General features: G+C 45.0%; 12 protein-coding genes and 1 long non-coding RNA gene across 20 annotated transcripts; 6 read left to right on the forward strand and 7 right to left on the reverse strand.

Annotated features, from left to right (window-relative positions):
* Nucleotides 1-1,989: 1,989 nt before the first annotated feature.
* Nucleotides 1,990-7,145, reverse strand: LOC114784631 (myelin-associated glycoprotein-like). The gene is made up of 7 exons (XM_028970153.1): nucleotides 6,937-7,145; nucleotides 3,731-4,057; nucleotides 3,098-3,394; nucleotides 2,732-2,995; nucleotides 2,559-2,658; nucleotides 2,421-2,475; nucleotides 1,990-2,348 (listed from the first exon to the last, which is right to left on the reverse strand). Exons 1-7 carry the CDS (start codon nucleotides 6,983-6,985, stop codon nucleotides 2,193-2,195), a joined length of 1,248 nt encoding a protein of 415 aa, XP_028825986.1. The 5' UTR covers nucleotides 6,986-7,145; the 3' UTR covers nucleotides 1,990-2,192.
* Nucleotides 7,146-8,684: 1,539 nt separating this feature from the next.
* Nucleotides 8,685-10,454, reverse strand: LOC114774812 (myelin-associated glycoprotein-like). The gene is made up of 6 exons (XM_028966426.1): nucleotides 10,404-10,454; nucleotides 10,195-10,265; nucleotides 9,748-10,110; nucleotides 8,965-9,261; nucleotides 8,753-8,861; nucleotides 8,685-8,709 (listed from the first exon to the last, which is right to left on the reverse strand). The coding sequence occupies exons 2-6, from the start codon at nucleotides 10,232-10,234 to the stop codon at nucleotides 8,685-8,687; spliced, it is 834 nt and encodes a 277-aa protein (XP_028822259.1). The 5' UTR covers nucleotides 10,235-10,265; nucleotides 10,404-10,454.
* Nucleotides 10,455-16,387: 5,933 nt separating this feature from the next.
* LOC114783572 (myelin-associated glycoprotein-like) lies at nucleotides 16,388-19,501 on the reverse strand. The gene is made up of 7 exons (XM_028969074.1): nucleotides 19,477-19,501; nucleotides 18,064-18,390; nucleotides 17,622-17,918; nucleotides 17,268-17,531; nucleotides 17,113-17,194; nucleotides 16,698-16,752; nucleotides 16,388-16,601 (listed from the first exon to the last, which is right to left on the reverse strand). The coding sequence occupies exons 2-7, from the start codon at nucleotides 18,353-18,355 to the stop codon at nucleotides 16,476-16,478; spliced, it is 1,116 nt and encodes a 371-aa protein (XP_028824907.1). The 5' UTR covers nucleotides 18,356-18,390; nucleotides 19,477-19,501; the 3' UTR covers nucleotides 16,388-16,475.
* Nucleotides 19,502-19,534: 33 nt separating this feature from the next.
* LOC114783593 (uncharacterized) lies at nucleotides 19,535-20,945 on the reverse strand. The gene is made up of 3 exons (XR_003748517.1): nucleotides 20,812-20,945; nucleotides 19,863-19,921; nucleotides 19,535-19,615 (listed from the first exon to the last, which is right to left on the reverse strand). It is a non-coding gene; the product is annotated as an uncharacterized LOC114783593 (long non-coding RNA).
* emc9 (ER membrane protein complex subunit 9) lies at nucleotides 20,241-22,702 on the forward strand. 2 transcript variants are annotated; one of them, XM_028969094.1, is made up of 6 exons: nucleotides 20,241-20,416; nucleotides 20,801-21,053; nucleotides 21,591-21,667; nucleotides 21,789-21,858; nucleotides 21,935-22,029; nucleotides 22,388-22,702. In XM_028969094.1, exons 2-6 carry the CDS (start codon nucleotides 20,859-20,861, stop codon nucleotides 22,566-22,568), a joined length of 618 nt encoding a protein of 205 aa, XP_028824927.1. In that variant the 5' UTR covers nucleotides 20,241-20,416; nucleotides 20,801-20,858; the 3' UTR covers nucleotides 22,569-22,702. The 2 variants fall into 2 exon arrangements, with proteins under 2 accessions (XP_028824927.1, XP_028824919.1); XM_028969086.1 differs by having other exon boundaries at nucleotides 20,243-20,416; nucleotides 20,836-21,053.
* Nucleotides 22,703-22,792: 90 nt separating this feature from the next.
* Nucleotides 22,793-32,183, reverse strand: irf9 (interferon regulatory factor 9). 2 transcript variants are annotated; one of them, XM_028969058.1, is made up of 10 exons: nucleotides 31,941-32,183; nucleotides 30,407-30,468; nucleotides 30,205-30,327; nucleotides 29,948-30,119; nucleotides 29,250-29,389; nucleotides 27,290-27,374; nucleotides 27,129-27,185; nucleotides 25,406-25,816; nucleotides 24,565-24,680; nucleotides 22,793-23,437 (listed from the first exon to the last, which is right to left on the reverse strand). In XM_028969058.1, exons 1-10 carry the CDS (start codon nucleotides 32,122-32,124, stop codon nucleotides 23,306-23,308), a joined length of 1,482 nt encoding a protein of 493 aa, XP_028824891.1. In that variant the 5' UTR covers nucleotides 32,125-32,183; the 3' UTR covers nucleotides 22,793-23,305. The 2 variants fall into 2 exon arrangements, with proteins under 2 accessions (XP_028824891.1, XP_028824898.1); XM_028969065.1 differs by having other exon boundaries at nucleotides 27,290-27,371; nucleotides 31,941-32,180.
* Nucleotides 32,184-32,455: 272 nt separating this feature from the next.
* Nucleotides 32,456-44,466, reverse strand: LOC114768982 (E3 ubiquitin-protein ligase RNF31-like). 5 transcript variants are annotated; one of them, XM_028961618.1, is made up of 23 exons: nucleotides 44,119-44,462; nucleotides 43,647-43,854; nucleotides 43,419-43,565; nucleotides 43,195-43,350; nucleotides 43,050-43,109; nucleotides 42,650-42,962; nucleotides 42,484-42,569; nucleotides 41,517-41,628; nucleotides 41,288-41,433; nucleotides 40,015-40,206; nucleotides 39,615-39,929; nucleotides 38,831-39,016; nucleotides 38,279-38,485; nucleotides 37,633-37,806; nucleotides 37,300-37,398; nucleotides 37,122-37,211; nucleotides 35,873-35,987; nucleotides 35,692-35,804; nucleotides 35,168-35,281; nucleotides 35,039-35,087; nucleotides 34,859-34,946; nucleotides 33,215-33,380; nucleotides 32,456-33,115 (listed from the first exon to the last, which is right to left on the reverse strand). In XM_028961618.1, exons 2-23 carry the CDS (start codon nucleotides 43,839-43,841, stop codon nucleotides 33,068-33,070), a joined length of 3,171 nt encoding a protein of 1,056 aa, XP_028817451.1. In that variant the 5' UTR covers nucleotides 43,842-43,854; nucleotides 44,119-44,462; the 3' UTR covers nucleotides 32,456-33,067. The 5 variants fall into 5 exon arrangements, with proteins under 5 accessions (XP_028817451.1, XP_028817422.1, XP_028817440.1 ...); XM_028961589.1 differs by having other exon boundaries at nucleotides 43,647-43,857; XM_028961607.1 differs by having other exon boundaries at nucleotides 43,647-43,860.
* Nucleotides 44,467-44,641: 175 nt separating this feature from the next.
* psme2 (proteasome activator subunit 2) lies at nucleotides 44,642-47,287 on the forward strand. Its single transcript, XM_028961653.1, has 11 exons — nucleotides 44,642-44,771; nucleotides 44,987-45,019; nucleotides 45,163-45,225; nucleotides 45,303-45,389; nucleotides 45,473-45,521; nucleotides 45,592-45,689; nucleotides 46,463-46,531; nucleotides 46,612-46,679; nucleotides 46,749-46,803; nucleotides 46,875-46,961; nucleotides 47,053-47,287. Exons 1-11 carry the CDS (start codon nucleotides 44,724-44,726, stop codon nucleotides 47,131-47,133), a joined length of 738 nt encoding a protein of 245 aa, XP_028817486.1. The 5' UTR covers nucleotides 44,642-44,723; the 3' UTR covers nucleotides 47,134-47,287.
* Nucleotides 47,288-47,346: 59 nt separating this feature from the next.
* On the reverse strand, nucleotides 47,347-48,641 carry lsm5 (LSM5 homolog, U6 small nuclear RNA and mRNA degradation associated). Its single transcript, XM_028961666.1, has 5 exons — nucleotides 48,566-48,641; nucleotides 47,931-48,026; nucleotides 47,804-47,831; nucleotides 47,660-47,732; nucleotides 47,347-47,582 (listed from the first exon to the last, which is right to left on the reverse strand). Exons 1-5 carry the CDS (start codon nucleotides 48,609-48,611, stop codon nucleotides 47,550-47,552), a joined length of 276 nt encoding a protein of 91 aa, XP_028817499.1. The 5' UTR covers nucleotides 48,612-48,641; the 3' UTR covers nucleotides 47,347-47,549.
* A 123-nt stretch (nucleotides 48,642-48,764) lies between these two features.
* Nucleotides 48,765-60,532, forward strand: avl9 (AVL9 homolog (S. cerevisiase)). Its single transcript, XM_028961640.1, has 16 exons — nucleotides 48,765-49,198; nucleotides 50,098-50,218; nucleotides 51,487-51,572; nucleotides 52,176-52,247; nucleotides 52,437-52,526; nucleotides 52,601-52,667; nucleotides 53,897-53,937; nucleotides 54,015-54,053; nucleotides 54,141-54,210; nucleotides 54,553-55,040; nucleotides 56,063-56,197; nucleotides 56,508-56,727; nucleotides 56,806-56,923; nucleotides 57,018-57,071; nucleotides 58,672-58,760; nucleotides 59,558-60,532. Exons 1-16 carry the CDS (start codon nucleotides 48,875-48,877, stop codon nucleotides 59,680-59,682), a joined length of 2,139 nt encoding a protein of 712 aa, XP_028817473.1. The 5' UTR covers nucleotides 48,765-48,874; the 3' UTR covers nucleotides 59,683-60,532.
* Nucleotides 60,533-66,909: 6,377 nt separating this feature from the next.
* On the forward strand, nucleotides 66,910-83,962 carry LOC114774828 (NACHT, LRR and PYD domains-containing protein 3-like). Its single transcript, XM_028966427.1, has 13 exons — nucleotides 66,910-67,007; nucleotides 71,050-71,227; nucleotides 71,981-72,069; nucleotides 73,063-74,947; nucleotides 75,118-75,291; nucleotides 75,751-75,754; nucleotides 75,838-75,858; nucleotides 76,670-76,836; nucleotides 77,374-77,547; nucleotides 77,897-78,070; nucleotides 78,186-78,189; nucleotides 79,975-80,126; nucleotides 81,148-83,962. The coding sequence occupies exons 2-13, from the start codon at nucleotides 71,073-71,075 to the stop codon at nucleotides 81,191-81,193; spliced, it is 3,045 nt and encodes a 1,014-aa protein (XP_028822260.1). The 5' UTR covers nucleotides 66,910-67,007; nucleotides 71,050-71,072; the 3' UTR covers nucleotides 81,194-83,962.
* Nucleotides 83,963-87,183: 3,221 nt separating this feature from the next.
* LOC114774844 (vimentin A2-like) lies at nucleotides 87,184-88,916 on the forward strand. The gene is made up of 3 exons (XM_028966428.1): nucleotides 87,184-87,219; nucleotides 88,285-88,380; nucleotides 88,456-88,916. Exons 1-3 carry the CDS (start codon nucleotides 87,184-87,186, stop codon nucleotides 88,669-88,671), a joined length of 348 nt encoding a protein of 115 aa, XP_028822261.1. The 3' UTR covers nucleotides 88,672-88,916.
* Nucleotides 88,917-90,948: 2,032 nt separating this feature from the next.
* Nucleotides 90,949-118,872, forward strand: LOC114771085 (NLR family CARD domain-containing protein 3-like). Of its 2 annotated transcripts, XM_028964895.1 has the most exons (7): nucleotides 90,949-91,053; nucleotides 92,464-92,641; nucleotides 93,084-93,172; nucleotides 98,622-100,443; nucleotides 100,630-100,803; nucleotides 102,724-102,897; nucleotides 116,281-118,872. In XM_028964895.1, exons 2-7 carry the CDS (start codon nucleotides 92,487-92,489, stop codon nucleotides 116,324-116,326), a joined length of 2,460 nt encoding a protein of 819 aa, XP_028820728.1. In that variant the 5' UTR covers nucleotides 90,949-91,053; nucleotides 92,464-92,486; the 3' UTR covers nucleotides 116,327-118,872. The 2 variants fall into 2 exon arrangements, with proteins under 2 accessions (XP_028820728.1, XP_028820729.1); XM_028964896.1 differs by lacking the exons at nucleotides 90,949-91,053; nucleotides 92,464-92,641; nucleotides 93,084-93,172 and adding an exon at nucleotides 97,355-97,634.
* Nucleotides 118,873-122,992: the final 4,120 nt, after the last annotated feature.

Genomic DNA, 122,992 nt, shown 5'->3' on the forward strand with positions numbered 1-122,992 from the left:
AGAACCCCACTTGACAGCCCAGAAGTGGTCAGAATGAAGTGAGAAGTACTGCAGACGTGCAATATGCTGTGGTTTGGGGTTTGTTTTGTGTCACATGGTCAAAAGCTAGACGACACACAATGAGACGCTGGCCCAGAGGACGAAGAAACCTCCGACCTTCACACTCATTATAACCCAGATGGAGAAACATGGCTGCACTTTTCATCCTCCTGCTCACAGTGTTTGTTCACAGTGAGTCATATGACCGCTAGGAGAGGAAAGTCCATCACCATCCCATGTCTCTGAAATCTAGTTAATGCTCTAATATGACGCATGTTGAGAAAGTGGGCAACTGGATGGGAGACACAGGAAAGAGAAATAATTACGCGGTTAAACAAGGGGAAATAACGTTTAGTTTCGTCATTTTAGTATACTTTTTATTTTGTAAACCGTATTTAGTCTTGATTTTATTCGTCAACGATTTTAGATGATATAATTCATTAATGACTTATGTTGCGGCAAAAAGGTTTGTTGATGAAGATAACATCTGGGGCAGTGGTGGCCTAGCGGTTAAGGAAGCGGCCCTGTAATCAGAAGGTTGCCGGTTCAAATCCTGATCCACCAAGGTGCCACTGAGCAAAGCACCTAATGTTATATTCATGTCCGCATAGCATTTTTACATGCTGATTTTATCAATTACAGTTAGTAGACAAGCCTTGCCATGGTGGTCATTTCACTGGCCATTTTGGACATGATTTTTTTTCTTTCACTCGCTAATACAATGTTAACCTACCTCAATGTGGAAGGTGAGTTTATCTAGGGCAGTTTTAGGTTGGTTGGTTGGTTGGTTGGTTTATATTGGTTTTAGGCAGACACAGCACGCATTTAAAACTAAATTAATATTTCAACCTTTCGGAAAGTTTATACGTTTGATAAAGATTTGGCCATGGGTGCGAAATTGGCGCTGAAGAATCTCAGTCCATCCTGTCGTGTTGCAGAAATGCAGGACTGCTGTTAAACTTAATTTCACAGTTACAGATGACATCAGACATGGCGTGACTGGTGAAAGCCTATCACAAAAAACGTCAGAGTAATGAGACCCTGGAAAGAAATATAATGAAGTAAAAAGTACGATATTTGTCTTTCAAAGGAAAGTGAAGGGAAAGTAATACATTTCCCCCATAATAAAGACAATAAACCAATAAACCCATCTTGAATCTTCAATCTAGGAGCCAAGATATAAATCATGAATTTAAAGATAATGTAAAAACAGAGAGCAGGATTTATTGCTCTCTCACTACCCGTACCCACTTGGTCCCGTTACTCATTGTCATGGCTGCCAGACTCAAACATGGGACACAGGATCTGAAACAATTTTCATATCAGCGTCTGTCACTTGAGGAGAAGGGTGCTAGCTAGAAGGGTGCGGGGTGGAGCTGTTAATTCTGAAGAAGAAAACGTCTCATCTTCACTTGTTATTTCCTTTTGGTAGAGCTCAGAGTGCATGCTAAGCGTGAAGATCTCTACAGACTCTCCACTCTCGGCCCAGAGCTCTCAATACACAGTCAGAAGGTGCTAAACCAAAACTGAAATATCAAACAAAATAGCTTCATCAATCTTGACAGACACCCACCATGAAGTCTTTTTATTCTGATTACAATTATTAAAATTAACATGCAGAGCTGGATTCCGTCTCGTTTTCGACTGTATCCATGTTTATCCATAATTCTGATTCTGGGAAATTGCAACATCGTGCAGAATTCATGGGACTGCAAAAAGGCGGCCAAAAGGTTTTTATTTATTTATTTATTTATTGGGTGTTCTGATTTGACATCTGAAAAATGAGCAATAAAAACAATAAGGAACTTTCATGAATGTTGATTCAAATCAACAGCGGGTTCATACGAAATATCTTTATTAATTCACAAAGAATATATGTTTTTATGAATGAAAATGAATGAAAATCTGTTTTATGTGTATCCCACAGTTGAACCGTAACAGGGATACAACATCCCGTCTGGATAAACCAGTGAACACTTGTGGGAACATCAGTGGAAAGTTAGTCCATTAGTCCATATTGCAGGTATCAATGAAATAATAAAGTGAATTTGTGTGCAGAACCATCTAGAACATCCCATTTTATATTTGTTTCATTGTCCAGTTTTGTATTCAGCACTGATGTTAATTTTGCTCCATTCTTGATGCTGGACCCTTCAGAGATTGCCATAGATATTTCCATCATTGCTGGTCTCTGGTTCCTGCTTATTCCGTGTCTTCGTTTTGTGGCGACTCGGCATGTTGGCATATAAGGAGTCTTCAGGGAACCTTGGTGCGGGACGTCTTCTCTCAGCTCCTGGATCTGTGACGCCCTAAGGAGAGGAAAGTGTTTGAGTTATGAGCTGGTGTGTGTTAAAGAGAGAAGCTAAAAGGGGATCTCACACCTCTGTAGATGTTGGTCCTGTCTTTGTTCCATTCTTATGCTGTTTTCTCCTACACCTACAGGTAATTCTGATGGTTATTATTTTACAAATTTCTACAAAATTCAGACTTTGTTCATCAGAATATAGAAAGGTGATTACCTGCATATTAAACAGAATGAAGCAACTAGAAGCAGAGACAATCCCCCAGCAAGCACCCACCACAGAGGATCAGTTCTCAACACTTCCTGAACATCAGAACCTGAAGAAAGCAACAGAGGTGTCATCATTTCAGCACCTGGAGAACCAGCACGTTCTGGTACACGTCTCCTCACCTGGGATCCTCAGCTCCACCACAGTAGAGTTGGCTTCTCCGAGTCTATTCTGCACTCGACACCAATATCTGCCCATGGTTCTGAGGGTCAAGTTTAGATTGAGGTCTGCTGCCTGACCCACCAGCTCAGAATGGTTCCCGTTCTCCCAGAACCACCAGTAACTTTCCACAGCAGGGTGGGCGTCACTAAAGCAGGACAGGGTGACATCACTGCCCAGCAGCCACTCTGCTGGTGTCACCGACACAGACACGTTCTTTGGACAATCTGAGGGACCAAGATGGTAAAAAAAAAAGTGAGAAATGAGAAGAGAAGTGACAAGAAGTATAGAGATGTGTGTGATGGACAGAGGAAATGAAACACACTCACAGTCCACAGAGAGTCTGATGGTCTCCTGCACGGCGACTCGCGTATCTGAACTGGACACAACGCAGCTGAGGTCGACGCCGTTGTGCACCGAGGAAGAGATGAAACTCAGGACAGACGACACTTCCTGCGTTCCGTCTTCTTTCTTCTGTATCGTCACCACGCTGTCACCCAACGCTGGCCTCCAGGTTAAGGTGGGGGGACTCTGGGGACAAGGGGACGCCACTGAACAGGCCACCCTGATGGTAGAACCCTCTTGCTGCCGACTCGGAGGAGTCACACGGGGTTTCGGAAGAACATCTAGAAGAAGAGATGAAGACAAGAAGAAGAAGACAAGGAGGTCTGACTATGGGGGTCTGTATGAGACAGCATTTCAGGTGCTGTGGTATTGACAGTAAACCTCTCTTGAAGACATCTACACTGCATCAGACAGCGCATGAAAACTGACATGGAGACGCTAGAGTTGAAATATAAACTACTCGGCTGTAATGACATTATCAGCAAGGCCAAAAGTTCAAACTCAACTCAACTCTGAAATGATTAAGAGTTAATCGTTGTATTTGGCACTAAAAGAGCTCATCGGGATCTTAACAAGTCACAGGGTTCTCGCCCTGGAAGTAGCAGAATGTTCCTAACCTCTGGTTTTTATTGTGACGTGCTCATTAAAGGTGAATTTGAACCCCGTCTCGATTCTGAAAAAGTATTGGTCTTCCATAGCTCTGGTGACGTTGTACAGGACTGTCGTGCAGTTCTTGTGCGTCAGCTGGCCGAGGATCTCCACGTTCAGAATATTCTCCGTCTTGGCCCAGCGAGAATGTTTGCTCCACAGTCCCGTAGCAGGGATCCCTAAATTATAATCATCGGGGATACTGAAGGAACAGGGGATCACAATGCAGGATCCTTCAAGAGTTTCCAAAACTGCTGGCAGTTTTAAAGAGAAGAGGGAACATATGCCAATGGTGGCTGAATAAGGAGACAGAAGACATGAAGAAATGTCACAGCTCAGAGAGACATTTGCATGAAAAACTTATTAAAAATGGGAGATATTATGCAACGTGTAAATGCTCATTTCTTACAGCAGAATCGAAATGTAACTTTAAAGGTTAAAATTTTCATATACATGAAGTGAACTGATACATTGTGTACAAACTGTACATAAATCATTTTTATTTGAGTAATAATTTGTTATAAATGATATTCATTCATAAAATGCACCCAGTAAAAAAAATTTTTTTCATCACCTTTGACCTTTTAAATATGAAAAGTTGCAGCTTTTTTTAATAACTCACCCCACCGAGCAATCATTGCAAAAATGAGAAAAGCATGCATTATTGTCAATGGTTGCAGCGGTTTCTTCGGTTTCTCCGGCGGTGGCTGGGTGCTTGCAGCTGGTGGTATATCTGCACCATGAAGACAGGAAAACCTTCTCAAGCTGGTTTCCCCTTTTCAGTAAACCCACAAAGGAAGTGTCTGTGACGTGGAACTGGTTCAGAAACATGGCGACCTTGACAAGAACTAACTTAGTAGTTGGGTTGAGGTCATATTCTGGCCACATTGCGCCATATGAAAGTAAAAGTGAGGTGATTGTCATTGTGAGACACTGCAGCACAGCACACTGTGACACGGTGAAACGCGTCCTCTGTATTTAACCATCACCCTCGGTGAGCAGTGGGCACCAGGACAGGCGCCCGGGGAGCAGTGTGTGGGGACGGGACCTTCATCAAGGGGACCTCAGTTTCACCTCAGTGGCAGACCTGAATTCGAACTGGCAACCTTCTGATTACAGGGCCGCTTCCTTAACCTCTACATTGTACATTTGCACTGACTCCCTGACTCATGTTGTCAATGTTGTGTTCAGGTAGCTGTAGAATTTGGAATATTTTGTAATGTAACCATGGCTTCTGTTGATGGAGTACAATAAATTTTCTACCATGAATTTCAAGAAAATGGGTTCAACATGTTCCTGTGCCTGTAGCCAGCACTTGTGCTTGGGGGCCGAAGCTGTGATGTGTGTCAGATGTGACTGAAATGTGGCGGTAATATTCAGCTCTCTGAGGCCCCCTGGTGTCGGAGGTCCTGGGTTTGCAGGCCACTGGTTAAACATGACTGGAACAGCACCATCAGAGGGATGGTCAGTAGTAGAGTTCGCCCCGCCCAGCCCCACCCTGCCCCGCCCCAACCTTGATTAGGAATAAACATTCATGGTGAGTAAGTGATTAACTGAGCACATAATTAAATATATCACCACTTTTAAGAAGCAGGTGAAAACCCTCTTGTTCAAAAAATATTACAGACAAATCTAACACTTACACACGCACATGTGTACACATTGCACAAACAATACAAACATGTAGAAATAAATTATAATTTTTCTTCGTCTAGCACCTAACAAGCTCTGAGCATGCTCTTCACTGACAAGTTTGAGCCTTATCAGGGCTCTTAGTTTGCAAACTCAATATTCTATAGAAATCGAACGAGAATTGCTGGTGTCTTCCTCTTGTAAGTCGCTTTGGATAAAAGCGTCTGCTAAATAAAGTAAAGTAAAGTAAAGTAAATATTTGCCTAATAAAACAGGTATTTGTCATGGCGGCATGGTAGGATACATTTACATTTATAGCATTTACCAGACGCCCTTGTCCAGAGCGACTTACAATCAGTAGTTACAGGGACAGTCCCCCCCCCTGGAGACACTCAGGGTTAAGTGTCTTGCTCAGGGACACAATGGTAGTAAGTGGGGTTTGAACCTGGGTCTTCTGGTTCATAGGCGAGTGTGTTACCCGCTAGGCTACTACCACCCTACAATACAATACCCTTCCAGCCTTATGCACCTGGTTTTTGCACATCTCAACTTATTTTGCACATTTCTTTGTCTTGTCTTGTGTGTCCTGTTTGAAATATCCAACATACAACATACTTCCAAGCGTCCTACATGATGTTGTCCAGTTTTGTCCTGTTCGACCTGTTCATTGTACAGAAAAGTTCTACTTTTCTCCTGTAGAGATACTGTACAGTATTTAAGATTTAGTTTTAGTCAGTATAGTTTAGTTTTGTGTGTATATACATATATATATTTCTTTTATGATTGCACTATGGGGGGGTCTGTGTCAAACATTATTTGAATACACGGTCTACTGTGTATACTGTTATACTGACAATAAAACAATCTTGAATCTTGAATCTTGAATCAAGGAGCCAGAATGCTGCCCCACCAGAGGACGTCCCTCACTTACAGAGCACAATTATACACAGAATTTAATGCTGAGGTGAATGAATCTCAAACCATGACAGATATTCTGATTACTGGAGACAGACAACAGAGCTGTATATCATTTCCTCACCAGGAACTGCTGAAATCTACAAGTAAAAGAGATCTAAACTTGAATCACGTTTGTTAGAGGGCAGGTTCATTTTGGGATCAAATCTATTTACATTTCTATGGGTTGTTAGAGTGGATTCACCCTTGTTGTGTTGACCGTGCTGTAAAAGACTTAATTTACAGGATATTGGAGAGCCTGAAAATGCACACACACACACACACACACATTTTACATTTGAGGGGCACCTTCAACACTCAGGGATTTCAGCAGAGCCACAAACATCATAAAAACAATCTTTAAATTTAATGAAAGGTGCTTAATATAGTAGTTTCATGATCAAACTTTTCATATTTGCTCAATGTACATTTTTTATTCAAATTATACTCTTTGTATCATGCTTCCTAATTTCATTAAAGTGTCGTGCCGTACCATGTCCTTTCCAGTGTGATGTGCAATTAAAAAAAGGCACAAATAAATTTCTATATTATTAGAGAGCCCAGGTGGGTGTAGACGTGAGCATCTTACCTGAGAAGCGGCTGTAGATGATGAGCAGGAGGACGAAAAGTGGAGCCATGATTCTCCATCTGGGTTAATATGAGTGTGAAGGTCCAGGTTTCTTCTTCCTCTGGAGCAGCATCTGAGAGTCTGTCTCATTTTTTGATCAACGCTGTGGTGCCAGTGTCTGGATTGTGCTGAAGATAACAGAACAATGTTCTTCTCATTGGTTGAGGTCCAGTCAGTAGATTGAAGAGAGTGAAGATGTTTTCGGGGTGGAGCTGTTAATTCTGAAGAAGAAAACGTCTCACCTTCACTTGTTATTTCCTTTTGGTAGAGCTCAGAGTGCATGCTAAGCATGAAGATCTTTACAGACTCTCCACTCTCGGCCCAGGGCTCTCAATACACAGTCAGAAGGCCTAAACTAGAACTGAAATATCAAACAAAACCATGATGTCTTTTTATTCTGATTACAATTATTAAAAAAAAAACATCAGGCTTTAAAATTAACATGCAGAGCTGGATTCCGTCTCGTTTTCGACTGTATCCATGTTTATCCATAATTCTGATTCTGAGGTTGGGGGAAATTGCAACATCGTGCAGAATTCATGGGACTGCAAAGTGGCGGCCAGAAGGTTTTTATTTATTTATTTATTGGGTGTTCTGATTTGACATCTGAAATATGAGCAATAAAAAACAATAAGGAGCTTTCATGAATGTTGATTCAAATCTTATAGTCAGATTATAATTATATAACAATTATAGTCAGAAGCAAACTTGGCGACACCAGAAGCTATCATTTCATTATATACAGCATCAGCGGGTTTATACGAAATATCTTGATGGAGCCACATATTATTTCACAAAGAATATATGTTTATTATGAATGAAAATGAATGAAAATCTGTTTTATGTGTATCCCACAGTTGAACCGTAACAGGGATACAACATCCCGTCTGGATAAACCAGTGAACACTTGTGGGAACATCAGTGGAAAGTTAGTCCATTAGTACATATTGCAGGTATCAATAAAATAATAAAGTGAATTTGTGTGCAGAACCATCTAGAACATCCCATTTTATATTTGTTTCATTGTCCAGTTTTGTATTCAGCACTGATGTTAATTTTGCTCCATTCTTGATGCTGGACCCTTCAGAGATTGCCATAGATATTTCCATCATTGCTGGTCTCTGGTTCCTGCTTATTCCGTGTCTTCGTTTTGTGGCGACTCGGCATGTTGGCATATAAGGAGTCTTCAGGGAACCTTGGTGCGGGACGTCTTCTCTCAGCTCCTGGATCTGTGACGCCCTAAGGAGAGGAAAGTGTTTGAGTTATGAGCTGGTGTGTGTTAAAGAGAGAAGCTAAAAGAGGATCTCACACCTCTGTAGATGTTGGTCCTGTCTTTGTTCCATTCTTATGCTGTTTTCTCCTACACCTACAGGTAATTCTGATGGTTATTATTTTACAAATTTCTACAAAATTCAGACTTTGATCATCAGAATATAGAAAGGTGATTACCTGCATATTAAACAGAATGAAGCAACTAGAAGCAGAGACAATCCCCCAGCAAGCACCCACCAGAGAGGATCAGTTCTCAACACTTCCTGAACATCAGAACCTGAAGAAAGCAACAGAGGTGTCATCATTTCAGCACCTGGAGAACCAGCACGTTCTGGTACACGTCTCCTCACCTGGGATCCTCAGCTCCACCACAGTAGAGTTGGCTTCTCCGAGTCTATTCTGCACTCGACACCAATATCTGCCCATGGTTCTGAGGGTCAAGTTGAGATTGAGGTCTGCTGCCTGACCCACCAGCTCAGAATGGTTCCCGTTCTCCCAGAACCACCAGTAACTTTCCACAGCGGGGTGGGCGTCACTAAAGCAGGACAGGGTGACATTCCTGCCCAGCAGCCACTCTGCTGGGGTCATCGACACGGACACGTTCTTTGGACAATCTGAGGGACCAAGATGGTAAAAAAAAAAAGTGAGAATTGAGAAGACAAGTGACAAGAAGTATAGAGATGGGTGTGATGGACAGAGGAAATGAAACACACTCACAGTCCACAGCGAGTCTGATGGTCTCCTGCACGGCGACTCGCGTATCTGAACTGGACACAACGCAGCTGAGGTCGACGCCGTTGTGCACCGAGGAAGAGATGAAGCTCAGGACAGACGACACTTCCTGCGTTCCGTCTTCTTTCTTCTGCATCGTCACCACGCTGTCACCCAACGCTGGCCTCCAGGTTAAGGTGGGGGGACTCTGGGGACAAGGGGACGCCACTGAACAGGCCACCCTGATGGTAGAACCCTCTTGCTGCCGACTCGGAGGAGTCACACGGGGTTTGGGAAGAACATCTAGAAGAACGTTTTAATTAGTATTAATAATTAGTATTAACCCACCAATGTTCTAGTTGATTTCATTAGAAATATATCATGTAATATTGTTGATGAATAAAACGAGACTAAATGTGGGGATGCGCTTTCTGTACAATGAAGTGGAAAAGAGGACAGAATGTGTGGTTGGGAAAATGACACGCGTTGCCCTGACGATTTTAAATTATATTTCATGCATTAAATTATATATATTTAAATTATATATTCATTTACCTCCATAGGCCAGACGTACATTTTGAAAATGTAGCACGGTCACGTCCAGAGAACAACACGACGGGTTCATGTGGAGTGCATTTACCCATAATTCACTGTTCTCAGAGACAGTGACTAGACTAGACTAGACTAGAAGTAAAATTAAAAGAACTGCACTCATGTGTTTAGGCCATAAAAGAGCTCACCAGGAGCTCATCTAAAACTCAACTCTGAACGTTGCAGCACGTTCCTCACCTCTGGTTTTTATCGTGACATGGTCCTCAAATGTGTATTTGAACCCCATCTCAACTCTAAAGAAGTAGAGGTCTTCCATAGCTCTGGTGACGTTGTACAGGACAGAAGTGCAGTTCTTGTGCGTCAGCTGGCCGAGGATCTCCCCACGGAGAACGTTTGACGTCTTGGACGAGTTGAACACATCTGTGCTATCTGCAAACCAGCGGGAATGTTTTCTCCACACTCCAGAGGCAGGACTCCTTAAATCAAGCTCGTTTTCAGGAGGAACGTTGAAGGAACAAGGAATCAGAATGCAGGATCCGTCAACAGTTTCCAGGTCTTCAGGCATCTTTATGGAGAATTCGGAACTTTCGGCAATGGTGGCTGAATGGGGGGGGACACGGAGAAATGTTACCACTTTTGCCCTGGCTGTCATGGCACAAAAAGGGGCTTACGTGAAAAACTTACCAAAAACAAGGGACCCACAGAGAACGTGCAAGATGCTCATTGCTCGAGACAGACGAATGCGAATTCAAATTCTGATAAAGGAAGATGAAAGAGGTGTAATCTCAGTGTCTCTACGTTGGCAGCCCACCGCAGAATTCATGAAACGCAATTAATAAAGTCTATTTCTCCATCCGAGTACGATTGAGAGCAGAAGATCTTAAAATACTTACCGCAAACTCATCGAGACGATGCAAACGTGATTCATATTCGGCGAGTGGTTTATTGAGCCCTCTGCATAACACAGGAAAATGATGCTTATTTATAGATAGCTGAAAGGGGAAGTGATGTGGGGCAAACGTTAAAGAGAACCGCCAAATTGGTACCCTTTCTCATGAAGCGGAATGCTGATGTAGCTGTTTATTCCCGCCGAATCAGGGCGTCGCCGTCAGGCAACTCTTGAGTATTTTTCATGGCTCTTTCGCGTCTCTTTTGAGACGCATTTCAGTTGTCAGCTGTTAACTGCAGAGACGTAGCGATCACATTTTCAAGCTCGTGGCTCAGTGGAGGGTAGAAGAAGGGGGTCGCATCTGCAGATGCACTGGGGAAAGTATGTATTGGAGAATGGGAATATCTGTATTTTTCATCGTAGGTATGACTTAATTGTGATGGACAGAATCTAAAAAAATGTAAAAATCCAGATTTAAATAATAATTTTGCATTTTATTGCATGAAATACGCAAGAATTCTGCCTCCTACAGACCTGGTAGTTTGTCTTATCCCAATAACAATCCTACGGGATGGTAGTAGCCTAGTGGGTAACACACTTGCCTATGAACCAGAAGACTACAGAGTCACAGGTTCAAATCCCACTTACTACCATTGTGTCCCTGAGCAAGACACTTAACCCTGACTGTCTCCAGGGGGGGACTGTCCCTGTAACTACTGATTGTAAGTCTCTCTGGATAAGAGCGTAAATGCCCAAATGCTGTAAATCTGTGGTTTTGTTATGCAGGGTGCCTGTGATGAAGCAGATATAACAGCCAATCACACTCTTATCTGTACACGCTCCTCCAGCCACTTCCCGTTATTCATTTTTAGCCCACAATCACACGACATCATACAGCCGCCATCTATAAAAAGGTCAAGTCGAGTCAAAACGTCAAATTTATTTGTAGAGCACATTTATTCGCAGTATATACTGTACAGCAGTACATGACTTGGACTCGAGTCAGACTCGAGTCATTAATTTGATGACTTTAGACTCGACTTGACAAAATGTAAAGAGACTTGCAACTCGACTTTAACATCATTGACTTGTGACTTCACTTGGACTTGAGCCTTTTGACTTGACAAGACTTTCCCAGAAAACCCAAATATTAAAACGTATGTTATTACCGAATGCTCTGTATCTTTCAATGTCTGTGTATATGTGCGTCTGTGCGTGTATTTGCTGTGGGCAAGACATCCAATCAAATTAGATCCTTGTTGTTTTGAGCCAACAGCATCCATCCAATCAAATTTCAGGACAATCAATGCAGTGAAACTCTCAAATAACGTGGCAGTTAGACAAAATGATACCAAAGATAGTTTTGTTCGGATATAAAAACTACGAGGTGGTCAACAAAAAACGAAAAGCAGTATGCAAAACATGCGGGTCGAAGATTACAGACGGAGATGCAACAACTTCCAACTTCGTTCGACATTTGAAGTTACACCAATACGGTAAGTTCTGAGTGAATGCTAACGCTTATTTGCTAACTTTTCTTTGCTGTGTAGTTAAATCAGTGAGGCTGTAAACTCACTGTTAACGTAGCAAACTGGTAATCTGTCCACTGCGAGTTCACTCCCTTAATTCGTACACTTATTAAAGTGATTTTTTAAAACCTGGTAGGATAAGGTACTTATACATAACATTAGCCAATGTACAGTATCGCACACAGTAAACGGCGGTCAGCAGCAATGTGTATTTTAGCCACCTACAAAGACATACAATACATACATATTAGTGGTGGGCCGTTATCGGCGTTAACGTGCTGTGTGAGACTCTTATCAGGCGATAAAAACGTGCTGCGTTAACGTGAGACTCTTATCGGCGATAAAAAAATATCGCCGTTAATCTATTCACAAAGTTGGGTTGGGAGCTGGGTCTATACTACGCAAGATGGTTAGATTTATAAGTATATTTCTTCTTTCTTGTGTCTTTTATGTTCTTATTTTCTAAAGACTTTTATTTTGTTTTTGAGACCCGGTTCAGGTCTCTTGGACACATGGCGTGAGCTGTGAGAGGTGCGTGGGGTTTGTGTGCAAAAAGTTATTTCTTTCATTTTAATTTATGTACATATTAGGAATATTTTGCATGTGTGTTATTTTGTGAATATTTTTTTTTATGTTCTTTTAATACTGTATATTGTAGAGAGAGGTGCAGAAAGACGCGATGTTCTGACGCGACCTTGCTTTTTGTACAGGAATGCAGTATTGTAAATTGTGAATGCTTTATGTTAATGTTCAGTTCTCTTGGACACATGGCGTGAGTTGTGAGAGAGAGAGGTGCAGAAAGACGCGATGTGTGACGCGATGTTCTGATGCGATCTTGCTTTTTGTTCAGAATACACTTTGCACAGAAAATCTCTTGGGTGTCAGCTCATCATTTGTGGTTCAAGAAACAAAATCAAAAAGTTCCACAATGCAGAAGAAGAACCGGTACACTATGATGACTTTCACCTTGATATTTTAGCGCGGATGTATACCTAGCCGGACTGCACTGTAGGGGGCGAGAATGAGTCTTCGAACTGTGAAATTACCACATCAAACGTGACGTGGTAACATGGATGCAGCTATTTAACTGAATAAACAGTTGGTAAACACAAGTACATCTTATTTTCCACTTCCCGCGGTTAAGTCTGTTATGTTCATGTGTTTGTTACAGGACAGGACAAACTGTTGTGGAACTAATTGAAATGCAGTATGTCATGGAAATACAATGTTAGCACTTTTTGTTCGAATAATTACAGTTGCACTTGTTTTTTCAGATGTGTTTATTCTGTAAAGCAGTGGTTTAAAATGAAGAATATTCTTAAAAAATATGAGTTAAATGTTAAAAATGACGTTAATAGTGCAATGTCAGCACTATTTATTTCTGCAGTTTCAATTGCACTTGTTTTAATAAAACAATAGATTTTAAAAGCATACACGATCGGTGAAAATATATTATTATTGTGCGGTTGAAAAGACTTGAAAGGACTCGAAACTCAAACTGCAGGACTTAGGACTTGACTTGAGACTTATCAGTCTTGACTTTGGACTTTACTCGACACTTGCCTGTCTTGACTTGGCACTTGACTTGGGACTTGAGGGCAAAGACTTGAGACTTACTTGGGACTTGAAAAGCAATGACTTTGTCCCACTTCTGGTATATAGCATATAGCTACAGTGCTCACTCAGGGTGATGGGTTAAATGCAGAGGACAAATTTCACTGTGTGTACTGTGTGCTGTGTATCACACATGACAATCACTTCACTTTCACTTCAAAGTGCTGTACAGAGTGTGGATAAAACAGAATCTTTTTAAAGCATGGAAATAAATAAATTCCAACAAAAAAAGGTAAAATAAAAATATGTTAGGAAACAAAATAAGGCCTGAAACCACATACGAATATACTGAAACAGATTTTTACATTTTTACATTTACTGCATTTACCAGATGCCCTTATCCAGAGCGACTTACAATCAGTAGTTACAGGGACAGTTCCCCCCTGGAGACACTCAGGGTTAAGTGTCTCGCTCAGGGACACGATGGTAGTATGCGGGATTTGAACCTGGGTCTTCTGGTTCATAGGCGAGTGTGTTACCCACCAGGCTACTACCACCCCAAGAAAGCCAGGATGTACAGTTTTTCATCCTGTAATGATGGAGGCTTCCCTTCCTGTAGAGAGGACGTGAAAAAGCCAGAAAGGGTGTACAGCATTACTGCAACTTTAACTTGAATGGACAAATTATTAGATCGGCTATGAGCTGGATGAAAGCTAGAAGGTCTTTTCACATCACCGTGCAAAAAACAACAACAACAACAACAACATTTATTTCTTATATAGCCCAAAATCACATACAGTATGTCTCAATGGGCTTTGACAGGCCCTACAGTTGACACCCCCCACACTTGACCCTTCTGCACACAAGGAAAAAATCCACACAAAAAAACTCTAGGAGAGAGAAAAAAAGAAAGGAAGAAACCTTGGGAAGGAGTGATACAGAGAGGGACCCCCTTCCAGGGTAGAGTGAGCCTGCAAATGGTGTCAGTGCAGGGCTGGGGATGATATAATAATAAGTCCTACAGTTGTAGGGTTGGAGAAGTCCAGGATGTATTCAGTGTCATGGTCTAGATTACGTGTCCATAATGATGTTACTGGTCCATTTGAAGATCCCTGAAGCTGTAGTTGTAACGGTGGTGGTGGCTGTGGTGACCCTCTGGATTGTTTCATGTTTTGTCCTAGTAAAGCAGTTGTCAGGAACCAGGATTTATTTGCTGGTCTGATCACTGGGGTCTGCCAGTAGTCTGGGTGCCTGATTCCGTGTCTTGGAGAAAAACAAACAGAAGCAGCGGCAGACGGTTGCACTGTACGACCGATACTGAAATATGTGGTTATAGTGGTATATTGGTGCTACAGTGGCCTGGTACCCTAACTAGGACAGCCTAACTAGAGTGAATTTAACACTGTCTGTGTCTAACAGGGGGACTCTGTGATAAACTGGACTTTATAATTGACACTGCGTCAAAGTAAAGTGAAATGAGGGTCTAGGACATTAGCAAAAAGCCAGAGAAAACAGATAGGTTTTGAGATTGGATTTAAACACTGAGACTGTGTCTGAGTCCCGGACACTGACAGGCAAGCTGTTTCACAACTGCGGAGCTCTATAGGAGAAGGATCTGCTCCCAGCTGTGACCTTCTGCACTTTTGGTACCAGTAGTGACCCCGCACCCATTGATCGAAGGGGGCGTGGCGATTCGTAAAGAACCAAAAGTTCACTCAGGTATTGCGGGGCGAGACCATTTAGAGCTTTATAGGTTAAAAGTAGGATTTTGTAGCTTCTGTCTTGTCAGGGTTTAACAGGAGAAAGTTGGTGAGCATCCACTGTCTAATGTCCTTCAGACAATTCTCTATTTTGTTCAGCTGCTGCCTCTGATCTGGCATTGCTGACAGATACAGCTGTGTGTCGTCAGCGTAGCAATGAAAGCTAATACCGTGTTTGCGGATGACGTCGCCTAAAGGTAACATGTATAGAGAAAAAAGTAACGGACCTAGGACAGAACCTTGTGGAACACCAAACTCGACTTTACTATATGAAGACGAAACACCATTGATGTCCACAAACTGATATCGGTTGGTCAAATATGATCTGAACCATTCAAGGGCTGTTCCCTTAATCCAGATAACATTCTCTAACCTGGCAAGGAGAATAGCGTGATCGATAGTGTCAAACGCTGCACTCAGATCAAGCAGGACAAGCAGCGAGATGCGTCCCTGATCAGAGGCCAACAGCAGGTCATTAACCACTTTAACCAGCGCTGTCTCAGTGCTATGATGAGGTCTAAATCCCGATTGATATACTTCATGGATCTTGTTACAGTCTAGGTATGCGCTCAGCTGCTGGGCTACGACTTTTTCTAAGATTTTTGATATGAACAGAAGGTTGGATATCGGTCTATAATTTGAAAGCTGACTGCGATCAAGATCCGGCTTTTTAATCAGGGGTCTAATGACTGCTACCTTGAATGAACTTGGTACGTGGCCGGTGCTAAGCGACGAGTTAACAATTTTGAGGATAGAATTTATAACATTGGGTGCTATTTGCTTAAGGAGCCTTGTTGGAGTCGGATCCAAAGCGCAAGTACATTGATTTGACGACAAGATTAATTTGATTAATTCATGCTCTTTAATAAGGTTGAATCGTTCTAACCTGTGGTCGTCTATTAGAAGATTATTTTCCATGGAATTATCGGCAGAGCTATTTGTTGTGCTTTTAATCTTCTCTCTATTCGCGACAATTTTAGTATTAAAGAAATTCATAAAATCATCGCTACTATGATGATATTGAGTGGTAGTATCCGTTTCTATCTTATTCCTGGTTAGTTTGGCTAACCAAAGTCAGTGCAGCTGGTTAAAAAAAAAAAAAAAAAGTTCTGAACAGGAACTGACTCTTTTTTTTTTTTCCCCCGTCTTATCTTCTGGTTTGTGGTGGGCCGCGGCTTCCGTTCCAGCTTGTTGGTGCTGATATTTTGGGGAGAGAATGTTTCTGATGCATCTCTAGTAGTTGGCATAAACATTTTCATCATAGGAACTTTCTGACTTCTGGTTACAACCTTTCTTCAGCTTGTGATTTTTGGGCACATTGGCATACACGGCGTCTTGGGTTCTGATTTCCAGAAGATTCTGTCAGAAATGGAAGGTGTTATCCCGTGAGGATTACCAAACCACCAGAGCACTGGAACTGGAAACACAGGGACACAGGTTCCCTCGAGGAAATACCTCATTAAATGCGCGTGTTGTCATCGTCCTGCGATGACGGTTGGCTCTCCTGCACCTACAGGTACAGCGTGTTGAAAATAAAATAATTACATTTACTCACTCATGGCCCGAATCGTTTTACTTTGGTTATATGGTGACCAGAAAAACTGGGTGCTAAACTGCTTGAACCCACTTAATTGCCACTCTTGGCTGTATATATTATGGTTGTTATATATAGGTAACTTTATGTGGCACCATTCAAAGCAAAGGCCACGTTTTACACACGTTCACAATAGAGCCCAGAGTGGGATTTTTGATTCCAGAGAGCAGGAGCTTCTGCACCAAAGACCCTATTAACACTGGACGTTTTTCCTGAGGTCCAGTCTAAAGGACTGTTATGTTTGTAGTGGTCCAGCAGATGGACATGAAATCTTACCAGTAAATCATGCAGCCACCTAAGGAAGATGCTAACAGAAGAGACAAGCCTCCAGCAAGCATCCACCTCAGAAAATCTGAACCTGAAGAAAGCAACAGAGGTGTCATCATTTCAGCACCTGGAGAACCAGCACGTTCTGGTACACGTCTCCTCACCTGGGATCCTCAGCTCCACCACAGTAGAGCTGGCTTCTCCGAGTCTATTCTGCACTCGACACCAATATCTGCCCATGGTTCTGAGGGTCAAGTTGAGACTGAGGTCTGCTGCCTGACCCACCAGCTCAGGATGGTTCCCGTTCTCCCAGAACCACCAGTAACTTTCCACAGCAGGGTGGGCGTCACTAAAGCAGGACAGAGTGACATCACTGCCCAGCAGCCACTCTGCTGGAGTCACCGACACGGACACGTTCTTTGGACAATCTGAGGGACCAAGATGGTGAGAAATGAGAAGACAAGTGACAAGAAGTATAGAGATGGGTGTGATTGACAGAGGAAATGAAACACACTCACAGTCCACAGCGAGTCTGATGGTCTCCTGCACGGCGGCTCGCGTTTCTGAACTGGACACAACGCAGCTGAGGTCGACGCCGTTGTGCACCGAGGAAGAGATGAAGCTCAGGACAGACGACACTTCCTGCGTTCCGTCTTCTTTCTTCTGCATCGTCACCACGCTGTCACCCAACGCTGGCCTCCAGGTTAAGGTGGGGGGACTCTGGGGACAAGGGGATGCCACTGAACAGGCCACCCTGATGGTAGAACCCTCTTGCTGCCGACTCGGAGGAGCCACACGGGGTTTCGGAAGAACATCTAGAAGCAGACGTCCAGATTGCAGCACTTGCTTCATATTGTCACTTTGTCAGATTTACTGCACGCACACTAATAACTGTCATCTGGTCTGGGGGTTTAACATCTTTACCAACAACAAAAACTCTTATTAAAGTTCACTCCTCACCTCTTGTTGTTATATTCACCTTCTCATCAAAACTGTGTTGAAGCCCAGTCTTAACTCTGAAGAAGTAGACATCTTCCTGGTCTTTGGTGATGTTGTACAGAAGCGAAGTGCAGTTCTTCTGCGTAAGCTGGCCAAGGATCTTTGAATGCGTCGCATGGGTAGAGAACCTACTTCCTTTCTTCCATTCTGCTGTGGGGTCTTTCATTAAGCTGGATTCATATTTAGCAGGAATGCTGAAGGAACAGGGGATCAGAACACAGGATCCCTCAAAAGTTTCCAAGTCTGGAGGCATCTTGACAGAGAATTCGGAAGCCAAGGCAATGGCGGCTGAATAAGGGAACAGCAGAAATGTGACAGAATATTATTATTATGAAGCAAGAGAGCCCACGGCAAGCTGAAAGTGAAATGTTATTTGCATATGAAACTTACTAGCAAGTAGAAATCTGTAGATAATAAAGTGCATGTTGCTGATGTGTCAGAACTTATAAATCTTTCTGTCAAATGAAAAGATGTTTCTGCTGTAGGTGAATTTAGCAAAAAAAAAAAAAAAAAACACAAAAAAGTGCAAACGTTTAACTTGAAGACACGAGATAGATGCTCCTACTTCCTGAAAAGAGGAACTTAAACCTGTTAAGGTTCAATCAAAAAAGGAAGTGACAGACAAGTGTCACTTATGTCACTTGAACAGGAAGAGGCGGAGTAGGTCCTGCTAATGATCCACCAAGTCGGTGATTGTCAACGTTCTTGACTCAATTTTTATAATTTTAGTCAAGCTGGTTTGAGATCGCATGTTACATGCTCAAAGCTTAAAACGTGTACTTTTTAATACTTCACTGTTGGTGTGTGTGTATATATATATTCTAATAAAGGATTAGCTTAATGCTTTCTGACAGCACTGGGAAAGGGACAGTTAACAAGGGACCCCGAATGAACATTTACATTTACAGCATTTATCAGACGCCCTTATCCAGAGCGACTTACAATCAGTAGTTACAGGGACAGTCTCCCTGGAGCAATTTTAGGGTTAAGTGTCTTGCTCAGGGACACAATGGGATTCGAACCCGGGTCTTCTGGTTCATAGGCGAGTGTGTTACCCACTAGGCTACTACCACCCTATAACATGTCACACAGATGGTACCTTGTTGGAATAACACGTGGCTAAGGAAGTACATCTAGATACAATTGTTTAAAATAGTCATCATGTAAAATGTAACAATGTCACAACGGTCATATGTAACAATGACAAATGTAATTATGTCACAATGGTCATATGTAACAATGACAAATGTAATAATGTCACAATGGTCATATGTACCAATGACAAATGTAACAATGCTATATTGTGTGGGAATTAATGAGATCACAAAACACAAACAATATTGAAAATGTAAAATATTATGGATTATTCCTGACCTCTTGTTCTTAATTTGTGTAAATGTAATTGACCAGTGTGAACTGTCCTCCACGGCTTTGGTGATGTTGTTCAGGACTGATGGGCAGTTCTTCTGTGTCAGAGAACATTTCTCCTCTGCTCCACATCCCAGTGGCAGAACTAAATTTGATGACAATAAAGTTGACTGTGACTCTGACTTTGAAGTGCTTGTAACTGATATGAGAAACGATGCATGGAACACAAGTGTCTATGCTAATTTAAAAATGAACCCTGAGAAGACTGACAAAAAGACTTCCCATGGTTACTCGCCATGAGCCAAGTTCTCTAAAATAATAAAAAATAACTCGATATGTTAAGCATAATAGAAGTCACAAACGTGTCATGCAAATGAATGCACTATGCAGACCTCGGAGACAATGGCCAGAACGTCACTTGGTTAAGAGGTGCTGACCAGAGAACTTCTGCCTGGAAAGGATGAGAAATCCATAAATAATCCAGGGTTGCCTTTGAACAGTAGTCTGTGGAAATTTTACTGTATTACAAGAAGCAATTTAATTATGGTTTCTCCTTGTTTGCCTTTTCTCCTTAAGCTATATATTTCCGCGGTAAACGTTATTACTGATGTTCATAACCTTGGACGTGATTAATTTCCCGAACCCGAACTGTCCAAAGCGCCCATAGCACCATGATTGGCAGTAGTGCGCACCAATAGTGTTAATGCACCGCGCCCTCTCCGCCAATCACAGTCGGGTGCGTGGCCCAGTGGGCGTGGAATGAGCGCCGGAGGCGGAAGTTGGATTCTTCCAGACGCTCGTTAGCGGGTCAGGCTCTCGTCGGTTCTCGCTATTGTTGATTTTTTTTTATCGTTGTTTTTCGTCTTTCTCTGCGTTTTCAAGTCCGTCTTACCGACGTTCTGTGTGAAATGATCCGCTCGTACTGACTGATTAGCGGCTCTGGTCGGTGAGTGTGTCTGATTAATGCATTTATTCGGCATGTGGATATTACCACCTGCACGTAGCTGCCGTGCACAGGCAACCACAGGATCCACAGGGTCCACGCACAGGCTTTAAAACTTACTGATCCACAGGATCCACGCACAGGCTTTAAACGTTACTGAACCACAGGATCCACGCACAGGCTTTAAACGTTACTGAACCACAGGATCATTTATCGATGGTCCTATCCTGGTCCTGCACCCACCGACTCATTTTACCCGTAGATGGTTTAACACGATGTAGATTTGAATATGATGCATATTTGCACTAAAATCAACACATTTTAAACTCAATTCAGTCTAGTCTTTTTTTCCATTTCACGTGTAACCATGAACAATTTTATTTGAAGCAACATCTCACCGTGTGGACCTCATGCTCCTTCAGGCTCTCATCTCGGCGCTGCAGACATGGCTGAGGTGGAGCTTTCCTGCCTGGCGTACGTCAAGATGTACCTCCATGCCTGCCTGTTCCCGCAGTGCAGCGTCAACGGCCTGCTGTTGTCCTCCGGTCCAGCAGGGGGCGCCCTGTGCGTCACCGACTGCGTCCCTCTACTGCACTCCCACCTGTCCCTGTCCCCCATCACCCAGCTCGCCCTCACGCAGGTAGTCCCCCCCCCCCGTCCTCAGACACTGACGCTTTTCACGTTATTTCCACTAAATATTATCTGCCGTCTGCTGGGGGGTTTCGTCAGTACAACAGTATACGGTTACACATGAATTTAAGAAAAATTGCACTGAAATTCAAATAAAACTTAAATGCCTATACAGAATATTAATAAAACTCTCAAACTTTCTGTGCTCGATAAAAAAAGAGCACATCTCCTCCCTGGCATCTTTCACACACTTGTCACAGTTTTTAATATGCGCTATAGCAAGAATTAGTTGTAAAATGTGCGATTAATTAAGCGGATGTTGCTTTAATTGATTGATAAGCCTTATACGAATATGTACACAGAACAAATCCATGCATTGTGGTTGATTTTTCTTGCAAGACTGAAATACGTGTGAGTTGGTGTATTAAGTTTCCTTAAAACTCTCCTGTTAAATGGACAGCAGCATTTACAGTGGAAATGGAGTCATGAAGGTTTTAGCATCTGTGTTGCAGTGTTCTTTTTTTTTTCCCCCATTTTATTCATACAGGTGGACGTTTGGTGCTCCCAGACGCAGCAGAGAATTGTGGGATACTACCAGGCCAACGCCTGTGTCTCCGATAGCAGGTGCGTCCTGGCGAACTGGCCTGAAACGGTGGTGTCCGTATGCGTCTCGTTCTCGTATATAAAACTGTGCAGGTCGTTCCGAGCTCAGCTCCTCTCTCTCTCTCTCCGTCTCCCTCGGCAGCCCGACGCCTTGCGCCCTGAAGATCGGCGACAAGATCGCCGAGCAGTGCAGCGGGGCCGTGCTGCTCATGGTGAGAAGCCGCGCGCTTTCGCGTGTCTGCGTTTGGGCTATTGCTCAATGCGGTTTTCCGTCATTCTTGTTTCCAGCTTGACGGGGCGAAGATGTCTCCGGAGTACAGAGTCCCTCCCATTATTATGTACGAGCGCAAAGACTCTCGTTGGTCCGTCAAAGACAAGCACACGTAAGTCCTCCGTAGATATTGTAGAACTTATTACCATTCATGATTGCAATGAGTTCGTGGTACAAATATGTTTTTGAGCTGCAGACAAAGTATGATGCAAAATTCCCTTTAAATCAACACTTATTAAAAAGTTGTGAAATGAAAAGGAGATAATCGCTTAGCTTTTCAAGATTTGACTCACTGTGCATCATTACATCCCTGCGGGTGACACATTTACCGCATGATTACCTGGACCGTAGGTGAGACAAATGAATTCGATCGTAAACATAAACTATAAATTTTTTGGTGTGGCACCGCATGAAAAATATTTCTAGGTTTTCTGCTTCGTGGGAACGTTATATGGCTTTTTTTTTCCCAGGATAATGCTGCGGCAGTGGGAGGAGACGCTTTCCATAGCCAGTCAGCTCCTGGACTCGGGGGACCACGCGCTATTGGTGGATTTTGACAGCCATTTGGACGACATAACCAGGGACTGGACCAACCAGAAACTCAACGCCAAGATTGCCGAGCTTGCCTCCCCAGCCAACGGCAACGTGTAGCGTAACGCGCCGGCGGGGCTTCTAATCTAGTCTAATAAACGTGCTAATATTTAACGTCCATGTTCTCATCTTAACTGGTTCTAGCTGCCGTTTTTCTATGGTAATAAACTTCATGGGGAAAAAGGAACACCTCATCGTGTAACAACTCGTGTTTATTGTACAGGACTGGTCACGAATACATAAATAATATTTACAACTTTTCCCTCCTTTCCCCCCCCCCCCCCCCAACGGAATTCTGCTCGGAATCTAGTTCCAGATTCAGGCCGCTACAAGATTCTGGGTCGTGTAAAGGGCTGCGTTTCAACACTAGAGGGCACCAAAACGCAGTTAATGTCACTGTGATTATTACCAGGGTTCACCGTCGAGCTGTAAACACTGGCCCGAGCCCGACGTTAATTATCGTGTCCCGTCCCCATCTCTGTCCAGCGCTCGTATCGCGGGACTCTTTAGGCCCGATTACAGCTCCACCTTGTGGATGGAAATGTTAGCGTTAATGATAAAAGAAGCTAAAATCGTGTAACAAAGTGTGCTAATAAAATACCGCTGGGGTTTAAAAACTGTCCCGGTCTTTGCCAGTTGGCAGGATGACGTGGTGCCCGTGCTGGAACCACGGCGGGACTTTATGGAAGATCCAGTCTCCAGTTTTCATAAAGTGATGAAAGTATTCGTTCGTCGACTCCTCTGAGCATGTAGTGCTTGCTTTACTGCAAAGCTCCGTTTGGACGTCCCCGTCGGGCTCAGTTGACCTCGACCAGGTTGAGCGTCACCTCGCCCAGCGCCGACTGGCTGGCCAGGTTCTGGAGGACTTGCCAGGGTTCCCTCATCACCTGGGCGTCCTGAACCTGCCGCTCTGCCCAGGGAAGGGTGAGCTGGAGGGGGAAGACACTTCTGTTTACTCAAAATGGACGGGCTATACCTGCTCACGTTCAGTTCTTACTCATCTTTTCTTCTAATATCATTCAGAAAAGACAGAATATCAGAAGAACATCGTTTAACCGCATTCCAGATACTCAAGTGTGAATTAAGGTGCGTTGGACCTTATTTCCCCAAATAGAGGGAAAGTTTGCTCATAAACCTCCACATGGGGCGGTGATGGCCTGGCAGGTAAGGAAGCGAACCTCAAACAGTGTGTGGGGTCCCGTCCCCACACACTGCTCCCTGGGCGCCTGTCATGGGGCCCGCTGCTCACCAAGGGTGATGGTTAAATACAGAGGACACATTTCAACGTGTCACTGTGTGCTGCGCTTCACATCCATTGAACTGCATTTACGCAGGTGTGTATTTATATTTTTATCATTTCAGTGTATCTGCTCTGTTGTGTACTACTCACTTTTTACAAACTGAACAGGCATATTAACCTAATATTCTCAAATAAAATGAGCAGAAGTGGCTCGGCCAGCAGGGGGCACTTCTACACAGAACAAAGAACAGGAACTCCTGGCTCAGTCAGTATCAGTGTTCAGCATTTTGAGGAACACATTGAACCTCTTGAAAGGGGCATCAGGAGTTTGAACGTCTGGTAGAAGAACATTCAGCCTGATGCGCTCACTCATCAGTGCGGGGCAGTTGTGGCCTAGCCCCACAATCAGAATGTTGCCGGTTCGAATCCCGATTCGAAGCCACTGAGCAAAGCACCATCCCCACACACTGCTCCCCGGGTGCCTGTCATGGCTGGCCACTGCTCACCAAGGGTGATGGTTAAATAGAGAGGACAAATTTCACTGTGTGAACCGTGTGCTGTGCTGCTGTGTGCACTTTTACTTTCAGTGTGGCCGACAAGTGCAAATCAAAAAATGTTTAATAAAACACATTTTTTATGAACAAGTATTAATATAAATAGTTGATTTGTCTTAATACATTTTAAGTTGATAACACAGCAGGAAAAAAAAGAGATTAATCATGAATCAGGAAGTCCATCAGAAAAGAGGAAGTGGTTTCTGGTTTTGGTTCCTGTTGTTCTGTGGAAAAGTGTCCCTACTAGCTTCGGAAGGAGTACCTTAATGATGATGAGTTTGCTGGATGCTTCATCCGTGTCGAGGAGCTCCTGGCCGAAGCACAGAATGATGGCACTCTGCGGCGGTTCTCCACCGTAGGTCTGGAAGTGTTCAAGCTCTGAAACACATAGAACAATTTGATTCACAATTAAAAATAAAAAAAAATGTCCCAACTGTGTGTATGGTGCATTTTTGAATCACATTGTATGTTTGTGGGCCTTTGCAGCAGGTTCAGTCTAAACTTTATATGCCCTTTTAATGAGAACATACGCTCACGTGCACACCTGCATAAAACTCCCTAGGGGTTGAAGGCCAGGTACGGGAAGAAATGAGATATGGCTAGCACGGCCCAGCCAAGGCCTGGTAAATTTTGGGGAGGGTTGGTGTGCCCAACTATCACAAGCTGGGTGCTCAATGCTTAATGATAAGAACTGTTTACCGGCCAGGCCTCAGCAGCCAGGAGCTGTGTTGTGATGACAGTGAACTAGGGGTCTAACTCTGTGTGTGTGCGTAAAGGCGCACATATTAACAAGATATTTGTTGGAGACTTGTATAACATTATAAGCACTATATGCATGTTATATAACTCTTCATTGTAAACTGAGGTCATAGGAATGGAATATGAATTGATAAGCCTGAGCACATGCACAGAGTGTCCTTGCAAATTCCACAGTGACACTGTCTAACACAGACAATCAAACACATTATTGAGACAGGAAGAAGCAGTCTGCAGTCTTTGGGGTCTTCTTGCTGTTTTTTAAGACCATGATAAGAGAAAGGTATAAGGCCGAAAGCCCAGAGGGGCTGGGGAGAATCAGGAATAACCTTCTTGACCCTGCCTACCTTGTCTAAAGGTCTCTTTGTTGAAGAGCATCACCGGATCCATGTCACGCTCCAGTTTGTTGAGACCACTGTTGTTGGGCCCGGTGTGCGGCCCTCTCCAGAACACCCGGCCATGGCAGAAGCGCTTGGCGTACACGCCCGTGCTGGTGGAGGTCAGGACCACGCCCTTTTCGATGTAGGGTAGCAGGCTGTTGATGGCCTGGACGCAGGAGGCCCGGCTGGGGTCCGAGGCCATGGAAGTCGGGGGATCCGGAAGAGCGATGCGGGGGAAAGTCCCACTGTTCAGGGTCGGGGGGGACGGTGGGATGGGGGAGGATGGCAGGTAGGAAATGCGAACGTCGCTCCCCTGGATCTCACGCTGGAGGACCTCCTGGCCGACGTACAGGACGGTAACCAGGAAGGAGCTGAGTGCTGAAAGAAGATAAACTGACTTTTTATTTTGTACAACCAGTTGGTGATTTGCGTTAAAAGATCTATTATTTGTAAGGCCCCGTCCACACAAGAGTGTTTTTCTCTAAAACGGGAGACCCAGAACAGCCGCAGAACCTCGTAGTGACTACCAGAAACTCCTAATGAAAAGACAAGGCTGGAGAGCAACGACGTGTTTAACTCACAGCGGAGGAGAACTAGACGCCAAATGAGGAGAGCGGGGAGTTACAGCGCCACCTACAGGTGTGGAGGGGGGTTAAAACAGCGCTCTCCGTGTGGATTTCATGTAAAGCGTTCTCATGTGGACGGGTCCTAATATTTAACAATAAAATGAAATATTTTATATATATATTTATAAATGATGTACTGGTGTCTCCCAACCCTGGTCCTGGAGGAACGTCCGGCAGTACATTTTCATTCCAACCCACATGGCTTCACAACCTGCCACACTCATTATTAATATTCCTCCAGGACCGTGTTGGGAAACACGGTTGTATATTATATATTTTATTACATTTACGGCATTTACCAGACGCCCTTATACAGAGCGACTTACAATCAGTAGTTACAGGGACAGTCCCCCCCTGGAGACACTCAGGGACACAATGGTAGTAAGTGGGATTTGAACCTGGGTCTTCTGGTTCATAGGCGAGTGTGTTACCCACTAGGCTACTACCACCCTTTATTACCACCACCATTTATTATAAATAACATATTATCCCACTTGTGACACTAATAAAGGATAATCTTATCATCTTGTATTAATAGATAATATAGCTCTTTAAGATCCACACGATGATTTCAATGAATAATAAGTTAATAAAGTTGACTGAGTACCACACCGCAGCAGGAAAAGTCGCGGGTCGTGGGGTTTTTATTAGCCAACCAGAGGTTGAGGTTTACCACCCGTCTTCTGATCGTTGGCTGGTGTACAAATGTAAAAATGTTGCGCTGCACTTTGGTTTTGTGGTACTGAGTCAGAACAGAGTGTTCACTTCCATTCCACAACTGGCCATTTTGGGGGCTTCCATTCGAACCCTTTTCAAATATTATCTGCAAATGTGAAACCGTTTAACAGTACCCAGGTGGTCACACATATAGTAACAGTAGCATCAGATTGTCCATTTTTCTTGTCCACCGGGGGGTGTCCAACTGAACTAGTTCTCAGTGCCAGACTCCTTCTACCATGAGCACCATCGGAAACCAGGAGGTGAACCCGAATCTGGTTTATGGGCCAATATTGCTGGACTGGGTGCTGTGCGAGAGAAGGGGCGAGTCGAGCAGGCAGTTTTACCTTCAAGAGGAGGAGGAATGGTCTCGATAGTGACGTTCAGCTGGATCTCCTCACCATCTGTTATTTATAAAAAAAATAAAATAAAAGCAGCGGGTCAGTCCCAACCATAGACCAGACACGGCCTCATATCACCATGCGAGGGAAACAAAAACCTCACTCACTGAGGAGGACCGAGGACTCGACAACGTCTGCGGTTTGGCTGCTGACCACATTAATCGTCCCATCTTCCTCGTCACACGCTTCCTGCTGGCAGCATTTTTACAAGCACACAAGGTGAGGGACATTTCGCCAACTTTATAGGACAGCAAAAACATGACTATATTTGGATCCAATGCAACATGTACTGACTCTGTGTTCTTTTTTATTATTAAATTCTTTTGAAACGCAGTTTCAGTTTCAGTTTCAGTATTGATAAAAAGTTCATATAAACTTTACTTTACTGTACTTTATACAATGCGACTTACAAGAGGAAGACACCAGCAATTCTCATTCGGTTTCTATAGAGTTTGAGTTAAAAAACTAAGCCCTGATAAGGCCCAACTTGTCAGGAAAGAACGTGCTGGGAAATTGTTAGGTACTAGACGAAATTTATTTATTTATTTATTATTTATATTTGTGTGTATTTGTGTAAATTTTCTTAAAAGTGGTGGTAGTCTCGGCTAGTCGAATGGAGGAGGGCAAGTTGTTCCACCAGCCTGGGACAACAAAGGACAACTGAGTCGATTGGGATTGGAGACCCCGTGAAGAGGGAATTTTCAGTCTCGTTTCGTTTGCAGATCTGAGGGAGCGTGCAGGAGTGTAGCTAGGTAGTATTGTATTGATATAGGAGGGTGCAGTTCCATTTACAGCCCTGTGGGCAGCATCAAGGGTTTAAACTCAATGCGAGCAGCTACCGGGAGCCGGTGGAGAGAGGCGAGGAGACTCCGTCTCATGCTACTACTAGTGTGAAAGCACCGCCAGCATTCAAAAGTGACCAAATCTTCAGCCAGAAGGCATAGGAACTGAGAAGTGGTCTGTGGTCACCACCTGCAGAACCACGCCTCTATTGGGGATCTCTTGATAATTGTCTTTCATTTCCAGCTGTCGTCTACTCCATTTGCGCAACAGTATGTGAAATTGATCATCAGTCAGTGTTGCTTCCTGAATGGACTGTCAGATTTCACAGAAGTGTGTTTGAGTTCCATTGTATTGTTTAGGTGTTCCTATTATTTGTTGAGCAGTGGTATATTGTGTGATCTGAATAGAATTGCATTACTAAAAAAGATTAAAAAGACCCCAGAATACAATTTTCATTGACTAAAATGTCATCAGTTCTCGCTGACTAAAATATTCACGGATAATATGTGCTCAGACTTATGGCTGTACTATATGGCATAAAATTCATATTGTAAATAAATTTAACCCTAGACTGTAGATGGCATATAATAAACTTTTTACAGATACATCAGTTTTTGTCACATCCATAAGACCATTGAAACCATGATGCAAGTGATTATATTAAATTATAGGATTTTCTAGGAAAATATTTAATAGATAAATAAAAGATTTTATCTTATGATTTTTAAAATCATAATGACTTTTTTTTGGACAGGGCACCAAACAGGCTAGGACCGCGGTCATTTCCACGTGCGCTGTCAGTAGCCAATCGCCGGCATGGAACCGATCGGGGGCGGAACCGATCGGAACCGATTACTGCACAATTACTGACAGATTTCATTTATTGGGTCACAGTTTATACCGCGCAGCCCTACATGAATCTGAAGACTAATAAAAACTAAAACGACAGCTTGACAGAAAGACTGAGACTAAAGCTCAGATTAAGACAGGCCATTAAAATAAAACATATTTCGGACAGGAAAGCAAGTCTTCAGGTTGAAAATGGAATTATTTGGGGTCAAAAGGCTGCTGGTGGGACCTGGGCATAAGAGTGTCGGTTACAACCCAGCGGTAGAGGAAGTAACGGCACCATCCGCTCACCCGATGGCCGGGCGTGTCCGTTTATGAAACGGCTGGCAATAAAGCGCACTAAAACTGGTGCTCTATAATCAATAAACAATAAAATCCATCCACTTCTTATCAGTACAGTACGTGACAAGTTGAGCACCAGGGTGCGGAACCTACCGGGCTGGCTGTGGTGACAGCGGGAACCTCCCGCTTGACGACCCTGGTCGGAACTGCTTCCTCGCCGTCTGAGAGCTTCCTCTTCCTCCGCCCACGCTCTGCACACTTGTGCTTAACTTGGGCCGCGCTGTCCATGACCCCTGCGGATGGAGGACCATTACGGTCAAATTTATTACATAAAGAACCGTGGAGAAGCCTAATAATGAGCCATCATGAGACCCGAAGGTTCCACTTCCAGGGGTTGTTTTTGAGGTGGAAGATGCCCCGCAGTCAACGGGCGCCTTGCAAATTGAGACCCTGGGCCGGGTGCCATGGTGATAAGACACCGCGTGGCCCCTCCCACCACACTGGTGCCGTCTACCAGGCGCCAGAGCAGGGAACGTGTCACGGCAGGAGCCACTAGAGACCCACCTCCACCCACAGTAATGCCTTTAGGACAGGTGCCAGCTGACAGCACTTACGCGATTTTTGCACACGACGCTCACATAATAATAATAATAATAATAATAATAATAATAATAGCGAAGGATCGAGCAGCGACTGGGCGTGGCACCCATACACTGCACCCGTAAATGGCACCCGTAAATCTTGGGCACTCGCTGCTCAGACTTCAGCTGTTGCGGACATGACATCATGAACATAGATTTATATGAGGAAAAGGAAACGATGATATATTTGTACGTCCTGCTCGAACTCGCCTTGTTCTTGGAGGGGGACCAGGCGGTAGACTTTGTACGGCTCAGATATGTCCATCTGCGACCGCTCGTCCACCTCGCTGAACTCCGGACTCTTGTTGAGGGCGCAGCGGAGGCGGGTCTTCCAGGAGGCGGGGCCTTCGTCCGACGGCTTGCCCTTGAACTCGGCCCAGGCCTGGTGGGAGTCGGGACATTTGAGGGGAATTTCTAGCATCTCGCACGGCTGGTCCAATACGAGACAGACTGCATTCATGTTTTACCTTGAAAATAGCCGCGTCCTCGTCACTGCGGAAGTCCTGCTTTCCTGCATGTTTCCACGGAATCCGGAACATGGTCTTCTCCGGATCATCCCAGACCAAGCCGGGATACTTCCCGCTGTTCACCTGAGCGAGACGGTCAGTAAAGCAGGATTTAAAACACTCACTCACGCCTCCGAGCCGAATAATACCCAGAGACGCCCACCTGGTCCACCATCCATGTCCGCAGGCGGCGAGTGGACCTTATCTTCACAGGCAACATGATCCCTGCAAAAGAAAAAGAGACGAGGAGACTTTACTCGCCCTCAGTCCGTAGCCCACTGCTAATTAAAGGCATTACGACACTTTTATTTTAAAAATAGTGAAAGTGAAAATGAATTTACTCAGAGCCTTTAGTAAAGTAAAAAAATAAAACTCGGGTAACTAGGGAGTATAGAGGGCAGTAGTAACCTAGTGGGTAACTAGGTGGTATAGAGGGCAGTAGTAACCTAGTGGGTAACTAGGTGGTATAGAGGGTGGTAGTAGCCTAGTGGGTAACTAGGTGGTATAGAGGGCGGAAGTCGCCTAGTGGGTAACTAGGTGGTATAGAGAGCGGTAGTCGCCTAGTGGGTAACTAGGTGGTATAGAGGGCGGTAGTAGCCTAGTGGGTAACTAGGTGGTATAGAGGGCGGTAGTAGCCTAGTGGGTAACTAGATGGTATAGAGGGCGGTAGTAGCCTAGTGGGTAACTAGGTGGTATAGAGGGCGGTAGTAACCTAGTGGGTAACTGGGTGGTATAGAGGGCGGTAGTAGCCTAGTGGGTAACTAGGTGGTATAGAGGGCGGTAGTAACCTAGTGGGTAACTAGGTGGTATAGAGGGCGGTAGTATCCTAGTGGGTAACTAGGTGGTATAGAGGGTGGTAGTAGCCTAGTGAGTAACTAGGTGGTATAGAGGGCGGTAGTAGCCTAGTGGGTAACTGGGTGGTATAGAGGGCGGTAGTAACCTAGTGGGTAACTAGGTGGTATAGAGGGCGGTAGTAGCCTAGTGGGTAACTAGGTGGTATAGAGGGCGGTAGTAGCCTAGTGGGTAACTAGGTGGTATAGAGGGCGGTAGTAGCCTAGTGGGTAACTAGGTGGTATAGAGGGCGGTAGTAACCTAGTGGGTAACTAGGTGGTATAGAGGGCGGTAGTAGCCTAGTGGGTAACTAGGTGGTATAGAGAGCGGTAGTAGCCTAGTGGGGTAACACACTCGCCTATGAACCAGAAGACCCAGGTTCAAATCCCACTTACTACCATCGTGTCCCTGAGCAAGACACTTAACCCTGAGTGTCTCCAGGGGGGGACTGTCCCTGTAACTACTGATTGGAAGTCGCTCTGGATAAGGCCGTCTGGTAAATGCTGTAAATCTAAATGTACAGCAAAACAGATAAAAGTGGGCGGGGCTCCTGTTTGTAGTCGCCGCATGTATGACGTCACGTTAATCTTTCGCGTCCAAATAGTGATATTTTGACCTGAAAACTCCAGATTCACCCGTTCACGCCTCCAATTGCTGCTAAGTCGTGAATTAAAAAAAGGTTTCTCCAGAATCAACTTTAACGTAGTTGTATTACATTACACACCTCGGCGTAAAACTCAACTCTGCTTTTAAATATAATGATAAGAATGTGCAATGTGTATCATGATATCGTTAACTAACAGCTGTGTAATATTGTCCGTGTCGTTTTTTTTTTTTTTGGTTGTTGTGCCGTGCGATTCTCTCACCCGTGGGAAGTTGCGGCGTCCTCCTCCTCCGCAGCTCGGCGGCTCCGCAACTCGCTCCTGCTTTTTCTGCCCGTCTGCGCCGCGCCGAGAACGACGCGCCTTTTCCCAGAAACCACGTGACGTCTGAGAAGGCGGAGCGGCTTCCTGCAGGGGGCGCCAGAGCGCACCGCCACGCTGGGGTCATGACCCGTGCGAGTCCGGGCGCTTATGACTTTATTATATAAAAATTAAGTAGCCAGAATACCAAACCTAATTTAATGCAATATATATATATATATATACACACACACACTCTGTTTCAGCCCTGCGACCCATCTCTCTTTATATATTTAATATTCCAAAGAAGCAATTATAATACGAGTTGAATACATGTGATTATATTTAGTGTATTAATATTATTTCAACCGAGCACAAATATCAGACACTTTTATTAATTTTTCAGGCTTTTGCCGAGCTGAAAGTATGTGTAATATTCTGAAGTAGGGCATATTTCATACATAAACGCACACCGCAGGTAATAATCCCGAACCAAAAACATTTATTCAATGAGTGATCATTTCAGTGCGTAAAAGGCATACTGTGACATAGTCTGGGTCTAAGGATATGAAGACAACAACAAGATGAATATATGCCACCAGTCTAAAGTGTGGATGCACCCACTGAATTATGAGTCTTGCATTTTTTACTATGAAAAAACCCACGTGAGGTTATGTAACGATATAGGCGAGTCCAAACGTTTGACTGGTGGTGTAGTTTTAATGTATTATCACCACATCATTATACCAAAACATACCGAAAAGCCTGATAGCGGTACATTTCAAATGTCCACTTAGCTTATTAATGCCACCGAGAACTTAAAAAAGTATAATGGTTCTAAAAAAATTTGATGAGCCCTCTGATATACAACATAATTCCCAACAATCACGCAGAGTACAATATTTGAGAATTGTTCCAGAAAGGTAAGCAAGGACTTTATGAAGACACAGAGGAACAACAAATAATCTCATTCAGAGGAAATTATAGGGCGGGGCCACGTCCTTTCAGCCATATTAGACCGCAAAAACGAGTTCTGCGAAACCCTTTTCTCAGCTTTAGTTTCAGCGTTCGTGTTGCTGAGGGTCCGAAGTCTATTTCTTCCTGGGAACCTTCTCTCCAAGAGGAACCTTCATGAGGCTCTACATAAACAAGCAGCAGGGCAGAAAAGTGCACATGATGAGCACACAGTGCTCAGACAAACAAAGAGACTGAGCCGGCCAACCAGCCAAGCAACCGACCTGCCGCAGCCTGGCGTGGTACGCCCGGTCCTCCTCGCCCTCGCCCTGCGGGGTGTTCACGTGGTACCTTCGGCAGGCTGCCAGCAACTCCGTTTCGTCGAGCAGCGGGGCGGGGTCCAGTGAGTGGGTGTTGACGAGGCTCACCAAGTACTCCCTATAGTGCTTACTGTAATCGAGTAGACGCGAGTTACGGACCCATACGCCACGTACAACTCCATACAACACTCTACATTCACGTTCATGTCCCCCAACTAAGAAATGGGGGATTTTCTGGAAAAGAACAATCTTGAAAAAAAGATGATTTCTTCATTTTTGCATGTGCCTTGAGTAATAAATATATGAATGTGTTGAAGTGAGGTGTTCTGGCCATCACAGTCCCCTGCTGTATAACATGTCCCCCCCACAGTCACAGAGCCAATGGTCACAGTGGGAACCAGAGTTTTTTGCTGTGCACATCATTTACATTTACATTTACAGCATTTACCAGACGCCCTTATCCAGAGCGACTTACAGTCAGTAGTTACAGGGACAGTCCCCCCCTGGAGACACTCAGGGTTAAGTGTCTTGCTTAGGGACACGATGGTAGTAAGTGGGATTTGAACCTGGGTCTTCTGGTTCATAGGCGGGTGTGTTACCCACTAGGCTACAACCACTCGATCGTGTAGGTTTCTAATGAAAAACACACTTCCAAATGTTACAGTGCCATATAATGCAGCACATGTCCGCTGTGCAGGGAGCACAGGAGCGGCAAGTAAGCTTCGTTTCTTGCAGTGAACTCGGCTGATTGGCCGGTGCTTCCACACGTGGGATCTGATTGGCTGGCGCTTGCTCCACAAGTCAGTCACCCCATTCAGAGTGAATAGGAAGCGACTCCGTTGTGAGCAAAGCGTTGTGGCTTCTTGTCTCTGTGATAGTTTTTAGCAAGAATTAATTGTGATAAATTTGAACGAATTAACTGCACATTAAACAGTAAATTTGATGCCAAATGTGTGATTAATTAGTTAAATTCCATTAAATTAAAGCCAAACCAAGGAAGAATACACTATATAGTTGGGCTGTGTGTTGGCAAGGATTTCACGATACAATTATATCTCGATATATTGTGATACTGTAAATATTCTACAGTTCACTAAAATGTAGCTACAGAGCTAATGGTAGTAGCCTAGTGGGGTAACACACTCGCCTATGAACCTGAAGACCCAGGTTCAAATCCCACTTACTGCCATTGTGTCCCTGAGAAAGACACTAAAACCTAAGTGTCTCCAGGGGGGGACTGTCCCTGTAACTACTGATTGTAAGTCACTCTGGATAAGGGCGTCTGATAAATGCTGTAAATGTAAATTTACAAGATGCTGTACGGATCACGTTACATTTATAATTCAGCCAAAAGAATATAACTCGGAACTGAATTTTAACTGCATTGTCTTTGCACACTGAACTAGTGGGCAGCAAAAAGATCAAATGTTAAAGAAAATATTGAAGTCCTTTATCTAAGGCTTCTAGAGGACTGAGCAATATCACCATGTAAAATATCTCAATATATATTGCCGTATCGATATTTTCGAACACCCCTACTATATAGAATACAGCACTATGTGAAAAGTGGGCATGAACACCCAGGACTTCGCACTTCCTGGCACTCACTCGCACAGCCCCGCCTGGTTTGGGTGGGTCTGTAGCCCACAAGGGGCGTCGGTCCCCCCGTCCTTCTGCTCCATAATTCCACACACACCTGAGTGAGAAATGGACTTTAACATTAACGTTAGAACTAAGTATACCAAATAAGCGTTCTGGAGAAGACAAGTGGTGGAAATTTTCCCATACCAGCCTGTGCTCCGGTGGGTGGATCCGTGTTGAATGCCACATTATTGTCCTGGGGGGAAAAAAAACCCCATTAATTTCTGCATCCGTAACACAGGAATGAACAGACCCGTTCCAATTCTGCATTCCCACCTGCAGCAGCTGCTGGATTCGGGCCGATTCCCAGTCCCTCAGGTAGAAGAGGCAGTCCCTGGGGTGGTGGGCGTGGAGACCCCTAACAGTGCAGGGGGGTGCGGTGCATCCACGCTGGGCGGGAGAAGGAGGGTGAGCCCACACATTTTCACTTTTGGATCCGTATATTTTGTTTATTATCTCCTTCCATGAGTCACCGGGTCACGCTGTTCGTGAGTCACCGGTTTTACGATTCAGTGACTCGGCAGAAACTTCGCAGCTGTTTTTGTGCTGCTGGCAGGGATCAGGACCTTAAATCCCTCAATAAACCACACCGGGCTCCATTTTCAGTTTGCCAACCTATGAATCACGGTGCTGGGTTCTTAACTGATTCTTAACTGAGAAGCTCTCAACGTCAGCTCCTTACCTGTATAAGATACTTCCGAGGGCCATTATTTAATTCACTAAAACGCAAACTCCTTCAGAACTTTTTTTGAAATGCACCACTTTGAATTGTTTATTGGTCTGAGATCATTTGTCCTCACCTTGTGGAAGGGGTTGTTGCAGCCGCTGCAGAACTCGTATCGGCACTGCGTGCAGGTGAAGTGCATGCAGCCGCCCCTGCTCAGGGCGTACTGGTACCTGCAGTTGGGGCAGACTGGCGGGGCCGGCTGCGTTACTGGCGGCGTGCGGACCTACGCTTATTTAGGACGCCTCGCCACTTACCGATGCCGTTGTCGTGCAGGTAGCCGGCCAGGCCCAGCCTCTGGTACTCCGGGTCGTTCTCCCGCTTCCACAACTGGAACTGTTCGCAGGACAAGCCCTCGTGCTGCTCCTCCCACTGCACACACGTATATATATATATTCATTACGCACAGTTCATCCACAAAAGAAGAAAAAGTGTGCCACCCGCTGATCACGGCAGATGCTGTGCCATCTGTCCAGGGGGCACCACAAATGGAGGTCATTCCACTGTTCGTAAAGATCAAGCCCACTCAAGCAGTGATACCAACAAAGAATTTCACAAGGTGTGGAGGCCCTTCCTGGAGTATTTTACACGCCTTCAGTCACAGAATCCGACTATTAATTAATTTGGGGCAGTGGTGGCCTAGCGGTTATGGAAGCGGCCCCGTAATTAGAAGGTTGCCAAGGTGCCACTGAGCAAAGTAACGTCCCCACACACTGCTCCCCGGGCACCTGTCATGGGAGCCCACTACTCACCAAGGGTGATGGGTTAAATGCAGAGGACACATTTCACTGTGTGCACCGTGTGGTGTGCAATCACTTCACTTTATTAGTATAAGATCCAGAAACAATATTGTCGTCTTGTTCTTTTTTATTAATCAATCTGGCATGAGGACGGGGTTATTGTTATGTGGAAAGGTTGTTGGGTTTAGAATAGCACACGTTCATTATCATTATTTTTCTTCAAAAATGACTAAATTGGCATTTTTCCTATAATACTGTACTGCAAAATATGTATGTAACTCTTACAGAACTGGTTTACTTAGTGAGATCTTTTTTTATATTGTGTGTATTGTATTTGTTTTCTTTCTTTTTTGTTGTCGTCTTTCTTTTGCATAAAGTCAATAAAAATGTCTCTGAATTTCCTCGTTTAGTAGTAATAATAATAATAATCATACAAAACTTTCCTATGAAGCCACCACAGCAGCCACAGCGCATGATAATAGTGATTAAACGAGAGGAAATAACGGCCCATTTCGTCAACGAAGACGAAGAGGCGTTTTAGTCTCGCTTTTATTTCTCAACAGTATTACATTTCCTCATAGTTATCGTCACGACCAGCATTAACATTGCATCTCATTTCATGAAGGTTAGTTGTCAAAATATCAAGGGTGCGCCACCTAAACTATGAAACCAAGACGGCAACACCGGCACGCTGGCGTAGGGATACGCCCCGTCCTGAGCACAACAGAGAGGGATTCTGGGAGGTCCGGGGAGGTCCTCTACTCACGGGCTTCTGGCACTTGGAACAGAAGCTCCCCCTGCAGCTCTGGCACGTGACTTTGCACTGGTTCCCATCGTAAATGAAGCCATTCGTACACTGTGGAGAACCAGCAGACAAACAGCATTCATTCTGATACAGAAGGGGGAGAAGACGGCACTAACGTCCCTGTGTCTGCCTGTCTCACATGTGTGCACCAGAGGAACTTGGGGTCCTTCATGAGCGCATGCTCCGTCAGCTTCTTGTGGAAGAGTTCGTAAACCTCCTTCTCCATGCAGTCGCGCAGCTGCACTCAGAACACACGACACGGGTTTCACTGGCCGTGTCCTCCCAGCCCATTAGTGGGGAACTCTTCCCCATGTCCACCAGCAGCATGAAGAGAGACTCATATTTTTTTATAATTATTTTGCATCTTTTTACCTAATTTAGCATTAATATGGCATTATTGTGAACAATCTATACCGTGCAGTGCACGTTTAGTGGGGACGTTACGGCAGGTTGCTCCGCCTCCTCGGTGTACCTGTATGTCCAGAGTGGAGAAGTAGTTGTCCAGGAATTCTGGGTCGTTGATGTCCGGCTCATCGCAGCCTGGACACACCATGTCCCTGATGTGCTTGTCCCTCACGGCGACCGTGAAGTGGTTCTTGAAACACTCGCAGCACACCAGACACTGGCAGGACGTCAGGGAGCGCATCTGGAGGGACACGCGCAGGTTTTAGTGGTTCGACCAACCCGGAGCCCAAGTCAGGGTGTCCCGGAGGTAGTAGGGTGGTAGTAGCCTAGCGGGTAACACACTCGCCTGTGAACCAGAAGACCCAGTTTCAAACCCCACTTACTACAATCATGTCCCTGAGCAGGACACTAAACCCTGAGTGTCTCCAGGGGGGGACTGTCCCTGTAACTACTGACTAAGTCGCTCTGGATAAGGGCTAAAAGTCCCGGTGCTTCTTTAACTTGGTCCTGCTGCCCAGGCGTCCAGTGGGGTTTTTTGGGGACGAACGTCGGCGTTAAGCTGCATTGTTTAAGCAGGCACGATGCTTCGCACACACGTCCCACGTTCGGGGTGTTGGTTTATCCTGCTGACGTGGGACTCACAGCAACATTAACAAAAGAACAAAAAGGAACGTACGCGCACGTATGTGAGACGTAGCGCGGCGCACACACACCTTGCTAGCCGGGAAGTTGCAGAAACACGCCCTGCACTCGTTGCTGAGCATGCGGCGGATGATGTCTCTGTCAGGGCTGTCCCGGACGGCCTCGATCACGTCCTCCAGACAGTACTCCCCGTTGGACTCCTGCAGCAGACACAGGGCCAGCTCACAGCGCCCCCAGCTGGGCAGGTCGTACAGCGCCAGCAACCTGCGGCACGTCCGCTGCCAACAGAGAAGAAGCAAGTATTCAGACTAAAGGCCGGATGTGAACCAGAAGACCACAAAGTCCCAGGTTCAAATCCCACTTACTACCATTGTGTCCCTGAGCAGGACACTTAACCCTAAATTGCTCCAGGGAGACAGTCCCTGTAACTACTGATTGTAAGTCGCTCTGGATAATGGCGTCTGATAAATGCTGTAAATGTAAATGAACCCTGAGTGTCTCCAGGGGGGGACTGTCCCTGTAACTACTGACTGTAAGTCGCTCTGGATAAGGGTGTAAATGTAAATTGCTGGAGGAAAAAGTACAAGTCAGGGGCCTTTTGTTGGACGTTCTACACCACACACCTGTTTGTCTGGGTCACCGGGGTCGATAGGGACCTCCGGCCCGTTGGCCCACACGCGCTGGTGAAACGTCTCCAGGAGGGGGCGCTGCAGCAAAGTGAGAGCCCCACTCACGTCGCCCCCACTCAGCCGCAATGCCTCCTCACACTGGCCGCGGTTCCGGAAACCCAGGAGGCTCAGCTCCCGCATCTGAAAATGCACACAGGGCCAGAGAGTGCGGGGATCAGGTTCGGCAGAGAGCATTGCGACCTTTGACACGGTTATACGGTGACCTCCCGGTGAACTCGGTGACGTTTTGGAGCTCATGTGGAGCATTGGGGAGGCACCTGAGATAAACGGGACGACTTACCGTGGCCTTGGCTGTGCAAGACGATTTATGGGCTCTTGAAACATTTTACGAGCACACACACACACACACACACACACACACACACTGATCTGGGACAAATCAGTTGTAATATCGGGGGATGTGCCTATGCTAATTACTGTTGTATTTATGATCCATGCTGGTTGGACAGCCGCTGACTCTACAATACTTATATATTGATCAGTAATCTTCACATTATTTCCAGCAATGTGCTTCTGAAGCATCAACATATTAAAATACGTAATATGCGTACTTGATGCACGTTCTTAATCAGACAGGTTCATCTAGTGATGCTTCCACGGACCACACTTGACCACGAGCCTTTGCAACATCACTAGTGAGTGTTAATTGGAGCCTTTCAATGTTTTGTGGGCGGGGTTTGATGAATGTGGTGAGGTCAGAATTGTGACCACAATGCACCTTGGCTCGTCTGCTTTTCAGCAGCTGCTGGACCGACTTCTCCACGTCGCCCCCTGCCGCCAGCCACGCCTGTTTGGCTTCGGCGCGGGAGAGCTGGATGTCCCGGCGGCGCAGGTCCTCCGGACCCCCGTCTACCTCCACCGTGTCCCGAGCCGCCGCGAGCGTCTGCTGGACGGACGCGGCCATGGCGCAGATTTCATCCAGCAGGCGTGGCAGCTCGGACTCAATCCAGTCAAAAAGGCTGACGGCGCTGTCCCTGGAGACGCTGAGGGCCGCGCACACCTCCTCTGGGCTCACGCCCCTTTTCTCTCCTTCCTGTGATAGAGCGGCGGGTGGAATGATGAGGTTGTGCCAGTTCCACCTTCTCAACCCTTCTTCCCCGCGGTTAGGCTCCACCTACTCTTATACGCTGCACCAGCTGTAGGCCGTCCTCCTTCATCTGCATCTGTCTGGCCGCGAGAAGGTCTTGAGGCGTGGCCTTGGGCTTTGTGGGCGGGTCTTTGATGCTGACCGGCTGTGGGCGGGGCAACGTGCACATCTCACATTCTGGCGCAGACTTCCTGTTGTCAAAGGTGCAGTGTTCACATGTCCACTGGGGGTGGGGGAGAGGCGAGGAGGGAGGGAGGGAAGTCAGCGAATCAACGGTACGTTTCCACCGAAAAATGAACAAGAGTAAAAGTAAAAAAATGTAAAATTATTACATTTTTATTACGTGAATATATAATATTCATCTACAGTATATCCTGCACATTAACTGGGATGAAATTGTTCCCTCATTCCCTTCATAGGGGACGTTACCAGGCACCCCCACGTGGTTTTCTTTGCTGTGGGGGCCTGGCAGGGGCACAGAGTATTTAAGGGGTGGCTCGGCTTTTTATGCCATTTTATAACCATGTAGGAAGTGGGGTGGCGCTACAGAGGCGTCATATGAAAGTTACAAATCCCTATTATTATTACTATTAAGGTGAAACTTGAAAGTGAAGTGATTGTCACATGTGCACAGCACACGGTGCACACAGTGAAATTTGTCCTCTGCATTTAACCCATCACCCTGAGTGAGCAGTGGGCACCATGACAGGTGCCCGGGGAGCAGTGTGTGGGGACGATGCTTTGCTCAGTGCCACCTTGGCGGATCGGGATTCTGATTACGTGGCCACTTCCTTAACTAGTGACGTGATTGTCATTGTGAAACACTGCAGCACAGCACACGGTGAAACGGTTAAACGTCCCACGCACAGCAGTAACGTTTTGCTGTTAAAGTACAATTGTTAATATAATTATAATAGCTGATCATTATTTCATTAGCAAGCTAGGTGCAGTGGTGGCCTAGCGGTTAAGGAAGCGGCCCCGTTATCAGAAGGTTGCCAGTTCGAATCCCGACCTGCATGCGATTTTGGGCGAAATAAGAACTAAATAGCAGGGTGGTAGTAGCCTAGCGGGTAACACACTCGCCTATGAACCAGAAGACCCAGGTTCAAATCCCACTTACTACCATCGTGTCCCTGAACAGGACACTTAACCCTGAGTGTCTCCAGGGGGGGACTGTCCCTGTAACTACTGAATGTAAGTCGCTCTGGATAAGGGCGTCTGGTAAATGCTGTAAATGTAAATAGTTTTATTATTATTATTATTATTATGATGAATGGGGATGTGACGGAAGTCGGAACGCAGACCTTGGCCTCTGGAGCCGCTGGCAGGACGGCCGGAGGGCGGCGTGCGGGGACAGCGGGAGGACGCGTGGCCAGGCGGGGACGTTCGCACACTTGGCACAGCACACCGCTGGCCGGGTTCAGCACCGTGCAGCTCTGGCACTTCCACTCTGCGAAGCCGAGAGAAGGAGGCGTGACGCCGGTGGCGCGCTGCAGGCCGGGACATCAGCGCGTAAGGAAACGTCAGCCTGACCTGTGGTGGCGGAAGGTGGCGGCGAGTCCTCGCCCGGACGGGGACGTCCGCTGGTCGCACGCAGCGCCGCCACATGGCCCTCGTTCGCGGAGAACTCTCCCACCGGGACACGCTGTAGGTCACACATTTGAATCCCAACGTATGTCAACATGAAATCTGGTATGTTTAGGAGAGATGGAATCATTTTTGGACGTCCACACTACGGTCCCGGACAATTTTACAAGCAGGAAGCGACTCAAACCAGAAAAGGTAGGAACGGAAGGCCGGAAGTAGGTGGTAGTAACCTAGCGGGTAACACACTCGCCTATAAACCAGAAGACCCGGGTTCAAATCCCACTTACTACCATCGTGTCCCTGAGCAGGACACTTAACCCTGAGTGTCTCCAGGGGGGACTGTCCCTGTAACTAGTGATTGTAAGGCGCTCTTACAATCAGTCGTAATGCCGTAAATGTAAGTGAGGTCCAGTTTCGGGGAGGACGAGGGGACGCTTCACTCTGCTCACAAGTTTATATAAAACTCTATAAACGCAGGGCCAGGCAGCGAAAATACGTCCCACAAAGCGTCCCGGACAGCCTCAGGCTCACGAGACACGGGCCTACCGCGTCCGTTTTCAGGCGCTCGCTGCTTGTACGTGTTTTACATTTACATTTACAGCATTTATCAGACGCCCTTATCCAGAGCGACTTACAACCAGTAGTTACAGGGACAGTCTCCCTGGAGCAATTTAGGGTTAAGCGTCTTGCTCAGGGACACAATGGTAGTAAGTGGGATTCGAACCCGGGTCTTCTGGTTCATAGGAAAGTGTGTTACCCGCTGGGCTACTACCACCTGTTTTGGCGAGTTTGCACTTGTCGGGCGTCGCCGTGCACACATATCAGGCTGCAACAATACAGAAATGTTCCATAATCGTGCTGCATTCTGAGGAGAAATGACGATATTTCCGGGGCGGAAATGTTGAACTCTGACCTCACAGACCTCCGGTGGTCCCGGCGGCCGGGTGCAGGCGGCGCGGTGGGAGGAGATGGCAGAGACGCCGCCGGCGGGGCATCTTTCTGAGGGGAGGGGCGGAGTTTTTTTTACCAGGCACCACAGTGAACGTGGGACCGACGAATTATCGGAAGACAGAACTCACCCAGTATGGGGTCCCGCCGGTGGTCCGCCCGACCCGGGTGGCGGTGGTAGATGACATCACAGGTGTCACAGAAGGGCAAGGAGCCGCAGGCGGGGCAGCGGAGGGTGGCGGCACCGCCGCACACGTTGCACTCGTTGCTCGTCCGGTTGGAGGAGACGGCCGGCGGGTGGGCGGGGCCGGGGACAGACGTCGGCGATCTCGGGGTCGGATTGGTGAGGTTGGGTGTGAATTTTGGCTTCGGTGGAGTGGGTGGAGCTTGCCTCTTACCGCCAGCCGGAATGACGACCGCATCGGGCACCGTGCGCGTCCCCTCCTGCAGAAGAGAGCGAGAGAGAGCGAGGGGTCTTCAGACATCCGGAGCGGACACGTAAAGCGGGTTGGAAATGCACCGGCTCTTCACCTTCTGCTGACGTAGCTTCGGCACGGTTCTCTCAAAGACCTCCGGGTGAGGATGTGTCCCCTGCCGCCGCCCGAAAAACACACACACCGCACGTCTTAACGGCGTTTCACCGCCGATTCGTTACAGATTTACTCACATGCGTCACCTTAATTAACATGTCCAACTCCGCCCTCAACATCATGACCTCCACCATCACCGCGGCAACCTTCCGAACGTCAGGAACCTCGGTGTCGTCTGGGAAGCCGACGCCATCCGGCAGCTGGGCGGTGTAGCCGTAGAGAGAGAGCACCACCCGGCCACCCTGTGGAGGAGAACTCTCGGTGAAGGCCGGACAACCTCAGGACGAGGGCGAGGGCCGCCGCCCCTCACCTTCACAGCGTCAACAGTGTTCCTGAAGACGGGGTTGTTGTCCTTCACGCTGCGCCAGTATTGGGGCCGGTTGGGGTTGATGAGGTTGCGGCCGTATTTCTCCAGCATGTTTAACGCTTTCATCAGCCGGCCGAGCTGTTCCAGAACCTGCAGGAAAATTCAATCCCGGATTGTGGAAGTTCTCTGAACTCCTTCTGGGTCGTCGATGGGAGAGAGACTAGGACTCACTTCATGCCGGCTTTGGGCCACGCCGTTCTCCAGCACCATGCTCTCCGCGGCCAGGTGCCGGTACTTGGCGGAGAAGGGCAGGGGGAGACCGGCCACAGCCATGAGGTCGGTGCCAATGTTGTGGGCGGAGCTTGATGTCAGCAGGTGAGACTCCACCCTCCTCCTGACCTCCTCATACTCCTCTTGGATAGTCATGGTGCGGCTGCTGCTGCTGCTGGCAAATAAAGCGATTCTAATTCAACTAGTGGGATCCAGTCGTCTTATCGAAACTATCACGTATTCAACTTAAAGGAATACAAATTTGACGTTCGGTAGTGACGTCATTACACAGTCAACACATCCTGCTCCATATCTGGGAAATGGCCTTAACAATCAAACAAAAAAAAGCTGTCACGTGACAGCTCAACTCGGAACTGAGAACTTTAGCAAGTCGACTTTTAACTTTTAAAGCTGGAGCAGCGAGACGCGTTACCTTCACGTTCGGGTCTCACACACGCGGAAGTCGCCGGAGCGACTTGATCTTCTTCTTTTTCCTCCTCGTTTCGAGTTTTTGGATTTAAGGTCGTCCGGGTCGTCGAGTTGGTCCAAAGTTTCTCACACCAGCACCAAAACATATATATATATATATATATATATACATATATTTAACTGAAGCGTCTACGGCCCTGTTCGTACTATGGCGACTCAACTCCTCTATCTCTGTCTAATGAACCTTGAACCCAAGTCAGATTTTCCCCCTAGCTCACGTTTTAAGGGCAGCATTTTGCACAGTATTCCTTTGCTCTCTGTATGCTTAGAGACAAGGATCCTGTGGCTGATTGAAATATCAATAACCTCGACATCAACGGTACCTCTGGTTCGAATTTTTTATCACGGAGAAACTGCGCCGTGTCACGTGTTTAATTCAACGCTACTGATCGTCGATGTCCCGGTCCACCTTAAAACACCCCGTTTTACATAAGTGGGCGTGGTCGCCCGGGGCTCCACCCCCCTCGTCGAAAACGAAAGTGGCCGCGGGACCGAGCGAGACCGAAGGCGCGTTTCTTCCTCACGTCTGCAGCGCCAGAACCGGAGAAAATGTCCAAAGCGGCGGTGCTGAAGCTCAGCGGCGACAACGCGCTCAAGGTACGAGGCTTTTACTCGTCCCTCCGTCGCCGCTCGTTTGTTCACTTTTTACGCAGAAGAAAGTCCCTAGTCACCCCGGCGGCGGACATCAGATCGAAAGTAAAACTGGGGTCTTACACGATTAAAAATGCGAAATTATTACATTTTCACAGATTCTCCCAACAAAATAATGGACTTTTAATCCAGCATCTTTTGTGTTGCTTTGTGCCTTCCAGATCGAGAACTACCGCCAGGGGCTGTATCGGCAGGTGTGTGGGTGTGAGTGTGTGTGTGTATGTATGTATGTGAGTGTGTGCTTGATTGCATGTGTGTATATGTGTGTGTGTGTGAGTGTATATATATATATATGCACGCATGTGAGCTTTCTGAAGGTTTGTATTTTCCTCCGCAGGCCGAGCAGCTGTTCTCCAGCCACATCCCTCGGAAGATTGTGCAGCTCGACAACCTGCTCCAGGTGAGACGTGGTTTTCCTGGCTCTGGAGAACATTCTTGTGTGTGTGTGTGTGTTTGTTTATCTCCGCTGTCGTGCAGGAGGAAGCGTTCGGCGTCTCCGACCTCCGTCTTCTACACGCGCCTCTGGAAATCCCCATCCCGGACCCCCCGGCTCCTGAAGATGAGGTCAGCAGGGCGCTCGGCACCGGTTACTGGGTCGCCGATTGGATGGAGCATGCTGAGAACTTTCTGCTTATTCCCATTTACAGGAAATGGAGACGGACAAAAACGAGGACGAAGACAAGAAGAAGAAGAAGCGTAAGGACTGTTTGTGGTAGCCTTTTATTTAATTACATTTATTTGCATCTGTCTTCTGGTTTCGTTTCAGCTCCCAAGTGTGGCTTCATCAAGGGCAACGAGAAGATTGTGAAGCTGCTGGACGTGGTGAAGCCTGAAATTGTTGCTCTGAAGGAAACCTGCATCACAGTACGTCCCAAATTTCGAATAAAGAACACTTTCATCCTAGAGTTCGGTCATTAAAAAGCTAGAAAAGTCAAGGAATTTGAATAGAGAATTTTACACGCCTTGAAAAGTCATTGAAATCACATCACGTTTAAAACTAGCGCAGGTCTTTAGTATCTTTGCTGGCTTTATGTAGTGAACCACATCACATGGTACTGCATGCATATTCCATATTCCAGAACTTTCTCAGCCACGTGTCTTCTTATAAAAGTAAATGACAGCTGATGATCTATACCAGTTTTTCACAACCCTGGTCCTTGGGAAACGTATGTCAAAGAGTTCCCTCCAGGCCTACCTTAATCGAGCTTAGGTACATTAATTGCACTCGGGTTCCTTAATCAAGCCAGGGTACCTTAATCGGGCTCGGGTTCCTTAATCAAGCCTGGGTACCTTAATCGGGCTCGGGTTCCTTAATCAAGCCTGGGTACCTTAATTGGTCTTGGGCACCTTGAGATTGTGAAGATATGTGGGTTGGAATGAAAAGACAGATGTTCCTCCAGGAGCAGGGGTGGTCCTGATCTAGAACGGAACCTGGTGGGGCCCATGCCCCACGCGAACTTGGAGGAAGAAACACTGTCCTTTAATTTCAGCTTTTCGGGGTAGTCATAAGTTTAGTTTTAACAAATTTCTGGTAATTTTTTTCCTTCACATTTGAATTTGCCTTAGAGTAACTGAAAAGTTGTAAAAATGTCTAAGAACCATAATATGAGTAGTACTCAGGTGTGATCTGTCCACAGGTGTCCTGCTGGATCCAGCATCTGATTCCCAAAATTGAGGATGGGAATGACTTTGGCGTTGCAATCCAGGCATGTAATAATCTCGCAGACGAGGAGAACCATGGAACTTTCATGTTGCTGGAATTAAGTGGTTTCTCGTTGGTTTCCAGGAGAAGATCCTGGAAAGAATAACCGCTGTGAAGACCAAAGTGGAGGGCTTTCAGACCAACATTAACAAGTGAGATGCTCTGGCCCCCCTTTTCATCATCGTTCTGCCTTCTAACCCTCGTCTGCTGGTCTCCTGCAGGTACTTCTCGGAGAGAGGGGACGCCGTGGCCAAAGCCTCCAAAGACACTCACGTGGTGAGTTGCTGCTCCGCCTCGCGCGCGTCCGGCTGACAGCCGCACGTTCATCTGCTCTCCTCCTCCCCCAGATGGACTACCGCTCTCTGGTCCACGAGAAGGACGAGGCGGTGTACTCCGAGATCAGGGTCATCGTGCTGGACATCCGTGGCTTTTATGTAAGTTGGAAGGCCGACACCACGAACGAACGTAAAAGATGAGCGCGTCAACCAGTAATAACGTAGCTTTCTTTTTTTTTTTCCTGGCAAGGCGGAGTTGTATGACATAATCAGCAAGAACCTGGAGAAAGTAACCAATCCTAAAGGAGAAGAGAAGCAGTCCATGTACTGATGCATGCTGGGAGGAGGGATTCTGGGGGAAAAAGGAAAAAAAAAAAGTATTTTCTTGTTTGATTCAAGCCTTTCTGAAATATCCAATCAGCTGGTCTTTTTCAGGGTTTTTACATTTTCATGGTGTCTCCACTAATAAAACGAGTCGAGCTGGAGTGCGCGTGGTCGTCACTGTACCTCTAATTTACGGGAAGAAATTCACCAGCCGGTTCCAGAAGGGTCCACTTCATTTATTTACAACAAAACCAGGTTTCTGCCTTCAAGACGATCCACAACCGAGTCATTCTGAACCAAACTTGCCAAAGGATCCAACAGATTTCAGTAATAAAAATTAAATTACAGCAAAATTAGGCAAATACTAAGTCAAAAGGGGGTTTATATAAAAATAAAAATGAAGAGCAGTGATAAGATCGTTCTTCACATTTCAGGACCTTCTCCTCCTGGAATTAACTAGAAAACAAAAACAAAATCAATTAATGAGAATGAAGCAAATCAAATTCATCCCATCCAGCAGAATGCCTCTTTACCATCGTAATGTTGTTGCCGTTCAACAGAATCTGATCCAGTTTGGTTATTCTTCTGCCTTCTGGTGTGATCTCACTGGAATAAAAAGAGGCAGGGGTCAGGAGGGAATTTATTTCTAAAAAGTGGCAGCCCCCTACGATACTTACAATTCGGTTACGTCCTCCAGCACCATGTCTCAGAAATACGTGTGAAGGAACACTTTGCACCAGCCAGCCTTCCATTAATATTTAAAAAAAATACAGAAACCGTAGGCGCTTTTAACTGAAAGGATACTGACAAAGTCATCGAACCCCAGCAAGGTGCCGACGATCTCCTTGTCATTCTTCATGACGATGTGGATTCTGGAACCGATGCATTTGTCCACAAGTTCTGAAACGAGGTTGAACATGGCAGAATTCAGGCAGGGACACTGTTGCCATGTTGGGCTGTTTTAAATGTTACTCGGCGGGCATATAATATACACTGGGCTGGTTCGAGGTCCTTTCGGCTTTTCTTCTGTCTATATGAGTCAACATTATTTCAGATCATCTGAGGCCAATTCAAAGAAAGAAAGAAACTTTGCTTCTTTTCCGACGAATCTGGCAACACTTGTAAGAAAACGAAGAGGCTAGAAACTACGGCAGAAGACGCGAGAGCGGACCGACTGTTTTAGTATATTACTGTTCAGCATTAATGCGCGTTAATAAATGTGTAGGCTAGAGTAAATTACTTAAAAATTACAGACGTCGTCTGGCTTTCGTTCGCGGGAGAAGCGCGGGAAACACGGCTATCTAGTTAACCAACCATTGCCGCCGGTACAATTAAACTGGAAACAGACAAATAAAACGTGATTTTTGTATGTTTTGCGGTGATAATTCTGGGTATAGATTTTTATCGCAACGACGAAGAATAAAGAAAAAAAAACGTACCGAGTGGAAGCAGCTGCGAGGGGTTCGTCGCTGACACGGACGCCATGTTCGGAACTGGAAAGACAAAACAAATCGATCAACGCGTGATCGCTTTCGAGGTTAAAGCAATCGATGACAGATTAACAGCGTCGATACCCCTGTTTTTTCATCTTGGACACCTTCTCATACTTAGATCTTTCGATATGTCTTGTTTATTGTATCATTAACGTAAATTAATATTTATGTGTTGTCTTTAGATACGCTTTAAGTGTCTGGCTTTCGCCATTATAAATAAGTATAAACAAAAACGATGTCTAAAGCTAAGAAAACATGTACTGTACTTTAACGTTCAATGTTTTTCACGGTGCAAGTGGACCGAGCGGCGTCGCTGTGGAGGCGGCCGAGTTTCCCATTACGTCACGACGCCCTTACGTCACGCCCAGCCACGCAAAGCGGAAGCAGGGTCGCAGTTTCCCAGTTTCCGTCGGGACCCGCGGAGCGGAGACAGAGACCGAGAGCTGCGCGCCAGGCGGAGTCGGGGGGAAGAAGCTCTGGTCGGCCCGGACTGGCTCCTCGGCGCCGCTGGTCATGGAGCCGACAGGAGCCGCGCTGCACATCGTCGTGGTCGGATTTCACCACAAGAAGGGCTGCCAGGTACCCGCATCTTCACCAAAACTTCACCAAAACGTCACCACGGCCAGTGCGGCTTACACAGTGTACCGTGTATTGAAGTAATGTAAACGCGGTTTATTCCCGATGTTTACAAGTCGCTCTGTTCCTATTTTAATAATTCACTGTGGTCAGATGCTGCACAAGTAAACCAGAAGACGCCTGGTGACTGTCGTTTTTTATCGGTGGAGGGATAAATTAAGCTCAGCACGTCTCCGTGGCTGTGTGAACGAATGAATTATTGAATTATCTCAAATTCGTGTGCTGCATGTGGCCGCTGGTGGCGCCAGCCGCTCCAGACTCGGGGTTCTGTTCATTAAAATGTGGGCGTGTCCCTCTTCTCAGCTTTCTGTCGTCTGTTTACCACCTGTTTCTGTGCCCTGTGTGTGTGGTTCGGAGGAAAGACCCAGCTGTCGAGCACTTGCCTTAATTACGGCCCCCTGACTTCGACCGAACCCGGGTTTCTGACCAAACCTGGGTTTCCAACCCGGGTGTCCGACCGAACCCGCCGCCCAACCCGGGTTTCCTACCTAACCCACCCCCCGGGTTAAATACAGAGGACACTTTTCACTGTGTTTTCACTTTATTTATTTATTATGGTTTCACCCTGACACCTATCTGATATGTCTGTAGTTCTGGATCAGGTTTCTGGGTGAAAAGTGGGACCGTGTGTGGAGTGAAGCGGGCGTTGTTGCTTTAAAACAGCAATTTGCATAGGCAGTAAAAATGGGGGAAAAAAAACACAGGTCTTAATAGTGTGTGCGTGTGTGTATTTATATGTATTTGTCGTTGGAGTCCTGTGCTGCTGTGTTGTATCAGCTGTGTTAGGCGGTGGAGTCGCCATCCAAGCGAGTGAAGGCCTGATTAGCGTTGTTTGTTGACAGGTGGAGTTCTCCTACCCGCCCATCATCCCCGCCGAGGGCCATGACAGCAGCGTCCTCCCTGACGAGTGGAAGTACCTCCCCTTCCTGGCTCTGCCCGACGGAGCCCACAACTTCCAGGAAGGTAACTCCAGTCCATCTGCTCTGGTGTGTCCAAAGAGTTGAACTTTGACCCATCGGCCCGACTTGCCTCGAGTGTATATATGCCACAGTCTTTATTAATGCATTTATTACATTTATTTTTCAGGGATTTAAGGCATGAATTGCTGTCATCTATCTTGATATCATTTTTAACTCATTTCAGACTAATGGGTTATGGTCATGACAGTGGTACATTTCACAAATCAGGGGTCTAAAATATAATAATTGTGTGTCAAATATTAATATGTCATGTCTATTTTATTGATAAATGGTAATAAGACCTGTTCATTATTACAAATATACATATTTTCCTTGTCTTTTACAGATAAGGGCACACGCCCTTATCCAGAGTGACTCACAATCGGTAGTTATTTCACAATTACTGTATTTATTTTCAGAAATGCAATGGCTTAATAAAAACATATTACAGAAAGTTTATCATTTGTAGCCCTGAACTGGGCCTGTCATGGTGGGGCTGCACACGATTAAATTCAGATTATCGTCTGTGATGTTTACATTTGAATATCCAACCACCAGGGGGCGATCGAAAGCATAGCCTGAGTGGCAACCTGAAATTGCCGCACGGACCTGCAAGAAAGTGGGGGTTAAACACGGCAACCCTAATAAATATATACACCATAGATATATACACTAGAATTCAGCCTCGACAAATTATAAGATAACTATTTATTTTATTATCTTGAACGTTACAAAATTTTGTTTTGACAAATAACATTATTCATGTGACGGCCCAGCTTCTGTTCTGACGCCTGTATATAATGTATAGTTAGTTCATTGTCTACAGTTCATGACAAATCTATGCAAAATGAATACATAAATTTAACAATAGATAAAATATGAATGAATTAATAATTTAATGAATAAATGAAAGAGATGTTTTTTTTATAATATTTTTGTCTGCTGGTAATTTCCGTGAACTGGCAGATGCAAAACTGGAATTTAAGTGCTAACTGATATCAATTGATATTTACTTTTAGTATCGATTAGTATCTGAGAATTGACTTTTTTTTCTGTTTAAATTTATTCATTGTGCATGAGAATAAGTATTTAGTCTATCCCTGTGTGTCTGTGTTACAAGATGGCGATAGGCTGGTAGTAGCCTAGTGGGTAGCAAAGGCCCAGGTTCAAACCTCATGGTTGCTACCATCGTGTCCCTGACTGTCTCCAGGGGGACCGTCCCCGGATGAATGGCGCCAGCGTAATGTCGCTGAACCTCCTTCTCTGTTCCAGACACCGTTTACTTCCACCTACCTCCCCTGAACGGCGACATGAAGTGTGTGTATGGCGTCTCCTGTTACCGGCAGATAGAGGCGAAGGTAACTGTCCCCTTGTTCTACATGTTCTACATGCTCCTTGGCCACTTTATTAGGTACACTTTCTGGCAACAACAAAAAAAATGGCCAGCTGTGGATTTGTTGTCTCTAATAAAGTGGCCATTTAGTGTCTGTGTTTGTGTGTGTGTGTGTGTAAAGTATAATAATAAAGTGAAGTGATTGTCACATGTGATGCACAGCAGCACAGCACACGGTGCACACAGTGAAATTTGTCCTCTGCATTTAACCCATCACCCTGAGTGAGCAGTGGGCAGCCATGACCGGCGCCCGGGGAGCAGTGTGTGGGGACAGTGCTTTGCTCAGTGGTAACTTGGCGGATCGGGATTCGAACCGGCAACCTTCTGATTACGGGGTCGCTTCCTTAACCGCTAGGCCACCACTGCCCTGTGTGTGTGTGTGTGTGTGTGTGTGTGTGTGTGTGTGTGTGTGTGTGTGTGTGTGTGTGTGTGTGTGTGTGTGTGTGTGTGTGTGTGTGTGTGTGTGTGTGTGTGTGTGTGTGTGTGTGTGTGTGGTGTGTGTGTGTGTGTGTGTGTTATATATGTAGATGTTGCTGGTTATTGATTAGCGTTTATATATTGGTCGCAGGCTCTGAAGGTCCGGCAGGCGGACGTTACCAGGGAGACCGTGCAGAAGAGCGTGTGCGTCCTCAGCCGAGTGGTAAGTCATCGGACGGTCGCGTGACCGTGACTCTCCCTGCGCCCGGGTTCTTGACGTGAACTTTGACCCCGGAATCCGCAGAGAGAACCTCGGGCTAGGTAGACCGGTTGTTGGTGCGAGTCAGTGTGGGGGAACAGCGGAGATGAAATGAATGGTTAGGATTATGATGGCGTTTGGTTCCTCCTGCAGCCTCTGTACGGTCTGCTCCAGGCCAAGCTGCAGCTCATCACACACGCCTACTTTGAGGAGAAGGACTTCTCTCAGATCTCCATTTTACAGGTCAGGTGGACGTTGGTGGTGGTTTATGATGGGAGCAGTTTTATGGAGCGTAAACCTTCTCTCCGTCTGTGCAGGAGCTGTATGACCACATGAATGGCTCTCTGAGAGGCGTGGCTCTGGACGGTTCGCAGGTCTACCTGGGTAAGGCCCCACCCACTCAACAACGGGAACATTTCTATCCGAGCTGGCATTCCAGAGAGAATTTCTCTTTTACGCGTATACGTGACGTATCAGCCCCGACCTCCAACCTGACCTTTAACCCCAAACGCTTCCTACATACAACAGTGGCGGATAACACGTTCGTGGTTGTTTAACTCACCACGAAGGAGTGCTAGACGGCAAACAAGGAGAGTGGGGAGTTACAGCGCCACCTACAGGTGTGGAGGGGGTTAGAACAGCATTCGAGCTGTTCTCTGGACGACACACGGAGACAAATAAGAAACCGAAAATATGGAAGTTTCTGCCTAGTGCATTGCTGCAATTCAGGTATTAAGAGTCTAACTTTGGCAAAGGCTAAAAAACAAGATATTTGGAAGGAAAAGTAATATATTACATGAATATTGTATTTTAGATGAGCATCATTTACATTTACATATATGGCATTTACCAGACGCCCTTATCCAGAGGGACTTACAATCAGTAGTTACAGGGACTGTCCCCCTGGAGCAACTTAGGGTTAAGTGTCTTGCTAAGAGACACAATGGTAGTCAGTGGAATTTGAACCTGGGTCTTCTGGTTCATAGGCGAGTGTCTTACCCACTAGGCTACTACCACCCATGAGGTTCTCACAGTGTCTGTCAAGAAGAATCTCTTTCCCTTGGACAAATGTAATTGACAACCCCAATGCAGGGTTTTAAATGTGATTTTAAAGTGGCTTTAAAAAGGTCTTAAAAAGTCAGATTTGTCTTCCTTAAACCTGCAGATAGCCTGAATCAGCATTAGTCCTTCCCACTTACAGACTGGCACATTCTATTATCGATTTAATGATGTATTCTGTCTATTTAATACTGGCGTAACAATTTCTAACAAGTTTATACACTATATATTTTTAAGAACATAGTGACCGTGTAGTGAAATCTATTCTCATCTTTGAGGTGTGTGACCACAGATTTTTTACATCGTTTTGCGGCTAAATTACATCCCTTTGACACATTTCTAAGTCTTATTAATTGCTAGTAATTTACTCTTAATTTAAATTGTTAATCAATATTTACTAGAGTAGTAAATAAAAAGCACTAAACTATGACTTGACCACGTGACGAATATAATCATAATCAATGGAATTTAATTTCACTTGACCATAACCTACAACGTCTGAGTATATAAAGAATATCAGATCACACGTGCCACTTCTTCTCTTTCTGCCGCAGGCCTGTCTCCTCGAGATTTAGTCCTGCACTTCCGGCACAAGGTAATCCTGACTTCCGCTCTCCTTTCTGGCATTGGTTGGTTTTCACCGTAGCCGTGATCGTAACGCCGCTCTTTCAGGTCCTCATCCTCTTCAAGCTGATCCTGCTGGAGAAGAAAGTACGTTCTGGTTCTCATTCTGTTTAAATATATACCGTCCCTGGTGTAGCATGTAGCCGCTTCCTGACTGGTTTGACCGTCCTGTAGGTCCTGTTCTACGTGTCTCCGGTGAACAGACTGGTCGGTGCTCTGATGACCGTCCTGTCGCTGTTCCCTGGTAAGGCACTGGAATAATAACTCATTATGGAAGAAATGAACCAGTTGAACGAATGTATTCATGCCAGGTTAGGGACTCGAATAAGGAATTAACAATCTGTGTCATAATTAAAACGCTCAGAGAGCCTTGAAAATATCTCACTAAAATACGTGCCAGTCAGTGGAAGTGATAGTCACATGTGACAAACGTGTAACCTGTAATTAACCATCACCCTTGGTGGGCAGCCATGACAGGCGCCCAGGGACGGTACCTCAGCAGGATTCGAACCCGCAACCTTCCTTAGCCGCTAGGCCACCACTGCCATTGTATTTATGTTGGATCTGAGTGCATGTCTGTTTGCAGGCATGATAGAACATGGTTTGGCAGACTCCTCCCACTACAGACCTAAGAGCAGCGTGTCTGAGGACCTGTGTGTTCAGGGCGGCTCCGTCTCAGAGGAGTTCGTCTCTGTGTCCGTCACCGACGTCACCAACGCCACGTGCGAGCTGTCGGGGCCCGACGTCACGGAGGAACCTGCGTCCCTGACGCCCGTTGGGGATCCTGCCCCCGGCGCAGCGGACCCCCACCACCTGGGGCCCCCGTCCCGCTCGTCCCCGGACTCGTCGGAGGGCGACTGGGAGACGCTGGACCCTGGCGTTCTGGGGGGGGCGCATGGCGAGGGTGGGGCGTCGGGGGACGGGGAGCCGCTGGAGCCGTTTGACCCCGAGCCGGGCCCGCCCATTACGGTCCAGCCGCAGTCGACGGCCGGGGGCCAGGGCCTCCTCACACAGGGACTGGTGTCGGGCCTGGAGGAGGACCAGTATGGCATGCCGCTCGCCGTCTTCACCAAGGTACACACGCCTTTATCCGGTGGTTGCGGGGACCGTCCCCCTGGTTAGGTTTGGGTTTGTGGGACACCCCGGTGGTTGCAGGGACAGTGTTTTGCTCCGGGACATGATTGTGGTGAGTGGGGTTTGAACCTGGTTCGTGGGCGCTGGGCAACTACCCGCCTACACAGTGCTGATCACTGGAGCGTTTTTCACCGTCGTCCATTCTCGGTGGAGCCCTCTGGAGCCCTCGAGTCCGTTACTGTACGTTACGTTACGTGGGAGCCTTACGTCTCTTATTAGCGACACGGTATTTATATGGCACCAGCTGCCACCCGTTTCCACACACGGGAGTGTAAAAATGACACCTGGACACGACTCGACTCTGCCCGCGGGGATTACCGAGGACGCCGCCCCACACCGACTCGCCGCGTCCCCGTGTCCTCCCGACCCGGTACCGTCGATAATTCCGTTCCGACCAACGGCGCCCGACGCGGATCGTCCAATCAGGTTTCAGGTCACAAAACGGGCTGTTTGTCGAGACCTCCCCACTCCAGAACTCGAATAACCCCGAGCGGCTCCTTCAGGGGTCCCAGGTCCAGTTTAAAGCCAGACGTGAACTTCTGTAGAAGGTCGAAATACTTGTTTTTTTTTAATGACACTTTGCGTTCGTTCAGGCTCATGAAGTTCGCAGCCCTGCACAGTTTTTTGTTCTACTTTTATTTCCTGACCGGAACGGTGTCCACAGCGCGGGAACTAAACTCGAACTGCTCTGCGGCGAGACGAGGAGAGAAAATGTCCCCCGCGGAGAGCCGCACGACGGACACCTCGAGGTTAAACCTGTCCAGAAAACGCGAATTCGGGTTCTGGATAATGGCGTCTGGCAAATGCTGTAAATGTAAAATGTAAATATCCAGTCACAAGCAAACTGGCTACTGCTGCCGATCAGCTTGCAGGATTAATATCACATGACGATATGTAATATTTGCTCGGTACATCTGAAGCGCGTCTTCATCTTCATGATGTGCTGGGGTCTCTGTTGCCAGGGTTACCTGTGTCTGCCCTACATGGCCCTGCAGCAGCACCACCTGCTCTCTGACGTCACCGTGCGTGGCTTTGTTGCCGGGGCGACCAACATCCTCTTTCGCCAGCAGCGCCACCTGAGTGACGCCGTCGTTGACGTGAGTCGGCTGCCCCCTGCGCCATGGCCTCGCTACAAACGTTATAATATGAATCTTTTCATCCACGTCCAGAATGATGATAGTTATTACTGTCATAGTATATTACATATTATCATTATTATTATTATTTTAATAGTAACTATTTTCAGGCAGGGTACAGATACGATGAATAGAATAAATGTAAAACCCATTATAATTCATTACACCAATCAGGTCTACATAAATGAAGTTAATGATATTTATTAGAGGTTTGTTTTTTGTTTGGGCTGTGACTGACCTATGACCTCTGACCCCTGTGTGTGGTGGTCAGGTTGAGGAGGCGCGGATACACATCGACGACCCCGAGCTGCGGCGTCTGCTGAGTCTGACCACGGCGGACCTGCGATTCGCGGACTACCTCGTCAAGCACGTGACGGACAACCGCGACGACGTCTTCCTGGACGGGACGGGCTGGGAGGGCGGGGACGAGTGGATCCGGGCCCAGTTCAGCCTCTACGTCCTCTCGCTGCTGTCCTCTACACTGCAGCAGGGTCGGGACCCGTCTTCCGCCGTGTCCACAGTGTCCAGGCGGCCGCGGCGACGCCGCTAACCGCTGTTACTGTGTGCAGATAACGAGAAGCTGCTGCTGGAATACGGAGCCCCGTTCGTCTCGGCCTGGAGGAACACCCACAATTTCAGGGTGTGGTTCACCAACAAGCACCCGGCCATGACCGAGATCACTGCAGGGTGGGTGTGGCCGGCCAGAATCACAATCTGATCAAAGCTTGAAATGTACTAAATATCAATATCCGACTGTATCTGTCTGTCTGTGTCTCCGCAGCCATCCGTTCCAGGGTCAGTACAGCGTGGCCGACGTGAAGCTGCGGTTTGCACAGTGAGTAATGGTCCCGCCGCTCTTTTCACCGCGTGTGAAACCACAGGAAGGGGTTTGTGCGGCGTGGCGACTGGAAGGTGGAAGGTGTGGAGGTTTTTATTTTTTTTCTGGTAGTTTTTGCTGCCACCTGGTGTCCACGTGGTGAACTGCTTCACTGCGGTTTATTCTGCAGCGTTATAAGAATAAATTACAGTTTGTTCTCATTTGCAAAGTCACTGCTTGTACATGTGTAAAGTATAGGAGGTGTAAGCAATTTAATGAATCAATGAGGAATTTATTCATCTTAATTTTATGACCAGGCAGCACTCCTGATTACTTTGCAGTATATGAAGAAATAAAAGGCATTAGGCTCATTATTAGTGAGCATCGTCATTGTAAAGGGAAAAGAGGTGGAACGAGATCTGGCCTCGGTCTCCAGTTTCCTCCTGAAGACCTCTAATGTTACCCGGGGCATGTTTTTACCCCACGCGGGTCCTCATTTATCTGGTGCGTATTGATAGCTTTATGGTGGGAACCCCGACTTGTTGCTGATTGACGAGGATCTTGTTTCGTCTTCCACCTCCCGTTTTTCTGTCCTGTGGAGGTACGTGACGGCCGTTTCTCTTCGTCATCGTTCAATACGGCCGCTTAACCTGCAATGAACCCGACTGACAGGACAGTGAGTTCGCGTTTTGGGAAATTTGCATAAATTAATTTGATTGGCTGGCAGTTTCGCCGTTTATAAACACACCCATAATTCAGTTGACCAGTAAACGGGATATAATGACACCTTCATCTCATATTGTGAATGTACCATTATGTCCTGGTCTTCACCAAGTTACTGGACTGGACTCATGCAGAATGGATTCTGTAACTCCTGAGTTTTCCAAGCGTTCCCGGTCTGGATTTGGCCATGGGAGCGCAGGGGGAAAGGTTATAGGGGTGGTCGGCATGGTAGCAGAGCGTATAGGGTGACAGGTACAGGCCCTATAATAAAGAGCAGCGTACGCACCCACTGTCACCTCCACCGACAACTGGTCCGGCTCCATCGCCAGGACCACCATTCACAAAATCCTTAAGAAACGGGATAGTTGATCAAATGTTGACCAAAATAATAATAAAAAATAATAATATTAATATATTTTTTAATAATAACTTTTTTCCGAGCATCAGCTCTTCCAGCCAGAAGTTTGGATGGATGTTAAGGGAGATTTTATAACACAGTTCCGATTGGTTGGTGGGTCTGCTTTCCTGGTCCAGGAACTGGGCAGTTGTGGTGTTGTGTGGGTTTGTATTTCAGGGTTCCTGCGGTCATTTAAAAACCTAGAAAAGTCATGGAATTTGGAAAGAGAATTTTCCAGGTCCTGAAAAGTTCTGAAATCTGACTGAGGCATGAATGTAAAATCTCCTAAGTCTCCTCCTGAACCTGATTTGGACCTCATGCCTGCACAAACGTTGAGGAAGAAACACTGTCCTTGTTAATCTATTCAGTCTTGTCATGAATTTTAATTGAAATAAATGGACTGGTGGTGAAAATTTGCCTTTTTAGTAAATGTAAAATCATGAAAAATTATTTTATAAAAAAGAACCCTGGTGATTTTTCCTATTTTGGATATCCCAGCTCTGTTCAGAATAGCGAGCGCGGGAAGAAGATCGGGAACGCGATGGTGACCACCAGCCGGAGCGTCGTCCAGACCGGGAAGATTGTGGGTGAGTTTTTAGGAGACTTTTGGATGTGAAAAAGAACAGATGCAAGTGACCAACGCTGTTTTTGTATTTAATATTTGGTGTTGAACGCCAGTGGTGTAGTCGTATGTATAGGTGTTCGTGTAGCGCCATTCCTCCTGAAATCAGGCCCAAGATGTCAGCATCCCAGCAATCCCTTAGTCCATGACCTACTCTGCACTGTCCAGCACCTCCAAACATGGACAGGTGCTCTATACTACACTGTGGACTTCTCCACCTCTACAACTGTAGGACTTTTTCTCTTATTGGACGATCACCAGCCCTGGAAGTGGGTCCCTCTCTCTATCACTCCTTCCCAACGTTTCTTCCGACCTTTTTTCTCTCTCCTATACTTTTTTTGTCTGGAGTTGTGTGCAGAAGGGTCAAGTGTTGGGGTGTCAACTGTAGGACTTGTCAAAGCCCATTGACATTTACATTTACAGCATTTATGAGACGCCCTTATCCAGAGCGACTTACAATCAGTAGTTACAGGGACAGTCCCCCCCTGGAGCAATTTAGGGTTAAGTGTCTTGCTCAGGGACACAATGGTAGTAAGTGGGATTCGAACCTGGGTCTTCTGGTTCATAGGCGAGTGTCTAACTCACTAGGCCACTACCATATTGAGACATACTGTATGTGATTTTGGGCTTTATAAGAAATAAATGTTGTTGTTGTTGTTGAATTTGACATTGGAGACAATGGTACATTTGGTAAAAAAATGTAATAAGTGACAGCACTTTTGATAGCCAACTTTGAGGTAAAAGACATTTCTACCTCTACAGGTCAGTCAGTGGGCGGAGCTCTGACCAGCGCTAAATCTGCCATGTCGTCCTGGTTCTCCACGTTGGCCCAGCCCGCTGTCTTGCCCTCACCATCAACCCCAGAGGTGCCGCTGGATAAAGAGTGACCCACCCATCTCCTTCAACAGCAACTCGGACCAGGAGGCAGGGTCTGCAGCAGAGGTCTGTGGTCGTCCCACCACTGCGTTCGGGACCTTCTGACCATCCCAGCACACATGCCCGCTGTGGACTGTGCCTTAAAACTGATCCAACCAGATCCCTCAACAGGAGGGGATCAGAGTTCCCTGCTCATTTCCCAGTACCCTTGCCGTCAAGGATCCAGATGTATTTTGGTTCTTTCATTTACCAGCGGCACAGCCCAACAAGCGTCATGTGATCATATTCCGGCTAATCGCTGCACTTGTAACAGAATTCCCCTCGCCGTTCCGTGGCTGTACGCTCCACCAACCCAGTCAAGGGGCTGAAGAGGAGCTCCGCTTGTCTGCTGTTAAAACGAGTAAATTCCCCTGTTATAAATGTATGTAGTACACCGGATCTGAAGGTGTGTGTGTGTGTGTGTGTGTGTGTGTGTGTTAATAGCACCGGCTTGTGTTTGTGTCGAGCCACTGGAATTCTTCAACGGGCAGCATGCTGTTGCAAGAGAACGTCCCGACGTTGCTGTGGACACTGAACTTTCTCCCTGCGTTACTTTCACTGATTATAATTTTACCCAAACATGCTTATGTATGTTTTGATCAGAACTGTGTTTTTTAAATCTGATATTTGCAAATTGTATATAATATATATATATATATATATATACACATAAAAATGTATTATTATTATTATTATTATTATTATTCTAGTGCAAATTGTATAATTCTCACTCTATTTTCCTTTGAAAAATATTTGCTTTGAAAACTATTTGAAAAGCAAACTTTAGGTACAATATTGCTGTATTAAATACGAGTGACCAGTCGTGTGTATGATTTATATCCACTGGTGACACTGTGCCATGGTGTGAACTCGGTGACCGTGAGGGTGACTCGCAGATTTGCGGCCCTGGAGGGGACGACGGGGACGGGGTCCGGCTTTATTGAACTTAAAAAAAAAAAAAAAACACTAATACAAAACTGACCTGGTTACCTTCCCTAAACTGTTTTTCAAAATATGAGAAATATATATTTAACATTTATATTTAATCAGCTTGGTAATAAATTCATGAGCCCAGATTTACTGTAGAACCGAGGTGGAGGTGAACTCTGTGACTTGCAGATTCAGGCCCTGGAGGGGACCACAGGGGCGGTGTTGGCATAGCCCACTGCACGCCGTCTTCTTAAAGGACCAGCAACGCCAAACTCGGAGAACAAAACCAAAATTGTTTCATGTCTTCATTTAAAAGACAGAAAATATATTTTTTTACAGTGTATTCAAAATCTCATATAATTAATAACAATTTTACAAAATTGCTTCTCCACCCAGGATTTAGAGGGCAGAGGACACTGAAGGACCACGCATCTGTAAAATGCATCCAGGTTGCATTTTATGGAACATTGTTCATCGTTGTCACATTACATTTTGTTAGCAAAGAGGGAAAAAGTGCCAAAGGAACATGACGCAGCCGAGCATGCTAGTAAGGTTTGACATGAAGCACCTGTGCTCCTGTTTATAAGGAAGCTCCTCCCCCTCTCTGACCTGTCCTGCTACTGGTAGTGGTTGCTGGGACAATCTCCGTAGCAACAGCTTTGGGCCTGCCCTCTTCTTCATGACCCAATCAGCAGCAAGATTCCTCAATTTCACGCATGGAAAAAATAAATAAATAAAAAATAGGAAAAATGGATACCTATACACAGTCACACTACAGTAATGTCCGATATTAAATAATAATTAAAAACACTAATACAAAATAGACCTGGTTATCTTCCCCAAACTGTTTTTTCCTGTTTTCAAAATATGAAAAATATATATTTAACATTTATATTTCAGCAGCTTGGAAATAATTAAAAAAATAATACATGCATGAGCCCAGATTTACTGTAGATCCGAGGTGGAGGTGAGTGTGTGTGGCAGCAACCCTTCTTTCCCCTGGGAAGAGATGAAAAAGACGCAATCTGTAAAGATAGAAGCCAGCAAGACGTCCTACCATTCCAGCAAAAGGTACGAAAAGGTTCGAAAACGAGCGCCGGGGCCGGAGAGACGTGGAGCCCCGCCCCTGGTTCCTGTTGCGCCCGAGAGACTCTAATGGCAAAAAAGCAGGTAGAGAGGAGGGAGCCATTTTGGTACAGTTTCCAGAAAGCGAATTTTGGAGGTTCTGCCATGAAGTGCATCATTGTCATCATCAACCCAGTCAGTGTCAGGTTCTAATAAGATCACATCACAAAAAGTACACCAGACCAGAAAATGTTCTGCTTTCTTAACAAAGACATTTACAGCATTTATCAGACGCCCTTATTCAGGGAGCGACTTACAATCAGTAGTTACAGGGACAGTCCCCCCTGGAGACACTCAGGGTTAAGTGTCTTGCTCAGCGACACAATGGTAGTAAGTGGGGTTTGAACCTGGGTCTTCTGGTTGATAGTGTGTTACCCACCAGGCTACTACCACCCATAGTAGACCAGAATGTTGAAGGGTGGGGTGGTAGTAGCCTAGTGGGTAACACACTCGCCTATGAACCAGAAGACCCGGGTTCGAATCCCACTTACTACCATTGTGTCCCTGAGCAAGACACTTAACCCTAAATTGCTCCAGGGTGACTTGTCCCTGTAACTACTGATTGTAAGTCGCTCTGGATAAGGGCGTCTGATAAATGCTGTAAATGTAAATGTAAATGTTGAAGGATTTCTACTCTGTTAGCATTGAGGCTAATGGTTTGGTAAGAGTACAGGTTAAAGTGGTGGAGAATCAACATGGGATGTTGATTCTTCGTGGTGTTACGTCAACATCATCCTAATAACAGAATAAAATATCTGAGTAAATTGTAATGAAACTAAAGTCGATTAAAATGAATTTTATTTCTGGAGAATATTGATGAACAACAATAATTGACCAATGTGCTGTACAATAAACTATAAAACGATATCTGGGGAGGATCCAGGCGCTGGTGGAATACAAACAGGTTTATTGTTACACAAGACGAACAAGCATATAGGGATCTACTTTGGGAAAGAGGAAGTGGAAATGGGACAAGGAAAAGTGTCACTCTCACGGGGACACTCCACACACGACCCTCATCTGAACAACACAACACCTCAACACCATTTACACACACACACTCACACACCACACACACACCCCTTTACTGTAAGAATACTGCTGTCTAATACTGTCCTGCATATCTACTGTATAAAAGGACCAGACTGCCTGTTCCTGTTTAGACAACCTGTACCGCTGTACTGACTCGTCTCCTCGTACCAGAATATAAACTTACTCAACTTGGTCCAACAACACAACTGGATTATTTTCTATTAAGAAGAAAAATTTTTTAACAAAACCTAAATATAAAATTCATGATAAAGTGTGTGTTTTTATCTACAGGTAAATAAAGAGTAATAATGTCTGTAATAATCTGATGGATCATCATGTTTCTTCCAGGCTGCGGAGCTGTAAACTCTCAGCTGGTTGCTGTTCAGCTCTGTCCTCAATTCTCAGATCAAACTCCTCACGTCTGAGACTCCTGGACCTGAGTGACAATAATCTGCAGGATTCAGGAGTGGAACTTCTCTCTACAGCACTGGAGGATCCACACTGTAAACTGGAGACTCTACGGTGAGTGTTGATATCAGGACGGAATATTAGTAAGTTTGTGTGTGTGTGTGTGTGTGTGTGCGAGAGTGTGTAAGTGTGTTACATGAATTTCCTACACTTGTCATGTGCTGCTGCTTGTCTAGTTTCTTTCCTCAGAAGGACCATGAAGCCTCTTAGATTTCTTGTAACTTGTCCTGTTGTAGAACACTTCTAGGTTTTTACCCAGTTGGGGACCAAGACGACTCTAATGAATCTTTACTGTTGTCATGTCCCTGTCTGACTGACACTCAAGCACCATGGACTTCAGGACCATGTCCTGTTTTGTTGGTGCCTGGTTCTGGGTTTTCTCCTGCATCTTCTCTCATGTTCTCCTGGTGATCCTGAGTGTTTTCTGGTGTTTACTGCTTTCCAAAACTCAACAAATAGGAGACAATGAGACATCAGTAGAAATGACCAACAAATTCATTCTTCTGTAAAAGCTACACATTATGAATATGAATAGATTATTAATAATGATTCCAATAAAGCAACATTATTAAACCAAGTATTAACTTCTCATCAGCAGAGAGCAGCAAAGATCAGATCTGGTCTAACTGGACCTTCATTATACAGGAGAAGATTTAGATTTAATCTTCCTACAGCAGTATAGTACTAACACTGTCCTGTTCTCTACAGAACCGATCATGGTGACTTGGTTGAAATGAAGAAACAGAAGAAGCAGCAGAAGAAAAGGATCAGCAGCTGGTACAGAAGATGAAATGATGGTGGGATCATCTCACACATCAGGATCTGTCCAACATAATCATGAACATCTTCACATTTTCAAGCAGCACACAGACAGCAGCCTCTTCCTGAGGGAACACAGTTAGATGAATGGAGGATTTTCCTGATGAACATCTGCTGACCTCTACTGAACCTGGACTGTGGGATTGTAAGATTGTAGATTCCAGGTCCATGACTGCCAGTATTAGGAGTTCTGTTTGGACCATTCAGGAACATCAAAGGACAACTCTGTGGATACCTTTTGGGAGCCAAATGTCCAGTATGAAGGAGGTCCCCCTCTGTTATGATGTTTGCATGTCCCCCATGTTAGAGGACACCTGGATAAGCAGATGGGTGGCAGCTGCTTCTGTTCAATTTATGTAATAAATCATATGCCACCTTTTTAGCTGTCGTGATGATAGACCAGGTTCCAGGAGATCTAACAGCTTCTCGTCCCTCAGATCTTTCTGACGAGACAGGTCTTTCCCTTGTCTTTCTGAGACAGCGTGTAAATGTCCGATGATCTTCTGCACCGTCTTCACCACTCTCTGCTGGGCCTCATTTCCTCATGCACTGCAGCCGCCATACCAGGATGAGATGTTCCCCATTAAGGTGGATTCCAAGCTTGTGAGGACTGAGCTTCTGTAGAACACTTGTTCTTGTTATGCTGATTAGCAGCAGTTCGTGTTATGCTTCTCAGAATGAGGGAAGAGAAATACATAGTGCGCATGTGCAGGAGGCCATGTTGATTTACCGTGGAAGAGCAGAAGGGTGGTAGTAGTCTAGTGGGTAACACACTTGCCTATGAACCAGAAGACCCAGGTTCAAATCCCACTTACTACCATCATGTCCCTGAGCAAGACACTTAACCCTGAATTGCTCCAGGGGTGACTGTCCCTGTAACTACTGATTGTAAGTCGATCTGGATAAGGGCGTCTGGTAAATGCTGCAAATGTAAATGTAAATGTAAGTCTGTAGCACTCGTGCAAGTTCTGTAATAAAACTGGACTTCAGCGTTATAAAGACACATAAGAGAACAGGTTCCCATCCTCGCTTTCTTCAGACGTCTGAGGAAGTAAAGGCGTTGGTGGGCCTTCTTGGTGACAGCTGCAGCATGCTCTGTAAACTTGAGGCTGGCACTGAGGGTGACCCCGAGGAACTTGAAGCTGCTGACCCTCTCCACAGCATCTCCTCTGATGTAGATGGGGGGATGAGCCGCATGCTGCTTCATGAAGTCCATTACCAGCTCCTTAGTTTTGCTGACGTTGAGAAGGACGTTGTTCTGCCAAGAGTCTGAACTCTGATTTCAGTTGTTGACATAGTTTTACTCAGTTAATACTAAATACATATATTTTTATTATTTTCACAGACTGTTCTTTATTTCATGTAGAAAACAGTAAATTAAGAAATTTAATTGACTCCAGCTTGGATTTCACAGACTGGGTCACATTTTAAACATTATTTAGTAATGAATGAATGAATATTGTTGTATCACCCAATTAAAAGTAGGAAAAGACGCATCTTCACAAAATGATAAAAAAATACACAGAATTCACAGGACAATCTGATTCACAGAACAACCTCCTGGATCCTAACCAGTCTGGCTTCAGAACAGCTCATTCCACCGAGACTGCCCTTTTGGCGGTTACCGAGCAGCTACATGCAGCCAGATTGGCAAAACTGTCATCAGTTCTTATTCTCCTTGACCTATCTGCTGCATTTGACACCGTTAACCACAAGACTCTCTTGGCAATCCTGAAGAGGCTTGGAATTCGGGGCTCAGCATGGCAGTGGTTTGCTTCCTACCTTGATGAGCGATCTTACCAAGTGACTTCTTCACCACATCAGGATCTTGCTATTTACCTAGACAACTCACAGCTCTCTCCTTCTACAACAGCCCGCAACCTTGGCGTAACAATAGACAACCAACTCTCCTTCTCAACTCACATCAGCAATCTTTCCCGCTCATGTAGATTCCTTCTCTACAATATCAGACGAATCCGCCCTTACCTGTCAACCCTGGCCACCCAACTACTGGTTCAGTCCTTAGTAATCTCACGACTGGACTACTGCAACTCCCTTCTAGCTGGTCTACCACTATGTACCATCCGACCTCTACAACTCATACAAAATGCAGCAGCACGACTGATCTTCAACCTTCCCAAATTCTCCCACACCGCCCCTCTGCTACGTTCCCTCCACTGGCTCCCAGTAGCTGCACGCATCAGGTTCAAAATACTGATGCTGGCCTACAAAGCCAAACATGGAGTAGCACCATCCTACCTCACAGCCCTTATTACACCTCGCACTACACCTCGTATACTCCGAGCCTCCAGTACTGCTCGCCTGGTCCCCTCCATCTCTGAAGGTAAAAGGAAAACATTCATCTAGACTCTTCTCCGTCTTGGCCCCTCGGTGGTGGAATGAACTTCCCCTCGAGGTCAGAACAGCTCAGTCACTGAGCACCTTCACACGACAGCTCAAGACCTTCCTCTTTAAAGAATATTTAGATTAAATTGTAATTTTCTTGCTGTCGAACTTTGTGTACAGAATCTACAACAGAGTGAATTAAATAGATGTATTCATAGTTGGGGTCCTAGTGAACCGGAATTGATCTCTTCATCGATGGTAACTTGAAAGCACGTTGTAAGTCGCTCTGGATAAGGGCGTCTGCCAAATGCCGTAAATGTAAATGTAAATACGGGACAAAATCCTGCCCCGTATCGATTAAAAACGGGCAGTTTCATTGTGAAATTCGGGACGGTTCCGTATTTTAAAGGACGGGTGGTAACCCCACCTGTAACAGGTAATTTACTTCCTGCTCCTCCTCCTCAAAACTGAAAGTGTTTCTTACTGCAGCAGAGTCGCCATGTTGGTGAAGACGCGCTTTTTAAAGTAAAAACAACCAGTCCGGATTTTAACACGTACGAACCGAACCCCAGCAGCGGTGAGTAACTTTATTGGAATAAAACTTTATTAAAGTGACGGTTAATCTGGTTTTAGTGAACGTAGATGTTTGTAAAAGGAAATAAAAAGCCTTTTCCAGTCACATCCCCGTCACTAATATACAAGTAGAGATGATGTGGGTGAAATTGTGGTGTTTAAAGCGAGGCTGCTTCTCCAGTTGCTTCTTATTCTTGTTTTCCGCTCCACCTCAGATCTTCCTGAAGTTACACTAAGCGGCCAGTAGGGGGAGAATTTAACTCCCACTGTACCGCCTACAGGCGGCGCTGTTTCCTGCTTTATTCTCTTCTCTAGCATTTAAAACTAAATCATGTCTTTAATAAGTGTGTCCTGGGGATCTGATAAGTACTCAAGCGCATTACATTCACTAAAAAACATTAAGTAAGTAAAGCTTTATTGTCATTTCATCCATATACATAGTACACAGGGAAATGAAATATCATCCTCCTGGACCCTAGATGCACCATAGAACCGCACCGCAGAACAGCATTTACAAACACCCCACATTATCAAACACCCTTATCCAGAGCAACTTACAATCAGTAGTTACAGGGACAGTCCCCCCTGGAGCAATTTAGGGTTAAGTGTCTTGCTCAGGGACACAATGGTAGTTAGTGGGATTTGAACCTGGGTGTTCTGGTTCATAGGCGATTGTGTTACCCCACTAGGCTACTACCACCCTACAGCACTCAGACAAAACAACAGTCAAAAAAAGAAGGGGAATTATAGTTATCTTGTATAATTATAAATATGTCAAAGTTCACAAATAAGATAAGACATAGTAGATGTACTGAAGAGTAGATAGATAGATAGATAGATAGATAGTTCAGGCAAGATGATGATTGAACAAGAAAAGTAAAGAGGTGCGATGTTGCACTTAAACAGTTATTGCAGATATTTATTGCACAAAGACACATAGAATGGGGTGGGACAAATAGAATAAAGTGAACAACAAATTTTAGGAAAGTATTAAATGCCGACATTGTCACCAGCATTAATGGTACGGAAAAGAATTCCAGCTTGTGACCATTGTTAGAAACTAGATGAGAGAAATATTCCACTTTTCCGCTTTTGACAGTTTCCTGGTACATGTTCAGTTTTTCCTGTAGAATTTCTAAAGACACCTGCAGCTGATTCTTTCTCCACATGCGCTCAGCCTTCCTGCATTCACGTCTAGTTTGGTCTAGCTGGCGTCGGGTTTAAGCTCCGGACGCGTGTTTTATACGGTGCCGCAGTGTCTAACATGTCTTGACAAGCAGATAGAATTAACAAGATCAGATCTTCAGTATTCTTACAGCTAGAGAGTGATGAAAATAACTCGACATGCTTAATACCAGCAGAGAGAATTTCAGCAGTAAAAAGGGGTGAAAAAACGCCAACGACACCGCGGTAAAACGGGGAACAGAGATCTGACATAAAACAGGTGATCAGAAAATACAGCATCACACAGTTTAATATCACACACAGAGATCCCGTATGATAAAACAACATCGAGTTTATGCCCCATCGTATGAGTAGGGCCGCTGATGGATTGGAGTCCAGTAGCTCCAAAATTTCTCTAGCAAGGGGCTTGGTGGGGCAAAATATGAATGTTAAAATCATGTCATGTTTCGGCACAATTACGGACAAGAAGACTGAAAAGTCGTTGACAAAATCCTTATTAGAGGTCCGATCTATCCAGCTCGAATAAGCAGGACTCAAAGCTAGAATAAGTTACAGGAATAAGGTATTTTTTAAAACATGGGCGTTTCCCGATAGAACAGCAGCAGCAGCAGCAGCAGCAGCAGCAGCAGCAGCTCCCACAAATGATGGAGAATTTTGCTTACAGTGGTGTGAAAAACTATTTGCCCCCTTCCTGATTTCTTATTCTTTTGCATGTTTGTCACACTTAAATGTTTGAACTCATCAAAAACTGTTAACTATTAGTCAAAGATAAGATAATTGAACACAAAATACAGTTTTTAAATGAAGGTTTGCGTTATTAAGGGAGAAAAAAAACTACATGGCCCTGTGTGAAAAAGTGATTGTCCCCCTTGTGAAAAAAGAACTTAACTGTGGTTTATCACACCTGAGTTCAATTTCTGTAGTCACTCCCAGACCTGCCACGCCCGTTTCAGTCAAGAAATCACTTAAATAGGAGCTACCTGACACAGAGAAGTAGACCAAAAGCACCTCAAAAGCTAGACATCATGCCAAGATCCAAAGAGATTCAGGAACAAATGAGAACAAAAGTAATTGAGAGCTATCAGTCTGGTAAAGGTTATAAAGCCATTTCTAAAGCTTTGGGACTCCAGCGAAGCACAGTGAGAGGCATTATCCACAAATGGCAAAAACATGGAACAGTGGTGAACCTTCCCAGGAGTGGCCGGCTGACCAAAATTACCCCAAGAGCGCAGAGATAACTCATCCGAGAGGCCAAAAAAGACCCCAGGACAACATCTAAAGAACTGCAGGCCTCACTTGCCTCAATGAAGGTCAGTGTTCACGACTCCAACATAAGAAAGAGACTGGGCAAAAACGGCCTGCATGGCAGATTTCCAAGGCGCAAACCACTTTTAAGCAAAAAGAACATTTAAGGCTCGTCTCAATTTAGCTAAAAAACAATTTAGCTAAAAAACATCTCAATGATTGCCAAGACTTTTGGGAAAATAACTTGTGGACAGACGAGACAAGAGTTGAACTTTTTGGAAGGTGCGTGTCCCGTTACATTTGGCGTAAAAGTAACACAGCATTTCAGAAAAAGAACATCATACCAATAGTAAAATATGGTGGTAGTGTGATGGTCTGGGGTTGTTTTGCTGCTTCAGGACCTGGAAGGCTTGCTATGATGGATGGAACCATGACTTCTACTGTCTACCACAAAAATCCTGAAGGAGAATGTCCAGCCATCTGTTCATCAACTCAAGCTGAAGCGATCTTGGGTGCTGCAGCAGGACAATGACTCAAACACACCAGCAAATCCACCTCTGAATGGCTGAAGAAAAACAAAATGAAGACTTGGAGTGGCCTAGTCCAAGTCCTGAACTGAATCCTATAGAGATGTTGTGGCATGACCTTAAAAGGTGTTTCATGCTAGAAAACCCTCAAATAAAGCTGAATTACAACAATTCTGTAAAGATGAGTGGGCCAAAATTCCTCCAGAGCGCTGTAAAAGACTCATTGCAAGTTATCGTAAATGCTTTATTGCAGTTATTGCTACTAAGGGTGGCCCAACCAATTATTAGGTTCAGGGGGCAATTACTTTTTCACACAGGGCCATGTTATTATTTTTCTCCCTAAATAATAAAAACCATCATTTAAAAACTGCATTTTGTTTTTACTTGTGTTATCTTTGACTAATAGTTAAATGTGTTTGATGATCAGAAACATTTTGTGTGACACATGCAAAAGAATAAGAAATCAGGAAGGGGGCAAATAGTTTTTCACACCACTGTAATTCCTTGTTGGTCAGTCTGTGGTATAGCAGCTCCTGCATAATTTAAGAACGTCTAGCTTTTTGTGGACATACTGCACATTAAAAACCCTGTTCTAATGCAGTTTCTTGATTCAGCACATCTGCTTACTGTTTAAACGCTTTATTTCTTCATTTGTTCGCTGTTTATGTAAATGTTCTGCAAACTTCTATTCTGGTCTGTGGTGTGAAAACGCCTTGAATGAAGAATGGACGTCTTAAGAATGGATCATTTTGCCTTTTTTGACAATTGAATGCAGTTATTCAACAGGCACATAGTCATGTACAGCAAGATGTATAGTTGTACATGTTTTAATATTTTAATAAAGACACATCTTGTTAACTACAGTCTAAATACAAATATGAACAATTGCATACCAAACATATACTTTACTATGGTATTACACTTAAATATTCAGAATTTCCTGGTCCAGCTGCTTCAGGAGGAAAACTGGAGAAACAGATCCAGAGTGTTGTGTTCTGTACTGTATTTCTCTAAAACTGTGTCTGTCCTGAAGGATTTTCTCTCTCTCTCTCTCTCTCTCTCTCTCTCTATCTCACTCTCTCTCCACAGGTTTAGGGGACTCTGTGTCTAAAATGAGTCTCTGTGGGGACGGTGAGGAGGGGAACACTGGTCCCCATCAGACACACCGACCAGAGTCTCCAGTGTCCAGCTTTGTATCTATGAAGAGTGACTGGTCCATGGATCGTCCTTTTAAATTCAGTGGAGCTTCAACCCCCTGTGATCAGAGGTGAGGAACAGATTGTGGAGTTTGGTGATGAACTGAATGAGGAAGTAAATCAGTTTGGTTTTTCCTGCTCTGGAGTTCTTACAGTGACCTGTAAGCAGAACCCGTCTCAGTGGGACACATCTGACTCCGTTTCATCATTCTTTTGACGCTCTTGACCATAGTGATTTAAATGTGTCTCTATACATAAATACAATTTAAGTATTTCTATTACAAATACAAGTAATGAAAGTAAATTAATTAACCAAATCTTTTCCAATAATTCTTTGTCTGACCACACACCTTACTAATAAGCCCAGGAACCATTTAACTCTTTATTCCTCAGAGGCCAAGACTGCAAGGCCAACTTTGTACAATTAAACAAACTTAAACACAAAATGGCTCCTACAATTAATACCTACAAATTAGACCAAGTAGTATTGTGTAGTAATAATGTCAGAGATCAAGTGTTGCTCTGGTGCTGCAGTTCAGCTGGTAATGAGGACATGAGGGTAGGAAACGTCTTTCTGTCCTGTCGGCTGGTTCTGGTCTGGTCACTAGTCTGGTCACTAGACTTCACCAGAAAGCCATTCACTCAACCTCATCCAAATATGCATCAATATTTTCATTTAAATTGAATACTTGGAATTTGCAATTTTTTTTTGGTAAATAATTTGACATTTGAAAATTGCTGTATGACAATTTATATATAAAGATGTGTCCATAGTGTGAATCTGAGGTGTTGAACGTTCTCTCTGTCCTCCTGTGTGTCTGCAGTGTGTGGACGACTGGAACACACACAGCTCCATCAGGACACCAGAACCTGATAACCAACGACCCGACCATCAACAGGAGCAGAGACACAAGTACGACTTTCATTACTTTTCACCTGAATATGTGGACTGGTGCTGCTGTAATTCCAGTTATAACACGTGTCCAGAAATCAATGTGATGTGAAGCCTGTCCATCATTTATTTCCTTGGAACGTGGAACCAATTAAAGTCCGGTGACTGTTGAGGTTAATTTTAAACACCAATTCTCATGTTTAGGCTATTAGTAGCAAAAATGGCAATAAAACAAAATATGAAACTTTAAAACCTTCCACAAAAGGACCAATCACAACCACCAATATACATACAGGTGAATATCTGACTTAAAACACAGAATCACTACACAGCAGATGGTGCTGGGGTGGTAGTAGCCTAGTGGGTAACACACTCACCTATAAACCAGAAGAGCCAGGTTCAAACCCCACTTACTGTCATTGTGTCCCTGAGCAAGACAGTCAGGATTGACTGCAGCTTGGCTCATCACCTGTGGCCTATTCTGACAATGCTTTAAAGCCAGAGATTTCCGCCCCTTCGGAAGGGACGGCATTTTCGTGGAAGTTTCGTATGTGAATTAGTGTATTTTCAGTTCTGGCAATCGCCACACGCCTGCGGGCAAGTTTATGTTCTTTATTTAAGTTAAATTGTTTTCAGCCACCGAGCCGCGTTTATGTTTATTTATTGTTTATTAATAGAAATCCCTTCCCAGCATGTCACACCTCTGCCCTCCCTCCCCCGTAAGTCCGTAGTCGTGACAAAGACACTTTACCCTGAGTGTCTCCAGAGGGGGACTGTCCCTGTAACTACTGATTGTAAGTCGCTCTGGATATGAGAGTCTGGTAAATGCTGTACATGTAAATATAAATGCTGGTCTCATAATAAAAAACACAAAACTTACAACAGTGAAAACGGTGAAGAAGAAAAGTAAAAGATTAATTGTATTTTTAAAAATCAGCAGAAGCAAACAAAAAGAGAAAAAAAGTATTTTCTTGATTCTTCTGACAGTCTGTGGATGTTGTTCTTCATTACCAGAACCTGATGTTGTCCTTCAGAGAGTCCTGGAGACTCATAAATCCAGTATGAAGAGGAAGGTGGAGCACATATGTGAAGGCATCATACATCCAGAGAACCAGACCCTCCTGAAGAGCATCTACACAGAGCTCTACATCACAGAGGGAGAGAGTGAAGGGGTGAATAGAGAACATGAGGTTCAGCAGATTGAAGCAGCACACAGGAGAAGAAGACGAGACACGCCCATCAACTGTAACAACATCTTTAAAGCCCAACCTGGACAAGAGAAGCACATCAGAACTGTGATGACCAAGGGTGTTGCTGGAATAGGAAAAACTGTGTCTGTGCACAAGTTCATCCTGGACTGGGCAGAAGGAGCAGCAAACCAAGACGTAGATTTCATCTTCCTGCTTCCTTTCAGGGGAATGAATTTGGTTAAAGATGAAGGGTACAGTCCTCATCAGCTTCTGCTGGACTTCCACCCTGAGCTTCAGGAGCTGGAGGACACACAGAAATATGAGGGCTGTAAGATGATCTTCATCTTTGATGGTCTGGATGAAAGCAGAATTCAGCTGAATTTCCACATTCAGGAACAGAAGCTGTGTGACGTCACACAGACATCATCAGTGGGCGTGGTCATAACAAACCTCATTCAAGGGAACCTCCTCCCCTCGGCTCTCATATGGATTACATCACGACCTGCAGCAGCCAATCAGATTCCTGCTCAACACATCAGCCAGGTAACAGAAGTGCGAGGGTTTAATGACCCTCAGAAGGAGGAGTTCTTCAGGAAGAGGATCAGAGATGAGACCCAAGCCAACAAAATCATCTCCCACATGAAGACATCAAGGAGCCTCTACATCATGTGTCACATCCCTGTCTTCTGCTGGATCTCAGCCACTGTTCTTCAGGAAGTGCTGCTCCAGGAAGACAGTAAAGAAATCCCCAGAACTCTGACTGAGATGTTCACCCACTTCCTGATCATCCAAACCAACATAAAGAACCAGAAATACAATGAAAGGAGTGAGATGGACAGACAGAAGCTCCTGCAGTCAAATAAAGAGGTCCTTCTGAAACTATCAAATCTGGCCTTCAGACAGCTGGAGAAGGGAAACCTCTTGTTTTATGAAGAAGACCTGAGAGAGTGTGGAATAGACGTCACTGCTGCCTCAGTCTACTCTGGGATGTGCACTGAGATCTTTAAGGAGGAATCTGTGTTTCAGCAGAAGAAGATCTACTGCTTTGTGCATCTGAGCATCCAGGAGTTTCTTGCTGCTTTCTGGGTGTTTTACTGCTATGTAAAGAAGAACATGGAGGAGCTGAAGATGTTTGTTACAAGACAGAAGAGAGAAATCACAAGAATCTCTTTGCTCTCTATCATGAGGACATTTTCCTCAAGACCAAAGATGCCACTAGATGATCTTCTGAAAGCTGCTGTTGATAAATCCCTACAGAGTGAGAACGGACATCTGGATCTTTTCCTCCGTTTCTTTCTGGGAATTTCACTGGAGTCCAACCAAGAACTCCTACAAGGTCTCCTGCCCCGAACTAAGAGCAGCTCAGAGAGTCTCCAGAGAACAAGTCAGTACATCAAAGAGAAACTGATCAATTTGAGGGAAGAGGATACTACCAACGACAATGTGATTACAGACAATAACGTCTCCACTGAAAGAGCCATGAATCTTCTGCTCTGCCTGCTTGAGATGAAGGACTCTTCACTGCATGAGGAGACTGATGTGTTGGTGAAATCAGGTAAAAATCTTTCTCCTGCCCACTGCTCAGTACTGGCCTACATGATCCTGGTATCAGAGGATGTTCTGGATGAGTTTGACCTGAAGAAATACAAGACAGATGATGGTGGTCGTGAGAGACTGATGATCTCAGTGAGGAACTGTAGAAAGGCTCGGTGAGTTCCTGACTGAAGATCTTTCAGTCTAACAGTTTATATCATAAATGTGCTGTTTATGCTGAACACAGCCCCACTGCATACAGCGTCCAGTAAGGACCAACAGTCACTACAGATGAAATGATCCATCAAATATCATGTAACACACAGCTGTAAATATGTCTTTACAGTCTGGACTACTGTAACCTCACTGCGTGGTCCTGTAAGACTGTAGCAGCAGCTCTCCAGTCACCAGACTCACATCTGACTGATCTGGACCTGAATTTCAACAAGATCCTGGATTCAGGAGTGGAACACATCTGTGTAGGACTGGAGTCTTCATGCTGTAAACTGGAGACTCTCAGGTTAGAACAAGACTAATCAGATTTTTCATCCATTTGCAATAGAACAAAAAGAAATTACAGGAATAAACAAATATCACAAAAAAATTTATAAAAGTATCAACATAACTAGATCTTGCTGTCATATCGGCGCCACTCTGTCATCTGATCCACATCTTCATGTCCGGTCTACTGATTCCAAGCCACGCCCATGTCTCCTCCACAGCACCTGTTCCCTTCTTTATTAAAGGACGTCCTGTGTCATTGTTCCCTGGCTGATCTTGGACCTGTGACCCCATTCTGTTTCTGCCACCGTATTGCAGAAGAGCTTAATGGTCCACGTCTGTGTAGGATTCCTGGTCTGGGTTCTAATTTCAGTCAGCGTGTCTCTTCCCAGTCTGTGTTGTAACCTGGTCTACGTTCCTCCATCATGTCTGAGTTCTCCCTGTGTCTAGGTCAGTGTCCGGCTCTTCTGGGTCTCAGTTTGGTTAGTGTCAGCCCGTGTTTGTGTCGTGATACTTGCTTTTCTGTGTGGAATTTTGTATGATTCCTCTTGTGTATCTGCTCCAGGTCTCGCAGATTTTCTCCCAGGTTTTCTTAGAAAGCAGGGATAATTCTATTTGAACAGGACCTAGATACGTGTCTTCAGGCCTTTATCTCTTGTAGGTTAGACTGGTGCAGTTCTCTCTCCTGACTGCTCTTCACAAAAAGACCACCAGACAGCTGCTGTAACTCCTTCTAAATCCTAACAAATACCAAGAGGAGAGAGGACATGAGTCCAGTTCTTCTCAGATCCCTGCACTGGTTCCCTGTCACTTACAGAACTGATCTCAAAGCTTTACTGCTTATTTACACTGAAGGGTTTAGTTCTGAAATATATTTCTGTAATGTTTGGTAGGTCTGGTAGATCAGCTGGGTTGAGGAGGCAAGTGCTGAAATAAAGTATTTTAGTAGAATTTACTGAAATTTATTTTCTGATTTTATTAATGTACAGTTATGGCCTAAATATTGCCATTCTGTACTTATGTCAGAAAATGCACCACTTGTCCGAGAAAAATGTTAAATTCCAAATTGCTTTGTTATTGTCGTGTTTATTTCTTTTGTTGGCACTGGGAGAACACAAAAAATCGGAGCCATTCTACGCTGGACATGATGACCGTCAACTTAAAGCCTGATTTTAATCGCTGTGAGACAAAACACGAGGACACTAAACAGGAAAGTGTCAACAAATGAAATAAACATGAAAATAACAAAGAATTTACAATAAATTTTTGGTTCAAGATGTAAATGCAGGGATGCAAATAATATGATTCATATAAATATTTTCATGCCAATAAACTTGTATGCATGTGGGTTTGTACATAATAATCTGATGTATCATCATGTTTCTTCCAGGCTGTGTGGCTGTTCCCTCTCAGCTGGTTTCTGTTCAGCTCTGTCTTCAGCTCTCAGATCAAACTCCTCACGTCTGAGACTCCTGGACCTGAGTAGCAATAATCTGCACGATTCAGGAGTTGAACTTCTCTCTACAGCACTGGAGGATCCACACTGTAAACTGGAGGATCTACGGTGAGTGTTGATATCAGGAATGAATATTAATATTTGATGTAAAATTATATTTGAACAAAAACTGCATATTTGGTGACTACATGAAATAAAACCAAAAGCAGTGAGAGGCCGAAGTCGAGTTTCACTTATTGGACTGACGCGTTTATAAAAACACAATCCAGTGTCGATCAAAGGTTCTACAAAACTTTATTCTGACGTTAAGATGTTATCAAGCGCATATTTACTGACAGCCCAGCAGTAGAATTAAACAGCTTATATAAGGTAACATGCAAGTGGTGGTGAGCAGTCAGTAAAGAATACAGCAAACCACGGTACAAATCCATAATTTTACAATAATTAACAGCTATAATAATGTCAAAATATATAAATACAATATCTGTAAAGATTCACATCACATATAACATTCTAATACCAGCATGAAGCATCTGAATAAATCGTTAAACGTGAAATAAATGTTTAAAACTGTGTTTATCTACAGGTAAATAAAGAGTAATAATGACATTCTAATAATCTGATGTATCATCATGTTTCTTCCAGGCTGCGTGGCTGTTCCCTCTCAGCTGTGAGCTGTTCAGCTCTGTCCTCAACTCTCAGATCAAACTCCTCACGTCTGAGACTCCTGGACCTGAGTAGCAATAATCTGCAGGATTCAGGAATGGAACTTCTCTCTACAGCACTGGAGGATCCACACTGTAAACTGGAGACTCTACGGTGAGTGTTGATATCAGGACTGAATATTAATTTTTCATGGAAATACTTTTGGAGAAAAAACATTTCAGCAGCAGAGTTTTATTATGATCAGTTTTATACAAGACGTGGTTTTATTTTTAGAAAGTGGTGAAAAGTTAATGTTCATCATGAAACACTTTAATATCCAGGAGAGAAACACCTTCAACATCAATCTGAGTAAAAACATCAAAACATCTGAGTAAATTATTAATGTGAAATAAATTATTAAAACTAAATATAAAATTCATGATAAAGTGTATGTGTTTATCTACAGGTAAATAAAGAGTAATAATGTCTGTAATAATCTGATGTATCATCATCTTTCTTCCAGGCTGCGGTGCTGTTCCCTGTCAGCTGTGAGCTGTTCAGCTCTGTCCTCAACTCTCAGATCAAACTCCTCACGTCTGAGACTCCTGGACCTGAGTAGCAATAATCTGCAGGATTCAGGAATGGAACTTCTCTCTACAGCACTGGAGCATCCACACTGTAAACTGGAGGATCTACGGTGAGTGTTGATTGAATGTTAATTTGTCATGGAAATACTTTTGATGTTACGTCCTGGTCTGGGTCACGAACGTGAACAGTTAGAAAGAGGGAGGGAAACGCCACAAACGTTTTAGGGAGGTCAGTTTAATAAATCGACACAGTACAATTCAAGCCTTGAAACAAGACAACAGTCACACCATGAAAAAGCACAGAGTAGACTACTGTGAACGGGGCATCTGTCTGGTGTATTTCCCCCTTCTGCCTTTTACTCGTCGCAGCAGACCACCGTCCACACACCTTACACAACACACTCACTCACACCACACACACACACCACACTCACTCACACCACACACACACCACACATACACACACTCACACGATGCACACACACACCCCTTTACTGTAAGAATACTGCTGTCTAATACTGTCATGCATATCTACTGTATAAAAGGACCAGACTGCCTGTTCCTGGTTAGACAACCTGTACCGCTGTACTGACTCGTCTCCTCGTACCAGAATATAAACTTACTCAACTTGGTCCAACAACACAACTGGATTATTTTCTATTAAGAGGAAAATAATTTTAACAAAAACTAATTATAAAATTCATGTTAAAGTGTGTGTGTTTATCTACTGGTAAATAAAGAGTAATAAGAACTGTAATATTCCGATGTATCATTATGTTCCATCAAAATATATTTGATGTAAATATATTTGAAGAAAACTGCATATTTGGTGACTACATCAAATAAATCCAAAATCAGTGAGAGGTCGAAGTCGAGTTTCACTTATTTATAAAAACACAATCCAGTGTCGATCAAAGGTTCCACAAAACTTTATTCTGTAAAACAGACCATATGGTGTGGGGTGAGAGAACAGAGTGTAGAAAAACTCTTTCTCCCTCCACACAAAGCACTGTATTCAACCACTCCAATTTGATGTTGCCTGCCAGAAAGAGGCATGGCACAATAGAGGTTAAAAATGAACAGTTTCTAATTTATTAACACCGGTAAACAATTATTGTAGTTACATGTGGATATTGAATGTAAAAAGGTACCAATGTTACAGAGAAAATAAAAATGAGAAGAAAGAGTAAAGGGGGTGAGAGAGAGAGAGAGAGAGAGAAAAGCCATGAGAAAAAAATGGGAGAAGAGAAAAAGACTCAGAAGCCTTCCGGCTTCCGATGGAAAAACCCCTGAGCAAGGAAGCTCAGACCCTTTTCCACATGTGAGCAGACCTTTATACCCCTGGCCTACAGGAAGTTGTCACTGGCCTACAGGAAATTGTCACTGGAGTACAGGAAGTTGTCACTGACCAATCAGAACCTGTTGTTTCTGATGTCACGCCCCTGGTGCCTCCCATCTGGGGAAGACAAAGAGAGTAGGCGGTCCTGGCGGCTGACACTTCACACATTGCCGTCAGACAAAAGGCATGTAAAACAGAGGTGTTGAATCTTCACGCACAACTATTGACACAGGAATGTCACATATCTTCTTGTAGACGGTCGCTATGCAAATCAAAAGCATGCTCGTGTGATGTCCATTCTTACAATTCTGACATTAAGACGTTATCATGCGCACATTTACTGACAGCCCAGCAGTAGAATTAAACAGCTTATATAAGGTAACATGCAAGTGGTGGTGAGCAGTCAGTAAAGAATACAGCAAAGCACGTTATAAATCAACAATTTTACAAAAATTAACAGCTATAAAATAATATCTCACAAATATAATATCTGTAAAGATTCATATCACCTATAACATTCTAATAACAGCATGAAGCATCTGAATAAATTGTTAAAAGTGAAATAAATGTTTAAAACTGTGTGTTTATCTACAGGTAAATAAAGAGTAATAATGACATTCTAATAATCTGATGTATCATCATGTTTCTTCCAGGCTGCGTGACTGTTCCCTCTCAGCTGTGAGCTGCTCAGCTCTGTCCTCAACTCTCAGATCAAACTCCTCACGTCTGAGACTCCTGGACCTGAGTAGCAATAATCTGCAGGATTCAGGAGTGGAACTTCTCTCTACAGCACTGGAGGATCCACACTGTAAACTGGAGGATCTACGGTGAGTGTTGATATCAGGACTGAATGTTAATATTTGATGTAAATATATTTGAACAAAAACTGCATATTTAGTGACTACATGAAATAAAACCAAAAGCAGTGAGAGGCCGAAGTCGAGTTTCACTTATTGGTCCAACGCGTTTATAAAAACACAATCCAGTGTCGATCAAAGGTTCTACAAAACTTTATTCTGACATTAAGACGTTATCATGCGCACATTTACTGACAGCCCAGCAGTAGAATTAAACAGCTTATATAAGGTAACATGCAAGTAGTGGTGAGCAGTCAGTAAAGAATACAGCAAACCACGTTACAAATCCACAATTTTACAAAAATTAACAGCTATAATAATGTCAAAATATACAAATACAATTTCTGTAAAGATTCACATCACATATAACATTCTAATACCAGCATGAAGCATCTGAATAAATCGTTAAAAGTGAAATAAATGTTTAAAACTGTTTATCTACAGGTAAATTAAGAGTAATAATGACATTCTAATAATCTGATGGATCATCATGTTTCTTCCAGGCTGCGGAGCTGTAAACTCTCAGCTGGTTGCTGTTCAGCTCTGTCCTCAACTCTCAGATCAAACTCCTCACGTCTGAGACTCCTGGACCTGAGTTACAATAATCTGCAGGATTCAGGAGTGGAACTTCTCTCTACAGCACTGGAGGATCCACACTGTAAACTGGAGGATCTACGGTGAGTGTTGATATCCGGACTGAATGTTAATAAGAAGTGTCTGTGTGTGTTTGTGTGTTTGCGTGGTGACAATGAGACATCAGTAGAAATGATCAACAAACTCATTCTTCTGTAAAAGCTACACATTATGAATATGAATAGAATATTAATAACGATTCCAATAAAGCAGCATTATTAAACCAAGTATTAACTTTGCATCAGTAGAGAGCAGCAAAGATCAGATCTGGTCTAACTGGACCTTCATTATACAGGAGAAGATTTAGGTTTAATCTTCCTACAGCAGTATAGTACTAACACTGTCCTGTTCTCTACAGAACCGATCGTGGTGACTTGGTTAAAATGAAGAAACACAAGAAGTAGCAGAAGAAAAGGATCAGCAGCTGGTACAGAACCTGTCCAACATAATCATGAACATCTTCACATCTTCAAGCAGCACACACACAGCAGCCTCTTCCTGAGGGAACACACCAGTTAGATGAATGGAGGATTTTCCTGATGAACATCTACTGACCTCTACTGAACCTGGACTGTGGGATTGTAAAATTGTAGATTCCAGGTCCATGACTGCCTGAAGTGCAGAGAGGGGAGAGTCTTGTTGGGGGTGGATGACCACTGGATTCCAGTATTAGGAGTTCTGTTTGGACCATTCAGGAACATCAAAGGACAATCTGATAGCTCTGCTGCTACCTTATTGGGAGCCAAATGTCCAGTATGAAGGAGGTCCCCCCTGTTATGATGTTTGCATGTCCCCCATGTTAGAGGACATCTGGATAAGCAGATGGGTGGCAGCTGCTTCTGTTCCATTTATGGAATAAATCATATGGCACCTTTTTAGCTGTGGTGATGATAGACCAGGTTCCAGGAGATCTAACAGCTTCTCGTCCCTCAGATCTTTCTGATGTGACAGGTCTTTCCCTTGTCTTTCTGAGACAGCATATGGTGTAAATGTCCTTCATTGCAGAAAGTGGCGTTCAGATGATCTTCTGCACCATCTTCTCCACTCTCTGCTGGGCCTCATTGTCTCATGCAGTGCAGCCGCCGTACCAGGATGTGATGTTCCCCGTTAAGGTGGATTCCACAGCTCACCTGTAGAAGCTTGTGAGGACTGAGCTTCTGTAGAACACTTGTTCTTGTTATGCTGATTAACAGCAGTTCATGTTATGCTTCTCAGAATGAGGGTAGAGAAATACATAGTGCGCATGTGCAGGAGGCCATGTTGATTTACCGTGGAAGAGCAGAAGTTCATCTGTCTGTAGCACTCGTGCAAGTTCTGTAATAAAACTGGACTCCAGAGTTATAAAGCCACATAAGAGAACAGGTTCCCATCCTCGCTTTCTTCAGACATCTGAGGAGGTAAACTCGTTGGTGGGCCTTCTTGGTGACAGCTGCAGCATGCTCTGTAAACTTGAGGCTGGCACTGAGGGTGACCCTGAGGAACCTGAAGCTGCTGACCCTCTCCACAGCATCTCCGATGTAGATGGGGGGGGTGAGCCGCATGTTCCTTCATGAAGTCCATTACCAGCCCCTTAGTTTTGCTGACGTTGAGAAGGACGTTGTTCTGCCAAGAGTCTGAACTCCTCTCTGTAGGCCGTTTCATCGTTGTTGGTAGTCAGGCCCACGATGGTGGTGACGTCAGTGAACTTGATGATTATGTTGGAGACGTGTCTGGCCACACAATCGTGTGAAATTGGTGTGAACAGTGAGATGTGAGGCGGCCTGGAATGTCATCTAGATTTTATTAAAAAGTCCGGCACAGACACATGAAACCAGCGACCACTGTGTCCCTCTCATCCAGGTCAGAGGATGAGTCCACACAGTCAAAGCAGACCTGCAGCATGTCCTCCTCCTCCTCATGTGTCCAGCACTCCAGGTCCTTTTCATGCAGGAGAAGCACGGCTGCGTGGTCTGACCAACCCAGATGCCCCCTAGTGTCCCGTGTAGCAGTGATCAAGCGTCCCAGCAGGAGACATGCTGGTGAAATGTCCACCTGGTTAAAGTCCCCAGATATGTTAAAGAATCTGTAAGATGGGAAATTCCAGGTCCATGGCATTTTGTGATCTTGTCTTTGGTGAAGAACCTCGCTTGTATCTTTATGAAGCAAGAGATCAGATGAGTGTTTTAATACAGTGTGTGCACTTTATCTACAAGTCCATCAGGACGTGCGTCCTCCTGGCTGGTAATGAGCTGGTAAAGTTCCCCTGGGCTGGAATATGAACTGCTGTCATAAACACTGAGCCGAATTCTCTCGGTAAGTAGAACGTCCTGCACTTGACCAGCAGAAACTCCATGTCTGGGGAGCAGTTTTATGAAATGATCTCCTCGTCCGTGTGTGCCGGAGTGATGTGGTTTTGTGAAGTGTATTTCTCTAGATGTGTGCTTTGTGTCTTTTATTTTCTTATTTTCTAAAGACTTTTATTTTGGTTACCTGTATTCTGGTGAGGATGAGAGGGAAATATAGTGACAATCTGGGTGTTTAATTAATTGTGGAATATCTAAGGGTGTTAGTGTTTCTGGTTCTATCAAATATGTTTCTGTATTTTCTGTTTAATTTATGGTTATTGTGAAAAGTTATATGAGTTATAAAACTCTGTATTGTATGGTAGCAGCCGTGCCCTTGGGTTAGTGGGTCGGAGACCTGGTTCCGTTCTCTTGAACACATGGCGTGGGCTGTAAGAGGTACGTGGGGTTGGTGCCCAGAATGTTATTTTGTATTGTAAATCATGTACATATTAAGAATATTCTGTGTGTGCGTGTTCTTATAATACTGTATATTGTAGAGAGAGGCGCAGGAAGGACGGAGACGCGATGTTGTGACGCGACTTTGCTTTTTGTGCAGAAAAATACACGTGGTTAAGCGATCTCTTGGTGTCATCTCGTCATTTGCTGTTCGAGGAGCAAAATAAAAAAATGCAACGCAGAAGAAGAAGTGCTTCATAACCACTGTGAAGAATGTAACCACCCTTTTAGCAGATATGTACATGGAAGATGAAGCTCAAGTGATTATTCTTTAAAGTGAAGTGATTGTCACATGTGATACAAAGCAGCACAGCACACGGTGCACAGAGTGAAATTTGTCCTCTGCATTTAACCCATCACCCTGAGTGAACAGTGGGCACCATGACCCGGGGAGCAGTGTGTGGGGACGGTGCTTTGCTCAGTGGCACCTCAGTGGCACCTTGGCGGATCGGGATTCAAAGCGGCAACCTTCTGATTACGGGGCCGCTTCCTTAACCGCTAGGCCACCACTGCCCCGTTCTAGGGGGACCAGTGTCTAGGTTCGTGGAGGTAATTGCTGTGCTATGTGATAGTCAGGGGGAAAAGATGCACAGACCAGGGGAGACAGTTAAATATAATATAACTTGCTATTATATTTCAATGCTGAATAAGAAAATGTACAAACAAACGGCCGACATTCACTATACAAAAAAAACACTTAAGACACTAAAAAATATATAAAACTATAACTTAATATTTCACTCGTAACAATTTCCAATGATGATAAACTCTCTCTTTTTCCTTCTTCTCAGGTTGAGTTGTTTTCTCCTGGTCAAATAAGATGCAACAGTGCTGGGTTACGTTCAGATTTCTCTTCTCTGTCAGATCTTGGTCAGTAGGTGCGGTCAGTGTCAATGATGTCAAGTCAAGTCCTACCTAACCGGTGACTTGTATGATGGAGAAAGAATGGAGAAGTCCCCTCTCAGACTGGTGAAGAATATCCGCTTTCCCAGCGGCTCCAGCTTTCAATTCTGACGTCCAAGAAAGGTGCAATGGGTCAAAAACACCTACCCTGCATAACAACAACGTACAAACTTATTGTTTCAGGCATAACCTTTAAATCATTATGGCCAAATCTCTGTAAAATTCTTAGTTTCTCAAAATGAAATAATTTTCCAAATTACATTACATGGAATACTAGTTTTTTTTCTGTATCCTTCTATGAAGGGTTGTTTTAATCTATGCTAAATGAATGACCACGTGTTTTAGTTTATTACCCATATAATTATGATTATTTACTCTTTTTAATCATTAATTATGATTTCAAGTTAAATTAACATTTAACTTCATGAACTAATTTATTATTCAAAATGAAATATTCCGCAGTTAGATTTAACACACCAAGACACACCAAGTACACGCAAACCCTGCATTCACAGGTTCTGGGTTATCTCAGGCGCTTTGGGTATTTCTATTAACGCTGGTTTTGGGGGTTAAAACCACTTTTATTCAACCGAAATTTGTCTCTCTCTTTCGCTCCTCGTGGTGCTGCGTTGTGCTGACTAACTTGCTAACTAAATGAGGGCGGGACTTGCTCCTCTCCTGCAATGGCGATACAGGACTGAGCGGCCTGACCAATAGCAAATAAACCAAATAACTTTAAATAATCATAGTTTTGTTTACCATGAAGTAATAAGAACAAAAAAATACACTTTACATGAGTTGCACCATCCCTAAATGAAATGAGGGAATCTTTCTACTGGGTTACACTTGGGTTCCAGAGCCAATGCTATGTGTCGAGGTGAGTCCGACTATATCTAGTCGCTTAACATCTTCCACCAGCTCCAGCTCCTTTCCCGCCAGAGAGCTGACGTTCCATGTCCAATAGCCAGTTTCCTTGTCCACGCATCGGTCTTCCAGAGACTCATCCATCCCAAAGACCGAATACCAAAACAGAAGAAGAGCAATGTAGTGTATGCTGTCCAGTGCGGTGAAGAGAAGCTGCACATCGGGGAAACCAAACAGCTGCTACACAGGAGGATGGCCCAGCACACAAGGAGCAACACCTCAGTGCCAGAATCAGCTGTGTACCTTCATCTCAGGGACAAAGGACACTCTTTTTTTTGGACGAGAGAAGATAGGTGGTTTGAGAGAGTGAGGGAAGCTTTGCATGTGCAAATCAACAAACTCTCACTCAACAAAGGTGGAGATAAATGTTTAAAAATGTTTGTTTATCTACAGGTAAATAAAGAGTAATAATGACTGTAATAATCTGATGTATCATGTTTCTCCCAGGCTTCGGTAGTGTAAACTCTCTGCTGGTTGCTGTTCATATCAGGCAGCTTCAAAGGATCATCAAAGCAGCTGGTAACATCATCGGAGCGTCTCTTCCGCCACTGCAGGACATCTTCTACAAGCGCTGCATCAGAAGAGCCTCCTGCATCGTGCTCGACCCCTCACATCCATCACATAAACTTTTTACACTCCTCCCATCTGGCAGACGCTACCGTATCATCAGGTCTCGATCCTCCAGGATGCGTGATAGCTTCTTCCCACAAGCCATCAGGCTCTTGAACACACTACCTGCACTCATACTTCCCCCCACACACACTCGCACTGTGGACTAACTCTGTTGCACCTCTGCACTTTATACCTCATTGCTGCAAATATGCACACGCTGCTATACGGACTACCTCTTCTTGTTGTACTGAAACCAATAACTGTACTATCACTACTGTTGTTTATTTGCACAGTCTAAACATTATCACTGGTCACTTTTTAACACTTCATTTTTAGCTAAATTGTATATTCTGTATCCTATTTATTTATATATTGTATTTCATGTGACGCATCTGTTTTCTGTTTTTTTGTTGTCTACTTTTATGTTGCACTGTAAACTGGAGCCACAGCTTCTCGTCTCTCTGTATATCTGCACAATATATAGAAGAGATGACAATAAAGGTTACTTGAACTTGAACTTGATCTCTGTACTAAGGTCGAAGATTTCTGCTGCCCTCTGGTGGATTATTAATGTTACTGCTATATTAGAGTTGTCTGCTGCCCTCTGGTGGATTATTAATGTTACTGCTACATTAGTGTTGTCTGCTGCCCTCTGGTGGATTATTAATGTTACTGCTATATTAGAGTTGTCTGCTGCCCTCTGGTGGATTATTAAGGTTAAACCTCTTTCCGAATGCACTGCAAGCTGTGCGCACCGAAGTACCACGAGATAATGGCTTTAAAAACTCTCTGTCTAACTTAAAAAAGCATATTGAGGTAAGATGAAAGTTTCTTATTATCAGTCTCTTATTGGCATAATATTGTAGTGATGAAGTGATGTTTGCTGTGCCTGGGTACATGCAGACATGACATGGTTTGCTTGCTAGCAGTAGGCTATGATTTAACGTTGAAATTCTTAGCCAAATGTTATCTGAGCTTTTATTATTTTTCCTTTTTTTCTCCACTTTTTTTTTTTTTTTTTACTAATTTTACAGTTGTTTGTGTGATTATATATAAGCTAATTCTGCAAAGCTGTAGTCAAAAACGTTTTGAGCTCTACAGCTGGTTGATTTAAACACATTCTAAGTCTACACAACATAATAGCATAGACGGAGAAGAGAATAATGGTGGCCAAAATGATGACTATGATGAAGAAGAGGAAAGCATTGACGGTGTTGAATTGGTTGATACCTTTTGGACGAAGTTGACAACTTGGAATACCAGCTTCCCAAGCACCATCACTGTGCCACCTCCTGTTAATGATGAGTAGTACACATATAAGGTTCTTTAATATATTTGCATTGTACTAAAATGGACATGTGTGACTAAAACAGGTTTTACATTTTAATAAAACACTGTAGTCATGATATAACCCTTCAAAAAAATTGGGAGGTGGGTTAGTGCATTATAGTGCACTGTGGCCCCTAGGCTTTTGTCCTTATTGGCATTTTTCCTCTTACATTACTTTTACTTTTATACTTTAAGTAGTTTTAAATCCAGTACTTTTATACTTAATCAAAAAGCTTGAATTGATAACCTTATTATCTATACTTCTACTTCAGTAATGACTGTGAATACTTTTGACACCGCTGAGAAATTGTTAAAAGAGAAATAAATATTTAAAACTGTGTGTCTATCTACAGGTAAGTAAAGAGTAATAATGACTGTAATAATCTGATGTATCATATTTCTCCCAGGCTGCAGTTCTGTTTCCTCTCCGCTGTGAGCTGTTCAGGTCTGGCCTCAACTCTCGTATGTCTGCTGCCCTCTGGTGGATTATTAATGTTACTGCTACATTAGTGTTGTCTGCTGCCCTCTGGTGGAATATTAATGTTACTGCTACATTAGTGCTGTCTGCTGCCCTCTGGTGGAATATTAATGTTACTGCTACATTAGTGTTGTCTGCTGCCCTCTGGTGGATAATTAATGTTACTGCTACATTAGTGTTGACTGCTGCCCTCTGGTGGAATATTAATGTTACTGCTACATTAGTGTTGTCTGCTGCCCTCTGGTGGATAATTAATGTTACTGCTACATTAGTGTTGTCTGCTGCCCTCTGGTGGAATATTAATGTTACTGCTACATTAGTGCTGTCTGCTGCCCTCTGGTGGACTAATGATGTTACTGCTACTTTAGTGTTGTCTAACACTAACACACGCACAGGCGCACACACTGCAAATAAAGTGGAGTGAAGTGGAGAAGAAGAAGTAAAAAGTCCTTCTGTCTTTCTTCTGCAGTTTGCTGACCTATCTGAAGCTGCCACTCGTAATACTGAAGCCCTCCGCCGCCAGGTGCAGGTTCTCACCTGCGAGCTGGACGCTGTGAAGGGCGCGGTGAGTCTCCACCCACTTCCAGCCACACCCACCCTGGGGTAACCTCCACCTCACTCTTTTATCTGTTTTGCACAGAACGAGTCTCTGGAGCGGCAGATGCGGGAGATGGATGAGAACTTCTCGGTGGAGGCCGGCGGCTACCAGGACAGCATCGGCCGCCTGGAGGAGGACATCCACAACATGAAGGACGAGATGGCATGCCACCTGCGCGAATACCAGGATCTGCTCAACATCAAGATGGCACTGCACATCGACATCGCCACCTACAGGAAGCTGCTGGAAAATTTATGAACATTTCAAGTGCAAAATTCTTTCTGGTTTGACCCAGGACATTTTCGAGCTTCAAATTCTAGACGTTCACATTATAGACCCCTAAAATAAATAAGGGTTATATTCAGGAATTCTCTGACTTTTTAGCATCTATTTTAGCAAGTGCTGAGAGAGTTTTAATACTGCATGACTTTGTGTATGGAGTTTAATGCCATGGGTGGAACTGTGTGTGAATCTGATATATGATATATGGAGCATTTCTGATGTGTGGCCTGATGTTAATGATTAATGAAGTAACTGAATCTGGTGAATCTCTTGTGTGGTGTGCTCTCTGGACCTTGTCTGATTACCAACAGAAAGGTGGTGGCACTGGCTGCTGGGCTTGTAGGTGTTAAGGAGGGTGATGGTGAGGGGAAAGAAATTGTTCCTGGGTTGGTCCTGGTCTGAAGGCTTCTGTATCATTCTGAGGTCAAAAGATTTTTCTAAAGTTAAAGTGATTGTCACATGTGATACACAGTGAAATTTGTCCTCTGCATTTATCCCATCACCCTGAGTGAGCAGTGGGCACCATGACAGCAGTGTGTGGGGACGGTGCTTTGCTCAGTGGCACCTCAGTGGCACCTTGGCGGATCGGGATTCAAACCGGCAACCTTCTGATTACAGGGCCGCTTCCTTAACCGCTAGCCACCACTGCCCCCACTGCCTCTGGTTCTTGAGAGTGACAGGTCCTGGATGGAGGACCGGGAGACACAGATGATCTTTTCTGCCCTCCGTACAGTTGTAAGGAACGTAGACATTTTCTTTGGATAATCCTTAAGTATAAGAATCCCTTAGCAAAATCCGACACTACCACTCCTATAGCTTTACTTTACTTTATTTAGCAGCCGCTTTTATCCAAAGCGACTTACAAGAGGAAGACACCAGCAATTCTCGTTCGATTTCTATAGAATATTGAGTTTACAAACTAAGAGGCCTGATAAGGCTCAAACTTGTCAGTGAAGAGCATGAGAGATTGTTAAGTGCTAGACGAAGAAATATTATAATGTATTTATACATTTTTGTATTGTTTTGTGCAATAGCTTGATCTTCAAACTGCCTTAAAGCACAAGCGTTAAGGCAGATGTGATTTCTAAATCTCAACTCATAAAGTTAAAAAAAAAAAAAAAGACTATGATGAAAAAAGCAAAACAGTGTAAAGACTAAAATGTCATAGCACAATAATTGTATGATAACAGGTTCACCAAAGTACGATGTTTAGCGAATGGTTACAAAGTTGTACGGTCCAGTGTTTACACCACAATAAATTATGCTCTCTGTTAAAAAAAGATGTTTAATCTTTAAACAAAGGTTAGAGCTGTAACCAGGAGATCTTATGTCATGGATGTTTGAGAAGGTTTGAGTGTCATTTATGATGATAAGAGTTCATTCAGTCTGGATGATGGTTTCTTAAAAGCTGAGATGGGAGTTTTGTCGTTTGTATTTTACTTTGGAGTACATAATTTAATTGTAGATTGTAAATGTGAAGGCACTTTTAAGTTAATCATGAAAATAATTATGATATCAACTAAGTTATGTATTCTTATAAAAATTTAATATTGACCTTATTTCACACCAAATCAAGCATAAAATCCTCACTGACAACTACAATCTTTTGACACAAATACATACAATATACACAGTAAAATGAAAGAAGTGATTGTGAAACACTGCAGCACAGCACACGGTGATACAACAAAATGCGTCGTCTGTATTTAACCATCACCCTTGGTGAGCAGTGGGTGCCATGACAGCGGCCCGGGAAGCAGTGTGTGGGGACGGTACTTTGATGAAGGGAACCTCTTTGGCGGTTCAGGATTCAAACCGGCAACCTTCTGATTACGGAGCCACTTCGATAACCACTAGGCCACCACTTCACAGTGAACAAGAAAATAAAATGGGCAAATACAACGAAATAGACGGTTGTTTTGTATTACCTTTGAGAATTATTCCCCAGGATCTGACTGGGACCATAAAAACCGTATCAGCACCGAAATGAGGCTTCTATGTGGTCTTTACGGCCCTGTAATCAGAAAAGCGTCTAACAATAAGGCGGCGAAGGCCACTCACAATATGGCGGTGACGTCAACGTACAACGCTGCTAATTATGACCACATATATCTATATCATTACTGCTATATACTCAAATATTACTCTATACAGATGTATTATGATATTCAACCGTGGTTGTAATTGCTCAATCGTTTTTTAATAAAACTTTCCAGTAACTGACGTCAGCTCCTTTTCCTTTTCGAAACCGAAAGCGGTTTCTTACCGCAGCAGACCCGCCATGTTGGAGAAGACGCGGGTTTTAAAGTAAAAACAATCAGTCCGGATTTTAAGACGGACGATCCGAACCCAGCAGCGGTGAGTAATTTCTGGAGATGAAACTTTATTAAAGTGACGGTTAATATGGGGGTTCGGGACTTTTACTCCCCGTGCAGTGATGAAGTGAAAGTGCGTGCTGTCTGTAGATCTCACTGGTTCCACTGTAAATAAAAAAGAAAGTTCTTTTTAAGTGTATTTTTGGTTTGTAATGCATCGTAAGGAGAATAATTGTTTTTAAATAACCCATCCATAAATCTTATTACCTACAAATTATATGCAAATTTGAACAATTACAAACTGACAAAATAATTTCAGTATTAGAGTATAAACCAGCACCACGATACTAGATAGATCCACTGGACTACATCACACTTACCAAAATAGTGAAAGGTAGCAGCAATTTCCATAAAACTGTCCTAAGGGACGACCAGTCAAGTTAACATGTGTGTGTCCTGATAGAACATCAGCAGCAGCAGCAGCTCCCAGAAACGATGGAGAATTTTGCTTAATTCCTTGTCGGCCAGTCTGTGGTATAGTGGCTCCTGCAGCATTTTAAATAGCCTATAATTTAAGAAATTTAGCTTTTTGTGGACATACTGTACATTACAAACCCTGTTCTAATGCAGTTGCACATTGCTTACTGTTTAAACGCTTTATTTCTTCATTTGTTCGCTGTTTATGTAAATGTACTGTGAATTTCTATTCTGGTCTGTGGTGTGAAAACGCCTTGAATGAAGAATGGACGTCTGAAGAATGGATCATTTTGCCATTTTTGACAAATTAATGCAGTTATTCAAAACGTCAATGAAGGACAGTAGCTACAGGCACATAGTCAGTCATGTACAGTAAGATGTATAGTTGTACATGTTTTAATATTTTAATAAAGACACATCTTGTTAACTACAGTCTAAATACAAATATGAACAATTACATACCAAACATATACTTTACTACAATATTACACATGTTAAATATTCAGAATTTCCTGGTCCAGCTGCTCCAGGAGGAAAACTGGAGAAACAGATCCAGAGTGGTGTGTTCTGTATCACAGTTTAGTTTCTTTTATCAGGAACTCAAAATTGGCTCCAACAACCACAATACCAGCACAATTTCTCTAAAACTGTGTCTGTCCTGAAGGATGTTCTCTCTCTCTCTCTCTCTGTCTCTAAAGTGAAGTGATTGTCACATGTCATACACAGCAGCACAGCACACAGTTCACACAGTGAAATTTGTCCTATGCATTTAACCATCACCCTGAGTGAACAGTGGGCAGCCATGACAGGCGCCCGGGGAGCAGTGTGTGGGGACGGTGCTTTGCTCAGTGACCTTGGCGGATCGGGATTTGAACCGGCAACCTTCTGATTATGGGGCCGCTTCCTTAACCGCTAGGCCACCACTGCCCCAGGAGGCCACCACTGCCTCTCTCACTCTCTCACTCACTCTCCACAGGTTTAGGGGACTCTGTGTCTAAAATGAGTGTCTGTGGGGATGGTGAGGAGGGGGACACTGGTCCCCATCAGACACACAGACCAGAGTCTCCAGTGTCCAGCTTTGTATCTATGAAGAGTGACTGGTCCATGGATCATCCTATTAAATTCAGTGGAGCTTCAACCCCCTGTGATCAGAGGTGAGGAACAGATTGTGGAGTTTGGTGATGAACTGAATGAGGAAGTAAATCAGTTTGGTTTTTTCCTGCTCTGGAGTTCATTACAGTGACCTGTAAGCAGAACCCGTCTCAGTGGGACACATCTGACTCCGTCTCATCATTCTTCTGATGCTCTTGACCAGAGTGATTTATGTTCAATAATTACAGGTTCAGCCCCCTGCAGCAGCACAGTTTATTACCCGCTAGATTACTACACACAGAGAAAAACTCCTCAGATATTACAGTTCATTTTTGAACTGATTAAAATAATAATATTACGATAATTTCCTTAAAAACAAGAAATAACAGGAAGCCTTTTTGGTGCTTGATAATCCAGCCGTCTGGTTCCTCCTTAAAGAGTGACGTGTCCATAGTGTGAATCTGAGGTGTTGAACGTTCTCTCTGTCCTCCTGTGTGTCTGCAGTGTGTGGACGACTGGAACACACACAGCTCCATCAGGACACCAGAACCTGATAACCAACGACCCGACCATCAACAGGAGCAGAGACACAAGTACGAATTTTATTACTTTTCACCTGAATATGTGGACTGGTGCTGCTGTAATTCCAGTTATAACACGTGTCCAGTAATCAATGTGATGTGAAGCCCGTCCATCATTTATTTCCTTAGAACGTGGAACAAATTAAAGTCCGGTGACTGTTGAGATGAATTTGAACCTCTAGCATTTGAACCTCTAGCCGGGAGAGAGTTGAGCTTCCTGACAGCCTGATGGGTGAAGCTGTCCTTCAGTCTGCTGGTCCTGGCCTGGAGACCACAGTTATAATAGTTTTGGATTTTTCATTAGTTTTAGTTTTTATTTCGTTTAGATTTTTTTTTTCAAATTCAGTTAGTTTTAATTAGTTTTTAGAGGCAGATTTACTAGTTTTTATTAGTTTTGATATTTTAAAATTGCTTAGTTTTAGTTTAGTTTTTATTATTTACAGTGTTAGTTTTAGTTTTTTTTTTTGTAAATTAGGATATTTGTCAGGTGCATGAATCAAAATCACCAGAATAGCCTTATCCAGCTTAGCTCCGATAAGGTTATTGACTCTTGCAGCTCCGGGTGTTTTTAATTTTGGTTCGAGTGAAGTGGTGAACTTTTTGAAGGTAATCGAGTCACACAGTCGTGTAGACATTCCAGTCTTAATAAACATATAAGTATAAAGTGAAGTGATTGTCACATGTGATACACAGCAGCACAGCACACGGTGCACACAGTGAAATTTGTCCTCTGCATTTAACCCATCACCCTAAGTGAGCAGTGGGCAGCCATGACCAGCGCCCGGGGAGCAGTGTGTGGGGACGGTGCTTTGCTCAGTGGCACCTCAGTGGTACCTTGGCGGATCTGGATTCGAACCGGCAACCTTCTGATTACGGGGCCACTTCCTTAACCGCTAGGCCACCACTGCCCCAAAGCTTTACCAATGCTTCTTCTCATTTGTGGTGTTCCTGCGTATTTACTAGCCAGCAGCTACTTGGTCCATTATGGATGCTGTAGTATCACGTTCCTTTCCCATGTTACCTGGCTTGGCTACCGCTTCTCTGTCGGGGGAGGGCGGGCGAGAGGCTGGCTTGTTCAGGTACTCTTGGATCGCCTTTTTTTGTGAGCTTTTCAAATGGACTTTCAGATTCGTGGGGTTTTTCCCCCTTGAGAAGTATTCCACATATTGTATCACCTGCTTCTACAACAAGGCACTTACTTTTATTTTTGCCACTGTCATAATCAAAGAAATCCCAAATAGGACTTTCTTCCGCTTTCTTCCGACTTTCGCTGCAGCCATCACGCTAGCTGGCGGCGTCACGGACAGACTATGGACACGTGACGTCACAGACCACGTGTTACCATAATGGTCAAAAACCTGGCTTAAAACTGGCAGCGTGAAGTAAATAGATTTTAATTCAACCCAAAAGGCTTATTACAAAGACGAAAATGAAGGACGTTTTTGCTATAATATTAGTTCGTTTAAGTTCGTTTTGTATACACTCAAAACAGTTTCAGTTAGTATTCGTTTTTTTTTAACTCTTTATTTCAGTTAACGAAAATGCTTTTTCAATTCTAGTTTTAGTTTTATCGTTCGTTTTCGTTAACTATAATAACCTTGCTGGAGACTCTGCAGTCTCCTCCCTGATGGCAGCAGGCTGAAGAAGGTTTGCATTGGGTGGGTGGGATCGGCTGCTATGCAGAGGGCTTTCTTGGTGAGGCGTGTGCTGTAGATGTCTTGGAAGGAGGGGAGAGGGACACCGATGATTCTCTCATCTGCTCTGACTATGCGTTGGAGAGTTATTTGGCAGGACGCATTGCAGGCTCCAAACCACACAGTGATGCTGCTAGACAGGATGCTCTCGATGGTTCCTCGGTAGAATGTGTACATGATGGGGCTGGTGCTCTTGCTATTCTTAGTTTGCGGAGGAAGTAGAGACACTGCTGTGCTTTCTTGGCCAGTGCAGTGGTGTTGTTTGTCCAGGAGAGATCCTCGGTAATGTACACACCCAGGAACTTGGTGCTGCTCACTCTCTCCACAGATGCACCATTGATGGTCAGAGGAGCATGCTGAGTGTTTCCTCTCGCCTACTCTCTTTGTCTTCCCCAGACGGGAGGCACCGGGGGCGTGACGTCAGAAGCAACTAGTTCTGATTGGTCTGTGACAGCTTCCTGTAGGCCAGGTGTATAAAGATCTGTTCACATGTGGGGAATGGACTTCACTTTCTTTCCCAGCTGCCTTTTCATGGAAACCGGATTTTCTGGTTTTTGAGTCTGCTCTATCCTCTCATTTTTCTCCTGGCTTTTCTCTCTCTCTCTCTCTCTCTCTCTCTCTCTCTCTCTCTACTCTTTCTTTTCATTTTTATTTTCTCTGTAACATTGGTACATTTTTACATACAATATTCACATGTAACTGCAATAATAATTTAGCGGTGTTAATAAATTAGAAACTTAATTTTTTTAACCTCTATTGTGCTACGCCTCTTTCTGCCAGGTAACATGCCAGGTAAGTTGGAGTGGTTTGAATACAGTGCTTTTGTGGGTAGAGAGAGAGCTTTTTGCTCTGTTCTCCCCACTTTTTACAAAGAATAAATCTAAGTTGCATAAAAAAGTGAGTGTGCATAATTTGCACACCGGGTTCGAATCCCACTTACTACCATTGTGTTCCTGAGCAAGACACTTAACCCTAAATTGCTCCAGGGAGACTGTCCCTGTAACTACTGATTGTAAGTCGCTCTGGATAAGGGCGTCTGATAAATGCTGTAAAATGTAAAAAATGTAAATGTAATTTAAGTGACAGTGCATACTATGTGTTATATAGCCTGATGGCACTGGGGTAGAAACTGTTCCTGAATCGTGTTGTGAGTGTGTGAATTGTCCTGAGTCCCTTGCCTGGCTGGGGTCCTTCAGGATGCTCTTCGTTTTCCTTAGACAGCATGTGGTGTAAATGTCCGTTATTGCTGGGAGTTGTGTGCCTGTGATCCTCTGAGCTGTTTTCACCACCCTCTGCAGAACTTTCTTGTCCTGAGCAGTACAACTGCCGTACCAGGACGCAATACTGCCTGTGAGGATGGACTCCACAGCGCACCTGTAGAAGCTGGTGAGGACAGAGGTGGATACCCAGTCTTCTTCAGGCGTCTGAGGAAGTGGAGTCGTTGGTGGGCTTTTTTGGTGACCGCTGCTGTGTGTTCTGAGGACTTGAGGTCGGAACTGAGGGTGACCCCAAGGAGCCTGAAGCTGCTGACCCTCTCCACAGCACCTCCTCCCATGTAGATAGGGGGATGAGCTGCATCCTGCCTCCTAAAATCCAAAACCATCTTCTTGGTTTTGCTGACGTTGAGAGAGAGGTGGTTCTCCTGACACCACTCTGCCAAGAGTCTCACCTCCTCTCTGTAGGCCGTCTCGTCGATGTTGCTGATCAGGCCTACAACGGTGGTATCATCAGCAAACTTGATGATGGTGTTGGAGCTGGGTCTGGACACACAGTCGTGTGTAAACAGGGAGTTCAGCATTGGGCTCAGAACACTTCCCTGCGGCGTGCCAGTGTTGAGGATCATTGTGGTGGAGGTGTTTTTGCCGATCCTCACATGCTGCGGTCTGTTGGTGAGAAAGTCCAGAACCCAGTTGCACAGAGTAGCACTTCTGGATAAGCTTGGAGGGGTGTTGAATGCAGAGCTGAAATCTACAAACAACAGTCTGGCGTAGCAGTTCTTGTTGTCCAGGTGAGCCAGGGTGGTGTGGATGGTCTGTGAAATGGCGTCATCAGTGGATCTATTGTGACGATATGCAAATTGAAGTGGGTCTAGATTAGAATGAATGGAGCTCAAAATGTGCCCAATTACCAGCCATTCAAAGCAAAGCAGAGATGGAGGTTAGTGCCACAGGCCGAAAGTCATTAAGGCAGCTGGCTTTGTTCTTTTTGGGAACTGGGACAATGATGGTGTTTTTGAAGCAGATGGGGACAGTTGAGCTCTGCGGTGAGGCGTTAAAGATGTCAGTAAAGATGGCAGACAGCTGCTCACTGCACACCTTCAATACTCGAACCGAAATTCCATCTGGGCCGGCGGCCTTGCGGATGTTAAGTACATAACTACATTTCCAGCATTTATCAGACGCCCTTATCCAGAGCGACTTACAATCAGTAGTTACAGGGACACAGGGTTAAGTGTCTTGCTCAGGGACACGATGGTATTAAGTGGGATTTGAACCTGGGTCTTCTGGTTCACAGGTGAGTGTGTTACCCCTAGGCTACTACCACCCCTATGTTGACTCTGCTGAAGCACCTCTTTATGTCCATGACAGACACGGTGGGAGTGACGTCATGCAGCTCTGCTGGAGCCCGCTCTGGAGGATGAGAGTTAGCGAGCTCAAAGTGTGCATAGAATGCGTTCAGTTAGTTTGGGAGTGATGGGCTGGCGGAATCGAGTATGTGTGCTCGTGGTTTGTAGTCCAACAGCGTCTGAATCCCCCTCCACATCTGTAAATGTTCTGTAGGTAAGAGATGCATTATGCAGTATAATATGCACAGTCTATGATGATATGTGTTATTGGAGCAGATTGTCTAAGCAACATCAGAATGGAAATGGGTGTGTACGATAATGTTTCTCAAAATACAAAAATTTTAAGTTGCTTGTAGGAAGATTTAGGATCTGGCAACACTGGTTCAGAGGTTGGACTGTCCGTGTTCTGCACAATGCGATTTGCCAGTAAAGGCTAATTTAAACAGCATTACTGTCATGTGGTCCCATTCCACACCGACACAGCAACGTCAGTACGCTCGTACTACCACCCGGTAAGCCCAGTGAATATCGGCCTCGCCACCGCAGCCATTATAAGCAAAAGGGCAACGCAACCCCACTTTGGTGCACAACACTGCTGTGCATAATCCTCTTTTTCAATCTTTTAGGGTAAATGAGCAGAATTCCTGTCGCACATGTGTGCATTTTCAGTAACACAAAATGTAGGAATGCGGAAGATTTTAAGCACAAATATTCAAATGGAAATTCAGTATTCAATCTGAGCATGTAATTTGATATTACATTTTGCAATTGGTAATTCAATGTGCAAAGTGCTAATGCAATCCTTTATTAATTTAAAATGTTTCAATAATAAATAGAATAATTGAAATCAACATAATGTGGCAAAACTCGCCACAATATTCAATTGAGCTCTTTTGCCATGTCAAAAATTAATCAATTATACAGTGTAGCACGCAAACCTGAACCCAAGTAAAAATATAGAAAGATCTTAAGCTTTACTCTTAATAAGAAACACAAACTTTACAACCATAAAATCGTATCAACTCCACGACCAAAGATCAAATAAATTTATTTTTGGTTGTAAAGGCACCCGGGGAGCAGCGTGGGTGGACGGTACTTTGCTCAGTGGAACCTCAGTGGCTCAGGATTCTGTTTAATTACCCACTAGACTAACCACTGCCAGTAATAGTTCATGACTATGGATGTTGATCTTCATTACCAGAACCTGATGTTATCCTACAGAGAGTCCTGGAGACTCATAAATCCAGTATGAAGAGGAAGATGGAGCACATATGTGAAGGCATCATAAATCCAGAGAACCAGACCCTCCTGAAGAGCATCTACACAGAGCTCTACATCACAGAGGGAGAGAGTGAAGGGGTGAATAGAGAACATGAGGTTCAGCAGATTGAAGCAGCACACAGGAGAAGAAGACAAGACACGCCCATCAACTGTAATGACATCTTTAAAGCCCCACCTGGACAAGAGAAGCACATCAGAACTGTGATGACCAAGGGTGTTGCTGGAATAGGAAAAACTGTGTCTGTGCACAAGTTCATCCTGGACTGGGCAGAAGGAGCAGCAAACCAAGACGTAGATTTCATCTTCCTGCTTCCTTTCAGGGGAATGAATTTGGTTAAAGATGAAGGGTACAGTATTCATCAGCTTCTGCTGGACTTCCACCCTGAGCTTCAGGAGCTGGAGGACACACAGAAATATGAGGGCTGTAAGATGATCTTCATCTTTGATGGTCTGGATGAAAGCAGAATTCAGCTGAATTTCCACATTCAGGAACAGAAGCTGTGTGACGTCACACAGACATCATCAGTGGGCGTGGTCATAACAAACCTCATTCAAGGGAACCTCCTCCCCTCGGCTCTCATATGGATTACATCACGACCAGCAGCAGCCAATCAGATTCCTGCTCAACACATCAGCCAGGTAACAGAAGTGCGAGGGTTTAATGACCCTCAGAAGGAGGAGTTCTTCAGGAAGAGGATCAGAGATGAGACCCAAGCCAACAAAATCATCTCCCACATGAAGACATCAAGGAGCCTGTACATCATGTGTCACATCCCCGTCTTCTGCTGGATCTCAGCCACTGTTCTTCAGGAAGTGCTGCTCCAAGACAACAGTAAAGAAATCCCCAGAACTCTGACTGAGATGTTCACCCACTTCCTGATCATCCAGACCAGCATGAAGAACCAGAAGTATGATGAGAGGAGTGAGATGGACAGACAGAAGCTCCTGCAGTCAAATAATGAGGTCCTTCTGAAACTATCTAAGCTGGCCTTCAGACAGCTGGAGAAGGGAAACTTCTTGTTTTATGAAGAAGACCTGAGAGAGTGTGGAATAGACGTCACTGCTGCCTCAGTCTACTCTGGGATGTGCACTGAGATCTTTAAGGAGGAATCTGTGTTTCAGCAGAAGAAGATCTACTGCTTTGTGCATCTGAGCCTCCAGGAGTTTCTTGCTGCTTTCTGGATGGTTTACTGCTATATGAACATGGAGGAGCTGGACTCTTTTCTTCCAGGACAGAAGAAAGTCTCACTGAATGATCTGCTGAAAGCTGCTGTTGATAAATCTTTATTGAGTCAGAACGGACATCTGGATCTTTTCCTCCGTTTTCTTCTGGGAATCTTGCTGAAGTCCAACCAGGAACTTCTACAAGGTCTCCTGCCCCGAACTAAGAGCAGCTCAGAGAGTCTCCAGAGAACAAGTCAGTACATCAAGAAGAAACTGTACAATGAGAGTGGACCACTCACAACCACCCACAGGGCGATTACTGACCAGAACATCTCCACTGAAAGAGCCATGAATCTTCTGCTCTGCCTGCTTGAGATGAAAGACTCTTCACTGCATGAGGAGATTGATATGTTGGTGAAATCAGGTGAAAAATTCTCACCTGCCCACTGCTCAGTACTGGCCTACATGATCCTGGTATCAGAGGATGTTCTGGATGAGTTTGACCTGAAGAACTACAAGACAGATGATGGTGGTCGTGAGAGGCTGATGATCTCAGTGAGGAACTGCAGAACGGCTCGGTGAGTTCCTGACTGAAGATCTTTCAGTCTTACAGTTTATATCATAAATTTGCTGTTTATGCTGAACACAGCCCCACTGCATACAGCGTCCAGTAAGGACCAACAGTCACTACAGCTGAAATGATCCATCAAATATCATGTAACACACAGCTGTAAATATGATGGACATCTTCTCTGTCTTTACAGGCTGGACTTCTGTAACCTCACTGCGTCGTCCTGTAAGACTGTAGCAGCAGCTCTCCAGTCACCAGACTCACATCTGACTGATCTGATCCTGAGTAACAACGAGATCCTGGATTCAGGAGTGGAACACATCTGTGTAGGACTGGAGTCTTCATGCTGTAAACTGGAGACTCTCAGGTTAGAACAAGAATAATCAGATTTTTCATCCATTTATTATTTGCAATAGAACAACAAAGATATTACAGGAATAAACAAATATCACAAAACGTCCTTAAAATATTTATAAAAGTATCAACATAACTAGATCTTGCTGTCATATCGGCGCCACTCTGTCATCTGATCCACATCTTCATGTCCGGTCTACTGATTCCAAGCCACGCCCATGTCTCCTTCACAGCACCTGTTCCCTTCTTTATTAAAGGACGTCCTGTATCATTGTTCCCTGGCTGATCTTGGACCTGTGACCCCATTCTGTTTCTGCCATCGTATTGCAGAAGAGCTTAACGGTCCACGTCTGTGTAGGATTCCTGGTCTGAGTTCTAATTTTAGTCAGCGTGTCTCTTCCCAGTCTGTGTTGTAACCTGGTCTACGTTCCTCCATCAGGTCTGAGTTCTCCCTGTGTCTAGGTCAGTGTCCGGCTCTTCTGGGTCTCAGTTTGGTTCCCTGTTTCCCTGTTCTCTGTGTTTGTTAACCCCGTAGCTCCCATGTTCGGGTGTAACTCCATCTGCGCCTGGATCTCAGCCCGTGTTTGTGTTGTGATACTTGCTTTTCTGTGTGGAGTTTTGTATGATTCCTCTTGTGTATCTGCTCCAGGTCTCACAGATGTTCTCCCAGGTTTTCTTAGAAAGCAGGGATAATTCTATTTGAACAGGACCTAGATACGTGTCTTCAGGCCTTTATCTCTTGTAGGTTAGACTGGTGCAGTTATCTCTCCTGACTGCTCTTCACAAAAAGACCACCAGACAGCTGCTGTAACTCCTTCTAAATCCTAACAAATACCAAGAGGAGAGAGGACATGAGTCCAGTTCTTCTCAGATCCCTGCACTGGTTCCCTGTCACTTACAGAACTGATCTCAAAGCTTTACTGCTTATTTACACTGAAGGGTTTAGTTCTGAAATATATTTCTGTCATGTTTGGTAGGTCTGGTAGATCAGCTGGGATGATGAGGCAAGCGCTGAAATAAAGTGTTTTAGTAGAATTTACTGACATTTTAATTTTCTGATTTTATTAATGTACAGTTATGGCCTAAATATTGCCATTCTGTATTAATGTCTGAAAATCACCTCTTGTCCAAGAAAAATGTTGAATTCCAAATGCTTTGTTATTGTCATGTTTATTTCTTTTGTTGGCACTGGGAGAACACAAAAAATCAGAGCCATTCTGCGCTGGACAAGATCACCGTCACCCTCAACTTAAAGCCTGATTTTAATCGCTTTCTGTAACAATCAGTGAGACAAAACACGAGGACACTAAACAGGAAATATGCAGACGAACAAACACAGCCAGACGGGTCGGTAGTAGCCTAGTGGCTAACACACTCGCCTGTGAACCAGAAGACCCGGGTTCGAATCCCACTTACTACCATTGTGTCCCTGAGCAAGACACTTAACCCTAAGTTGCTCCAGGGAGACTGTCCCTGTAACTACTGATTGTAAGTCGCTCTGGATAAGGGCGTCTGATAAATGCTGTAAATGTAAATGTAAATGTCTCGGATAACACCGGTACTTTAAAGTACAGGATTTTTAGGCTGGAGAATCAGCAACCTTCAGATCTCAGGTGAGATCTTATATTGTGGTGGTGGTGCTGCTGGGAATTGCAGGAGGTTGATCAGAGCAGACGGGTGCGGACGACTCTTCAATTATTGGACCGGAGTTCAGAGGACAGGGGACGGTGATCAGGGTAGGAGAGCTGAGGACGTGGCAGCATCACATGCTTGTAATAGAATATTTACTTACAATTCTGATATGGCGACAATAATTTCAATGTAAATGCAGGGATGCAAATAATTCGATTCATATAAAGAATTTCATGCCAAGAAACTTGTGTGCATGTTTGTTTGTACATAATATTCTGATGGATCATAATTTTTCTTCCAGGCTGCAGTACTGTTCCCTCTCAGCTGTGAGCTGTTCAGTTCTGTCCTCAACTCTCAGATCAAACTCCTCACGTCTGAGACTCCTGGATCTGAGTAACAATAATCTGCAGGATTCAGGAGTGGAACTTCTCTCTACAGCACTGGAGGATCCACACTGTAAACTGGAGGATCTACGGTGAGACGTACAAATCAGTAATTACAGGGAAAGTTCAGAAAAAGTTTGTTTTTTCCTGGAGGAAATTGTTCCAGTTTTTTGGAGAGTCGGGTTGTGTTCGTCAACCAGATACATGTGTTTGGGGCGTATCAAAATAAATCACTGTCCGGAGATGTTACACATCACCAGTACTGCCGATATGATGCCACCCTCCCCAACCACAGCAAATAGTGACAGTTCAGAGCACACGTATAAACCCACAATTCATCAAATTAGGAAATCACACCAAACACACGTTACAAACCGCAAGTAAAGCACCACAAATTCCCACTATAAGGGTAATAAGATCAGTATAGTAAATGAACCAGGCTGGTTATCTTAACCCCCATACAAACAACAATCCTGACAAAAGTAATACTAAATAAAAATTCGATGAAATTTAACTAATAAAAGTAAGACATTGCTTTTCAACCATGCTTCAACAGAATTATTTAAAAAAATAAACTCATGAAACAGGCCTGGACAAAAATGATGGTACCCCTAGAAAAGACTGAAAATAATGTGATCAAAGGGACATGTTAATCCAAGGTGTGTCCACTAATTAGCATCACATGTGTCTACAATCTTGTAATCAGTCAGTGGACCTATGTATAGGGCTCCAGGTTGTCACTGTGTTGTTTGGTGACATGGTGTGTACCATACTCAACATGGACCAGAGGAAGTGAAGGAAAGAGTTGTCTCAGGAGATTAGAAAGAAAATTATAGACAAGCATGTCAAAGGTAAAGGCTATAAGACCATCTCGAAGCAGCTTGATGTTCCTGTGACTACAGTTGCACATATTATTCAGAAATTTAAGATCCGTGGGACTGTAGCCAACCTCCCTGGACGTGGCCGCAGGAGGAAAATTGATGACAAATCAAAGAGACGTATAATACGAATGGTAACAAAAAAGCCCAGAAAAACTTCTAAAGAGATCCAAGGTGAACTTCAAGCTCAAGGAACATCAGTGTCAGATTGCACCATCCGTCGTTGTTTGAGCCAAAGTGGATTTTATGGGAGATGACCAAGGAGGACACCATAGTTGAAAACAAATCATAAAAAAGCCAGACTGGAATTTGCCAAACTACGTGTGGACAAGCCACAAAGATTCTGGGAGAATGTCCTATGGACAGATGAGACAAAAATGTAACTTTTTGCCAAGGCACATCAGCTCTATTCACAGCTCTGTTCACAGATGTAAAAATGAAGCATATCAAGAAAAGAACACCGTCCCTTCTGTGAAACATGGAGGAGGCTCTGTTATGTTCTGGGGCTTATTTGCTGCATCTGGCACAGGATGTCTTGAATCTGTGCAGGGTACAATGAAATCTCAAGACTATCAAGGGATTCTAGAGAGAAATGTGCTGGCCAGTGTCAGAAAGATTGGTCTCAGTTGCAGGTTATGGGTCTTGCAGGAGGACAATGACCCAAAACACACAGCTAAAAACACCCAAGAATGGCTAAGAGGAAAACATTGAACTATTCAAAAGTGGCCTTCTATGGGCCCTGACCTCAATCCTATCTTTGGAAAGAGCTGAAACATGCCGTCTGGAAAAGGCACCCTTCAAATTTTTTAAATAATTCTGTTGAAGCATGGTTGAAAATCAATGTCTGACTTTCATTGGTTAAATTTCATAGAATTTTTATTTATTATTACTTTTGTCAGATTAAAGTTATTTCTGTGACCATTTTGAGTTTTTCTTTCATTGCCTGAAGGGTACCAACAATTTTGTCCACGTGTGTATAAAAACACTTATTTAATAAGAAAAGGATCTTAAAACAGTCAGTACTGTTATCAGTACAAAACCAGTCTACCTAAACCCACAAACCAAAAGGTCACACAACCTGTCAAACCGGAGTTGTGCTCACATCGGTCTCCAGGCGTTCCTCTCCGCAGCTGAACACGCCCAAGTCGCCCTCCTGTGTGCTCGGCAACAAACTTCGCCCAGTTCCTTTCCAGGCCGTATGAATGGAAACCGCAAGCGGAGGGTAGATGCTGCTCCACTCGGTCCAAACTTCCTTCTGGCGTCGGCCGCAGCTGCTGCAACACAAACACAGTCGGGCTACTAGATGGAATGTTTCAAGCCCACAGACAATAGCACACAAACCGGAAATTACAACTCCGACGCCCCTTCAGGGGTGCTTAGCTCACGTCGTTGTCACTGGCCGCAGCGCCGCTGGCCGCTCCGCCGTCCACTATGCGGCTGGTCACGGTCCCCGGTTCCAGGTCCTCGTCACCGCTCTCCCCGACCGGCCACATGACTTAAGGTGGGCCCTATTTATAAGAGATACCAACCTACCCAGAACCTGTGACCCCATTCTGTTTCTGCCACCGTATTGCAGAAGAGCTTAATGGTCCACGTCTGTGTAGGATTCCTGGTCTGGGTTCTAATTTCAGTCAGCGTGTCTCTTCCCAGTCTGTGTTGTAACCTGGTCTACGTTCCTCCATCAGGTCTGAGTTCTCCCTGTGTCTAGGTCAGTGTCCGGCTCTTCTGGGTCTCAGTTTGGTTCCCTGTTTCCCGTTCTCTGTGTTTGTTAACCCCGTAGCTCCCGTGTTCGGGTGTAACTCCATCTGCGCCTGGATCTCAGCCCGTGTTTGTGTCGTGATACTTGCTTTTCTGTGTGGAATTTTGTATGATTCCTCTTGTGTATCTGCTCCAGGTCTCGCAGATGTTCTCCCAGGTTTTCTTAGAAAGCAGGGATAATTCTATTTGAACAGGACCTAGATACGTGTCTTCAGGCCTTTATCTCTTGTAGGTTAGACTGGTGCAGTTATCTCTCCTGACTGCTCTTCACAAAAAGACCACCAGACAGCTGCTGTAACTCCTTCTAAATCCTAACAAATACCAAGAGGAGAGAGGACATGAGTCCAGTTCTTCTCAGATCCCTGCACTGGTTCCCTGTCACTTACAGAACTGATCTCAAAGCTTTACTGCTTATTTACACTGAAGGGTTTAGTTCTGAAATATATTTCTGTCATGTTTGGTAGGTCTGGTAGATCAGCTGGGATGATGAGGCAAGCGCTGAAATAAAGTGTTTTAGTAGAATTTACTGACATTTTTATTTTCTGATTTTATTAATGTACAGTTATGGCCTAAATATTGCCATTCTGTACTTATGTCAGAAAATGCACCTCTTGTCCAAGAAAAATGTTAAATTCCAAATGCTTTGTTATTGTCATGTTTATTTCTTTTGTTGGCACTGGGAGAACACCAAAAAATCGGAGACATTCTAGGCTGGACAAGATGACCGTCACCCTCAACTTAAAGCCTGATTTTATTCGCTTTCTGTAACAATCAGTGAGACAAAACACGAGGACACTAAACAGAAAATATGCAGACGAACAAACACAGCCAGACGGGTCTCGGATAACACCGGTACTTTAAAGTACAGGATTTTTAGGCTGGAGAATCAGCAACCTTCAGATCTCAGGTGAGATCTTATATTGTGGTGGTGGTGCTGCTGGGAATTGCAGGAGGTTGATCAGAGCAGACGGGTGCGGACGACTCTTCAATTATTGGACCGGAGTTCAGAGGACAGGGGACGGTGATCAGGGTAGGAGGGCTGAGGACGTGGCAGCATCACATGCTTGTAATAGAATATTTACTTACAATTCTGATATGGCGACAATAATTTCAATGTAAATGCAGGGATGCAAATAATTCGATTCATATAAAGAATTTCATGCCAAGAAACTCGTGTGCATGTTTGTTTGTACATAATATTCTGATGGATCATAATTTTTCTTCCAGGCTGCGGCGCTGTTCCCTCTCAGCTGTGAGCTGTTCAGTTCTGTCCTCAACTCTCAGATCAAACTCCTCACGTCTGAGACTCCTGGATCTGAGTAACAATAATCTGCAGGATTCAGGAGTGGAACTTCTCTCTACAGCACTGGAGGATCCACACTGTAAACTGGAGACTCTACGGTGAGACGTACAAATCAGTAATTACAGGGAAAGTTCAGAAAAAGTTTGTTTTTTCCTGGAGGAAATTGTTCCAGTTTTTTGGAGAGTCGGGTTGTGTTCGTCAACCAGATACACGTGTTTGGGGCGTATCAAAATAAATCACTGTCCGGAGATGTTACACATCACCAGTACTGCCGATATGATGCCACCCTCCCCAACCACAGCAAATAGTGACAGTTCAGAGCACACGTATAAACCCACAATTCATCAAATTAGGAAATCACACCAAACGCATGTTACAAACCGCAAGTAAAGCACCACAAATTCCCACTATAAGGGTAATACGATCAGTATAGTAAATGAACCAGGCTGGTTATCTTAACCCCCATACACACAACAATCCTGAATATTCAATAAAACACATACATACACACGTGGACAAAATTGTTGGCACCCTTCAGTCAATGAAAGAAAAACTCAAAATGGTCACAAAAATAACTTGAATCTGACAAAAGTAATACTAAATAAAAATTCGATTAAATTTAACTAATAACAGTCAGACATTGCTTTTCAACCATGCTTCAACAGAATTATTTAAAAAAATAAACTCATGAAACAGGCCTGGACAAAAATGATGGTACCCCTAGAAAAGACTGAAAATAATGTGACCAAAGGGACATGTTAATCCAAGGTGTGTCCACTAATTAGCATCACATGTGTCTACAATCTTGTAATCAGTCAGTGGACCTATATAAAGGGCTCCAGGTCGTCACTGTGTTGTTTGGTGACATGGTGTGTACCATACTCAACATGGACCAGAGGAAGCGAAGGAAAGAGTTGTCTCAGGAGATTAGAAAGAAAATTATAGACAAGCATGTCAAAGGTAAAGGCTATAAGACCATCTCCAAGCAGCTTGATGTTCCTGTGACTACAGTTGCACATATTATTCAGAAATTTAAGATCCATGGGACTGTAGCCAACCTCCCTGGACGTGGCCACAGGAGGAAAATTGATGACAAATCAAAGAGACGTATAATACGAATGGTAACAAAAGAGCCCAGAAAAACTTCTAAAGAGATCCAAGGTGAACTTCAAGCTCAAGGAACATCAGTGTCAGATCGCACCATCCGTCGTTGTTTGAGCCAAAGTGGATTTTATGGGAGATGACCAAGGAGGACACCATAGTTGAAAACAAATCATAAAAAAGCCAGACTGGAATTTGCCAAACTACATGTGGACAAGCCACAAAGATTCTGGGAGAATGTCCTATGGACAGATGAGACAAAAATTGAACTTTTTGCCAAGGCACATCAGCTCTATGTTCACAGATGTAAAAATGAAGCATATCAAGAAAAGAACACCGTCCCTTCTGTGAAACATGGAGGAGGCTCTGTTATGTTCTGGGGCTTATTTGCTGCATCTGGCACAGGATGTCTTGAATCTGTGCAGGGTACAATGAAATCTCAAGACTATCAAGGGATTCTAGAGAGAAACGTGCTGGCCAGTGTCAGAAAGATTGGTCTCAGTCGCAGGTTATGGGTCTTGCAGGAGGACAATGACCCAAAACACACAGCTAAAAACACCCAAGAATGGCTAAGAGGAAAACATTGGACTATTCAAAAGTGGCCTTCTATGAGCCCTGACCTCAATCCTATTGAGTATCTTTGGAAAGAGCTGAAACATGCCGTCTGGAAAACCTGAGACAATTGGGGCAGTTTGCTCATGAGGAGTGGGCACCATCATTTTTGTCCAGGCCTGTTTCATGAGTTAGTTTTTTAAAATAATTCTCTTGAAGCATGGTTGAAAATCAATGTCTGACTTTCATTGGTTAAATTTCATAGAATTTTTATTTATTATTACTTTTGTCAGATTAAAGTTATTTCTGTGACCATTGTGAGTTTTTCTTTCATTGACTGAAGGGTACCAACAATTTTGTCCACGTGTGTATAAAAACACTTATTTAATAAGAAAAGGATCTTAAAACAGTCAGTACTGTTATCAGTACAAAACCAGTCTACCCAAACCCACAAACCAAAAGGTCACACAACCTGTCAAACCGGAGTTGTGCTCACATCGGTCTCCAGGCGTTCCTCTCCGCAGCTGAACATGGCCAAGTCGCCCTTCTGTGTGCTCTGCAACAAACTCCGCCCAGTTCCTTTCCAGGCCGTATGAATGGAAGCCGCAAGCGGAGGGTAGATGCTGCTCCACTCGGTCCAAACTTCCTTCTGGCGTCGGCCGCAGCTGCTGCAACACAAACACAGTCGGGCTACTAGATGGAATGTTTAAAGCCCACAGACAATAGCACACAAACCGGAAATTACAACTCCGACGCCCCTTCATGGGTGCTTAGGTCACATTTTGTTGTCACTGGCCATAGCGCCACTGGCCGCTCCGCCGTCCACTATGCGGCTGGTCACGGTCCCCGGTTCCAGGTCCTCGTCACCGCTCTCCCCGACCGGCCACATGACTTAAGGTGGGCCCTATTTATAAGAGATACCATCCTACCCACAATTAATACCCAGTCTTCACCAATCAGTCCATCAGAGTCATTGAAAGTCAGGCTGATGTAACACACCGGTCCCTGGTAGGAACATAGCCGTCATTATTAAGGTTCAATTAGTCCCAGAACCATTAATGAGCGCCAGTCAGTGGGAATATAAAACAGAAACATGTCACCAGCCGTTATACAGTACTACAATTCCATATACTTGACACATGCGAGTGTGCGGTAGTAGCCTAGTAACCACACTCGCCTACGAACCAGAAGACCCAGGTTCAAACCCCACTTACTACCATTGTGTCCCTGAGCAAGACACTTAACCCTGAGTGTCTTCAGGGGGGACTTTGGAATAAGTCACATTGCTGAATAATGACAATAATCATGACACCACAGAACCACTCTGATATTTTATTTGATATTAAGCCCTGTAATATAAATTAGAATGACTAATTACAAATAAGTTAATGTTTTAAATTCATCATGATACACTTTTTAATATCCAGGAGAAACGTCTGTGAAGATTCTCAGTCATCCAGGTGAAATTGTCTGAAAGTCGTGGCAACTGGACTTCTTTCTCTAAGGTACAGACGTTTCATTCCACAGGGGGCAGGAGGAGCTGCCAGGGCGGGGCTGTCACATCCAAAAAAAAAAACCCTCCCCCTGCCTGTGTTTCACTTAATGAGCCTATTCAAGTGAAACCAACCTGGAGGATAAATTTGTGGACACAAGCCAACTCTCCTTAGATAGACAAAGTTCTGTGGATTCAGAATGAAACGTCTCTACATTAAAGAAAGAAAGTCCAGTTGCCACGACTCAACTTTCAGACATCCAGGAGAAAAATAACTTCCAAATAACAATAAAAGCAGAAATAATTAAACCTAAATATAAAATAAAATGATATGGGTTTATCTCCAAATAAATACATAATAAAGTAATAATCTGATGTATCATCATGTTTCTTCCAGGCTGTGTGGCTGTTCTCTCTCAGCTGGTTGCTGTTCAGCTCTGTCCTCAACTCTCAGATCAAACTCCTCACGTCTGAGACTCCTGGACCTGAGTTACAATAATCTGCAGGATTCAGGAGTGGAACTTCTCTCTACAGCACTGGAGGATCCACACTGTAAACTGGAGACTCTAGTGTGAGTGTTGATATCAGGACTGATTATTAATATTTCATGGAAATACTTTGATGTTTTGATGTTACGTCCTGGTCTGGGTCAGGAACGTGAACAGTTAGAAAGAATGAGGGAAACGCCACAAACGTTTTAGCGAGGTCAGTTTAATAATTCGAAATAGTACAATTAAAGCCTTGAAACAAGTCTACAGTCAGGCCACGAAAAAGCACAGAGTAGACTACTGTGAACGGGGCATCTGTCTGGTGTATTTCCCCCTGTCACGACTACGGACTTACGGGGGAAGGAAGTGCAGAGGTCTGACATTCTGGGAAGGGTTTCCCAGATAAAGAATGGCGCAGTGGCCGAAAATGATTTAACTTAAATCAAGAACATAAACAAACCCGCAGGCATGTGGCAATTGCCAGAACTCAAAACACACATGAAACAAAACCAGGTCAAGTTCATGCAGAGAGTCCACGAAAATGCCATCCCTCCCGAAGGGGCGGAAAACTAGGGTATTTATGCGCCATCAGGATTGGCCACCAGTGATGAGCACAGCTGCAGTCCATCCTGACAGAGCCCCCCCCTCCAAGGGCTACGTCCTCGGAGCCCCAGCAGTACCATCAGTGGAGGTGGCGGGGCGGACGGTGGCAACCACAGGGCTCCTGCCCTGCTGTATCCTCCCTTTGGAGGACCCGGCCCCTCGGGCTGGCTCCCTGGCGTGGTCAGGCGTGGCGGCCCCGGCCCCTTGAGCTGGCTCCCTGGCATGGTCAGGCGTGGCGGCCCCGGACCCTCGGCCTGGCTCCCCGGCGTGGTCAGGCGTGGCGGCCCCAGTCCCTCGGGCTGGCTCCCCAGCGAGGTCAGTCGTGGCGGCCCCGGCCCCTCGGGCTGGCTCCCTGGCGTGGTCAGGCGTGGCGGCCCCGGCCCCTTGGGCTGGCTCCCCAGCGAGGTCAGTCGTGGCAGCCCCGGCCCCTCGGGCTGGCTCCCTGGCGTGGTCAGGCGTGGCGGCCCCGGCCCCTCGAGCTGGCTCCCTGGCATGGTCAGGCGTGGCGGCCCCGGACCCTCGGGCTGGCTCCCTGGCGTGGTCAGGCGTGGCGGCCCCGGCCCCTTGGGCTGGCTCCCCAGCGAGGTCAGTCGTGGCAGCCCCGGCCCCTCGGGCTGGCTCCCTGGCGTGGTCAGGCGTGGCGGCCCCGGCCCCTCGAGCTGGCTCCCTGGCATGGTCAGGCGTGGCGGCCCCGGACCCTCGGCCTGGCTCCCCGGCGTGGTCAGGCGTGGCGGCCCCGGACCCTCGGCCTGGCTCCCCAGCGTGGTCCCGCATGCCGGCCCCGGACCCTCGGACCTGCACACAAAAACCAGGGCCGATGGACCCAGGGACCTGCACCGCGCATGGAGGTGGTCCTGGAGCCTCCGGCGACCATTCCAGGCACCCCAGGCTGGTGCCTTCTGGGACCTTGCAGCCCCTCTCGCTGCACGGCCCTGGTGCCAAGGGGGGGGCATTGCCAGACCATCCGACTAGCCCCTTCTGCGTCCGTTGGGACAAGCAGGCCCTCTTCCTGCCTGTCCCAGCTGGGTCCTCATGCCTACCCGGGGGATCTATAGCACTCCACCCCTCTGGAGGCGGACACAAGCCCATGCCTGGCCCGCCCTCCTCACCGGCTACCGGAGGACCCAGCTCCATCGCTTCCCCACCTACCCACCCCTCAGGAGGAGCCCTCAAACTACACCGCCCCCGACTGGAGCTAGGGGTACCTTGGGGCTCGTCCACCTTGTCCTGGACCAGTGCAGTCAGGGTAGGAACTACCTCCCTGGGGTTCGGCTCCGTGGCTGTTTCACCATCTGGTGGACATAAAGAGGGGAAGTGGGGGCGACATACGGACACAAATGCCACGCACATACACAAAGACAGAGACAAACAGAACAGAGGGTCATCTGGCTCCCTCTCTGGGCTCTCCGGGACCTCCTCAGGGGGCACAGCCAGGATCTCGGGAGGAGCGACCTTCTCGTCGCCCGCCAGTGCTGGGTCTTCTTGCCCCGAATCCTGACTGGCGCTGGATGTGGAGGAGGGGCAGAGTTCGATCCCAGATGTCTCTCCCTGCTGCCATAAGGCTGCGCCCCAGCCCCATGCCGATCCAGTCAGACATGCGAGGATGCTGGTGATCTCATCCGTGTCTGCTGCCCCACTGAAGGGTCCCGGGACCATTGGGCTGTCCCACACGGGGCTGGACATGTCGTTGGAGATGGTGTTGGGTGTGTGGCATGGAGGATGGTGGACATCTTCTCCAGCAGGTGGGGGTGCTGGTGCTGCGCTGCCATTCTGCTGGGGAACGTCCGGGCAGAGGGAAGGCAGTCCCGGCAGCCCCTTCCCGTTGCCCTCTTCCACCAGCTGTCCCCACACTGCTGGGAGGGACGTGGGTGTCCACGGATCTTGCAACGATCTGGGATGGGCACACTGTCGTCGTCGTCGTCCGTGTCTCCCTCGTCTTCCTCATACCCCCGGAAGTCACGTGGGTCATCACGGATGTCGCGACGATCTCGGACGCACACAATGGGCGGAGCCATCCCGGCACCGACCGCCCAAAGAAAATCAACGTCATCGCCGCTTTCATCATCCGTGTCCTCCCACCGGTGACTCCGAGGGTCGTCCACCCTGCAGACATCCTGGACCCATGGCGTGATCAGCTCCCATGGGCAGTACTCCGGCCATTCGGGCTGGAGCCTGCCCACCTCCTCGCTGGAGGAACGCCGCTGTGGTCGTCACTTACCCCCCTGGAAGTGACGTGGGTCCCCACGGACCTCGCGACGATCGTGGACGGGCGCGATGGGCGGAGCTCAACTCGCGTCTCCCGTGCTCTCGTCATCGTCCGTGTCGTCCCAGTCCACGGGGAGCCTGGCCAGCAGAGCGCAGAGTTCCTGGCATCCTCTGCGCTCGCTGCCCACGTCACTTCCTCGCTGCTGGTGACGCCACCGTCTTCGCCCCGCCCACTCACCCGCCGACGTTGTCGCTTCCGGGTTTCGCGGAGTTTCCCGGGGGTGACGTCATCCCGCGGCGCCGCGTACCACGGCTTCTCGTGTGACAATCACTACACTTTAAAAACTTTATCGGGGAGAAACCGCCCACCAGAACGGGCGGCGTGTCTCTCCCCCGGCGCCCGCGCTCGTCGCGCCGGGCTGCGTCCTTCGCAGCGTTTTTTCCTCCTCTGTCTTTTTCCTCTGCGCTTTTGTCGGGAGGGACGGCATTCTGTCACGACTACGGACTTACGGGGGAAGGAAGCGCAGAGATCTGACATGCTGGGAAGGGGTTTTTATTATAACAAACAATAAACACAAATAAAGAATGGCGCGGTGGCCGAAAACGATTTAACTTAAATGAAGAACGTAAACAAACCCGCAGGCGTGTGGCGATTGCCAGATCTCAAAACACACATGAAACAAAACCAGGTCAAGTTCATGCAGAGAGTCCCTCCCGAAGGGGCGGAAAACTAGGGTATTTATGCGCCGTCAGGATTGGCACAGCTGCAGTCAATCCTGACAGAGCCCCCCCTTCTGCCTCTTACTCGTCACAGCAGACAGCACGATAAAGTGTGTGTTTATCTACAGGTAAATAAAGAGTAATAATGACTGTAATAATTTGATGTATCATCATGTTCCATTAAAATATATTTGATGTAAATATATTTGAAGAAAAACTGCATATTTAGTGACTACATGAAATAAAACCAAAAGCAGTGAGAGGCCGAAGTCGAGTTTCACTTATTGGTCCGACGCGTTTATAAAAACACAATCCAGTGTCGATCAAAGGTTCTACAAAACTTTATTCTGACGTTAAGATGTTATCAAGCGCATATTTACTGACAGCCCAGCAGTAGAATTAAACAGCTTATATAAGGTAACATGCAAGTGGTGGTGAGCAGTCAGTAAAGAATACAGCAAACCACGTTACAAATTTACAATAATTAACACCTTTAATAATGTCAAAATATACAAATACAATTTCTGTAAATATTCACATCACTTATAGCTTCCAAATACCAGCATGAAGCACCTGAATAAATTGTTAAAAGTGAAATAAATGTGTCATGATCCGGACCGGCAGGGGGGACTGTTCGTCCTGTGTAATGTTCCATGATCGTGTTCACCTGGTGTATATTTATATAATTGTATAAAACTATCCTGTTCGTGTCTGTTCGCCGTCAGGTCACTGTGCGTGTTGATGTTCCCTTGTCTCGTGAAGTCTGTATTAAACCCCTGTCGCGTGAAATCGTGCAAATGCGTCCTCCTTCATCGCCATGTCCAGCCCACCCATGACAGAATGACCCGACCACGTGGACGCAGCCGATCTACGCCCCGCTGAGATCCAGGGAGCCGTGGATGGTCGGGAGGACATCTGCCCCACAGATCCATGTTCAAGGTTCTATGTATGGACGTCCCCCGACGTCGCCGTCTCGTCCGGATTCCAGCAACGCAGCTCCGGTAATCGGCAGTGGCCTGCCCAAGATCCAGTCCATGTTTTTAAAGTTTCCCCAAGCGTGACAGACTCTCGGCGGCCTACGAGAGCTACCGTGGGTTCGAGAGGATCTGTCACGCTGTCCATGTCCCCCCTGGCGATTCCAGTGACGCAGTTCCGGTAATCGCCAGTGCCCTGCCCAAGATCCAGTCCATGTTTTTAAAGTTTCCCCAAGCGTGACAGACTCTCGGCGGCCTACGAGAGCTACCGTGGGGTCGAGAGGACCTGTCACGCGGTCCATGTTCCCCCTGCCGATTTCGGAGGCGGGGAGTACCGGACCTCGATGGCCTACGAAACCTACCGTGGGGTCGAGGAGACCGGTCGCGCAGTTCAGGTGCTCCCGGCATTAACCAAGACGAGGGAGGCGGCGAACTTTCCAGCGGGGCGTGCCGGAGACTGACCGGAGTGATGGTGCCTGTGACGGACGGCGGACAGGATGCCGGTCCCCCACGGACGAGCCGTGCTTTGGCCCGAGCCTGACGCCACCGGTGCAGGACAACCGCCACTCGTCCTTATGGACTTACTCCCCCCTTTCATGGACCGTTTTGTGGGGCACTCCCAGTGGTAGTGCCTTTGAGGGGGGAGTACTGTCATGATCCGGACCGGCAGGGGTGACTCCGGATCCGGAGTATGTTTGTGTCTGTTCGCCGTCAGGTCACTGTGCGTGTTGATGTTCCCCTGTCTTGTGAAGTCTGTATTAAACCCCTGTCCTGTGAAATCGTGCGAATGCGTCCTCTTTCATCGCCATGTCCAGCCCACCCGTGACAAAATGTTTAAAACTGTGTTTATCTACAGGTAAATAAAGAGTAATAATGACTGTAATAATCTGATGTATCATCATGTTTCTTCCAGGCTGCGTGACTGTTCCCTCTCAGCTGGTTGCTGTTCAGCTCTGTCCTCAACTCTCAGATCAAACTCCTCACGTCTGAGAATCCTGGACCTGAGTTACAATAATCTGCAGGATTCAGGAGTGGAACTTCTCTCTACAGCACTGGAGGATCCACACTGTAAACTGGAGGATCTACAGTGAGTGTTGATATCAGGACTGAATGTTAATAAGAAGTGTGTCTGTGTGTGTGTGTGTTTGCGTTATGACAATGAGACATCAGTAGAAATGATCAACAAACTCATTCTTCTGTAAAAGCTACACATTATGAATATGAATAGATTATTAATAACGATTCCAATAAAGCAACATTATTAAACCAAGTATTAACTTCTCATCAGCAGAGAGCAGCAAAGATCAGATCTGGTCTAACTGGACCTTCATTATACAGGAGAAGATTTAGATTTAATCTTCCTACAGCAGTATAGTACTAACACTGTCCTGTTCTCTACAGAACCGATCAGGGTGACTTGGTTGAAATGAAGAAACAGAAGAAGTAGCAGAAGAAAAGGATCAGCAGCTGGTACAGAAGATGAAATAATGGTGGGATCATCTCACACATCAGGATCTGTCCAACATAATCATGAACATCTTCACATCTTCAAGCAGCACACAGACTGCAGCCTCTTCCTGAGGGAACACAGCTGTTAGATGAATGGAGGATTTTCCTGATGAACATCTGCTGACCTCTACTGAACCTGGACTGTGGGATTGTTTTTTTTTTATATAGATTTATATAGATTTTATAGATTTACCGTGGAAGAGCAGAAGTTCATCTGTCTGTAGCACTCGTGCAAGTTCTATAATAAAACTGGACTTCAGCGTTAAAAAGCCACATAAGAGAACAGGTTCCCATCCTCGCTTTCTTCAGATGTCTGAGGAAGTAAAGTCGTTGGTGGGCCTTCTTGGTGACAGCTGCAGCATGCTCTGTAAACTTGAGGCGGGCACTGAGGGTGACCCCGAGGAACCTGAAGCTGCTGACCCTCTCCACAGCATCTCCTCCGATGTAGATGGGGGGATGAGCTGCATGCTGCTTCATGAAGTCCATTATCAGCTCTGAACTCCTCTCTGTAGGCCGTTTCATCGTTGTTGGTAGTCAGGCCCACGATGGTGGTGACGTCAGTGAACTTGATGAATATGTTGGAGACGTGTCTGGCCACACAATCGTGTGAAATTGGTGTGAACGGTGAGATGTGCGGCGGCATCGTCTATTCATCTATCGCTCTATTGTGTCTGTAAGCAAACTGCAGCGGGTCCAGAGTATCTGGAATGGAGCTCTTAATGTGACCCGTTAGCAGCCTCGCAAAACACTTCATAGCGCTAGAAGGTACGAGTCTGCAGTCATTCAGGTCACTTTGTTCTTCTTCCTTCAAAATATCTGTGTAGACAGCAGACAATCGCTCACCGCGTCACTTCAATACACGTCCTGGAACGTCGTCTGGACCCGTCTGGATTTTATTAAAAAGTCCGACACAGACACATGAAACCAGTGACCACTGTGTCCCACTCGTCCAGGTCAGAGGATCCCTGAACGTGTCCCAGTCCACACAGTCAAAGCAGACCTGCAACTTGTCCTCCGCCTCATGTGTCCAGTGCTGCACTGTATGTGTCACCGGCTCCTCGCGCTCCAGGTTCTGTTCATGCAGGAGAAGCACGGCAACGTGGTCTGACCAACCCAGATGTCCCGTATGCCAGTGATCAAGCGTCCCTGCAAGAGACATGCTGGAGAAATGTCCACCTGGTTAAAGCAAGAGGTAACATCAGATGAGTGTTTTAATACAGTGTGTGCAGTTTATCTACAAGTCCATCAGGACATGCGTCCTCCTGGCTGGTAATGAGCTGGTAAAGTTCCCCTGGGCTGGAATATGAACTGCTGTCATGAACACTGAGCCGAATTCTGTCAGTAAGTAGAACGTCCTGCACTTGACCAGCAGAAACTCCAGGTCTGGGGTGCAGTTTTATGAAATGATCTCCACCTCCGTGCAGCACGAGTTGTTGAGGAAAAAACAGACATGGCCTCCTCGTTTCTCCCAGATTCCTCTGTCTGGTCAGCCGTCAAACACAACAGGTCCCCAGCTCTCTATAGAATTCAAGTGTCCCTCCAGTTTTTTGTCCAAAGATTGAACGTTTGATGGCGTCATCTAAAGAAACTCGATGGATCACAGAGTGTTTATACTAAGTGTGTGTGTGTTTTTTTTTTCACCGGTTTCTGTGACGTGGAGAGTTTCACTCTTAAGTCAAAGGGGAGCAGCAACGTGCTTTGGGCTGTAAAATGTGTTGCCAGATATGTGCCATCTGTCCAAGAGGCTCAATTCCTCAACACAGAACCTTCTAATGATTCCAGCACCACTGGACATGAGTTTTCAGAGTCCACAGGTGACCTGTTCTACAGCAGAGGATGAGGTACAGAGGTATCTTCAAGATTCAGATAAGACATTGGCCTCATTAAAGGCATATTCTGTGATCAGAACCCTCTTCTTAAAATACAATACGACTCTGCCATCAAGTGCTCCTGTCAAACGTCTCTTTAGCCACGAAGGACCTGTTTTCACCCCACACCGTAACCGCACGACAGACAAACACTTTGAACCGGTGCTCTAGCTGCGTTACAAACTTAGTGTTTGTTTTTTTGCAAGCATTACAAAAGCAGCACCTCATATGTGGCAATTGTTAGCCAATTACTGGATTTTTGGGGGGGTTTAAGTTTTTCAACCAAACAGTTCAGCATTGACACCATAGAAGGTTCTTGTAAATGGCCATGAGGTAATGTTGCTGGGTTGCATTAAAATATATATTGTCTTGTGTTTAAAATTATATCTGGTGGCAAGGTTTAAAGTGCATTTTGATATTGTCAAGTTTGAGATTATTGAGAATTATTGAGAATTGTTTTATATATTACCCTTTTTTTAATCAGGAAGGGGGTAATTGAAAATGCAGATTTTTTTTCCTTGTGCAACGCTACTTTTTATTTTAACTAAGTGATTAAATATGTTGGTGACCATAACAGTAAATACTTTTCAATGGCATATTTTATGTTTGTCTAATACTCCACTTTTCAGCTTTATAAATAAAGAAATGGTTAAGGAAAAACTTGGCTTTTTTATTATCTGTGATTGCTACATTCATGTAGTTGTAAAAAGCATGACAATATATTAAGTTACTCAAACTCACACCAACATGTTGGCTGAACCGCACCAGGACTTCCCAGGGAAGCTCGCGACCGCACCAACACATAGACAACACGCCACAGACCCACCGAACACACACCGTCCACACACCTTACACACACACAACACACCACAGACCCACCAAACACACACCGTCCACACACCTTACACAACACACACACCACGCACACACACCTTACACAACACACACACCACGCACACACACCTTACACAACACACACCTACACACACCACACACACCTTACACCAGTGGTTCTCAACCTTTTTTTGCAGTGGGCCGCACTATGTCCAAGTTCAAGTCTCACGGCCCGCATATTATTTACATATGACGTCATCAACGCTCAATAAACAGATATTATGCATCTAATATTATTACAATTACATGTATTATTATCATTAGAGAGTATAATTCTACTTACCATTAATGGGACACCTGATGTTGTCGGGAGCCGACCAATTTGGTGAAATTTGGCTCAAAAGTAGTAACAGCACAATGAAGTTGTGACTGTAAGTTGTAGTCTGTAAGACGTGACTTGATGCGCGTCACTGCAGAAAATGTGCGTTCGCAAATGTATGTGGATCCAAATATGGAAAGCACTTTTGAACTGAGGTTTTGTCCAGAGATGTTTGTCCACATTTCTGCAACTGAGGATGACTGCTGCGCAGTTTGGCTGTGTCCTCTTGCCTGAACATCCATCAGTTCATCTTCGAGCGCACGGCGAGGCAAACCGAAAGTCGCAGCCAAGTCCTTGATTTTTTCCACAGGGAAAGTGAATGGCTCTCTGATGAAATGTCCTGCATATTTTATTTTCTCAAAATCAGAAAAACGAGAGATGTGTGCGTTAACGGTGTAATTTCATCAGTTCATAGTTGCATCAGTTCTGCGATTATATGAAAACATGATCACCAAAATGATTTTATGTGACAAAAATATTGTTCAAAGTTTGTTTAATACATGTATTTGTTTCATACATTTTTAAAAATAAATTGTAAAACCATTTATTTTTTATTTATTTATTTTGTTTTTTTACGTGGTCAGCAGTGGTTGAGAACCACTGCCTTACACACACACACACACACACACACACACCTCCACAGTAACACGATTCCTGACAAAATATTTAACAGTAGAAACTTATTGCTTCTAAGCACATACCTCTTCACCATACCCACAGTATTCACACTTTAAAAAACTAAACACAAAAAACCCTCACCAGCAGACAAACCCTTTAACTGGTGCTATGGCAGAACTCTCCATGACCGTTCCGTGTGGATCCACGTGGGAGCGTTTACAGTAAATCCGTGTGGGAGCACGTGTAACAGCGCGTCCTGTTCGCGTCAGTAACGGGGCATTTCTTTTGGGAAGAATATTGCTTTAGTCCAGCATGCATTTGAAATGCCTTGTATGTCGCCCATGTTTGCAGGAGGCGGGTGGGGCAGGGCGGGGTCCGCCTGTGTTCCTACCCGCAGGGCGCTATGGCAACGTCGATCGGAGCCCTTGTTTTAGTCATTTATTTTATACATATTTACATTTGTACATATTTCATTCTTAAGGCTAGTATTTCAGTCTCAAGGTTGAAGAGTAGAGTGTCCAGAGTAAATGAAGTCAGTCCATACGTCCTGGCATGCTGGACATAAGCAGGGCAGAATCCAGAACTGTAACCGCTACGTGTCCCTGTTCCTGTCTTCATTTATGGAAAAACTTCCTGATGGCTCTCTGGAACTTGCCCTGCCGCAGGCGTTTTCCAAACGGATATGGTTCACACTACAGGTCATGGACAGTCGTGCTGCAGAAGCTCCTCTGCAGTTGGCCTCATCGTAGGGTCCTTAGTCAGAGTCGTGGAATGGTCCAGACCACTTCTTCTTCTTCTTCTTCTTAATTGCTGGGGGCTCACTGGTGGCCCAGTGCTCAGTGGTCAGAAGTATGTTTTTGAAAGTCAAGGCGGGTTTGCCCTCAGCCATATTGATCATCATCATTCCCAGGGACCATATGTCAACTTTCTGATCGTAGGCTTCCTCTCGATCTACCTTCACCATCTCAGGCGCCCTGGAGCCATATGTGCCGTAGATTTGAGTCGCTACACTTTCATGGGTCACGTCACCCAAGTCGGCCAAATCTTCACTTCAGCAGCATCACTGACCAAAATATTTTGGGGTCTGATGTCAGAGTGGAAATACCCGTTACTGTGAATGTGGTGAAGACCTTCAAGCACCTTTTTGGCCACATATGCAATTTCAGTTTCTTTATAGGCCCCTTGTCCACAAAGTTCTGTGAATATGTAGAGCTGGTTCTCCCAGTGGCATTTCCCCACCATTCTGATGACATTTTGGTGCTCGAAGAACTACAAGAAGTTAAGACTATTATGGTTCCTTCAGGGTTCTCAAGTGTGCACGCCTGGATCTTCACTGCAGCCAGCAGTCCCATCTGCCAGTTCCTGGCCTTAAATATCTTGCCATAGTATCCCTTACCAAAACAAAGTCCATGTCTGCAATGGGATAAAATTCCTCCAGCGTCGCCATCTTACTAACCTCCATGATGATCTGCGAAACAAACTACGAACGGACTGCTGCGGAGAGCAGGCCTCCAGGCCCCGGTGTCACCTGGTGCCTGTGCCCGAGGGAAATGTCGCTCTGTATAGGAAACCTGGGGTCACAGCGCAGGGTTGTGCATTCTAGTATCGAACATGTATCACTATCTTGCCACATCATCATGCTCTGTGGAGCAAATAATCAATATTTGGCCAACTGTAGTTTACACAACAGACTTTGCAACATATCAAATTGTGCCATCTGGCTTTGGGCAATGCAGAGATCATGGAACCACTGTCCCCAAATGTCACATTTGGGCTATAATGAAATAAAATCCAAGGTTTAATACTCATTTTTACTCTTTGTTACATAACAGAAAACTTGTAACATGTATATCTGTGCCTTGCCACAATTCTGTCTCGTAAATATTAGGAATGTGCGAATTGATCCTAAATATCCATACTATCAACACCAAGTTGGTATCAGTATTGGATCGATATTTTCGCTCTACTTTTCTTCTACCACGTTACAGCTGAGAGTTAAAGTGCTGGTAGAAATTCTGGCGCATGGCGGTTTTCGTAGTGCGCATGCGTGGAACCGATCAAGCACTGACAAGGCGCATGGACGCCAGACGGAAACTGCGCTCGGAGCGATGCAGGAACCTGAACATATACTGGGACATCATCACATTAAAAATTTGTCTTTTATTTACATGTATACATCATTTATCTCCATCTCATTATCTTAAATTGGTAAGCAGAAACAAATAGAACAAAGCAAAATGGTATCTGTGGAGATCAAGGGATTTAACAATGTTGGGGCAGAAGTCCTATCAGCTCTATCCTTCCTGGCAGCAACATTCCCATGTACAGCAGCATTTATCAGACGCCCTTATCCAGAGTGACTTACAGTCAGTAGTTACAGGGACAGTCCCCCCTTGGGGACACTCAGGGTTAAGTGTCTTGCTCAGGGACATGATGGTAGTAAGTGGGGTTTGAACCTGGGTCTTCTGGTTCATAGGCGAGTGTGTTACCCACTAGGCTACTACCACCCACTGTTCCCGATACCAAGAAGATCTGTGGAGAACATTCAGAGGGAAATGTTCTGGTTTATATGGGGAGGGTAAAGAGAGGGTACGGAGAGATGTTATGTATAAAGCAGAATATTTGGGAGGCAGGGCCGTCCCTAATATAGGGAAAATCTTCAAGGCCACAGATTCTGAATGAATGGAGAAGAAAGATGAGTGTTAATCATGATAAGAGATTATTTTACAAGGGAAAGGAAAGAATATGAGGTTGAGGAAATGGAGGAAAAATGGAAATTGCTTCCTGAGGATCATTTAAAAAAAAAAAAACTCATGTACGTTAGATATGGTTGGTTCTTCTTTTGAAAAGATCTTTGCCTAATTGTTGTTTTTCTAAATTGATTTTGATTTATGATATTTACGTG

This window comes from Denticeps clupeoides, chromosome 2 (genome assembly GCF_900700375.1).
Source record: "Denticeps clupeoides chromosome 2, fDenClu1.1, whole genome shotgun sequence".
NCBI classification, from domain to species: domain Eukaryota; kingdom Metazoa; phylum Chordata; class Actinopteri; order Clupeiformes; family Denticipitidae; genus Denticeps; species Denticeps clupeoides.

Coding starts and splice junctions, on each gene's coding strand:
- LOC114768982 (XM_028961618.1), bottom strand. CDS start 43,841: ATGACTATCCAAGAGGAGTATGAGGAGGTCAGGAGGAGGGTGGAGTCT. Junction 38,486..38,830: donor CCGGTGACCCAGACAAACAG/GTGTGTGGTGTA, acceptor CTCTGTTGGCAG/CGGACGTGCCGCAGGTTGCT. Junction 35,988..37,121: donor GTTCCAAGTGCCAGAAGCCC/GTGAGTAGAGGA, acceptor ACGTGTGTGCAG/TGGGAGGAGCAGCACGAGGG.
- irf9 (XM_028969058.1), bottom strand. CDS start 32,124: ATGACCCCAGCGTGGCGGTGCGCTCTGGCGCCCCCTGCAGGAAGCCGC. Junction 30,469..31,940: donor GACGCCGCAACTTCCCACGG/GTGAGAGAATCG, acceptor TTTCTTTTGCAG/GGATCATGTTGCCTGTGAAG. Junction 30,120..30,204: donor AGGACGCGGCTATTTTCAAG/GTAAAACATGAA, acceptor GACTCCCACCAG/GCCTGGGCCGAGTTCAAGGG.
- emc9 (XM_028969094.1), top strand. CDS start 20,859: ATGGCTGAGGTGGAGCTTTCCTGCCTGGCGTACGTCAAGATGTACCTC. Junction 21,668..21,788: donor GCCTGTGTCTCCGATAGCAG/GTGCGTCCTGGC, acceptor CTCCCTCGGCAG/CCCGACGCCTTGCGCCCTGA. Junction 22,030..22,387: donor TCCGTCAAAGACAAGCACAC/GTAAGTCCTCCG, acceptor TTTTTTTCCCAG/GATAATGCTGCGGCAGTGGG.
- LOC114774844 (XM_028966428.1), top strand. CDS start 87,184: ATGATGACTATGATGAAGAAGAGGAAAGCATTGACG. Junction 87,220..88,284: donor AGAAGAGGAAAGCATTGACG/GTGTTGAATTGG, acceptor TTTCTTCTGCAG/TTTGCTGACCTATCTGAAGC. Junction 88,381..88,455: donor TGGACGCTGTGAAGGGCGCG/GTGAGTCTCCAC, acceptor TGTTTTGCACAG/AACGAGTCTCTGGAGCGGCA.
- LOC114774812 (XM_028966426.1), bottom strand. CDS start 10,234: ATGAGCATCTTGCACGTTCTCTGTGGGTCCCTTGTTTTTG. Junction 10,111..10,194: donor CTGTGGGTCCCTTGTTTTTG/GTAAGTTTTTCA, acceptor CCCCCCATTCAG/CCACCATTGCCGAAAGTTCC. Junction 8,862..8,964: donor CATCAGACTCGCTGTGGACT/GTGAGTGTGTTT, acceptor TTGGTCCCTCAG/ATTGTCCAAAGAACGTGTCC.
- LOC114783572 (XM_028969074.1), bottom strand. CDS start 18,355: ATGCCTCCAGACTTGGAAACTTTTGAGGGATCCTGTGTTCTGATCCCC. Junction 17,919..18,063: donor GGTGAATATAACAACAAGAG/GTGAGGAGTGAA, acceptor GTCTGCTTCTAG/ATGTTCTTCCGAAACCCCGT. Junction 16,753..17,112: donor GGTGGCTGCATGATTTACTG/GTAAGATTTCAT, acceptor CTGTACCTGTAG/GTGCAGGAGAGCCAACCGTC.
- LOC114784631 (XM_028970153.1), bottom strand. CDS start 6,985: ATGGCTCCACTTTTCGTCCTCCTGCTCATCATCTACAGCCGCTTCTCA. Junction 4,058..6,936: donor CATCTACAGCCGCTTCTCAG/GTAAGATGCTCA, acceptor CTCCTTATTCAG/CCACCATTGGCATATGTTCC. Junction 3,395..3,730: donor CGTCACAATAAAAACCAGAG/GTTAGGAACATT, acceptor CTCTTCTTCTAG/ATGTTCTTCCGAAACCCCGT.
- avl9 (XM_028961640.1), top strand. CDS start 48,875: ATGTACTGTACTTTAACGTTCAATGTTTTTCACGGTGCAAGTGGACCG. Junction 52,248..52,436: donor TGTGCGTCCTCAGCCGAGTG/GTAAGTCATCGG, acceptor TTCCTCCTGCAG/CCTCTGTACGGTCTGCTCCA. Junction 55,041..56,062: donor CGCTCGCCGTCTTCACCAAG/GTACACACGCCT, acceptor CTCTGTTGCCAG/GGTTACCTGTGTCTGCCCTA.
- lsm5 (XM_028961666.1), bottom strand. CDS start 48,611: ATGGCGTCCGTGTCAGCGACGAACCCCTCGCAGCTGCTTCCACTCG. Junction 48,027..48,565: donor CTCGCAGCTGCTTCCACTCG/GTACGTTTTTTT, acceptor ACCTCGTTTCAG/AACTTGTGGACAAATGCATC. Junction 47,733..47,803: donor CTGGAGGACGTAACCGAATT/GTAAGTATCGTA, acceptor TTTTTATTCCAG/TGAGATCACACCAGAAGGCA.
- psme2 (XM_028961653.1), top strand. CDS start 44,724: ATGTCCAAAGCGGCGGTGCTGAAGCTCAGCGGCGACAACGCGCTCAAG. Junction 45,226..45,302: donor AGCTCGACAACCTGCTCCAG/GTGAGACGTGGT, acceptor GCTGTCGTGCAG/GAGGAAGCGTTCGGCGTCTC. Junction 46,804..46,874: donor CCTCCAAAGACACTCACGTG/GTGAGTTGCTGC, acceptor CTCCTCCCCCAG/ATGGACTACCGCTCTCTGGT.
- LOC114771085 (XM_028964895.1), top strand. CDS start 92,487: ATGAGTGTCTGTGGGGATGGTGAGGAGGGGGACACTGGTCCCCATCAG. Junction 92,642..93,083: donor TCAACCCCCTGTGATCAGAG/GTGAGGAACAGA, acceptor GTGTGTCTGCAG/TGTGTGGACGACTGGAACAC. Junction 102,898..116,280: donor TGTAAACTGGAGGATCTACG/GTGAGACGTACA, acceptor TGTTCTCTACAG/AACCGATCAGGGTGACTTGG.
- LOC114774828 (XM_028966427.1), top strand. CDS start 71,073: ATGAGTCTCTGTGGGGACGGTGAGGAGGGGAACACTGGTCCCCATCAG. Junction 75,859..76,669: donor TCTCGCAGATTTTCTCCCAG/GTTTTCTTAGAA, acceptor TCCAGGCTGTGT/GGCTGTTCCCTCTCAGCTGG. Junction 77,548..77,896: donor TGTAAACTGGAGACTCTACG/GTGAGTGTTGAT, acceptor TCTTTCTTCCAG/GCTGCGGTGCTGTTCCCTGT.